At 37.7% G+C, this 144,179-nt stretch overlaps 1 protein-coding gene across 2 annotated transcripts; it reads left to right on the top strand.

The window, feature by feature from the left end:
- The first annotated feature begins 28,724 nt into the window (after positions 1–28,724).
- LOC149198877 (uncharacterized) lies at positions 28,725–90,537 on the top strand. 2 transcript variants are annotated; one of them, XM_089402198.1, is made up of 10 exons: positions 28,725–29,585; positions 29,688–29,795; positions 29,922–30,232; positions 47,028–47,185; positions 47,271–48,265; positions 48,352–48,615; positions 48,747–49,739; positions 49,839–50,471; positions 50,581–51,144; positions 51,358–51,942. In XM_089402198.1, exons 1-10 carry the CDS (start codon positions 28,899–28,901, stop codon positions 51,916–51,918), a joined length of 5,274 nt encoding a protein of 1,757 aa, XP_089258324.1. In that variant the 5' UTR covers positions 28,725–28,898; the 3' UTR covers positions 51,919–51,942. The 2 variants fall into 2 exon arrangements, with proteins under 2 accessions (XP_089258324.1, XP_089258323.1); XM_089402197.1 differs by lacking the exons at positions 47,028–47,185; positions 47,271–48,265; positions 48,352–48,615; ... (2 more) ...; positions 50,581–51,144; positions 51,358–51,942 and adding exons at positions 85,414–85,571; positions 85,657–86,657; positions 86,744–87,007; ... (2 more) ...; positions 89,010–89,573; positions 89,788–90,537 and having other exon boundaries at positions 28,748–29,585.
- Positions 90,538–144,179: the final 53,642 nt, after the last annotated feature.

Raw genomic sequence — 144,179 nt, 5'->3', positions numbered from 1 at the left:
ACTCGAAGAAGAGGGCCAACAAGAGGGCCATTATGGCCATGAAATAGGGTATTCAGTTAGAAGAGGACTAAAAGTTTTCCATGAAATTGCAGGATTACAAATTTGTTGAGGAACCTACCGAGGATAATATGTATTAGTCCAATTTTTAAATAATGATGGGTTTTGAGTTATACCTGGAAATTGATTCGATTCCTTACTTGATTTTTTGAGTACCTTTAGTCATCCTGGCAATGATGGGTAATGTTTTGTTGAGTGACCTTTCTTGCAAATTTTGCAAACTTTAAAATCAATAAGTGGGCACTTTCCAAGGAAGTGTTTCTTTCTGTAGTTGGTGCAAAAGATCAACAATGGTTCTTCAATTTTACCCTACTTTCACTCTTCCTTAAAATCATCCAATTCTAAATTAAGAGACCAAATAACATCATTTTTTAAAAATTTAAGCAAAATACTTATTTCTGCACTCGTAAGTTCATCATTGGATGATTTGTATTTCTCTGCAGCGGCATCAAAAACTCCTCATTGAAAGATTCCTCTAAATACCATTTTTTTATTCAATAAACAAGATGGTATATTATGTCACCATAGGGGAAAGTATATAGATAGGAGGGGATCTTACAACATATTAAAAATGGAATCCTTTAAGACAAATTTGCACGAAAGAAACAAATTCAAAGAACAAAAACTTGCAAGAGAAACTAGGTGAAGAGAAAACCAAAATGCAACATGTCACCAAACTCTATCCCCTAAACGTATCCCCAACAACGACGCTAAAATTTTGAATGAAATATATGGTATATTTAGTCTAGTATTTAATTTTTCAACCTAGGTTCTTTGGACTTTGAGGTGCAATACTGTAAATTCCAGAGAAGGACTTCAAGGGCCTGCAAAACAAAACCCTAGTTTGTGTAGAAAATGCTCACACCTTTTGATTCCTACACTAGTCTATTCCTAGACTTAGAAGAAATGCATAGAAATTAAATCATAAACACCCACCCTGCAATCTATCAAAAATTAGAAGAAAACCTTGAACTATCAACAACTGAAAAGTAAACCCTAATTAAGGAACAATCCCTAAATGTTGGCAATTGACAAGAAAACCCTAATTACTGGCAAGTAAAGACCAAATATTAACTACTAATTATTTGGAAAACTGAGCATTTGACTATTCATTAATTAAGCAATTAAAAAGAAAAGATTGTCTCACAATGATTGAAAACCAAAACAATTAAATCCCAGACAATCCATGAGTGCAAGACAAATTCCCTCACATAAAACTCAATCAACCAAGCCTAGTAGGCTGCTATGCACAATGTTATTGAAAATTCTATGTGAGAATTGAAAATGAAGAACAAGGTCCAAATCTATTATGTGGCACGTTAGTTTTAATTCCAATGCACTAACCATACCTAAAGAAATGTTTCACTCATATTTAATACTAATAACATAAACTTGCATTCAACATCAAAGTTCCATAAATCAATAGGCTGATTACCAATTCTAGAAATGATAAAAGAAACAAACACAAGGGATTTGTATCAAAATAGAAACTTTGTAATCTTCCAAGTCTTCAAACAACTATGGATTCACAAAGATAAACTATAAAATTTTAACTTATCAATTAAAATCCCTTTATTATATATCAATCCCTTGACTATAGTCTTGTGGAAGAAACATTGGAGAGATGAGACAAAGTACATCAAGTTAAAATACATCATTTGTAAACCTTAGATCATGAGCCAATAACATAAATGTACTCTCTTAGGATTCACAAAAGTTGAAAAGCCATAATATGGGAATATGACCACTGTTAAAAAGCCTTAATTCGATTCTCACTTAGATCATGGTGAAACCCAATGTATTCAGTCAATAAACTTCAAATTTGTAATGGTTTAAAGTCATTATTCAACACAGGGTTACCAAATATGAATGGACTTGTAGTGTTGGGTTTTATAACTCAACAAAGGGCACAAATCAAGGTAAATTTATTGCTCTTATGTCATAAATTTGGCAAAGAGCTTCAAATATTACAAGATCAAATGAACCTATGTAATAATAATTCGACCAGTGCAACCAAAAGTGAAATCCTTATGAAATAGAGTACATGCTAATACAATCACTACAATATGCATATGAAAGCTATACTACAACTCAAGAATAAGTCTCACACATTGATCAATTGCAATACTAACTTGTAGACATGATCCCTGTCACACCAATGAAACTATATATATAACTCTTGCTCTCAAAACCATGTAGATATAAGTTTAACCACTCTAGTTGGCACATATAAACTATAAATACAATGCAAATCACTAGATCTATAACTTATCGAGTAAACAAACAAAAGAAAGAGGGTGAAAAAGCTAGGTTGGTGGGCCCAAACCAACCAGCTCATCCCCTCTATGACAGATCTAAATCATAGAGATAAAATTAAACTTACAGTGCACAACTAAGTAGAATGAAACTTGGTCATGAGTCTTATATATTGAATGATAATCAGTATTTTGTATCTGAGGCCATGTGCTCCAAGAGCCAACCAACAATATGGAATCAAAATAACATCATCCTACCTCCACATGCCATGGTTGGGATTTTTATGAAGGTTTCAAGACGAATTTTGGCTCTAACATCCCAATTTTTCAATTCTGGAAAATTCTGTGTTTTTAACAAATTAGCCTCAAAGAACCCCACGCAAGTCTCAAACAATGACAAATGTTGGAAACTTGTTTATGGGGAGCCTAATTTTCCATATTTTCATCAAAACTCATGTTTTAGAATTTTGAGATTCTTCGTCATATGCACATAAATCGAGGACAAATTTTGAAGTTTGAAAAATGTGCGAATGTTGGGGTTGATTTGTCAATTTTCTTATAAAAACTCACACGTGCGACCTGGGTGCATTCAAACTCATGTGGAGGTGTTAAAACATAATTTTGGAGAAAAACCATCTCCAGTTTTCCTCGAAAGTGTTCCATTCTATCAAAATCCCAAATTGGTGCATGCAGGAACCCACGACTGGTGCAGGCAGAACAAAAGATAGTGAATCACCATCAATGATGGAAAGTGCATTTGACCTTTACAAAATCTTCAAAATTATGCTTTACAAGTGTAATCGATAGGCCATGTGGTGACTTTTCATAAGAACATCATGCATAATTTCTTCTTGGTGGAGGAATCTACAGGATCAAGGCCAACCTTTATGCATTCAAAGATACATGTCTATAAAGGAAATTTTTAGACCTGCATATGCAAAAACCATCATTAATATTATTTTTAATGTTAAATCTAGTTTAAACAAGGGAAATGTGCTAAATGGTGAATATTTACTTTATAATGCACAAAATGACGATAAAAACATTTACATTAGTTTAGAGATTAATTGAAGGTCATTGTCCTACCTTGGCAACCAACTAACGACAGTCCCATTCATAAGAGCTAACAATAATGTGTTGGAATTTATGTGTGTTGCAGTGTTGTAGATGTGTGATTGATTGTCATTGATGTCAAATTGGTTGCTTGGATTGCAGGTCAGTTGGCTATGCATATGTATGTATGAATGTAGGTGGATTGTGTGTGGATGATGTGTAGATGGTCCTTGGCATGTCTATTAGCTTGGACAAGCTTGGAGATGGTCTTTGGCATGTATACTAGCGTGGAGCTTGAGGATGGAGCAATGATTGTTGTTGATGATATTGATGATGGTATGTTGGTATGTTGAACTAGCTTAGAGGTATTCCCATGATGATGATCTTCATGATCATGTTGTTGCATATAGTTTATGATGGTTGCTTCAGGAATTAGAGTTGAGGAGCCTTTTTAGTTAGGTCTCCAAGGTCTCCATGTCCCAGATTAGGTCTCCCATGTTGACATGTTATACATTAGGCTTGGAGAGGGTCTACATATGAATTATGATGCTTCGCATGGATGTGCAGGTCTTGGAAGATTTTTGACAGGTATTGGAGCTGCATACTGATGGGAGGGATGTTGCAGAGAAGTTTGATGGCTCAATTTCTTAGTATGGTTGATGGTTGGCATCCTAGTCAATCTATTTTGACTTGGGATGATGATGGAGTTGTTGCAGTGACTTGGTGAAGTGTTGCAAATATGTCAAAGACTTTCATAGGTCCTACAGATGTTGGTTAACCTATGGAAGAAGTTTGTTCAAGTTCTGAGCTAAGGAAAGATGTTTTTAAGTCTCCTCCACCATAGTCACATGCATGATGGGTCAAGGGAGCATATTTAACTCCAGTCATTGGAAGGAAAAGCTCAAGGTAGAAGTTATAGCTCTAGTGGCAATCTTTTTCCTTCAAGGTGTCAAAATCCTTTTGTTGCTTTCCTACCACTGAAAAGTCTTCTTCACACTGGTTAAAGCATGCAAAAGAGATGTTATTATGGATAAGTTGGAAATGAACCTCCTCCAATAATACACTGCACCCAAAAAGCTTCTTACTTTTGTTACATTAGTAGGCTTAGACCATTTAACAATTACATAAACCTTTGGAGGATCAATTTTCAGCTAACCTCCTCCAACAATATGACCTAAATAAACCAAAGAAGTTTTTCCAAATTCACATTTAGATATTTTTACATCCAGTTCCTCCTTTTGTAAAATATCGAGCACCCTTTTGACATGGTTTACATGATCATCCCAATTTCTACTGAAAACAAGTATATCATCAAGACACACAATCACAAATTCATCTAGAAAAGGTTTAAATATATCATTCATCGCCCTCATAATTGTGGTTGGCATCATCAACAACTCGAACAACCCCTTCTTCGTCTTGAATTTAGTATTCCACGCATCATGATCTGCGATTTTGATTTGGTGGTAACCACTGCGCAAATCCAGCTTAGTGAAATAAACAACAATTTTCAACTGATCAGGTAAAGCATATATCGAGGAAGAGGGTAGCGAATTTTCACCATGATCTTGTTATGTTCCCAATAATCCACATAAATCCTCCATGTGTCATCCTTCTTTGGCACCAACACTATGGGTGAACTGCAAGGAGAAGAATTAGGTTTGATGACCCCTTGGTTCAACAAATCTTGCACCTACTTCTTGATCTCTTCCATTTCAACAACTGACAAACTATACATTTCCACATTGGGAAAAGGAGAATCTTGTCGGAGATGAATTTCATGTTGGATATCTCTTTTAGGAGGTAGCCCACTTGGTTCCTGAAAAATGCCACCATAATTAGAAACAACATCATACAATTATTTCTTGTGAGAGTGGTCAAAACCATGGAAAGCATAAGATGATTCCGTATATTTTACCCTTACAACCATGATAATGAAACTTTTGTTGGATTTAATAAACCTTTTCATCTAACCTGCACTAACAAGGTTTGCACTGATATTCACATGATGGGTTCTGACAATAGACTCCACCCCATCCTTGATGAGATGGTATTTTTTCTCATGCCAAAAGAATATTGATTTCTTTTCATAATAATATGGACTTCCCAAAACTATGCCACATATATCTAGTGTGACAACATCCAGATCAACCTCATCTACTAGTTTTTATGCAATAAAAAACCTAACCCTACATTTCTTGGTTACATGGAGTTTTTCTTTGTCACATACCCAACCAAGAGGGTAGGGTTTTGGATGAGATTTGGTTTCCATTCCCAACTTCTTAATAGTTATTTTAAAATTAGATTGACTTGAGAGCCCAGGTCAAATATTGTTTCTACTTTGGTATGTTTTACTAGAACCCTACTATGGAACAATTTAGTCCTCTTCCATTCGTCAACAAGAGACTCATAAGTATAACTTGAATAAGCATGAATTTTAGAGTTTGAATTAACATGAAGAGAGTTGTTACCTTGTATGCCAAAGTTGTAATATGTGTCTCTTCACTAGAATCAGATATAAGGTCTTGTTACATAGTTTCTTTTGTCCTCTACCTCCCTTTTACACCAAATATCTTTAGCTTCAATTTTGGATTCAGCGTCAAACAATGCTCTTCATCGTGCCCTTCCTTGCAATGTGTACAATATGGATTTCTTTCTTCTTTCTTGGTTTTAGTTTTCTTCTTTTCCTTTCCCTTTCCTTTTCCTTTGAATTTTCTATTATGAGGTTTGGATGATCTTCCTTGTCATGTTCACCCCTGATTTGAATATGGAGAACCTTCACACTAGTTGCATCAATAGTAGTGGGTTCAAACAACAATAAAAAATGCAAGATATAACTATGTATAGAACCAATATATTTCATCATGATTTTAAGTGAATCTAAAACAATGCCCAATGATAAAGCTTTCTTCATAAATTCCAATGTGAAAATTTGAAAAAAATTCCCTTTACCTTGCCTCAAATATTTCCATTCATTCATGGCTTTTTGTTAATAGCCAAAATGATAGAATTGATCTCTCAATGCAAAAATAAATTCAGATAAGGAAGAAAGAAGTTTACCCAAACGTTTTCTAGCTTTCTAATGTTTCCTCTACCACCATATGAGAGAGGTGCCTCACAACAAAAGATATGCTAACTAGATATTGGCCTCATCTTCTTCGATATGTTTCATCCATAAATATACTTCAATCTTTATGATCCAATTATTTAATTTTTATGCATTACATTCTTTGTTAAACATGGAAATAATAAACATTACATCTGACTTTAAAAAAAACATTCTTCTTAGAAGATCTTTTAGGCTTATTAGTGGAATAATAAGAAGAAGATGAAGAAGTAGAACATACAATGGAATATGGAGATGGAGGTTCATTAGGTTCTCCTTCATTTTCCTAATTTACCGATGCATGATCGTCTTCTTTCTCTTCCTTCTTGTTTTCCTTGTTTTCCAATTTCTTCTCATAATCTGCAAACAATTTGTCTACCTTATTCTCCATGGTATAAAAATCTTTTCATAAATCTTGATCCTCCTCAGTATTAGCATTGTCATATGTCATTTTCCTTCTTTGTCTTGCATGTCCAATCTCTAGATCAAAGGATTTAAGTTCACTTTCACCCTTTTTGAGCTTGGCCCTGATTATCATTCACACTCACAAATCACATCAACAAGAAGACCACTATGATACCAAACATGATCCAAGATATTTAAGTCATTGATGTTTACATAACTGCATGAAAAACCACATGTGCAAACACTTAGAGAAGAGGAACACATATATGACACCATAAATACAATGCACACAAAAATTTGATAACGGAGTTTGTTTAGTGTGGACTATATCTCTGGGCCTAGCTTCAATAGTGGAGAGACCTCTTCATTCATCCAAGCGAAAATAAGGAGAAAATATAAAAATACATAATTATACGTCCACTCTTAAGAGTGACCTGAAAATGGACTACTGGGATCCAAAAACAAACTGCACCAGTGAAATCATCTTGAAAATTTGAGTATAAACTTGACCATATTCTGTCACCTACAAGTCTAGCCCCGTAGAGAATCTAAAAAATTCAATGTAGATTTTGTGGGAGAATATTCTTGGAATATTCCTCTATTGGAACCCTAAATCTCGGTTCAGGGTGCGCATAGTTCTTCCCCTTGGCTCTTGCTTCCAAGCGTGGTTTTGGTCCACGCAGGCACCATTTTGGTCCCTCCTCTCGTCGAATACACAATGGTCATTTATATATAATTTGGTGGGCGATACAACCAACATCGATTTTTTGGCCCAACAATGACCCTACCATATATTTTCTTTTTCCCATATGGTAGGTCAAGGGTTCAAACCCCATGACCATCAAGCATTGTTATCTTTATAAAATAAAACAAATGTTCCTCAATCACTTATTTTTCCAACCACCCGTTAATTGGTAATGTAACAAAATTTACCATTAAATCCTTTCCACCAGCCACTAGATTAACCATCCCATAAAATAAAAAAAATTCCATGTAGATTTAACCGGGCCCCATGGGTTACCACCATGGTGCCATGTGGTGCCATATAATTGGCCCATGTGGCATCATGCCATTGGTCTCCCTGTACCTAATCAATTTCCCAGTCACTGATCTGTACTGCCATGTGTTGTAATCTGATTGGACTAGGATTCATACCATCACTAACAAGATGTTGTCCATACTAATACATTGTGGCGTATGGGAGTGCCACGCGGCACCCTAAGGTACACCTGCAATTTCTTTTTTCTATTCGACAAAAAGTTAATTTGGTCATAACTTTTTCATACAGTGCCAGATTGAGGTGTTGTTTGCACTGTTAGATTTAGAATGATGATCTCTTCAATTTGAGGTAGTTTTTGCTGAGATTTGAAGACTTCAAAATTTTGGCCTTTTGGGATCCTCTTGTATAACTATTTGTGCAATTCATTCAATTCGTCAAGGTGATAGGTAATGGAAGTAAATGAGTTCGGTGTGGTATGTTTTTGACACACCACAAGCAACCTTTCCACTTCAGAACTATGAACCTGTATCCTCTCCTTCATCTCAATCATTAATTGCACTTTAACATAAATTATATAAACAAATTAACATAGTGACATCTACATGGGGTGCAACAAAAATGTTGGCATTATGTTTCTGGTATGGCTATATGTTACAGATGTTGTACTTGATGGCAACTCCCATGACAAGGCTCTCCATTTATTGAAAAATTAAGAAGGACGCAGGAAATCAGTTCAGAAGGTGCGTACCCGCAGGTACACCATGCAGGGACCGCTTCCAAAGACGCAGGCCAGCCGTTCAGGAGGTGTGTCCACCCAGTGCACACATTTCAAGGCAGAGAAAAGCACACATGGGGTTTCTTATGTTTTACTCTTGGTATTTAGCCGACGGTATTGGGTTATTATGGTGTCGGCTCGTGGTATTGTTCCATGATTTTAGGAGGAGCTTGCCTATATAAAGCAAAGGAGATCATTTGGCTTGAGCATGGTTTTGGTTGAATATCTTATGAGGGAGAGATCTGGTCTAGATCTAAACAAGGCGAATCTACTGATGGACCGAGATCTCTTCAGCGCATGTTCAGATCTGTAGATCTGACTGTCTGGGTTACTTCTGAAGTCTTGAAATCATCTATGCCCGGAGGGACGCAGGTGCAGTAAGGGTTCAGGTGTGCCGGGACGCAGGTGCAGAAGGGTTCAGGTGCGCCGGGACGCAGGCGCAGAAGGGTTCAGGTGCACCGGGACGCAGGCGCAGAAGGGTTCAGGTGCGTCGGGACGCAGGTGCAGAAGGGTTCAAGTGCGCTGGGACGCAGGCAGTTCAATAGACTCAGAGTGAGGGACGCAGGCTAGCAGTTGAGCAGGGTGCATCCGGGACGCAGGCTAGTAGTTGAGCAGGGTGAGTCCGGGAAGCAGGCTAGCAGTTGAGCAGGGTGAGTCCGGGAAGCAGGCTAGCAGTTGAGCAGGGTGAGTCCGGAAGCAGGCTAGCAGTGGAACAGGGTGCTTCCTTCTCTTAAAATCTTTGTTTATCATTGTTGTGTTCTGGGTTTGGTCCTATTACTGTTGATCTAGTTACTATAGTTGATTGGGTGATTCTCTCATACTTGATGATCAATTGATGCTTATGGATCCAGTTTGAAAATTTATGAAAAGTGGTCCTTGTAAGAAAAGAAGTAGGGGGTTGTAGCTCCCTTCCAGGAGAGACTGGAAAACGAGAGAGAGTTGTAGCTCTCTGCAGGTTGCAGCCTGCGTACTGGTAAAGGACTGCACCAGTACAAAACCATTGTAAAAGAAGTTTCTAATTTGAAAGAAGCTAGAGACATATTGCAGCAGGTGGTTTTCACCCACATTGGGTTTCCACCTTACATCTTGTGTTCTTTGGTGTGACTATCTGTTTTCTTTGTTCATGCACATTATTTTATGATACTGACATGCAAATATAATTCAAAGATCAAATAAGGAAGGTTCATTAAAAGAATTAGATAATACTGATTCACCCCCCCCTCTCAGTATTATTTCCAACAATTGGTATCAGAGCAGGTCCTTCTGAGGAAGCTTGATCGCTTGAAGGAAAAGATCCATCAGAATGGCTAATCCAGAAAGAGAGGCACACATCAGGCCACCAGTCTTTGACGGGAACAATTTTACTCACTGGAAGATAAGAACCACTGCATATCTACAATCACATGGAGCAGAAGTTTGGGGAATCGTAGAAGGAGGATACAAATTCCCATCAGCAACTCCTACAGATCCAGCAGAGAAAAAGCAATATGAGCTCAATGCCAAAGCTGTTACTGTCCTATTGAGTAGTTTGACTCAATCAGAATTTATGAAGATCATGCATTTCAAATCAGCTAAGGAAATATGGGACAAAATCGTCACAAGCTACGAAGGAGATGATCAGGTAAAAAGAGCAAAGCTTCAAACTCTCAGAATCCGGTATGAAACTCTTAAGATGCGTAATAATGAAAGCATAGCTAATTATTTCCTGCGTATGGATGAGATTGTGAATTGTATGAGGGATCTGGGTGAAGAATTTGAGGAAGTTGTCTTAGTTGAAAAAGTTTTGAGATCTCTGTCTGCTAAATTTGATTCTAAAGTATCTGCCATAGAAGAAAAGGAGAATGTGCAGAAAATCACCATGTCACAACTTGATGGGATCTTAACTGCTTTTGAAATGCGACAAGAGGTACCACCAGAGGCCACATTCGAAGTGTCAGAGGAAGGAGATGAGGTAAATTTTGTCAAGAATCTTGAACGGGGAACTGGACGGTTCAAAGGTAAGCTACCTTTCAAATGTTTTCTATGTGGTAGAGTTGGTCACTATGCTGCTAGATGTCCTCATAACAAAGGAAAGATATCTGAAGAAGATGGAAGAAGCTATTATACCCATATTAAAAGTTCATTCAATGATAGTGAAGATATTAGAAGTCTCATGGCACATAAGAAGAAGAATGCTTCATCCAATAATAGCGAAGATATTAAAAGTCTCATGGCACATGAAGAGAAGAATGCAGAAACTGAAGAAGTTGCCAAATTAAAAGAACAATTGGAGACAGAAATCAGGGTAAGGGAGCAATTGCAGGATATAGTAAAGGATCAGAGTACAACTATTCAGAAACTTGAATCAAGGATCCTCTCTCTAAAAGAAGATCTTAAAAAATCAAGAGAACAGAACAGAGAAGATCTTGAAGATCAAGAACATGAAGTGATCAAACTAAAGCGACAAGTGGAAGAAGGAAGAAAAGCTGAAGAAGACCTAAGGAATCAATATCTGAAAAAGGAAGAACAACATCAAGTTGAGGTAAATATCTTGAAAGGTAAAATAGAAGAAAAGGATAAGCTTTTACGATTTCAAGATAGTACTAAAGTCTTGGATGATATTCTTAATAGTCAAAGGTCTCCTGCTATCAAGACTGGTCTTGGTTTTCATGAATATGTTGAAGGTGAATCTAGTTCACAAGGTGAGGCAAGAAACTCTAATGAGAAATCTGAAATGCTCAACAAGGAACAACCAAGGAAAGAAATTCCTCAAGGAAGATCCTTTACTCCTAACTATGGACGTGATAAACGATTATTTCCTCCACTAAAAAATGTTGAATGTTATGTATGTCATAATCTTGGACATGTTGCAGCCAGATGTAGAAGTAGAATGGTTCAAGAAAGATCATCGCATCCCAGGTATTTCAGAGGATATTGTTTTGCCTGCAATGCATATGGACACAAAGCAATTGATTGTGATAGAAGGAACATGAAAAATGTAAGATGTTATACATGCAACAACTATGGGCATAAAGCAAGGGAATGCAGGAGCAGATTTCAAAATTCAAAACAAAAGGACCATACATCATCACAGTTGCAGGAATTGAAGAAGACAGAGACAGAAAGGTGTGGCATAATTCAGACAGCGGACATAACAGACACAGGGGAATCTGAAAGTGATGAAATTCAGTATTCCATCTTGCATACGCTGATATAATGAAGACAAGTCGCGTATATACGCGAGTTACAGGCTGCAAAGTCGCGTATATGAAGAAAGGGCAGCAGAACAGACTCAGGTTCAGTCATGGTTGGCTCAGGCTCAGGGGGAGCAGAACAGACTCAGGAAATGGTTCAGTCATGGTTGGCTCACAGGTTCAGGGGGAGCATATAATGCATTGTTGGCATTATGGAGGATGGTCAAAAGGAGATCTTGGAAATAGCTGCAATATGTCTCTATCTCTTTCATGGTGGATTATGGTTCTTTGCTGCAGATCTGGTTCATTTTCAGGGGGAGCATACCCCTTTGCCCTTGATGTCAAAGGGGGAGAATGAAGCTGAAGTTTGTGAGGTTGCCATCAAGTCCAAAGGGGGAGATTGTTGGCATTATGTTTCTGGTATGGCTATATGTTACAGATGTTGTACTTGATGGCAACTCCCATGACAAGGCTCTCCATTTATTGAAAAATTAAGAAGGACGCAGGAAATCAGTTCAGAAGGTGCGTACCCGCAGGTACACCATGCAGGGACCGCGTCCAAAGACGCAGGCCATCCGTTCAGGAGGTGCGTCCACCCAGTGCACACATTTCAAGGCAGAGAAAAGCACACATGGGGTTTCTTATGTTTTACTCTTGGTATTTAGCCGACGGTATTGGGTTATTATGGTGTCGGCTCGTGGTATTGTTCCATGATTTTAGGAGGAGCTTGCCTATATAAAGCAAAGGAGATCATTTGGCTTGAGCATGGTTTTGGTTGAATATCTTATGAGGGAGAGATCTGGTCTAGATCTAAACAAGGCAAATCTATTGATGGACCGAGATCTCTTCGGCGCATGTTCAGATCTGTAGATCTGACTGTCTAGGTTACTTCTGAAGTCTTGAAATCATCTATGCCCGGAGGGACGCAGGTGCAGTAAGGGTTCAGGTGCACCGGGACGCAGGCGCAGAAGGGTTCAGGTGCGCCGGGACGCAGGCGCAGAAGGGTTCAGGTGCACCGGGACGCAGGCGCAGAAGGGTTCAGGTGCGTCGGGACGCAGGCGCAGAAGGGTTCAGGTGCGCCGGGACGCAGGCAGTTCAATAGACTCAGAGCGAGGGACGCAGGCTAGCAGTTGAGCAGGGTGCATCCGGGACGCAGGCTAGCAGTTGAGCAGGGTGAGTCCGGGAAGCAGGCTAGCAGTTGAGCAGGGTGAGTCCGGGAAGCAGGCTAGCAGTTGAGCAGGGTGAGTCTGGAAGCAGGCTAGCAGTGGAGCAGGGTGCTTCCTTCTCTTAAAATCTTTGTTTATCATTGTTGTGTTCTGGGTTTGGTCCTATTACTGTTGATCTAGTTACTACAGTTGATTGGGTGATTCTCTCATACTTGATGATCAATTGATGCTTATGGATCCAGTTTGAAAATTTATGAAAAGTGGTCCTTGTAAGAAAAGAAGTAGGGGGTTGTAGCTCCCTTCCAGGAGAGACTGGAAAACGAGAGAGAGTTGTAGCTCTTTGCAGGTTGCAGCCTGCGTACTGGTAAAGGACTGCACCAGGACAAAACCATTGTAAAAGAAGTTTCTAATTTGAAAGAAGATAGAGACATATTGCAGCAGGTGGTTTTCACCCACATTGGGTTTCCACCTTACATCTTGTGTTCTTTGGTGTGACTATCTGTTTTCTTTGTTCATGCACATTATTTTATGATACTGACATGCAAATATAATTCAAAGATCAAATAAGGAAGGTTCATTAAAAGAATTAGATAATACTGATTCACCCCCCCCCCTCTCAGTATTATTTCCAACAAAAAAGGAATTTTATAGAGAGAGGTTGAGAGGGGGGGTATAGGGAGAAATTTACATAGAAGGGTAGAGAGAGAGGAGTGGGGAGGGGGAGAGAATAAGAGATAAGTGGAGAGTGAGAAAGAGTAATGGAGGTGGAGAGAAATACATGGACAGAGACATAGGCCAAGAGAGAGGTTGGGGAAGAGTAGGGGAGAGAGATTGAAGGAAAAGTGGAGAGAGGAAGAGAGACCTAGGGTGGGCGAGAATGTGAGAGAGGATGGCGGTGGGGAGAAGAATATTCTAGATGTGGATGCATGGAGAGAAATATAAATAAGCTCAGATGTGGAGGAGAAAAATTCTTTTGCACAACAGTGTAGAAGGAAATGAACTTGAGTGACCTCCATCACAAATAGGATAAGAATATGACAATTTTTTTCCATGTTGATATTCAAATTAAGAAGAACGAAGTGGATGCTAATGTTATATTTTGGTTCATTAGCCAACATATTATAAAGTACCTAGTAAGTTAGCTTGGTTTATAAATGAGTGATCACTCTCATCCAAACCCTTTGGAATCAACAGATATGAAGAGTTAAATTTTATTCAGTTATGCAAGATTATATTTTATATTAGTGTGAATTTTATTAATGGAGTATATTAAGTCAATGTGGTGTCCCTTGGTCCTTGCAATGAAGTTCTTAGAGTCTTTACTTGTGTAAGAAGGATGTCATTTTCATGATAAGGTAAACCCAATACGACATCATCAAGGATTGCAATTATTTTTCATCAATGCAAATAAGGGGAAGTCTAACATCTCTCTAGCCAGTTCCCACCAAGTTAAGAGATTGATTAGCTCAAGGAAGAAGCATGCAACTCTCTTCTTGTGACAAAATCTAAGACATTAAGTTCGTGGTTGTGAAGGCATCATTAGAAAGATGTATAAAAGAATAGAAGTAATAGTTGTGTAAAAGATTTTACATGCATAAAAATAAGTGTTCCAAGAGCCAAAAGGTGTGCCACCCAAGTGGGAAGTGAAAAATGAGATATAGTTACTACCATATTGACTTTTACCAAACATAGAATGGAAATAATAAATTAATCAAAATCTGAAATAATAAATTTATGAACTTGCGTAAACCATATGACATGGAAAATGACGAGTAGTGTTAATATAACGTATGGGCCGTTCCTATTATTGTGACATAATTTAAAAAGTTTTGTAAAAGCTTCTCAATGTGTAAAATAATAGCACATCATAGTGGACCAGCCAATGATATCCAAAAAATCTTTATATTATCATCCATAACTTCTTGTGCTGTCCACACATCCTTCACAACAAACCAAAACTGATCGGGATCCTCACTTCCTAGACCCTTGAAAATTGACAACTTCATTGTACTCGACATGTTGAATGGAAGTGGTGGAGGTGGCAGTGTAGGCGATGGTGTGTGCTGTGGAGGTGAAGGTGGAGGTGGGGTGGATGGATGATGTGTCCTTGAAAAACCTTGTCTTATCAATTGGACAACACTCCGTGGTGAGGCTCGTACTGCTCCTTCCTTGTCACTTGAAGGAGGTCTAATTACCGGTCTATATTCAAGGCCTGCTTTTTCTTGGTTTCTAAAGCTTCATACACTTCGCTTAGATCCAAACATCAAGGCAATGGTATAACCCATTTTTCACATAAGATCATCTTAATTCAAATATTCAAAGATCTTAAATACTTACCTCACAGTCCTTTGAAGAAGCGTTGCTCTGCTTCGTTGTAACTGACTGAGGTATCAACTGCGAAATTTGTCACAAATCCTCCTATGACGCAATCAAGCCATGGATCAACAGCGCGTGATCTTATCCTCAAAATCTTCCAATCTTCGCACTAATTCTGGGGTCCACACTATTAGACCATGAAGCCTCCACCTTCCTTGGTCGTTTGCCAATTTAGCTATTCATTCGTACAACTCGATCAGGAAGGTGCAGAAGAAAATTTCATGTATCTTAGTGTATAAATATTTGTCCAACCACTGTTCTTTTGACAAGCTCAGGTTCATGTTCTCCTACACCGAGAATTTGTGCATCTTCCTATCCAACCAATTCTAAATTTCCTTTTTGGTCAAATTCTAGTGACATCATATATCTCTTTATGCAGATCTTGGTTCCGGCAACAGAACCATTTGTTGGCTTAGGGGGTCTTGACCCAAGTTTAGAGTTAGTTGCGCGAAACAAATCTCTACACTACTTGCCCTTTCGGCATCAATCTGCGGTGCGCAGACTGAAGTCTCACTCGATGCAGTATGGTGGGACATTGGAACCAAGTTCCCGCACCCAGAGATCAGTGCAATGCCCTTTTCACACCCTAGATCTGCCTTTGCACAGATCTCCAAGCCCTTAAGACCTGGTATTGTATCTTCCCTCTAATGCCATCTAGACCTATGCGAAGGTCTACAATCGTAGTTTGCGGACTTTAAACAGGCAAATTAGCTAGTTACACGCACCATAGGTTGTCCTTAGATCAGTATTTACTTACTTCTAACTAAGTACTCGATAAACATAATAGAAAGTCCTATTATCTTCGCGTAATCACTTATCATTAATTGCGTTCAGTTAATTGACTGTATCCAGTAGATTTGCGCATCAATACAACATTATTTCATAAAAACATCATTCATCATAGCATATATCACAGAAGTAAGGAGATAAAACACAAGAATTTCTGCAAGAACCTTCTTTATTGATCTTCAGTAAAAGTTTACAGACTCAAACTTCCTTGTGCACTCAGTTGTAGGGGTCTGCGCACTCAGCTGCAGACACTACTCTAGGCCTCTGCGCACTTAGCTTCAGAGCCTTTCTTCCCCTATTTGACCTACTTCTTTGCATTATTACTTCACTTCTATTGACCCATTACATCTAAGACATCTCTCTTAGACTCTCTAAGACACCTATTTATACAATCCCAGATCTCAAAAACCAACTCAAGTTTACATAAACAAGGGTAAATACCATATTTGTCTTTTGACTAGCTACGCGCTCTGTGTCCACACTTTGCGGAGACTTTACATCTTTTTACATCAAAATTTGGGCTTTTGCCCCAAAACTAACCGAGGGGACCCCATCCGAACACTTAATAAACAAAAAGTGTATGCTTATGACATGTGCATAGGTGAGTTGAAAATAAATGACATAGTCTAACTTATAGACGAAATGGTCTCTTTCACGACATTTTTTCTGGTTAATTTTAATCAGAATTCGAAATGGATTTTTAAAAACTTGATTTTAAATTGTTTAATCTGCATAATTCGAGTGTCTCAACAGTTTTTCATGGTGTTGAATCCATTTGTCCATTCAAAAATGTATTTTAAACAACAAAAAAATCTTGAAATTATATTTTCTGGTTCAATTTGCTTAAAAATCCGACAAATTTTTTTAGAATCACAAGTTTGAGTTTAACCAATTTAAAAAATCATATTTAACCAAATTATTTTAACAAATTCCAACCAAATAATCCAAAAGGTAACATATTTAAACAACACCATTTATTCGCATTATTGTGACATAAATTAAAAGTTTTGTAAAAGCTTCTCAATGTGTTAAATATTACCGCGTCAGAGTGTGGCGAATAATGACATCCAACAAAAATAGAGGCAAAAACATTTGAATAATGGAAATAATAAATTAATCAAAATCTGAAATAATAAATTTATGAACTTGCATAAACCATATGAAATGGAAAATGACAAGTAGTGTTAATATAATGTTAAGATAACATAGTGAAGACAACTGAGAGGCATACAAAAGTGGGCATGCATTGTGACGATTATGACAACTCCATAATGGATCCTTAAAGTCAAAAGACAATCCCGGGAATCTAGAGATGAGTTGTCACGATTATAACTGCTCCATAAAAAAACCTAGATAAATATTAACTCTCACATAGTGCATCCTTATCTCCAACGAAAATGACGGCCTCAGAGTTCAGTGGTGCACTCATTCTTCATAACTCCCCATCAAAGACTCCACTCAATTTAATATGTTCATTGGTGCCTAAATTTTTGTGTTTAATATTCTTCAGTCAAGGATGGGACAGGAGCTTGTCGATTTTAATTCGACATTTTTTTTTCGAATTCGTTCAGTTTTAATTCGACGATTATAATAATGAATCCTCAAAATCAAATGACAATCCCATTCTGGATGCATGTGCATTTAAAAGCATCCCGTCAACACCTTATTAACTTATTTAGTTTTTTATTCACTTATTATTATTATTAATTTTGTTTTTAGCGTATCATTAATTTGTTATTAATTTTGTTTTGACTAAAAAAAGCTTCATTTTGACCAGACTGGCTGGCATTGGGGTTAGAGTATGCTAAAGATTAATCCTTACAAGCATTATCTTCGTGAGGCTCAAGAGCCATACATCACAAAAAAGAGACAAAAAGAGCACAAATACGGACAACATCATATTAAGGAGGGGGATGGGGTGGAACTATAGGAGTTGTAACATGAAAGTCAACACGTTCATGCATGTGGAAGTCGATATGTTCAACTCAAGCTTCTAGATCGTGAAGATGCTCGTTGGTGCAATGGTGGCTTCGATAAAGATTGTCCAGTTGCTTAAGAATCTCGTTCTGGCTAAACTGAATGGCATTCATATATGCAACTAGCTCATTACAGTCCTCATATCAGTGTTCTCGAATAAGGTCCATATTTTCCTGAATTCGTCTAAGTTTCTCTACAATGGAATCCAATGAAGCTAGAATGTCCACCCGACCATGAGAATGAACCAGAGCATGAGCCACCTCGTTGTCACGTTCCATACATGTTGAATTGTCTAAAGAAAAACTTTTGTTGTGTGTTAGATGACCTGCAGGGATATGGTGGTTGCCCCGACAACGTGGCCTCCCACGATAGCGTGATATGGCCATCAGACTATGAATATTATCGAGCGGGATATGAGAATGGACTCGACACCCCCTAACAGAGAAGAAGATAAAGCCCCTACCAAAAACCCAAAGGAGCCTGCCTAGTTTTGAAGCACTACACACCCAGCGAGGAGAAGCCCTGTAAAGAGAAGAAATAAACTTACTCCAAGCTAAAATTATGACAGGGATGCCTTCGAAAACTATATAAAAAACCATCCAAATGATCATTGTATGCACACAATTAACCGGAAAACCTACCCATAGGGAATTAACCCCTAGCAACAACACAGAGAAAATAGAGGGCAAGAGAGAGCTATAAGAAACCACTGACTCAAGACAATGAAGAAGGTGGACATGAGAGCCAGATTAGAACAAAGAAGGTGGTAAAATTCGAGTGGAGACAGACACAAGCTAGAAACTATGCCAACAACTAGGGCTTGAGCAGTGGAAACCTCCCAACTCAGACCCCCAAAATTGTTATGCTCTTAACCTGCAAAATGATACCCAAATACAGAATATGCGAAGAAAAGATACCCAGAACACAGAATAGCAATGATTTTATTATTCATAGAGTAATGTTCACTTGCCTCTTCGAGGGGGCAACCTCCAATAGAGCAGAGCTCGACTACAAAATAAGACACGATGCTCCTCGCAGGGAGTCTCTATCCTTTATATATGACTCATACATGCAATACCACGGGCCAATACAGTGGGTTTTATTAATACCATCTATCTAATACTATGGCCCATTTGCAACTAACTGTGGTTCTGTCATTAATTGCGGATTAACCACTTACAATTATTAATATGGGCTTTATTGACTCTTGACTATGACGTGATCCCATTACATAAATAAGGGGGTTAGGGTGGGACCCTAACATGCCCTCCCCCTTAAGACGAGCCTTGTCCTCAAGGCTGAAGCTGCGGAAAATGCTGAAGAATAGTGGCTGGTTCCCAAGTTGCATCTTCCGGAGAGGTGTCTTTCCATTTGACGAGGACTTCCTTAGTCATGCGGCCGTGCAGTTGCTTGTCTCGTGTGTCTAGGACCTATTCAGGTTGAAGCCAGATGGACCCTTCTTCGTCCAATTCAGGTAGACTGGTTTGAATTCTACAATTGTTCCCAATCACTTTCTTGAGGCATGAGACATGGAAAACTGGATGGATTTTTGCAGTAGGTGGCAAGGCCAACTTGTAGGCCACTTCTCCAATGCACTGAAGTACTTGATATGGTCCATAGAATTTGGGAGAGAGTTTCTGACACCCCTTGTCCTTGAGTGATGTTTGCTTATATGGTTGTAGCCGTAAAAAGACTTGATCCCCTTCTTGAAATTGGCGCTCTGAGCGATGCTGGTCTACCTATTGCTTCATGCGGTTCTGAGCTTGATGAAGATTCGCTCGAAGATGGGCGAGCATGGTTGCGTGGTGTTGTAGGAGTTGATCCACTGCTTGTACTTTTGAGCATCCCTTGAGATATGAAGTAGGTGAAGGCGGGAGTTGACCATATACTACTTCATAGGGAGTCATTTTGGTGGTGGCATGATAGTTGGTGTTATACCACCATTCAGCCAGAGGTAACCACTGTACCCAAAGGTGTTGCTTTTCTGAAGTGAAACACCTAAGGTAGGTTTCTAGACATTTGTTGACGGCTTCGGTTTGACCATCTATTTGCAGATGATAGGAAGTACTAAGTTTGAGTTGAGTGCCTTGTATTCTGAAGAGTTCCTGCCAAAAATTACTGGTGAAGATCGGGTCGCGGTCGGACATAATAGAAGTGGGCATGCCATGCAATTTGAAGATCTGATCCATGAAAGATTGAGCAACCAAAGTTGGTGTAAACGGGTGGGGTAGGGTGCAGAAATGAGCATACTTCGACAGTCGGTCCATAACCACCATGATGACTGACTTGTTCCCTGACTTTGGAAGACCTGTAATGAAATCCATAGAAACCTCCGTCCAAATTGATGCCGGAATGGGCAATGGTTGTAATGTGCCTGGTGTGTTGATGGTTTCCCCTTTGTGGCGTTGACAGACATCACATTCTGCTACGAAAGTAAGGATGTCCTTTTTCATGCCTGTCCAAAAAAATGATCTTCTGGTGCGAGCATACGTCTTCTGAAAGCCTGAATGTCATGCAATGGGAGATGAGTGTAACTATGCCAAAATGCAACTTTTGAGGGTGGATGTTGGTGATATTACGACTCTGTCCTTGTAGCGAAGAATATCATCCTGCCACGAGTAGCCCTTGGTGGAATTTGGATCTACCTGCAATTGAGAAATGAGTTGGGAGAGCCCAGGGTGTGAAAACCATTCCCTGCGAGCCTCTTCAATCCATTCTAGAAATGGGAGGGAAATTGCTAGCAGAGTACTTTCGTCCTCAAATTGGCGAGATAATGCATCTGCTACACTATTGTCTTTCCCTTTCTTGTAAATGATCTCATAATCATATCCCAGCATTTTGGCTAGCCATTTATTTTGTTGTGGGGAGGATAGGCGTTGCTCCAAAAAATATTTAAGACTGTGATGATCTGTGCGGATTTGGAAACGTCGCCCCAATAAGTAAGGTCGCCAGGTCTCGACTGCATGTAAGATGGCCATCATTTCCTTCTCATAGGTAGATTGGCCCAGATTCCTCCCACTGAGTTGTTGGCTTGTGAAGGCCAACGGTCACCCTTCCTGCATTAAGACTGCCCCAATACCTGTACCCGAAGCATCACATTCAATGACAAAAGATTTGGTGAAGTCAGGTAGTGCTAAGATTGGAGTGGAACACATGGCATTTTTTAGAGCTATAAAGGCCTGTTGTGCTTCCTCATTCCAGAAGAATGAATTTTTCTTTAGGAGTTGGGTGAGGGGCTTCGCTATGCGACCATAGTTGCGGACAAATTTACGATAATAGCCTGTGAGACCTAAAAATCTTCTCAAGCTCTTCAAGGTCTTAGGTTGAGGCCATTCCTGCATTGCCTGGATCTTTTTGGTGTCCACCTTGACACCTTCACGCCCCACAATGTGGCCCAAATACTCTACTTCTGCCATGCCAAATGAACACTTGGACATCTTGACAAATAATTTATGCTTGCGGAGCAGTTGCAAGAGTAGATCTACATGCTGAAGATGTGCGGCCCAAGTGCAACTATAGATGAGGATGTCATCGAAGAAAACAAGGACAAATTTCCTGAGATATGGTTTGAGAATGTGGTTCATAGGGCTCTGAAAAGTAGAGGGGGCATTACAAAGACCAAATGGCATGACTAGGAATTCATAATGGCCTTCATGAGTTCTGAAAGCAGTGTTGGGGATGTCGACTTCCTTCATGCGAATTTGGTGGTAGCCTGAGCGAAGATCCAACTTAGTGAAGAATTGAGCCCCATTGAGTTCATCCAGCAAATCATCAACCACCGGGATGGGAAATTTATCTTTGACTGTCAACTTATTGAGGGCCCTGAAGTCGGGACACATCCGCCACTCCCCATCTTTCTTAAGCACCATGACCACTGGGGATGAATAAGGACTAATGCTGGGACGAATGACACCTGCTTCCAAAAGTTCCTTGATGAATTTTTCTATTTCATTCTTTTGGGTGAATGGATATCTATATGGGCGCACATTTGGGGGTTGGGCCCCTGGAACCAAGGTGATGCTATGATCATGTTCCCCTCGCGAGGGTGGAAGCTCATGAGGCTTGTCAAAGACCGGCAAATGGTTATTTAAAATCTGTTGCATCTCAGGATGAATTGGTAGAGGCTTTGTTTTGACTGCCTGGATGACATTAAATTGAGCTACAACTCCATGATTGCCCTTTTTTAACAATTTTTCCATCCTATGCGAGCTGATGATAGAGGGGGCTCCTGCCTGGAGTCCACGGAGGGTATGTGTGTAGTTGTTCTACTTAAAACTCATATATAACTCCTGGAAATCCATTGTGATTGGCCCAAGAGTGCGGAGCCATTCAGCGTCGAGGACAATGTCGCAACCCCCCATGTGTATGGCAAACATGTGGGTTTTCAACTGATAACCCCCCATTTGAAGTTTGAAATTTTCACAGCGGCCTTCACATTTCATTGTGCCTCCATCCACAATTTGAACTTGGAAGTTAGAAACTGCTCGTACAAAAAAATGCACTGCTTCTGCGACTTTTTGATGGATGAAATTATGTGTACTTCCACTATCAATCAAGACTACTACTGGGCGATGTTTAATAAAACCTCTGATTTTGAGAGTTTGAGGGGAAGAAATCCCTGCCAAAGCATGCAACGAAATAACTGGTTCTTCAGAGACATTGTCCTTTTGGTTGTCTTCTTCTAGCGGCTTCTGTTCCTCCAGTGGTGGATCTTCCTCTGTTGAGCTGTAGTCAGTGGCATCAATTTGAAAAAATTTGGGCTCCTTGCATTTATGACCTGGGGAGTATTTTTCATCACAGTAGTAACATAGGCCTTGCTTTCTTCTTTCATCCATTTCCGCAGGTGACAGCTTTTGGACCTTAAGTGTTTGAGTCGTGTTGTAAGCCTGTGGGGGGTGACCTTTAGCGGAGAAATTTGGGCGACTGTATTGGGCTGCTAATGCACGTTCCACGTTACAAGCTACCTTGCAAGCCTCCGTCCATGTGGTAGGGTGGTGCAGTAGGACTTGGGCTTTGATAGCTTCTTTAAGACCGTTGATAAAACATTCCGTGTAGAACACATCTGAGAGACCCCAAGTGCGGAAGGCTAAGGCTTCAAAAGTTGTAATATATTCATCCACTGTACCAGTCTGTCGGAGCTTAGTAAGACGACCCAAAAAAGATGATTCCTGGTCAAAGCGGTCTTGAAGAGCTTTGGTGAATTTGGTCCAAGTCCTAAAAGGTCCAGTGCAACGCTGATGCCATTCCCACCATTGCCACCTTTCATTGTCCAAGTACATGCTCCCCAACATAAGCTGAGTCGCATCATCGAAGATGTGATTCAGTTTGAAATACTGCTCCATTTGTGCTATCCATGCTGACGGGTGAGAACCGTCAAATTTATGCATATCCAACTTGGGAGGTCGCTGACTAGGTGGTGGGTGGGTGTGCCAGACGTGAGGAGAGTGGCTAGACTCACCCTCATTGTGTTCAGTGCCATTATACTCCTCCTTGTGGGCTTGCTCCTTGCCCTTCGGGACTATTTTCTTGACCATGCTACATAGTCCGGTAAGCTGAAGGTGGAGGTTGTGCATTGATTCTTCAAGTTTGTCCATCCTTTCATTGGCCATCGCTTGAGCTCTAGTTTCTACCATACACCAACCAGATTTTTTTAAAATTGGGACCGCCTAAAATTTTTTCACTAAGAAGTGAATGGTACCACCTTCCTCAGCTCGTCGTCCTGATTCTGATGGGCTAGATCACCAATAAACACCCCGAAAGAGACTCCATCTGGAAATGACCCAGAGAAAATCCACTAAAAAAACAAAAACCCATCCGGAGAACCAAATAAAAAGTAGAGGGGTTACCTTCACGAAACACAAAAACCAATCCATCTTAAACCCGCTTTCAGAATTGATGAGAATTCGCCTTATTTCCCATCCAAGCTCAACGCCAAGAAGAATTATGCCTCTCAAAGTCATGCCTAGGTCCCAAATACTTATTTGAAAATCAGTGTGAAGCAAGACTACAGCAAGATAGTCGACCATTGTGTTGAGCCAGCTGAGCCAACACCCAAGAAAGCACACATGGTCTCTGTCGTGAACCTTACAGTTCTCCCTACGCCCAAAACCCATCGCATGTGTTATGAACATTAGGTCATTACCCAATGCACCATTTAACAACCAAGATTTAGTTTTTAAAGAGTTTGCACAGTAGGAGTACTTTCGTCGTGAACTACAATTAATTACTAGCATGTTTGCTGCATGGGATGAGGGCATAGCCCTAATGCTCGATTTTCCAAGCCTTTGTCCACCCCCATCAGGGGTTTGTCAATGGTTGTTAAAATCATGGATAATGCATGATAATAAACAAAATAAATCATAATATTAAAGTGAGAATCTAATCTCACACTGATTTCAATTGTACTATCGTAATTAATAATTATGATACTCACCCATGGTATTCACACATGGATTTTATAAACCATGGTATTTACCCATGGTATTTGAAATGTAATAAGAGGCATGAATCTTAGAGAAAGATACGCATAAAAAGGTATAAATACGAAACTTCACGTAAAGTAAATCATCTTTTTTTCTTATAATGTAGTATCATGGTATATTACCCATTTCAATAAATATTTGAGTTCCTCTTGTGTTATTTTTACGCAATATTTTCCTTACTTATTGAGTTCTTATTATAATGTTTTTATACAATATCTCTTTTATGCATCATGTCATATTCTAAGTTCTTATTATACTATTGTTGTGCAATATTTCTCTTAAGAATTCTGACATATTCATTTGTCATTCATGAAGTTTCCTTCATTAAATAACTTGGATCACAATGACATTAATGTATTATATCTTATGAAAAATCTACAGTTGAGTGCACCTGGGCCAGAGTAGTATTGGGACCGGTGACTTGCTGGGAAGTTTTAATTTTTTATTCTTGTGTGAATATTTAAGTCTCATTCCTCCAACGATCTATATTAGTGGTATTAGAGTGGGGCTTTTCTTGACTATTTTTTGCACATGTGCCCAACGAGGTCAGGGTACAAGGACCTCAAACTCAAACTATTGCAGCCTTTGCAAGACTATCCTCACCGACCCCGACAAACTCACATGGAAGATGAAAAGAAAAATGAGAGAGCAGGGGATCCTGTCAAACTGTTGCTAGAGGAAGCACTTACACAACACAGGAGTGAGATGATGGAAGCCCTTACAATATCTCATTGGATAGTGAGAAGTTACAAAGATAAGCCACTGGATCTCTACTAGGCAGATCAACAAGCGAACTATCTTAGCACAGTTATGGGTCAACCACACAAAACCATTGCCACCGAAGTCCATTTGTTAGGCCACACACTGCCAGCATCACAGTTGGCCCACAACCATTACAGGGTATCTCTATCCTCAGATCTTCATTCATCGCGGTTATGGATCAACCACACAAAACCCTTGCCACTGAAGTCCATTTTCTAGGTCGCACATTGTCAACATCACGACTGGCCCACAAGCGTTACAGGGTATCTCTATCCTCAAATCTTCATTCATCATGGTTAAGGGTCATCCACAAACCCATGGTTATGGGTCAACCATGCAAAACCTATCTTCAAAAATAATTGGTTTTGGGTCATCCACAAACTCACATTTATGCTCCTATTCAACAAAGGTTTCCTTGGAAGGAAATATACGTAATGGGGACCATTGCTTCTCAAGGGGGGATGATTAATCCAAGTGGAAAATAATTACCATAGTTAATAACTATTTTTCTATCAATGGTTGTTAAAACCATGGATAATGCATGATAATAAACAAAATAAATCTTAATATTAAAGTGAGAATCTAATTGCACAATCATTTCAATTTTAGCACCGTAATTATGATACTCACCCATGGTATTCACCCACGGACTTTGTAAACCATGGAATTTGAAATTTAATAGGAGGCATGACTCTCGGTGAAAGATACCCATAAAAAGTATAAATACGAAACTTCACCATGGAGGAAATCACCCTTTTTTCTCATAATATAGTCTCATGGTGTATTACCCATTTCAATAAATATTTGAGTTCCTCTTGTGTTATTTTTATGCAATATTTCACATATGCATTAAGTTCTAATTATAATGTTTTTATACAATATCTATTTTATGCATCTTGCCATATTGTGAGTTATTATTATACTCTTGTTGTGCAAAATTTCTCTTAAGAATTGTGACATATTCATTTGCTATTCATGAAGTTTCCTTTATTAAACAATTTGGATCACAATGAAATTAATGCATTAGATCTCATGAGAACTCTACAGTTGAGCGCATCAAGGCCAGAATAGTACTGGGATTGGTGACTTACTCAGAAATTTTAATTTTTTTATTATTGTGTCAATATTTAAGTCTCATTCCTCCAACGATTTGAATCAACATACATGATCCACATGGGGCATTACAATTTAGAGATTGACACGGAATTGGAAACAAAAATATCCCTATAAAAATAAAATAAAAACGGTCCATGGTATTAAGAACCCATGGTATTGCCCCATGGTGTTCATGTGGAATATAACCAATTTAAAGAGGGGACTTAAACCAACCTAGATCCATCTTAACTCTGGATCTACCAAGCATCGATAGGGATCAAATCTCTTGATATGCAAACCTCTTTTAGAGTGAAAAGAGATTTGATCCCTCTCAACCTTTGGTAGATCTAGATTTAAGATGGATCTAGGTTGCTACATCTAAATAGACATTGAAAACGTTAAATAAATACCATGTACTAATAAAAATAAATATGTATGAGCTTAATAAACAAACTGAGATATAATTGTGATATGTGGCAGAGTTGAGTTGAAAAAAACTTCTATCGAATAGAGAAGATTCTTAAATCGCACATTCCTAGTTTAATAAACAAGTAGAGATATGCTTATGACATGTGGTAGAGGTGAGTTGAAAATAAATTCTATTGAGATAGAGAATATTCTTCAAGTCATATTTTATTTGTTCTATGTTTTGGAGGTTTTTGGCATATTTTTGGTTCAATTTGCTTAGAATCTGACAAGGAATTCTTAGAATCACAAGTTTGAGTTGTAAACTCTCCAGAATCTGAGTGCCTCAGGGTTCTTCAAGGTGTTGAATCCATATATGAAGTCAAAAACCGGTTTTAAATAATAAAAATTAAGATTTGGCAAAAAAATTGCTAGATTCCAACCAAAAAATCTTAAACATAACATGTTTTTGAATGAGCCATCATATTATTGTGACCTAAATTATTTTTTTTGTAAAATCTTTTCAATGTGTAAAATAATAGCACATCATAGTGTAACGACAAATGATATCCAACAAAATCAGAGATCAGAGGAAACAAACAAAAAAATAACATTTGAAAAATGGAAATAATAAATTCCCATCAAATACTCCACTCAATTTAATATGTTTTCTGTAGACTTTGGGATTGCGGTTGCCTAAATTTTTGTGTTTAATATCCTTCGGTCAAGGATGGACAGGAGCTTGGCGATTTTACCGCTCAAAGTATATTTTTTTATTCGACAATTTTTTATCGCTGGCAATGACAGACCGGATGTAGACAACCTAATAACGTATAAAAGTAGGTCTGAGTTATCATAAATTAATGAACTTGCATAAATTAATGAACTTGCATAAACCATAGTGAAGACAAGTGAGAGGCATACAAACGTGGGCATGAATTGTGACGATTATGACAACTCCATAATGGATCCTTACGATCAAAAGACAATCCCGGGAATCTAGAGATGAGTTGTCACGATTATAACTGCTTCCATAAACAATATTAACATGGAGGGAATCCAGGTTGCAAAATTCATAAAATAATAATTAGGAATGGATGGCTTTAATAAAACATAGATTAATATTAACTCTCACGTAGCGCATCCTTATCTCCAACCAAAATAATGACGGCTTCACAGTTTAGTGGTGCACTCATTCTTCATGCACGTGCGTCTCATAGCACACCCTCTATAAATTAAACACCCTCAATAATAATTTTCTCGAACAACTCCACTCAATTTAACATATTGGTTTGTTTTTTTAATATACTCTCTTCAGCCTTCGGGGTGGCGGTTGCCTAAATTTTTGTGTCCGAGCCAAGATGGTATATGAGCTTAGGCGATTTTACCGCTAAACGTATATTTTCTTATTCAACATGTTCACTCATCCGTGTCAATACCGTATTTAGCATTGCACTGTTCATTTAGAAATCCCACTTCTCCTCACCTCAATACAATTTTTTAATTTTTCGCCTCACTGATCCCACTACTCGCTGCTGATTTGAAAGGTTTATCTTCAAATTTTGTATTTTTATTAATCAAAATCTGAAATAATAAATTAATGAACTTGCATAAACCATATGAAGTGGAAACTGGGCAGTAGTGTTAATATAATGTTAAGATAACATAGTGAAGGAAGACAACTATTAGGATAATATAATGTGTCAAACCCTACTATTACAAAATTTCATTAAAAAAATGCATTACCATTTTTTTTTTTAACTGTGTGGCCAATTCCTCCACTGGTTAGAGTTCTAAAGAATTTGTGAGTTGTACTTACGTCCAAATTTGATCACTTTCGCTTTGCCTTATTTATGGAATCCGTGACTTTGCAAGCTACTAGATTGAACGTGCCTATATAATGCGTTGCGGTGAGTGAATTCAGAGAAGTGCTACCTCTCAAATTTCAGTTCTTCGACTCTCATTGTTCCTTGTTTTCCTATTCTTATCCTTAGCTTCCAACCTTACCTTGTTCTAGCAACAATGACCAGGAGAAGTAGCAGCTGCTGCTCCTGTTTTTCTTGTTTTTCGGGGAGGAACACCCCTTCTCCTTCTGGCCTGCCAGAAGCCCACTCCTCTTCTCTTCAAGGGATGCCCTCCTCCTCTTCCACCGTTCCAGAAACTGCTACCTCCTCCGCTTCTTCCCGCGTTCCAACGGTGGCCATGGCGACAGATGATATTCATCACTCCCAACAATCGCTTGCCTCCTCCTCTACTCAACCTGGAGAAGCCCACTCCTCTTCTCTTCAAGGGATGCCCTCCTCCTCTTCCACCGTTCCAGAAACTGCTACCTCCTCCGCTTCTTCCCGCGTTCCAACGGTGGCCATGGCGACAGATGATATTCATCACTCCCAACAATCGCTTGCCTCCTCCTCTACTCAACCTGGAGAAGCCCACTCCTCTTCTCTTCAAGGGATGCCCTCCTCCTCTTCCACCGTTCCAGAAACTGCTACCTCCTCCGCTTCTTCCCGCGTTCCAACGGTGGCCATGGCGACAGATGATATTCATCACTCCCAACAATCGGTTGCCCACTCTTCTTTTCAAGGGACAACGTCCTCCTCTTCTATTACCAACACAAACGAAGATGCTGCTGGGCTTGAAGGAGACAACGTGGACGTGGATCTGGATGCCCTTATTGAGCGCATATACGAACGCTTGCGACTCATCAAGGTAAAAGCGTATCGCTATAGATATTGTGTGATTTTACATGGACATCATGACCTGCAGATTTAGAAAACAGCATGAATGAAATTCCGTTTCCTTTTGTTCCAGGAAAGCGAAAAACCGCCACAAACAGAAGGGGCTCAACAATATTGGTCCACTACCTCCAAAACATTCTCCAAATTAAAGGAGCTGATATCAGGGGGAATCAATGTCGTTGTGCGTAGTAAACTTGGACCTTCATCATTTGACAACGTTTTATTTACAAACCCTTTTATTCATATGCTCAAATTCTTCTGGTTTGTGTTGTGCATCCCCTAAATTTTTCTTGTATGTTTATTTCAGACAAGTGTTATTCCCGGGGAGGTGTTCAAGACAGCTGTTGCAGGTCTGGGACCGACACAGTTGGTTACTGCAGGTCTTCTTGTGGTAGAGAATATCTTCGAGAGGCTCGGAGAAGTTAAAGTCAATAAAGCTGAGTGCCTACGTCTTCTGAAGGAAATGTTTTTTCTGGCCAAAGTTGTCAGACAATTTAGAAAACACCGTCAGTTGAAAGAAGATGAAGAAATGCACAATCCAATCAAAGAGGCAACCGAATTGATAATTGAAGGCTGCACCATGTGCTGTTATCAGATTGACTCGTCAAAATATTCCAAGTGAGTAAATCAACATTCTAATCTATTTATTTGTGTGACGGTTTATTTTGATATGCACATATAGCAGAGGCCCCCTGATGAAAGCCCCACAATTCTGTTATAAAAGCAAACAATCAAATACTCCAGAACCTGCAAATTAACCAAAACAAAGAACTCGATGTGACTATGCTATCTTCTGGGAAAGCAAATCTGTTACAATCTTTTTCAAACATACACATAAATAAGAGCCTGCAGCTGTAATAGATTGTCTAAAAGTGGAAATAGGGAAGGTAATGCATCTCTTAAAAGAGGTTTTCTTACCTAATTCATACATCACATCTAATAAATTAAAGAGACAGGGAGCAAAGAAACACTTCTAACAAGTTTTTCTGCGATAGTCCAAAGAAAGTATCATTCAACCCAGATCATAAGAATAGTTTATTCAATTCAGATCAGGAATTAGATACAACGCAAAAGGAAACGGAGCCTTTTTCTGCGATAGTCCAAAGAAAGTATCATTCAACCCAGATCATAAGAATAGTTTATTCAATTCAGATCAGGAATTAGATACAACGCAAAAGGAAACGGAGCCTTTTTCTGTTAAGAAAGAGAGTCTCTCTCTATTTTTTCTCTCTTGAAATCAGTTATTCACCTTCGCTGTCATCTTCTCAACTGTTCACGAGTCAAATCTATGATCTTAAATTTTAAATAAGTTTAATAATTTTTTTTTAAAGGGTAAGCAGGGTAATATTTGTATATTTTAAAATTTTTACATAAAATTAGGAATAGTTTGTACCTTTTATTGCTCCTGGTTGTACCATATCCCGATAAAGTGGTACATATCTATATGCTTGGAGTGATCATGAAACACAGGATTCTCTGATAATCAGATCCCACTCTGATTGTCGCATAGGATCACATGGTATCCAGCACATGTCCAAACAACTCACTGAAGAGCTCCCTCAACTAGACAGCTTCATAGGAGGCCATACTAGCGGCTATGTACTCGACCTCAGCAGTGCTCAAGGCAACCGATTTCTTCTTCCTGCCCATCCAGGTTATCGAAGTAGAACCCAAAGAAAAACGACATTCATAAGTGCTCTTGTAATCCACCACACTGTCAGCCCAATCAACATCAGAATAAACATGCAGCCTCACATCTCCGGCAATGTATCTCAATTCATGAGTGATTGTGCCCCGAAGATATCTCAGAAAATTCTTGGCACCAATCCAATGTATATGATGAGGCTCAACCATATATTGGTTTAATGTGTTAACTGCAAAACATCTGTTTGGATGGGAGTTCACCAAGAACATAAATGCTCCTATGAGTTGACGATACTCAGAAGCATTTCCCAATTCAACTCTAGCAGCCCTACCACATAACTTCTTAAAGTTAAGTTCCATCGGGGTAGTCAAAGGCTTGCAGTCCACCATCCCAAATCTTTCCAATATCTTCACAACATATTTCCTTGAGATAGAAAAATTTCACCTGGCTTTTGCGAGACCTCCAACCCTAGGAAGTAGTGCATTAGTCCTAGGTCATTCATCTTAAATTCATAAGCCAACTCCCTCTTACATTTGTGAATGAGAGGGTCTACACCTGTCAGAAAGAGGTCGTCCACATAAAGTACCAGAATGAGAGGTTTATCATTTTCAACCTTAAAGTAAAGGTTCGAATCGGCTTCACTTCTAGTGAATCTCATCTTCATCAGATAGCTATCGATCCTCTCATACCAAGCCCGGGTTGCTTGCTTCAACACATAGAGAGCTTTCTTCAACCTGTATACATGAGATTCCCAGTCATGAACCTCAAACCCCTCAGGTTGTTCCACATAGAATTCCTCTTTGATCGAACCATACAAGAAAGCGGTCTTGACATCCATATGATGTAGGTTCCATCCTTGCGAGGCAGCAAGAGCTATGATTGAGCGGATGGTGGTATATCGGGAAACAGGTGCAAATATCTCATCGTAATCTACACCTTCCTTTTGAGAGAAGCCTCGAGCAACGAAGCGAGCCTTGAACTTTTCTACACTTCCATTAGCTCCATGCTTGATTTTGTAGAGCCACTTAGAGGTGACAACTGATTTGTCCCCGAGTCTAGGAACCACATCCTAGACATCATTCTTCATAATTGACTCATATTCTTCATTCATAGCCTCCTTCCGTACTTGTTGCTTCACGACTTCTTCAAATGATGAAGGCTCATTTTGAACGATAGTGCTCATGATGGTCAAGTATCCTTGATACCTATTTGGTTTCTTGCTTTCACGGAAGGTCCCCCTTGGTGCAATATGTCTCTCGGCATCTTCTCAAGTCTCCCTAAGCCATGAGGGTCTTCTCCTGGAGGAGGAGGGCTCTTGAGGAGGAGGATCAATAAGATCCATAGGTTCATCAACATATGGTATTGTTTCTTCTTCTTTTGCACCCTGTTTTTCGTTGTCAGCTTCTTTGTCCTTCCTTGGGATAGGAAGGTTGTTGATATTCCTGAGGGCCATATCTTTGTCGAAGGTGACATCATGACTTATCTCAACTTCCCTTTGACCAACCAAATAAATTCTATATCCCTTAGAATTTTCACTATAGCCCACAAAGATTCCTTTCTTCTGAGATGCACCCAATTTGCTTCTTTTCTCTTTTGACACATGAAAATATATGGGGCTTCCAAAAATTCTAAAATGAGAGACATCAGGTTTCTTACCAGTGAACATTTCTTCGGGAGTCTTGGAGTCCAATGCTTGATGAGGGCATCGGTTTTGAACATACACAGCGGTATTTGCAGCTTCAACCCATAGGAACTTCGGAAGCCCTTGATCATGAAGCATGGCACGAACAACTTCTACAATAGTGTGATTCTTCCTTTTAGCCACACCATTCTGCTCGGGAGTGTATGGTGTTGTAGTCTCCCTCTTAATGCCAGCTTCTCTGCAATAATCTTGGAATTCATTAGATTCATACTTGGTCCCATTATCAGTCCTCAATATCTTGATTTTCTTCTCGGATTGGTTTTCGATAAAGGCTTTGAAGTGTCAGAACCAGGTGAACGCTTCATCCTTCTTCTTCAAGAAGTAGATCCAGGTTTTGCGAGAATAATCATCCGTAAAGGTGAGATAATATAAATATTCTCCCAAAGAGTTTACGGGCATCGTACCATATATGTCAGAGTGGATCAATTGCAATATGTTTGTGGTCTTGCTATTACTTGAGGGGAATGGTCCCCTTGTAAGTTTTCCTTCGACACATCCTGGACATGCACCTTCATGCTCTACTTTGAATTCGAGTATACTTGTCACCATCTGTCTCACATCGGGTAGGGCCTTATAATGAATATAGGAAAACCTCCGGTGCCATAGTTTAGATTGTAGAGATGTGTCACAAGACATGGCTCCCAATGGACTTCCTCCAACTTGATACAAAGTGTCAACCCTAAACCCAAGAGTAAAATCATCTTTAAAATTTCTTTTCCAAACACGTACCTTTCCATCGATAAAAGCTACCTTGAATCCTTTATCTTCCATTGCCAAAATGGACACTAGTTTCTTCTTGAGATCAGGTACATATAATACTTCTTGCAAATGAATAGTGTTACCTTGATTCAATTGAAGGGTAACATTCCCTACTCCCTTCATGAGATAGGTGGCATCGTCTCCAAGGATGATCTCCAAGTTTGTCTCTTTTTCTATCAGATTAGAGAGGGCTTCCTTGTATACGGTGAAGTGCCTTGAGGCACCACTATCAATCAGCCAATTTCCCAAAGTGTTCAGAGGAGAGGCAGTGGAGAGGGCCGATATAAGATAGTACTCTTTTTGCTTATTATTAACAACATTGGATTCTTTATACCTGGAGTTCCTTGATCTCTTGGAGGGTCTACCATTTCCTTGATGTCCCACATTCCTTTTTCCCTTGCCATTGGACCTGCCATTCCTTTGATCATTGTTGTTGAAGTTGCCCTTGGAACGATTGTGATCATCATCATGTGATGTGTCCCTTCTATTTGGACACTCACTTGCATAGTGGCCAAACTTATTGCAAACAAAGCACTTGCCCTTCCTTCCCCCCTTAGATCCAACCTTTCCATGGAAATGACCTTTAGACCCTGCATTATTTCTCCTTTTGGCATAAGCAAAGAATGCAGTTGGGTTGCTTCTAATAGAAGGCATTTCTTGCTCCACCATTCTTGTTTTTTCCTGAATGCATCTTGACATCAATTCTTCAAACCCTGGAATTCTATCATTGTTGAGTATTGTGGTTCTAAATAGATACCACTCAAGTGGGAGTCCTCCAACGGTGGTGAGAGTAAGTTTCCTGTCAGGAATGACTTCTCCAATCAAAAGTAGATCATTCTTGATCTCAGTGATCCTTAAGAAGTAGGATTGAATATCCTCGTCCTTGCCCTTCTTAATATCTTTCAACTTATTCTTGAGAAATAGAATTTGATTAGCATTACTAACCTTGAACATGTTGATCAACATGTCGTAGATCTCCAAGGAGGTCTTCAATTCGGAGATGTAGGCCACCAAACGCTTGTCAATGAAATCCCTGATAATCTTCTTTGCTTTGACTTCATCCCTATTGTACCTGGTCTTTGCAACAGCCGGTGCATTTGAAGGAGGTTCAGGGATTTTACCCTGCACATAATCCATCACTTATTGTTCTTCCAAGGTAAAATCAAGAGACATCTTCCATCCATGATAGTTAGATTTATCATGGAGATTGTCTTCAGCTGGGAAGTAGGATGAGGAACCCATTGAACCTTTTGTCCTTGTCCAGCTGTCTTTGGTGATCTATCTTTCACTCTTTCTTGGGATTTGTCTTCACCTCAACTCTGATACCATGTTAATTTGATGCAAAATGGTATGTTCTATGCTTTAGAGCAATTTCACTTCAATTTCTTTAATAGCCCAGTACCAATATTTAGATTAGCAATCACATCAACATGATAATAAAATGTAGATCGAACATAAATATAAATAGTAGAAGACAAGCCAAGACAAGGGGACACAAGATGTGGCACCAGCCAGGGATAAACCCCAATGTGGGGAAACCCTTGATCAAATCTTCTTATAGTTTTCAATGGTTCAACAGAGAGAGATAGTACAATTTACAAATCTAATATTTTGTAACAACAGTAAAAGAGTCCTAATGAGAAAAGTCAATACCAGTCAAAAGGGAAGATTTGACCCTCAACAATTTGGTTAACTTCAATCAACTTCGGCCTCCAAACAACAAAATGAATCAACCCTCAAAATAACCCAAAATAGTCCAGTCAAACATGGTCAAACAACCAACTCTATTGTCAGCCCTAGCTGCAGTCAATGCTGGTCAAAGTCAACATTTGACCTCGATTTCTGTGCCTAGAAATGCGGCTTGCCCAAATAGAAATATCTCACCCAAAAACTATTAAAATTGGCAACTAGGGCCAAACTCCATGTGGGTCATCTTATTTATGGCAACTAATATTTTTCTTGGATCCCTCTCATCGAGAGGTGTAGGATTGATCTAAAGATCATCCGATTCCGATAAGTATTTATGAAGATATGAATTTATTTTGATTATGGACAAATTGTCGAGTCGGCGAGCAACTTATGTAGGCTCAAAAGCCCAACAGTCATGTCTATTCAACCTCTACGTTTTAGTATAAATAGAAGAGGACTTGAAGTCATTTGTCACACACACACTCACTCTTGTGATCTCACTTCATCCTGTTTTGGGTTTGATGAAGATGAGAGCTAGAGGGAGTGCCCTAGGGTATACGCTGCCCTAGATCTAAATGTAGTCATGGGAGAATTAAAAAACCGGAACTGCCGGAATATTTGGAACTATCGGAAAAGTCGGAACTGCTGGAAAATCCGTAACTACTGGAAAAGCCAGAACTACTGGAAAAGCCGGAACTGTCGGAACTGCCGGAAAAGCCAGAAAAGCCGGAAAAGCTGGGAAAGCTAGAACTGTAGGAAAAGCTGGAACTACCAGAAAAACTGGAACTGCCGAAAAATCCGGAACTACCGGAAAAGCCGGAACTGCTAGAAAATCCAGAACTACTAGAAGTCAGAACTGCTAGAAAAGCCGGAACTACCAGAAAGCCAGAACTGGCAAAAAATCCAGAACTGCCGAAAAAGCCAAAAAAGCTAGAACTACCGAAAAATCTGGAACTACCTGAAAAGCCGGAAAAGCCGAAATTACCGGAAAAGCCGGAACTGCCGGAACAACTGGAGCATTTGTCTCTGAAGAAGGGCAGCATGCAAGGGATAGCTAACTAACATTGGGACAGTTGTATGGTACTTAGCAGCAAATACACCAAGCATGCAATGTTATAGCTAGCATGCAAGGGACAACTAGCATGCAACAATAAGCATGCTAAGGACAACAAGAAAGCTAGGGACAACAAGCAAGCAAGGTGCAACCAACACATAGGTCAGGATGGCAACATGGTGCAGCAATGGCACATAATGCAGTACAATGATAGGTATAGTCATGATTAATGAAGCATGATGAAATGCATCATAGTAGTCATTGAGTGTAGATCAGCGATGAGTACAACATTAGGTGCAGATCCATGATAAGAGCAGCTCAATGATTGAAGTAGCACAGTAACAGAAGTAGCAACATGAAGTGCATAGCATGGTCATTAAGGTCCAGCACTGTGATGATAAGTACAACATGGTGCAGCACAGTAAGGTGCAACAAGTGGATGAGATGCAGCATTGTGATGGGTGAAGGAGTGACCTTGGAGAATCAGTTAATGCAACATGTCTTCAATTGATCTCATGTAGATATAGAAAGTCAAAATGTTGACTTCTGTTGTAAATGTACTATCTCTCTCTCTCTCTGCTAAACTATTGAAGAATATAAAAGAAGAATTTATCAAGGGTTTCCCCACATTGGGGTTTATCCCTGGCTAGCACCACATCTTGTGTCCTCTTGTCTTGGCTTGTCTTCTGCGATTTATATTTATGTTCTATCTGCAGTTTACTTTAATGCTGATGTGATTGCTAATCTGGAAAAGATATTGAGCTAACTGTGAAAATTGAAGTAAATTGATCTAGCATAGAACATACCTAAAATTAACAAAAACGTAGTCAAACATGTCAACATTGCTGGTCAATGCATGGTCAAACTATCCAAAAATTCAGTCTCTTGAAATTTTGGCCTCCTGAAATTTCGCTCCTAAAATTTTGGACGTGTGGAGAGAGAGAGGCCTAGAAATCCACACCCAATAAATGAGGAGAGAGAGAGAGAAGTGTGAAGATGAGTGTGTCCAAATGAGGCTAAGGCGTCATGTACTTATAACAAACATTGAGGATGAATGGACATGACTATTGGGCTTCTGAGCCTACATAAGTTTGCTGGACGACCTTGACAATTTTTCCATAATCAAAATAAATTCATAACTTCATTTGTACATGTCAGAATCGGATGATCTCTAGATCAATCCTACACCTCTCGGAGAGAGGAATCCAAGAAAAATATCAATTGTCATAAATAAAATGACCCATGTGGAGTTTGGCCCTAGCTGCCAATTTTAAGATAATTCATACATCACATCTAATAAATTAAAGAGACAAGGAGAAAAGAAACACTTCTAACAAGTTTTTGTTGGACACCTAATCCTCTATGGGTTGCTGTGGAATGTGAAAAACCACTGGAGTCCAAGAGACCACTTGGAATATGAATCCAAGGGTCATACTATGTACTATAAATGTATATCATGTCAATAATATATGCAATTCATTGTTCTATCATTTATGGTCATTTACATTCCATGTGAGCTTAACATGGTATCAGAGCAGGTGAATTCCTGTCGTGCTCCAATTTGAGCCACTATTTTTTGTGGTCATTCTCTGTGAGTTTGTTCCCAGACCTAGGCATTATCTAGATTCTGTGAAATCTACACCCATTAGAACACAGGACCTAAATTTGGCTCTATGTTGCACTAAATCCAGGTATATACGTTCTTTTTCTGTGTGTTAATTGAAGTTCAAGGTTTATATGTGAAGGTTACTCCTGCATTAAATTTCGTTTTATATGAGGGTCGTATTTATATATGCGTTGAGATTATTGTGAGCACTGGTTCATGTCACTTTATGTTCATTGTATCATATGGTTCATATTTGGTTCATAGCTGCTCCAATCTGAGTTTGGTTTGGAATTGATTTGTGGTCTCATCAAATTTAAGGCTCTGCCATCTAAGCCTATCTTTCTATTACTGCCACCCAAGCTCTTTCCTTCAGCTACTTTTCCCATAGTGATTATCTTTAATCGCAGCTTGAATTTTTCCTCTGGCAATGTCAAGCATTCCTTCTGAATACATAAGCGTACCTGGGCTGGGAAAGGTGTCTTCAAAGTCTTGAATGCATCAGTTTCAAATTCATATCCACTTAGGTATAAACATTACGCCATCAATAACTCTTCCCACTGACCACTGTTAGGAGGCATCCTAAAAAATTGGTTAAAGAAAAGCTTCCCTGCAATGGAGGTAACGTCGGTCATTTGGAAAGCCCACAGTTTCCTGTGGTCCTTGGATCACAAGGTACCATTCTCATCTTGATATACATGTATGGGGGGTAATCTAAGGGTCTCATCTGTCCCCACTGAATTTCATCTCGTGACTCCTCCAAAGATAACCTTTGAATTCCTTGTCCCTCGTGCATTGTTCAGCATCCAATTCCAAGTCACTATGCGGTCCAATGAGCTCAGATTGAGGCACAGTTTGTTGCTCTTCTTAAACTAATTGTAGGGTGGCGTTCAGTGATTCTTCATCATTACTCAAAAATTCTTCAGGGACCGATATCATCAACTTAGCATCATTAATGTTGTTGCTCGTCACAGTGCTACCATTGATCCAGTCTTTGAAAGAACATTGATGTTTTAAAATTGTAGGCGACCACTTGTGTTCATCATGAGATGAATTTGTAGGGTTTTTATCACAGTTCTGAGATGTCGAAAATCTATTTCTAGACATGTTATCAAGCAACAATGTTGTGAGCAGAGAAAAGGCAACATATGATAATTTCAGAACACCGCCACAGAGAGGAGTCTGCAATCGCACCTTATGCGAGAATCAATAGGTATAGCACTTGCTACACATGTTATTCCAGAGGCGTCATAAAAGTGACGGTTGTTGTGGTATTCACACCGGACTACAATGTTGCAGTTGAGAGGTTTTCAAGTCTTTGGTCTGGCAAGTGCCCATGCTGGAGCAGTCGAATTTGGAGGCCGATTCCATATATATCAACGGTCTTCAGTTAACGCCTAGTCCTCTACAGGCATACCACAGTTGAGTGCCAATCCTCTGCCTGCATACCACAGTCCTCTACCACTGGTTTATAACATTGTGTTTTTAACTCTGGTATAACGCTCCACCTTCCATACACTGTCATATGCGTTTTTAATATTCCATGCCTGAATGTTGTTGGTTAATGTCTGGAGCTCCCATGTAATGAAGACTAATGTCTCTCCATGAATATTCTCTCTACTAAGAAAACCCAATGCCAAACATCTTTGTTTACTCCCTCTACGCCTATTGCATTCTTGTGTGTTAGTTGTGGGATCCTTCCACTCGGTCCTCTCCCTCGAACCTCGGTCCCTCGGCTCCAATGTGACTTTTCGTAGCCAACTCGATCTCCAACCTCCCGAAGTCTGTCGAACACTGTTTGCTTAGTGTGAAGCGCCATTGCTGCACAAAGACAACGGAGAAATCAGTTAGATCTAAGGGAAAGCTGCGGATTTTGGCTAGACCTAAATACGTGACCTAAATAAAAATTAAAGAACCAGATGGAAGGGAGTGAAGTATGATCTATTTTATCCAATCGAGTGTTTTTGTATCACTGTTGGCTTGATGGGGCCAACTTGCCTTGGAGGATCCCGCACCCAACAATCACTTTCAAGGAGCTTCAAAGAATTCTTAACCCCTCACCATGGATATGTTATATTTTCTAGCGTTAGAAAACACTGCATAGTAAGTAATGATAGTATCATTATCTCTTCTCGCAATCTTAGAGGTATAGTTGAAATTTTTCTTGGTGTGGGGTGCTATATTCAACATTTTAGTTTGATATTTTTTATTAAATCAATGACACATTTATTTTAAAGATCAATCCAATATTCGAAATTTGTTTACATTGTAAACGGGTGAATTATTGGTTGAAGCCAACACCATTCATTTATTTAGCTTGATTTGTTTGGAAAATGGCCAAAGTTTATGAATTATTAGAGTCCCTGGAAACTTTGATACAATATACTACAGGTGACACTATCAAAATCAACAAAACCACTCTTGTTAGCATTCAAATATGTTTGCAAAATGCACAAGAAAATATTGAGTTTTTGTAGTTGGAATCTCAACTTAAGCAAGAAGAATTACAACAATGGATTCATCATTTTGAACCTGTTTCTGTTCAAAACATTGAGACAGACTCCCATCAACACCAAGAATATAAAGTTGAGGTTGATTTAGTGCCCAATTCCAGATCATATTTTCATGCAGATGTAGAAGTTCAGTCTGCCCATCCCAAGCTAAACCTTCGGAAGAACTCATCAGTAATAAGCACATAACATGTCTTGGATATGATAAGGAAGTTTCCTTTCATATTCCAGATTACTCAAAGCCCATCAAGTTTTAGAGCGTTGGGTTTCTTCATGATGGTTCACCTTCAACTGTTCCAGATTCTACTCCTCCACATTCACAACCAAAAGTTGTTAAATGCCAACGCTGTGATCGAGTTCGCCATATGAAAGATCACTGTTTTGATCTTCATCCATGTGAGCACTGTCATAAAATCACTTATTCTCAAATAGATGCTACAAAAACAAGCCTTGTTCAAGAGATTCATCTTGGATGGATTGCTTCTTGGAAATGGGCTTCAAAAACCAAGAATATTTTATAGTCATATGTCAGAACTTTTCTAGAGTATTGAACAGTCTTGTAGTTGAGTTCTCTCCATCATCTCACCTTGTATCTGACAAGGTGGGAAGTGATGGTAATCTACAAGCTTCAAAGCAACATCAAGCGAGCATGAGCCACAACCTGCCATACCAGATTCAGAGTTGTAGCCAGCAACAAAGATGCCCATGAGCATGCCTTCAATTGATGATCAACCTTAAACCATCTATGTGGGGTTGAGACATCTCTTAAAAGAACTGGGGACACTTCCTCTAGCAGAAGACTTCAACTTCTTGCTAATTTTGGAAGAGTTCCAGGAATTTCATTAAGCATTCCAGAGTTGGTGGTCATCCTTAAACCATTGTAGGTTGTAGACCTCCCTGTTTTAGGTTGAAGGTGCCCCTCTCCAAAGCATTAGGGACACTTCCTCTTGCAGAATATTTCAGCTTCTTGCCAGACTTGGAAGAGTTCTGGGAACTGCACTAAGTGTTCCAATGTTGGTGGCCATCCTTAAACCACCTCCTTATACCAACATTTCAGAGAGCACATTCAGTCTAGTGCTTCCGTGCATTTTTTCACATTTTGTATTACAACTCTCTTCTTGGACTCATATGTACCCCTTCAAATTAAGGGGGGGAATGTTGGACACCTAATCCTCTATGGGTTGGTGTGGAATGTGAATAGCCACCAAAGTCCAGGAGACCACTTCGAATATGAATCCAAGGGTCACACTATGTACTATAAATGTATATCGTGTCAATAATATATGCAATTCATTGTTCTATAATTTGCGGTTGTTTACATTCCATGTGAGACTAACAGTTTTTCTGTAAGAGTCCAAAGAAAGTATCATTCAACCCACAACATAAGAATCGTTTTTTCAATTTAGATAAGGAATTAGATACAACGTAAAAGGAAACAGAGCCTTTTTCTGTTCAGAAACAAAGGCTCTCTCTGTTTTTTCTCTCTTGAAATCAGTTATTCACCTTCATTGTCATCTTCCCAACTGTTTACGAGTCAAATCTTTGATCTTAAATTTTAAATAAGTTTAATAAAAAAATTTAAGGGGTAAGCAAGGTAATATTTGTATATTTTCAAAATTTTACATAAAATACAATCATGGAGGTCAAGAGTAGTTTGTACCCCTAAGTTGTTTGTAGACAAAAAAATGTATATAATGAGGAGAAAATTAGGGAGGCTATCAGCTCAAGAGGGAACCCAGATGGTCTCCCAAAGAGGTATTAACAATAATGGTGATGGAATGACATTAAAACAAAGTAAACATAACTGAATCTAAGTAGACAAAAGCAACTAAATGACATGTAAAATTGAGACTCTGAGAATGTCTATCCAGGGAATTTAGCATGCATGTTTGGGCGATTCCTTATCCTCATCGGCCTTGGTCTTGGTCTAGGTGAGATGCATTTTCTCCCTTGGAACCTTGCCTTGCCAAGCCTTTTACTTCCTAGCATGTTCCTATTGCTACAGGTAGAGGAAGAGGTTGTCATATCCTTTAGGGAGACAAGAGGGGTGCTCCAATTCCATGAATGCTTTCCCAATGTAGGAATCTACCTCCCTTCATGAGGGTTCTCCGTTGGTTATGCCCTCAACGTTAGACTGACTGGCTAAGTCTGTTGCCTGCCCTACTGGTTCCAAAGAGTTATGGGCACCAACCACCTTTTGTTTCTTGGCTTTAGGTTTTGGGTGAGCCAAATTGGAGGCTCTTTTCTCCTGTTAGGAGGATTCCACCTCTTCAGACCTTCCATTCGAATTGGAGGATGTCGGAGGAGGGGTAGGAGCAAGAAAGGGAATTCCCATCGCTTTGGACATATTTATTGAGGTTGTGCTCATGTGAACCAATAATGTGTTGGGTGTGAAAATTCCTTGACCGTAATTTCTACTGCAGTCACTAATGACATTAATCCTATTTATTAAATTCCTTTAAACAAATTACTTGTAGTTTCCTACGACCAATTTTGTAATACATACACTGCAACCTTCACTTAATTAACTTATTATGCAGAAACAAGAGACTGAGCAAGAAATAAAATACAACAAAAATGACACAGTTATTTTTGGACAAAAGTCCCCAGAAAAACCCAATGTGGGAAAATCGGTGCAACAACTCTGAGGGTTTTTTTATTATTAAGAAGTAGTTTTTGAATACAACTCTGGATGCCCTCCCAACAATCTAGTTACAAATAAATAAATTGGTAAAAAAAAATTAGTGAGATTCCCTCACTATACCTGACAATTCTGACTATTCCGACAACTAGATCAATTGTCCTCGGCTAGAACTACGATTCCCTTGCACAGTAATTGTGTGGGCCTCTGTGGAGCTCTCTGAGGCTCTGTGTTAGCTCAATTAGGAAACATCTTGCCTTCTAGAGTAGTTTCCAGCCCTCCCGGCTCAGAAATGTCAGCTCCTTTATAAAACTCGGACTTCTGCGTGGGTGACTGACCTGCCTCTACGTGAGCCCTTTTGGCTCAATGTCAAGCTATGCGTGGGTCCTTCTGGCTCAACATCAACCCCTATGGTGTCTCTCTGCCTCTCTCTGCTGTGTATCCTAGGCTCTAGAGAAGATACTGCAGCCCAACTATCCTTGCCCCTCAATTAAAAGAAATCTACTCGATCAAAATTTCCTCCTAAGAACTTATCACTTCATAAATTCGATCTCTTGATCTCTCGGTGTGATTTCCAAATGACCCTCAAGCTCCCTTAAATAATCTTCTCGTTGACATTCAATGACCCAAATTAGAATCTAATCAATGGCTAAGATCATTTTAGCTTGATCATTGTCTTCTTCTAGAAGTTACACCCACAATTAGATTAATACCCATTAATAGTTTTAATTTCCTAAGTTTAGACTTAGGGTCCCATTAAACATGGATATACCAATGTTGACTAGGAAGGAAACATTGTCGACATGAAGAGTACATCTGGATGTTTTTTTAGTCTTGGATCTTCCATGGTATCTAGGATGAGCAGGAAGAAAAAGTTTGTAGCATTGAGTACCCGCCGAGGCAGAGTAAATTGCCGCTAGCACGGCTAGCTGCAAAGCTGTTTGGTTGAGGAAGCTCTTTGGAGAGCTATAGGAGTAGGTCCTAGACACTACAATGAGTGGGATATTTCTCACAAATAATCATGTATTTCATGACAAGTCCAAGCACATAGAGATTCAATATCATTACATTTGAGACATGGTGCATAGAGGAGCCATTAGACGCCATCACATATCGACAAATGAGTAGATTGCAGATATTCTCACCAAGGATTTTCTGAAAGGGAAGTTCTTGGTCTTCCGAGAGCAGCTTGGACTAATGGATATGACCCCTTCTGATAAGGGGCATCACTGATCAACAACACTAAGCTGACTCTTCCCCATTGTTTGAGCTCCTAGTGTGAGGAATTGAGATAGAGGGCTCCTAGGGTTGAGGGATCTTTGGACAAAAGGTTCGTATGTGTTCCTCCCCTATCTGTTACATAGGGCTAGAGTTGTTTCTCCCCTATCTTGGTCTTTGCATAATATACCCCAGTTGGCATCATACCCACAAACTAGGCTTGTTGGGATTATTGCTCCATATTTCGCCAACAGGTTGAGAGTGTACTTGGGGGTGTACAACCCAAGTTTATTATGATGCAGGTGTTCTACTACATGACTCTTGAGGGTCATTGTTGGGAATATCAGTTGACAATAGGATGGGTTGAGATGTGCTCCCCTATATCACCTAGATATGGGGTTGAAGGTGTTTTTCTCCCCCATGAGATTCGGGATTGAGATATGTTCCTCGATGTAGTTTCACGTTGAGATGTGCTCCTTGATATTGTTCTCAGATTGCGATATGCTCTCTAACGTTATAGAGAGTGGTAGCTAATGCTCCTAGATTCTTCTTCTTCAGATTTGAGAATGTTTCAGTAGATAGAGTTGAGCAGAGATGGGACATGATATGACGGCGTGATACACATGACATGATGCAGTTGGAATTTGTCCCTAGCTAAGAGGGAAGTTTAATTTTGCAACTGAATGATAAATTGCAACCATGGGACTAGATTCCTCTTTTTCGAGAGGACCATTTTTTACTATTGAAGCACTCAATTTGGACCAGGGAAAGTGTTCTTATGAAGAAAAGCCCACATATGCACATTTGGATAGGTCGGCCCTACTAGAAAATTGGTCACCCTTGGAAGCCTATAAATGCAAGTGACCTCAAGCTCATTTGGACATCCCCAAGCATCATCTTCTTCTCTTCTTCATTGATTTGTTCGCACAGGTTTGAGGTTGGGTTGAGGAAAGAGGTTCACATAGGTCCAAAAATACAGGGTCTGAAGCTCGCACATATTCTAGGGTTTTCGGTCACCACTGTAGGCTTGTCAAAGGAAATTTTCAGCTATAACTGTAGGCCAATAGGCTCAAGGGTGCAATTGGAAGGTCCTAGCCACATGCACACCTCTTCCTCCATGCGGTTGGGATTTAGGGCTAAATTTGACCACAAACTAGAAAAGTTGTGTTTGATATATATTGATGCTAGAAACATAGTTTTGAATGTTATTGGGTTATTTTGTTAGATGATTTTGTATAGGGCTCATTGTACTCTTTGTTGAACATTTTATGACATTCTAATAGAAGAATACTTTTCAAAGGGTTTTCCCCCTTGTGGGGTTTTCCCCTAGTCTTTGACCAAACCCGATGTCTCTTGTTGATGTGTTGATTGTCTCCTTTGTCATTGCATTTGTTGTTCTATGTTCAATTACTCTTAATGATTGGAAAGATTAATTTTTATTGAAAAGATTGCTAATTGAAGAATTGAATTGGGCTAAAAGCAATGTGAAAATTAACACTTTGACCATTGACCCTCCTTTGAATTTTATCTCTTCAAAATTAATTTTTCATCAATGGATATATTTCTTCATATTCTATACCACAATTTTAGTCCCAAAAATCTCTAACAATATGAACAACTATGAAAATCCACATTAGCTTAGTGAGCAAAGTTATTAAAAATAAAGTAATGATTGATAAAAGATATTTAAATTGAAAATAAGGAACAAAAATATTACTCAAAAGATAACATAAAAGTAAAAAATTAAAATAATGATTTGAGTGAATATTTGTGGATTAGAAATTTAAAAAATAATAAAAATAAAAAACTATAATTAACATGAAAAGAAAAAACAATGTATTAAATAAACATAGTCTAAAAATGAAGTAAATTGGCCTAGAAAACAATGGATTTTTAGGCGAGATTTTGGTAAAATGGGGCAATTTTTTTTTGGAAATCCCAAGTACAAATTTCAAGCTTCAAGATTTTGGGTGCTTTAGAATTTTTGATGGTGCTGAATCCATTTCCACCTTCAGAGACAAAATTCAAACACTCCTACCATCATATTTTTTAGGACAAAAAATCCCAGGATTTTAGTCTCCCAACTAATTTAGTTTATCACTAAACAACTTCACGTCATTTATTATTTGTTAATATAAAATATTAAAAAACTAATTTTTTAATTATTATTTATTAATATAAAATATTGAAAAAATAAACTTTTAATTTTAATTTTGTGAATTAAAATATTTTTATTATTTAATTGATTTTGAAAAAAAATTAGATTTCAAGCTTTCGTTATCCATCAGGTTCTTGAGTGGTTTTCCAGATCACATAGTCCATTTCTTAATACTCCACGTTTTGGAACACTACATTTTATAATGATAAAATAATAATAATTTATTAATATAAAACTTAAAACTTAAAAATATAAAATGTTATACGAAAATATTTGATAGAGACACAATAACCTGCACATTACAACTCAAACCTTTACTCATTAAAATTACATCACGTCATCTAAAAAAAGTCCACGTGTTCCATAATTAATGGATGACCATGTCCAATAGGCAGAATCCAGTGTTTTAATGGACTTTCCTTGACTTATTACAGGTATTTCAAAGCCCCTGTAAACAAGGGTGATCTGGATAATTTTAGTCAAAAGATAGATCGCATGTACAGGCAAATTAATACCCAGATGGGTATTTGTATTCTAGAAGCCATTGACCGCAAGAAAGCCCCTCTCTCCAGAAGATATCCGGATAATGCAGGTGAATATATGATTGAAATAATTTGTTTATTTTAAATTCGTTCTTCCCACAAACATGGATCTGATAATTAATGCGGTTGAAACAGTTGGAATAGAGGAGTCGGTAAAAGAAATTATCGATCTTTTGGAATGGGGGAGTGACAAAAATGCCATTGCAATTATGGTGCATGGATTCGGTGGAATGGGTAAGAGCACCCTTGCAGATGCCGTCTTTTCGTTCGCTGACATTCAAGGATGTAAATATTCTAAAGTTCAACTCTTCGAAAATATCGATTCAAAGCCAGAGATAGTAAAGTTGCAGAGATCGATATTAGAAGATTTGATGGAACAAGGAAAGAAGGTTCCAGATATTAGAACTGGGTTGGATGGACAGCGAGAAGTGGAGAGCATATTAGAGGAGGTGCCCGCGTTTATCTACATAGATAATGTTTTGGGGCAAGAGGAGCTTCGGCAGCTTTTGCCCAAGAATATGAAAAAGGCCAAGAAGGTGAGGCTGCTTCTCACTGCACGTGATATAGATGTGGGCAGAGCGTTAAAAGTGAAAACAATACGCTATGCTATGAAAGGCCTTCATCACACAGAAGCTATGCAGCTTCTGGGGAGAGAAATCGATGCTGAAACGGATGACAAGGACAACCAACTAAATTCTACCCAATTGAATCAGATTGTACAGTCATATGGGGGAATTCCAAAACTTTTGGAAGTGGTAGGAGGATTCATCCGTGCAGAAGAGGATAAACAAGAAGCTTATAGAATATTGATGAAAGAGAAAGAAAAATGGGACACTGAAATTGGGAAAATAGAGTCCTACCTCTTTGCATACGACTATCTCCCTGAGATATCCAGAGATCCATTTCTGGACATTTGCTCCTTTTTTAAAGGATGGGACTGGGACACAGTGGCAGATATTGTGGGAAAGATGGAATTGAAAATGCTGGAAAGTAGATCACTTGTCAGCAGAGGCACAGATGGGGTTGTTGTTGTACACGATGTCATTTTGTCAATCGGTCTGAAAAAGACAGAGGGAGTGAGATTCATATTCACCAGTGGAAAGCAAGTCGAGGAGCTGCTAAATGAGAAGGTATCAAATCATGAAATTAATTTTGTTCCATAATATGTCTCTATCATTATGATAACTACTCAATTCTGTTTAATAATATCATGCAGAAAATTCCAGAGATCAAAGGTATATGGCTGAGAGAAAATAATAAAGATCTATTAGATATATCAGCATCAAAATTGGAGTTGTTGTGCAGTTCGATAAGAGTTCTTGCATTGGGGAACTTGATAAAAGTAGAGGGCGAATGTAGTCAAACATTTAAAGAGTTGGTTTTTCTACAAGCTGCAGTTCCCCATCTTCCCTTTAAAGTGTCCCGGTCAACGAAATTGAAATATTTCAAATATGAACCAAGGGATTTGAATTTCCTCGAGGCAAGTCTCTTTTAAATATTTAGTCCAATATCTCTTTCCTCAATTTTCTTCAAAGAACGAATTCGTCTGTGAGATAGTTTTATTATTTTTAATGGTTCAATTTGATTATTGTTGTCACAAATAATTTGCAGATTCCCTCGAGTGTTAGGTACATGGAGTTTGATGGAACGTCACATTCTCATGCCTTCGAAGAAATCTCTTCCGGCGATCTTCAGCATCTCAAGGATTTGCGGATACTTAGATTGACCCACTTTGAAGCGTTGAAAAAATTGCCTGAAGACCTGGGTGTTCTAGTAGATGGTTTGCAAGAACTGACACTTTCATATTGCAGATCTATACAGCAGTTACCAGCCTCAATTTCAAAGCTCCAATCTTTAAGAGTAATCAGAATGGAGTACTGTCAGAGTATAATGCAATTGCCTGAAGGTTTTGGATCATTGATTTCTCTGGAAAAACTCAATTTGCAGGGTTGCAGGAATCTAAAAGTGCTTCCTAGTAATTTTGAGAAACTCACAGCATTGAAATTATTGGATCTATCCTATTGCGGGAGGCTACTAGATCTCCCTCATGGCTTAGGAAACTTAACATCACTTGCTGAATTAGATTTGAAGGAATGCAGCCAATTAAGAAGTATTCCAGAAAGCATTGGAGCGCTGAAGTCGTTGGCCTCCTCACTGGATATGTCAGGCTGTTCAAGCTTAAATGAACTACCTAATGGGTTCTGCAACCTCTCCTTTATCATAGTTCTTTCATTGAAGCGGTGTAGCAATTTAAAGAATCTTCCAGACAGATTTGGGGAATTAGTAAATTTAAGGGATCTGGATTTAAGTGAGTGCAAAAACCTTGAAGATTTGTGTAATGACTTCCACTGCCTCGACTCCTTGGAAGTTTTAGACTTGAGTGGGTGCCACAGTTTGAAAGCACTCCCTGATTGTTTTCAGTGTCTTGCCTCATTGCGACGATTATATCTAGATGATTGCGTCTTGTTGGAAGGGAAAGAGATGGACAAGGTGGTGAAGATAAAAACATTACAGTTGGTAGACATCGAGCAAAGCGAAATGTTGGCGAAGAGATGGGGAGAAGTTGAAAGAGAAGGAAATCCATTAACAGTGTTGACAGGACAGGTTAACATAACATCCATCCATCCATATTGATATACCGATCGTGTTATTGCATGTATTTTATCTTTTTTTACTTTGTACTGATTTCAGATTTCTGTCCAGGCTTTGTCGGAGGACCGGAAGGCGACTCTAGAAAAGGAGTTGTTAACAGAATTCGACAGCCTTCTCAGTAATGGAGAAGGAGAGCCATTCCATCGGTTTCACCATCTTTCTGCAGACTCCCTCTTTCTTGTCATCATTGATGGGCATGAGGATTTTGATTATGATTTCCCGTGGCCTTTATTTGAAGAAACGATAGATGAAATACAAACAAAATTTGAAATAATTTATATCGGCAACCATTTTAATGAGTTGCCATTGAAAATCAAGGGTAAAATTGTGGGCCATAGAGAGCGGGACCGTCGCGCTACTGACGTGATACGGAAAATGCCCCGTGTGTTAGATGTTGCAGATCTAAAGCGGCAAGAAGTAGATCGAGATTGGAACTATTATTTTGAGATGAGAACGAAGGTAGCGGGAGACGAGGAGGGTGCTGAAGATTATCGTCCTTGCTGGAAAGGTTTGACAAGCCGTGAAGTGGAGGAATTTTTGTTGGGTAAGTGTAGAAGTTACGAGAGGTTGAAGGAACTTGAAGCAAGAAGTGGAGAGAGTAATATAGAGTTGTTAAGAGAATTGTTTCCAACTGGAAAGGGGGAAAGCGCTCACATCTTTCGAAAGAATTATGCATCACAGAAGGTATTAAGTTCTGACTTTTGTTATATTTCTTTTTTAAAACAGAATTTACAAATTTCGCGTCACATTATTGACTCTCTCTACTTTATTTTGTTGACATTGATAATTGTAGGGCGCTTCAAATGAAAACTCCAGACCTTGTAGCTGCGGAGTGGAAGAATTGAACGGAAAAAGGATTTTGTTAGACATCAGGCCTCTTGACATGTGTTATGATATTCGTTTGGGGTCTTTGATGGAACTGTATAACACAGAGAAAGAGGCATTGAATTTAGAAGTTATATCAATTCCACTTGTGCAGCAAAATACAAATAGAAAATTGGAGATGCTTGAGCAGTTCTCAGGAGATGCTCCGTGGTTGGTCCTTCAAAATCCATGGGATTTAAGCAGAGCAGTGAAGTATTTCCTCATTAAAGGGTCTCTACAGGACCAAGAATGTCAAGTATGGCTTAAGGAGAGTCTCATCATGTATATGAGTATAATCACAGTTATAGAACCAAATGGGAAAGTGTTTACAGCTGATAAACCTGTACTGCCTTTGCTAGATCGGTGGGGGCCAAAGGCTTATCCCTTTACCGTGGACAAAATTAAAGAATTAGAGGAGGAAGAGTGGTCTCAAATGGAGACTACGTCTACTTTACAGCTTCTTTTCTACAATCAAGAAAGCGTATGGCATAAGGTGAGTAGTCCATCATTGTTTGTTTAAAGTTTGATAGATTAAAGGTTGTCTTGTTATATATATATATTTTTTTGGGAAGGGGATGATAACTTAAAGATTAGTATTTAATTTATATTTGTTCTTTAATATTGTTATTAAAAATAGTAAGTTAAAAATTTTTAAATAGATGATTTATTATTGGTTTAAGATTAACATTTTTCCTTATTTTGAAAGGTAAAGGAGGTTTTGCTTCAACAAAAAATGATATGCTTATTTGGTGGAGATGGCTCTCAAATTGGAATATCTATGAAGGAGTTTACACTTTTTTTAAGGAATGTGTTAATAGAGTTTATTGATGACATTCATATAATTTATATCAGTGGATTTGGCTTCAATGAGGAAAAAATATCAAATCTCACAGATGCCATTTTGGTTCCTTATTGTCCACTAACAAATCCTGAAATGCCAAAAGTTGAGATGGAGGAGATGCCTTTGTTAAATTTGTCGGAACATGAGGCTATAAGATTTTGGACACACTTTGATTCTTTAAAAGAAATGGTGTCTAAAAGAGATGACAATGCCAAGCTGAAAAGTATCCTTGACTCTATTGGTTATCACATTCCATGGATGATATTAATAGATAAAGATGGAGAAATAATTATAGAAAATGGGCAAGATATGATTTCCCTATATTCAGAGAGTATGGAAGAGAAAGCCAAGAAATTGATGCAAGTCTTGATCAAGGGCTCCAAGGAGGACAGAGAAGAAGCATTGTTTGAGTTAGAACAAAAATGATGTATTTAATGCTATGTATTATAAATGAACTACATTTTATTTATTATTTTCAATATGTTTTCTCATTTTTATTTCACTATAATAATGTTCTTTGTGATTCTTAATTTTTATTGTTGATTCAAAGTTGCGTTGTGTTGAATTGTAGTGAGTTCAAAAGTATAAGAGAATCATAATCAAACACATTATTTCTTTGAAATAGGACATAAGTCCAGTCAAACAAAACCAAATACCTGTTAATCCCAAACTAATCGGTTTTCTTAATATATTGTTATTAAAAATAATAAGTTAAAAAAATTTAAATAGATGATTTATTATTGTTTTAAGATTAACTTTTTTCCTTATGCTGAAAGGTAAAAGAGGCATTGCTTCAACAAAAAATGATATGCTTATTTGGTGGATATGGCTCTATAAAAGGCTGAATATCTATAAAGGAGTTTACATTTTTATTAAGGAACATATTAATAGAGTTTATTGATAACATTCATATAATTTATATCACTGGATTTGGCTTCAAAGAGATAAAAAGATCAAAGCTTATAGATACCACGTATGTTCATTATTGTCCACTGTAAAATATTGATATGGAAAAGGTTGAGATGAAGGAGGCGCCTTTCTTAAATTTATTGGAACATGAGGCTATAAGATTTTGGACACACTTTTATTCTTTAAAAGAAGAAGTGTCTAAAAGAGATGACAAAGCCAAACTGAAAAAACTCTTTGACTCTATTGGTTATCACATTCCATGGATGATATTAATAGATAAAGATGGGGAAATAATGATAGAAAATGGGAAATATATGGTTTTCCAATACAGAAAGAGTTTGGAAGAGAAAACAAAGAGGTTGATGCAAATCTTGATGAAAGGTTCCAAGGAGGACAAACAACAATCATTGCTTGACTTATGCATGATTTAGAACAAATATGATGTATTTCATACCATGTATTATAAACATTTTATCTATTATTTTCAATATGTTTTTCATTTTTATTTCCTTATAATACTATTCTTTCTTATTATTATTTTTTCTTGTTAAATCAAGCATGTGTTGTCTTGAATTATGGTGAGTTTAAAAGTATAAAAGATTCATAATCAAACACAAAATTTCTTTGAAATAAGAGGTAAATCCATACAAATAAAACCAAATACCCATTACTCCCAAACTATTTTTGATCGTGCATTAAAAAAATTTAAATGGATGATTTATTATTGTTTTAAGATGAACTTTTTTTTTCTTATTTTGAAAGGTAAAAGAGGTATTGTTTCAACAAAAAATGATGTGCTTATTTGGTGGAGATGTTTTTGAAAACGGAATATCTATGAAGGAGTTTACATTTTTTTTAAGGAATGTTTTAATAGATGTGCTTATTTGGTGGAGATGGTTTTGAAAAAAGAATATCTATGAAGGAGTTTACATTTTTTTTAAGGAATGTTTTAATAGAGTTTATTGATGACATTCATATACTTCATATCACTGGATTTGACTTCAAAGAGAGAAAAAAATCAAAGCTCACAGATACCATTTATGTTGGATATTGTCCACTACCAAATCTTGATACACCAAAAGTTGAGATGGAGGAGATTCCTTTATTAAGTTTATTGGAACATGATGCAATAAGATTCTTGACACACTTGTCTTCTTTAGAAGAAATGGTGTCTAAAAGAGATGACAATGCCAAACTGAAAAGAATCCTTGACTTTATTGGTTGTCACATTCCATGGATGATATTAATAGATAAAGATGGGGAAATAATTATAGAAAATGGGCAAGATATGGTTTCCCTATATGTAAAGAGTATGGAAGCGAAAGAAAAGAGATTGATGCAAATCTTCATCAAGGGTTCCAATGAGGACATAGAACAAGCATTGTTTGAGTTAGAACAAAGATGATGTATTTAATGCTATGTATTATAAATGAATTACAAATTATTTATTATTTTCAATATGTTTTCTCTCATTTTTTTCACTATAATAATGTTCTTTGTTATCATTAATTTTTATTGTTAATTCAAGGATGTGTTGTCGCGAGTTAAAAGTATAAGAGAATCATAATCAAACACATTATTTCTTTCAAATAAGACATAAATCTATTCAAGCAAACCAAATACCCATTTATTATTTTCAATATGTTTTCTCTCATTTTTTTGGAACAAGAGGCTATAAGATTTTGGACACACTTTTTTTCTTTAGAAGAAATGGTGTCTAAAAGAGATGACAATGCCAAGCTAAAAAGAATCTTTAACTCTATTGATTATTCCATTATATGGATGATATTAATAGATAAAGATGGGGAAATAATTATAGAAAATGGGCAAGATATGATTTCCCTATATTCAAAGAGTATGGAAGAGAAAGCCAAGAGATTGATGCAAGTCTTGATCAAGGGCTCCAAGGAGGATAGAGAACAAGCATTGTTTGAGTTAGAACAAAGATGATGTATTTAATGCTATGTATTATAAATGAACTACATTTTATTTATTATTTTCAATATGTTTTCTCATTTTTTTCACTATAATAATGTTCTTTCTTATCATTAATTTTTATTGTTAATTCAAGGATGTGTTGTGGCGAGTTAAAAGTATAAGAGAATCATAATCAAACACATTATTTCTTTGAAATAAGACATAAATCTATTCAAGCAAACCAAATACCCATTAATCCCAAACTAGTTTTAAACTATGGAAAAAAGAATAAAAAAATTTAAATTATGCATTGATTTCCATATTTTTAACTAGTTGTATCAGAATGACAATTAGCCTTTTCCCAACATGGATAACCTAAAGAGTTACATGTTCTAAGATCTTATATATTCTAATGTATTATCCAAGAAAAATTAACTATTGGTTTCTCATGAAAGATGTACAGAATGAACTTCACTACTCCTTAGGGCGCCTTTGCTTATATCACATCCTACGCCAACATATGTTTTATGTATCTATAATTTTTTTATACACAAACTACTATCATAAGTTAATATGAGGCTATGGCCACATCTCCCAACGAGTAGTTCTCCTTTTAATAAAAGGGGTAAAGATTCAATGGACTAGACCATATTATACCACCATTGAAACCTTGAAGCGAAAAACTATGAAAGGGCATATTTTAATCTATCCGGCATGAAGCATGATATTTCTTATCTAGATAAATAAATCTAATACTGCTATTGGAATATATTAACAAAATTGCATCCTAATAATATTGATAATCTTATGTTAATAGGAAGCTAAATGCAATTTAAAGGAATTATAAAACAATTCAAAAGGAAGTATGTGTCATTTAGAAAGTTTTCCATTTCCTCTTGGAACCCAAAATTTCAATGTTGTGTTGATTGCTAAGAATTGAACTATATTTCCAATAAGGCTTTCTTATTAGGGCACTTAAGCAATTGATTTTTATTTTTTTATATCACAAAATGACCTTCACTACTCCTTAGGGGGTCTTTGCTTATATCACATCCTATGCCAGCATATGTTTTATGTATCTATACTTTTTTTATACAAAAGCTACCATCATAAGTTAATATGAGGCTATAAACAAAGACCTGTAGTTGAGGACGCGGACAGACAACTAGGGTTTGCAGGCTTCTGCAGGTGTTGAACTCCATGGAAGGGCACAAAGGAGGGAGCTCCACTCCCTCCTACAAGCAGGCCGTGGCCAGCCAAGGTAAGAAACCAATAGAAAATGTCAGAGATCCTTCAGGAGAAGGGAAAAGGAACATGGAAGAGGAGAAAGATTGTACCAAATCAACAGAGAATAATAGCACAAAAGAAAATGAGGAAGAAGACAAGGAACAGGGAGCAAAAAACAAAGCACAAAAGGGACCATGTAAACCCAAAGCTAAGGTCACACCTAGGGTAGTTTTAAATGATCCTGCTCTGCAGGCGCACAGGGACCACATGCGGACATATGCAATCATTTGTAAATTCATGGGGTTATGGCCCACTGAAAATGCATTCAGACATAGATTAAATACCACTGGAAACCAAAAGGAAGCATAGACCTACATCTTGGGTCAAAGGGATTCTTCACTGTGGTCTTTACAAATATTGAGGATAAAGACAGGGTGTTTGAAGGAGGGCCCTACTTCTATGCAGCAGCAGGCCTCTACATGCAGTCGTGGATGATGAATTTTGTCCTGGAGCGAGAGACTTTCACTTCGGTCCCGGTCTGGGTAAGACTCTACTCCCTACCTCTTGATTACTGGCAAACGGAATCGTTATCTGCCATAGGAAATAAATTAGGGCGTTTTGTCAAAGCTTTTGAAGCCACCAGAAGGGGAAAATACACTTCCTTTGCACGAATATGTGTGGAGATGGATCTCTTTGGAGCTCTATCGGATGAGGTCATCTTGGAAGTTTTTGATGAAGAATGGGTGCAAACAGTAGATTATGAACATATTCCATTTAGATGTCGCAGATGCCATGAGCATGGGCACCTATTTAGAGACTGCCCTCTCAGTAAAATAGAGAACAAGAGTAAAGCTACCACAATGAAAGATACTGAAAGCTTTCACAAAGTGGGACATAAAGGAAAAGGGGGCAAAAGGGGGCCAAAGCAACATCAAACAGAAGGGAAACAGGCCAGTTTGAACAGGTTCCAAGTACTCGAAGAAGAAGAAGAAGCGATAACAAAAGTAGATCAGGTAATGGAAGGAAGTCCAGTGGAGAAGTAGAAAGAAGACAGTGAACAAACACAGGATATTCATAAACATAAAGAGACTATAATGAGTGATGTAAAACTGGAGATGGACCAGGAAATGACCCAGAGTGAGATGGAAATGGAGGACCAAGAACTACAAGAGATTCTTGATAGAGAACACCTAGATCTGGAAGGGTTCTTGAAACAGGGAACCATGAGAGGGGTAGACTCATTACCTAAAGAAGAGTTCAATAGAGTACAGTAGCTGTTCCTATGGAAAACTCAGGCTAAAGGGCTAGAAAGGCAAAGAAACAATGAAAGGCAGGGCAACGAAGGTGTGAAAACTATGAAAACCACACGAGGATTAGCACCTAGAAACCCAGGAAAGAAAAGAGGTAGGAAAAAGTAGAATGAGCTATTGATGGAATGTGGAAAACTAATGATAGATTCAGGTAAGATGGAAGACCTAACCAGCTACTCCTTTACAAATATTTAATAATGAAGTTCACATCTTGGAATATCAAAGGTCTAGGTAGTAAAAGAAAACAAAGATTACTTAGTAATAGAATGAAACAAGAAGCTCCAGATATGATCTTCATCCAGGAAACTAAATGTTCCATTCAAAAAATAAAAGAAATTCACAGCAAATGGCTCAATCGATTTGAGTTTCTAGAAGTCAAAGCAGAGAATATAGTAGGAGGCATACTCACTCTTTGGAACCCCCAAAAGATTGGCATAATAGATGCTGAGGCATCTAGGAATGATTTATCAGTGGTTATTAAACCTATGGGAGATAGGGAGACTTATCTGGTCATGAATGTTTATGGCCCTCAAAGAATGGATGATAAACTCAGGTTTCTAGATTCTCTTGTGGATCTCAGAGACAAACATGTAGGAATACCATGGATCATGGGTGGGGACTTCAACATGATCAAATCACTTTCGGAGAAAAAAGGGGGAACCAGAACTTTAAGCAAAGACTCTTCAGCATTTCAAACTTTTATAGATAATATGAAGCTAGTTGACACTGATACGAGTAATGGTCTCTTTACTTGGAACAATAAAAGAGGAGGAGAGTCTCAAGTAGCCTCAAAGTTAGACAGATTCATAATCTCAGAGGACCTAATGCTCACCGACAAGGAAATGATAGCAAGAATTCTCCCCTTTGGAGGCTCAGATCACTGGCCTGTTTAACTTGAGGTTCAGGGCATTGGTACCCCCAGGAACAGACCTTTTAGATTTGAGAATATCTAGCTCACCCACCCAGATTTCATCAACAACATTGCAAATTGGTGGTCTGAAGATTTTCATATTCAGGGTACAAGAATGTTCCTACTACACAAAAGACTAAAGCACATCAAGCTCAGACTTAAAGATTGGAACAAGAATGAATTTGGCAATATTTTTGAAGCAAAAAAAGCTGTTGAGGATAAAATGCAGGAACTCAACCAAGCCCTTATCACGGATGGCTTTGATAAAGTCAGAAATGATCAAGTCACCAAACATCATCAAGACTGGGAGAATTTATGTAAACAAGAGGAAATATTTTGGAGACAAAAATCTAGAGTTCAATGGCTAAAAGAAGGAGAGCGAAACACCAGATTTTTCCATAGATCCACCATGGCGAACAGATCTCATAATAGGATCTCTTCGATCAAGGACGAGGGAGGTCATCTACTTAATTCCCATGAAGATATAGAAGCTGTGTTAGTTCAACACTTTCGAGGTATAGCAAAGGAAACCATTTCAGACAGAGAGCATTTTATCAGGGACTTAACAAGGCATATACCTAGGCTGGTATCTAGAGAGGATAATTTCAACCTTAATAGGCCAGTGACTGAAGAGGAGGTTAGTGAGGTCATCAAAGAAATGCAGAATGGTAAAGCGCCAGGCCCTGATGGTTTCAATGTGGATTTCTTTAAAGCTTGCTGGAATATTGTTAAATAGGATATTCTGAATGTAGTGGAAGATTCCAGGATGAATAGAACTATTTTGAAGGTGCTCAATACCTCCTTCATCTCCCTGATCCCCAAACAAGACAATGCTCAGACTCCAGACAGGTTTAGACCCATAGCTTTGTGCAATGTGGTATACAAGATAATATCCAAGGTTGTTGCCAATAGACTCAAACCTCTTCTTCCTACTCTAGTTTCTGTGGAACAATCTGGTTATGTGGAGGGCAGACAAATTCTCAATAACATCATTCAAGCACATGAGGTGGTGCACTCATTGACAAGCAATAGGAAGGCTGGAATGATCATGCAATTGGACCTAGCCAAAGCTTACGATAAGTTGAATTGGACCTACATCAGGAAGGTCCTTATTGCTTTTGGGTTTGATCAACACTGGGTAAGATGGGTCATGGCCCTGGTAACTTCTTCTAGCTTTTCAATTCTGGTTAATGGTTCTTCTTTCGAGACTTTTATTCCTTCAAGAGGCCTTAGGCAGGGAGATCTGCTCTCTCCCTTTCTCTTCATCCTCATGATGGAAGGACTTGGTCAATCTATCAAGCATGCGAAAGAAGTTGGTAAGATCAAGGGTCTCCAACTTTCTGAGACTGGACAGGCTTTGACTCATCAACAATTTGTTGATGATACTATGTTGCAGGGAATCCCCACGGTCAAAGAATCACTAGCATATAAACAAATCCTGTGTGACTTTTCCATGGCTATAGGTATGGAAGTTAATCTCTCCAAATCTAAGATTTTTTTCTTTAATACCAATATTGCTATTCAAAGGAATATCTCCAGAATTCTGGGCTTTCAAAGGGATGTCCTCCCTTCAAAATATTTGGGAGTTCCTCTAACTGCTAAACCTTTGCACAAGAGCATTTGGGAGCCGTTGATTAATAAGATGTAGGATAAAATCAGGAAATGGACTATTAGATCTTTAAACTTGGCTGGTCGGTTGGTGCTTACAAAAGCTATTCTTCAATCAATTCCAGTCTTCATGCTATCAGCCCTTCCAGCTCCAAAAGGAGTTTTGCAACAATTTAGAACCATTCAAAGAGACTTTCTTTGGGGTAAGGGGGAGGAAAGAAAGAAATGGGCCTTGGTAGCTTGGGATAAGTTTTACAAACCTAAAAACTGTGGGGGTCTTGGATTAGATGATCCGGAGGTACTAAGTTTTAGGGGCAAAATTATGGTGGCGTTGGGTAAAAGACCCAAAGGCTCAGTGGGCTAGTATCTGGAAAGAAAAATATGCCAGCACTTGGCAAAATAATGATCACATAAGGATGTCTGGCAGCATAAAGGGCTCACACATCTGGAATAAGGCCTGGGAGAATAGAGGCTTAGTTCAAAAAAATAGCTTCTGGGAAATCAGAGAGGGAGATCTTGCTTTATTTTGGGAGGATAAATGGCAACAAGAACCTACACTGTTAAGAGAGGACTTTTTGGACCTCAAGAAAGAGACAGACACCAAAGGGTTATCTAAGGTAAAAGATTTTTGGGATCAAACCAATAGTGCAGGAAAATGGAGAACCTGGAAGAATATAGATTACAGGGATGATAGCCCCTTGAAAGAAAAAGCAGAGGCACTTATGAAAATGTTGGAACAAAGGAAGATTTTAGTGACAGGGGGGCATGACCAACTCAGATGGGGCAACAATAATGAAGGTACCTTCAATCTTAAGGAGGCAAAACGCATACTCCTTGAGCTGGATTCCAATGTACCGGATAGGATTTGGCAGAACCTATGGAGGCATCAAGGTTGGATGAAGATTAAATTCTTCATGTGGCTGGTACATCATAAGAAAATTCTGACTTGGGATAACATTTAGAAGAGGGGTGTTCTGGGGCCTTCCAGATGCCAGCTCTATGAAGCCCAAGAGGAAATAATGGAGCACCTTCTCAATAATTGCATTTTCACCTCCAAGTTGTGGGATACTTTTGCCACCATTTTCCAACAGACCGACAGGGACAAAGGGAGTATTATCAATACTCTAAACAATTGGAGATGAAACTTCTCTGATTATGAATTTCTTGGCTCAGCTTGGGCTCTCACGCCAAGCTTCATAATATGGAATGTCTGGAAAGAAAGGAACAACAGAATCTTCAAAAATGAAAAGAGTTCCTCCCAACGCCTTTTCGAGCAGATCTTAAGACAACTTAAGGAGACGGTTGGTACTATAGTATGAACTTCCCCTAAGAATCCACCTTCAGAAGCTAAAATGCAAATACTTCTTCAGTTGGGTATGCAGGGGCTTATACCACAGGGCTTGGATAGGAAGGTAATGAAAATGGATACTGAGTAGGATTACTGGCATCCTCCCCCTTAAGGTTTTTTGAAATTCAACATTGATGGGGCTTCAAAAGGCAACCTGAGTATTGCTAGCTTTGGAGGGGTGTTAAGGGATGAAAACGGAAGTATCCTTTTCATCTTCCATTGCCATTTAGGAAGAGCCACTAACAATATGGCGGAATTAATGGCTCTTGAGCAATGTTTAGAATTCCTGGAGCAGGATAATTGCCAAAATGTGATTGTCGAAGCTGATTCTGAGTTAATCATTAACTCGGTCAAGAGAATTAGCTGTGGCACGAAGCCGGAAAAAGTCTCAAAACACTGGAGGCTGCTCCAAGTCTTTCAACGGATTCAGCTTCACCTCCTGTGCCTTCGTACAATAAGTTTTAACCATGTGCGAAGGACAGCCAATAAATTGGCAAACATTCTAGCCAATCAAGGGGTGCTCTGTACCAAAAGCAGGGTCACACTGAGTTGGCAAGAGATGCCTCAGAACAGATTAAAGGCGCATTGTCATGACCAGGCGGATGAGGACAAGATGGTGTTTTGAGACAAAGCCACGAAGGCGGGGTCTAGCTGATTTGGATTCATTATGAAATGTTTTTTCCGTAGTGAGGTCTTTTTTGGGATGCACTGTCGGCCTCCTCAACCCTGGTAAGTACAAACATAGATGTTTCAGGTGGAAGTTGCTTGGCAGACTCTGTTTCTCGGATGGTCGGCTGAATGGATGGATTATCATCTTACATTGGTTCATGCACTGGCGAAGAGGGGATGGTGCTGGGTCGGAATCCTAGCTTTCTCAGCTGCCTTAATACCCCCATTTTTCTTTCTATGGACGCAATACTGCTCTCGGGGTGGTATATAGTTTATTGCAGGCCCTTCAAGTTGGAAGCGGTTTTTCTGAATTGGAAGCTTTTCCACTCACCAAGCAACACATGGCCAAGGGATGGGAATGAATACCGCCCTCATCGCACAGTAATTATCGGTGCTTTAGACTTGTGCGATATGTTCCTCAGCCATTGGATCAAGCAAGACAGATCTACGGTTAGGAATAATCGAGCACGTTGGTGGGTCCATGTGGTTAATCGCCATGCTTATAGGTACCGCGACATCTTCCTCCACTGTTGGATCTGGTGAGGAGATTCGATGGTTAAGAAAAAGGATGCAGGTCCGAGTGAGGACTATCTTCCGTGCTTGTTTCACTTCATGGTGGGAATCGATGGTTTTCACGCATTCTACATGATCAAGGGTTATCCCCCCATTTGGACCCGAAATCCTTTTGGATTGGTCCCTATTTCCTCATCGGGTCCGATTCTTATTTTAAAGTGTTTGCTTGTTTCCAGCCCGATTTGAGTCTTGTCAGTCGGATCTCTGAGGGGAGATCGAACGGTCTTGGCTTTGTCTGTTTTTTGAGGGTATAGCAGTTTTGTTTGTAGGGCTCAGGGTTTTGGCCTTTAGCTCGGTGCCCTTGGCTTTAAGAGGATAGTTTTTTCCTTGGCCCACAGTTCCTTGCGGACTGTTGTATTTTATGTAATTTGTTTTCCGATTTAATGAAATAGAAGGTACAACTCTTGCTTCAGCAAAAAAAAAAGTTAATATGAGGCAATGGCCACATCCCCCAATGAGTTCTCTTACTAAAAGGGGTAAATATTAAATGGACTAAACATATTATACCACCACTGAAACCTCAAAGCGAAGAAACCATTGAAACCTCATATCTAGATAAATAAATCTAATACTGCTATTGGAATATATTAACAAAATTTCATCCTAACAATAATGATAATCTTATGTTAATAAGAAGCTAGATGCAATTTAAAGGAATTATAAAACAATTCAGAAGGAAGTATGTGTCATTTAGAAAATTTTCCCTTTCCTCTTGGAACCCAAAATTTCAATGTTGTGTTGATCACTAAGAATTGAACTATAATTCCAACAAGGCTTTCTTATTAGGGCACTTAAGAAATTGATTTTTTTTTATAAGAACATGAGCTCACTATTATTATCAAACTAAGATAAAGGCATGTCTTTATGAATCACATATCTACCATCACCCTACGCTAGACAAAAGACTTTCAAGATGTTTTTGTTGATACATAATCGTTCAAAATTCACCCAAAAAATGGCCTAAATTGTCTCAAAGATGTTTATTAGTTCTTAACTAATCAAATTTGATTAGAAGAGTATTCTATAAAGGGGACATTATCATATATATTTTTTTTAATTCTTATAAATCATCATTACAAAAGTGATACATAAGTTTGATAATAGAATACGAATAAGATTTATTTTTCCCTATGAATATTAAAAAATCTATGAATAACATTACACCCTATGAATATGAACCCTTAGATTAATAAACCCAAGGGATTTATACTAAAAACCCAAGGGATCAATAATATAAACTCAAGGTATATAAACCCTAAGATAAACATTATAAACCCTAAAGCAATCATGGTTGATGATGATTGATTTTCATATTGAGACAATATTTGTCACAATGCAACATTGGACCATGCTTGCTTTTCATATTGAAAAAATCCTTGTCACATTGTGACGTTGGACCATGGTTGGCCATGATTATAAACCCAATGGATTTATATTAAACCCAAAGATTAATATTATAAATCCTATGAAAAATGTTATACCCTAGGAATATGAACCCTTAGATTAATAAACCCAAGGGAATAATAAACCCAGGGAAATAATAAACAGTTGATTTTCATATTGACATAATCTTTGTCACAATGCAACGTTGGAGTATGGTTGACCATGGTTGATTTTCATATTGAGACAACATTTGGCGCAATGCGACGTTGGAAATTGGTTGACCATGGTTGATTTTCATATTGAGACAATATTTGTCACAATGTGACGTTGGGCCATGGTTGTCATAATGTAATGTTGGACCAAGGGATTGATATTATAAACCCAAGGGAATAATAAATCCAAGGGATTAATACTAAAAATCCAAAGGATTATAAACCCAAGGGAGTAATATTAAACCCAAGGGAAAAACCCAAGGGAATAATATTATAACCCTAGGTATATAAACCCTAAAATAAACATTGTTGACCATGTTTTACCATGGTTGATTTTCATATATGCTATATTATAAACTTAATATTATAAACCATGATGTCAAAGTAATTGTAAAACCTATAGTATAAAACCTAATATTAAGTATTAATATATTCATTATTTATTAAGAAAATATTGTATTTTTTTTTTTTTTTTTTATCTATTAGACTAACCTAAGTACCCATGGGGGATTTGAACCGGTGACCTATCACAAGGAGTGCCTTAACAATGCACCCATTCACCGTCAATCCAAGGCCCCATGGGCAAGAAAATATTGTATTAATAAATATTAATATATTATTATATATTAATAAATATTAAACCCAAAGGATTTATAGTATAAACCTTAAGGAGCAATATTATAAATGGAAGGGAATAATATTAAACCCAAGGGATAATTATTATAGTCCCTTCATATTAATATTATAAAACCAAGGGAATAATATTAAACCCTATGAACATGAACTCTAAAATAAACATGGTTGGCCCTGGTTGACCATGTTTAATTTTCATATTGAGACAATCCTCGTCCCAATGTGACGTTCGACCATGGCTGACCATGATTTATTTTAAAATCGAGAGAATATTTGTCACAATGTGACATTGGACCATGGTTGACCATGGTTGATTCTAATATTGAGACAATATTTGTCACAATGTGACATTTGACCATGGTTGGCTATGAGTGGTTGAGATTATAAACCTAAGTGAATAATGTTATACCCTAGGAACATGAACTCTTAGATTAATAAACCCAAGGGATTGATATTATAAACCCAAGGGAATTGTGAGGACCCAACCGTAGGGCCTTTAACTATTGATATAATCATTCAATTAAATTTCCCAAATTTTGAGAACAATCAAATAAATTTCACAAAATTTTAGAAAAAGGAAAATTTCAGGTTTATAAAACATCATAAGCATGAACATATATTATTTTAATTCTACAACATGCATAACTTTTAACAATTTACATAAATAAAGTGACTAAATGAAGAATACTTGATTCGATGACTTTGTTGGGATGCTCTTGACTCTGTTAGGATTCTCATGTTGGGCTATTTAATCAAATTTACCTCCTAGCCAACTAGGAATGATTTCCTAGCCCAGAGAATGTCCATAGGTTCCCTAGCCCTCTGAGTCCAAGTCCAACCAGTTGTAGTGTGTCCAAGTTAAAACCACCACTCTCCAAATAGATCCAAGTTTAAGTTCTCTCATTTTTCTCTTTATTCTCTTCCTTCTCCTTCTTTACCTTCCTCCTCCAAATAAAATCCTCCAATTCCAAAATAAAGAACAAAGATCCCCCTTCTCCTCTCATCCTCCTTCTCTTTCTCTCATCCACTTGAACCAAATACCATTAATGCCATGAATACCCCCCATCCTTTTATTTAATGACCTTGACTTTCCTTTCCATATATTATCCCAAAATAAATTTGAGGAGACACCTTGAGAATTGAAATACAAATATTTAATTGAAAAATAAATTGGAGAAGACCATATCCTATCCAAAAGTAACATGAAGACACCTTAAGAATTGAAATATGAGTATTTAATTTAGAAATAAATTGGAGAAAACCATATCTTATTCAAAAGTAAATTTGAGAAGACACATTGGGAATTGATTAATAATTCAATAATAATAAATAATAATAAATCATATTAGTAAAATAAACTTATAGATTCACAAGTGTAGGTATTACTTAATAATTGAACCTAGAGGCACATTCTACAACTCAGTATGACCCTGATGTGTAAGTATGTCACGTCTTCAAAAAATAATAAAAATATTTTTTACTAATGTCGACCAAAACATTAACTTGAACCTTAAATTATATATAACTTTTTAATCTTATTAATGGACTAAGATTAATTATTAAAATATAACTATATATTATTATATATAATTTGAATGGATAATAAATTATGTCATGCATTTAATAGTTCTTTTATCATATATGTGAATTTCAATGGATCATAAATTTACCTTTAACAAAAAAATTTACCACATTAAAATTGTAAATTAGGTAAAATATTAAACATCTTTACTTATATTTACTAAAGCTAATAACATCTCTTAAATCAAAGGAAAAAGGTTAATTCAACACAAAGAATCGAAAATCCTGCTCCAAAATCTTTTAATATTTTTTTTGATTAAATATTTGTAAAATGAATCTTTGGAGGGAAAAACCATATCTATGGATATATTAAAGTCTTTAAAGAAATAAATATTTCCACATCAAAGTCCTAATATTTGAAAATATTAATTTGATGTAGTTTTATTATAATTTTTGTTATCATGCCATAAAAAACATTATTAAATCTAATATTAATATTATTAAATTTACTAACTTTGGATTAATACAATATTAAATTTAATATGATATTAACTTTGTTATATTATAATATATATTAATATATCATGATATATATTAACTCTAGATGTATTTATGTAGGGAAGAACAAAGACATAAAGTGATAGAGGTGGAGAGATAGAGGGAGTGACAAGGGACATATGGAGATAAAATGAAGGTGAAAGACATAGAGAGAGAAGAGTGGAGAGAGAGGGGGGGGTGACAAGGGAAAGATGTAGAGAGAGTGTGTATGTTTTGGGTTGAGATAGAGAGACAAAGAAGGAGATATGGAAGGAAGGGGGAAGAGAAGGAGAGAGAAGGAGAGAGGGAGGGAGATAGTGACAAGGTTGGAGGGTGAAGAGAGAGAGAGGGAAGGGAGAGGTAGAGTGAGGTGAGAGAGAAAGGGAGAGAGATGAAGGAAGAGAGAGAACATGAGAAAGAGAAGAAGACAGGGAGGGAGAGAGAGATGGAGTTGGAGGGAAAGAGAGAGGGATGTAAGAAGAAATACCTAGAGAGAGAAATGTGGAGTGCGAGAGAGAGGGAGTGATAAGGGAGATAGAGAGAGAGGGAGAGAGGAGAGTAGGAGGGAAGAGAGAGAGAGATGAGGGGGAGAGAGAGTGAAGGGGAAGAGGGAGGGAGAGGAAGAGGGAGGGAGAGATATAGATATGGAGAAAGCATGTGTATGTTTTGGGGGTGACATAGAGAGACAAAGGAGAGATAAAGGAGATAGAGATATATATGGGAGGTGAATAGAGGGAAAAAGAGAGAGATAGAGAGAGGGAGGGAGAGATAGATAGATATGGAGAGAGTGTGTGTGTATGTTTGGAGGGGTGATATAGAGAGAAAAAGAAGGGGAGACGGAGAGATATATAGATATATATGGAGGGGGGAGAGAGGGAATAATATTTATTGTACTATATGTATTGATTTCAGTGTAGATGACAATTTATAATCCTATTTGATTGTTTGCACTAGATGCATTGATTCAAGTTTAGATGTTGATTTCTAATTATATTTGATTGCCTGCACTAGATGCATTGATTTCAGTTTAGATGTTGATTTCTAATCCTATTTGATTGCTTTCTCTAGATGCATTTATTTCAGTGTAGATGGTGATTTCTAATCTACTTGATTGCTTGTGCTAGATGCATTTATTTTAGTGTAGATGTTGATTTCTAATTATATTTGATTTCTTGCACTAGATGTATTGATTTCAGTGTAGATGTTGGTTTCTGACCTTATTTGATTACTTGCATTATATGTATTGATTTCAATGTAGATGTTTTCTAATCCTATTTGATTTCTTGCATTAGATGGATTATATGTTGTTAATCTTGAGACTATAAATTATTAAAAATATTTTTCAAGATTAGATGGACAGGGGGAGAGGAAAGAAGATTCCTTGCACTAGATGCATTGATTTCAGTGTAAATGTTGATTTCTAATCCTATCCGATTTCTTGCACTATATGCATTGATTTCAATGTAGATGTTGGTTTCTAGTTATATTTGATTGCTTTCACTAGATGCATTGATTTTAGTGTAGACGTGGATTTCTAATCCTATTTCATTGCTTGAACCAGATGCATGGATTTAAGTGCAGATGTGGATTTCTAATCCTCTTTGACTACTTGCACTAGATGCATGGATTTCAATGTAGATGTGGATTTCTAATTCTATTTGATTTCGTGCACTAGATGCATTGATTTCAGTGTAGATGTTGATTTCTAATCTCATTTGATTGCTTTCATTAGATGCATTGATTTTAGTGTAGATTTTGTTTTCTAATACTATTTGATTGTTTGCATTATATGCATTAGATGTTGTTAAGATTGAGGCTCTAGATTATTAAAAAAAATATTTTTCAAGATATATTTAGTAATACGTAGAGGGACACTATTAAGAAATAATTAGTTGTCAAAAGTTGCGATACCTAGAATTAAAATGAAAAAGACATGCTTAATAAATCCTCCTGCAAAGTGCAAATTAATCCTTGACAAGATCGTCTGCCTTCTTCATCACTAACTAATTATTAATAGGCAATTATGCATATTCAAAATATATTCAAAATTACTAATAGAGTAATTGCATACAACAATGTATTCAAAATATTTATAGGAGGAAAATGTATATTTATAAACATCAAAACAAATAAAAATATTCTTGAAGGAGTTGTGATAATTGTTTGGAGAAATAGATAATGTAAATTTTCTATAAATTTGGCCACCCATTAAAAAAACTTCAAAAATACATTATTTCTTGACTTTGCAAAATAAACTATACATAATAAAATACATTATTTCAGGGAAGCGCTTGAGATTGAAAAGAGACCAAGCAATCTCAATAGAGATGATGGTTGGAAAGTTAGTAGGTGTTGGGTATCAAAGCAGCATAACACTATGCGAGAAAATGGATCTATTATCATAAACAATCTAGGATCAGATGTAAATTGACCATACAAATGCATAAAACATAAATCACACAAGAGTATAGAGGAAAACTTGAATAGCTTTATTGATAATCAAGAAAGAGCCAAGAGAGTTACAACCAATCGTTCTGACCCAGCATCATCCTCTCAGCTTAGATCACCCAACACTATGATGTTGCGTCAAGAAACCAACAACAATTCCTTACAAGATGCAAAATTCCAGCCTTCAGATCTCTGGGATGAGGGATCCATATATAGATGTCTGCAAGGGAGATGAGTCAGCTTGTGATTTGATTAGTGTCTTCCCTCTGATAGTTCTTGCTTCCACTTGGAGATTGATGATCTCTTACTCATCCCTGGTTGAATTCAGAGAGGCAAGTGTCACAGGAGAAGTGTCTGGAATATTCCATGCTTCTCCACCTCGCGGATTGACACTGCCATTTGTCCCTTCTCGCCCATCGCACCCCATAGAAGGGCTTTTTGAAATGCAATGCACCTACTGTGTGTATTTAGGTGAGATGCAACGCACTTTTCCTATGGAGCAGGTGAAATGGTCCAGTTTTGACCAGTTCTGAGCAGTTTTTCATGGAGAACTTCTGGGAGAAGCTGTAATCAGTGGAGCTTGTTCTTTTAGGGGTTGGAACAACAATTTTAGGGACTTAAGAGCCCTTAGTTTATGGACATTTATGCTTGGGGTTGCAGTGCCCAAAAATGTCTATAACAGTTGCCTCCTAAAGCATGAGGTCGTTAATCTTTTTTGATGTTGGGTGAAATGCTTTATCATGAGGATCCGAAGTTCTTTCAAGCTGGAAGGAGACCTGTAATAAGATACAATACAATACATTATCTTCATAATATTTTCATGATCTAGCTGAGGCGGGCATTCCCATGCTCAACTTTATAAATTCATTTTCATGTACATAGGACAGACAATCGTCTGAGTGTAGATTGATGATTCTGGTAGAGCCATCATTCCTTAGATTGGATGATTATCTGTGCAGCAATGATGTACATTTGATGTCTTTATTTTCCTGAATATATATCACAGCCCGGATGGATGAAACTAGATTCGGGGTCTTCAATCTCGTTCGATCTTCACTTAAAGTACAAGTCGATCCATGTGAGAGATGTTCTGGAGTCGAACATGGAAAGACATCGCCTGATTACCAGCCAATGATGTAATCTGTTAACAGGCGCGAGAGGAATCACCGATAATGATAATGATCCTCAAGGTACTGCAGTACAATTCACGTGGTGTGAATAAGGTACTTGGCGTCGAACACCACGCAAAATCTTTCAGTCGAAGGTCATTGATGTAAACCTATCGCCGTAAGTGAGAAACTTGCCATTGAGGCATGCAAGCTTCAAAGTACTGAAATGGGTGTTCCTAGATCAACTTCTTGGATAATGAGTTGATGTCGACAAGAAGCGATCCGTCATAGGAGGGCCTTAATGAATCCCACATCAATGACACAAAATGGAGCAAATGATTTTAATGGAGGTGAAAACGATATGGTGATATAAGGTTCAGGGTGGTGGTCATGAAAGAATGGAGCGTAAATGTATTGCAGCGGGTGAGACACAGGTGAATTCTCTGAGTGACTTCTCTTGAACATATCGACGACACTGACATGATGGATTGGTAGCATTAACCCCAAATGTGGATGGTGTGATGTGACCATGGCGATGTGACCGGTGAATGAAACAACCCAACCCGACTTGGATGCGGAGTGAAAGTGTCATGTTCAAGAGCGACTTGCTACCAACAAAGTTTCTTCAAGTTTTCTTCCCAATTTTTCCCCAGTCATTGCTGACCAGTACCTCTTTATTTTTGTCAAGCTTGAGGAGGATAACATATGCTTGTTCTATACTTTGCCCTTCGGGCAAATCCATCGCTATGTTTTAACGAGCCTAGCGATAGTGAAACTTGTTCTTGTCTGTTATGGACAAGTTTGTTGCTATTAGGTTTTAACAAGTTTAACGACAAAGATAACTTGGTCCTTTTCAATTTTAGAGAGTCTGAAAAGGGAAGTAAAGGAAACTCCAAAAATCCTTTTTCGTCATCTAATCCCTTAGGTCCGAAAAAGTATAAAAGAATACAGGAGGGATGGATTTTCGGTACTTTTAATGAGCCGAACAAAACAAGCGCTCGATCTTTTCATGTAATAATCCCTCAGGTCCAAAAAGATTAAAATTTAAAGGAGGGATAGCACTTCTGGTCACTTTAACGAGTTGGAGAGGCCAATGGCTCGGCAAACTTTTCATATTTTACGAGTCAGTTGAAAAGAGCTTAAAGGAGACTCGTCTTTGAGGAACGAGTGATAAATTCGGGTAGCAGCTGATTCCAGGTAAGGTTTCGAATTTCCCAATCACGACAGTGTTACAAGGATGGCTAACAAGATCACTCTTCGCAGCTGTTCCTCAAAAGGGGTAAACAATCAAGTGGAGGTGAATGATCGGCCAATACAAAGTGGAGGTGATGATGAGAACACGACCAAGGCTTCAAAGGCTAAAGTACTACATTCACGATGGTTATTTACCGGAAATTGGTTCATTTTTTTTAATGAGCTTAAACGCTGGGGGGAACATTTGCTCATTGCTTTTGTTTATTTTTTAACTAGCATGAAGTCCGCGTTAAAACTGCTCGATTAATCCAGTCGTATAATAAGAATGTCTCATATATAAAAAACGACACTATTTCAAAGCTTTGCCCCACATCCTTTCTTTATGCAAGTTAGGAAATGACCAATCCTACGAGTTTAAAGGGTTAGAGGACCTACAAATTTAAAAAATAAATGGTTGCTCTTCGCTTGCATGCCAAAAGGTTTGCATGCCCCCAGGTATAAAATAGAGTTTCAAGGTTACCCCGCAATTTCGTGGACAAAACATTTGTTTTGCCAAAAAGGCTTACCTCTTTCAGGTTACCAAAGATTGTTCTATTTGTACCACAAACAAAACACTTCTTCGGCGATGTCTATCGAAATAGACAAAGGCGAGTGGTGCAGACGCCACCACTCACATAACTTTGTCGAGGGAATCTTATTCCAATCTAACCCCCTTTTCCAATTACGGACGGGAGTGTCAGACTAGTGATATATCCTTCACGGAAACCTATGCTATACTTGAAGTTTTCCTGCCGAAGTAGACTAGGGTGCATGCCCCTTGGGATTCAGTCATGTCCCCCGAATCACTCGTGCTCATCAGGTGGACGGAATGGGAATTGATGAGACATTCCTTGCGTGAAAAAACCATTCAGGGATGGTATATGACTATTTGCTATGCGTGAACTGGGGAATGAAAGCTGGTCTACGAGCTTGACCACTCTTCCTTCGTGCAGAAAACACATTACTCTAAAGAGTGATGAGACAATGGCTCCCATGCAATAAATATAGTCTCGTCCAAGGAGTAGATTATAATCCAGGGGTCCTTGGACTACCATTACTTTCATGTGAACGGTTTTCCCTTTCAATGTAATGGGCACATTGGGAAGGATCCCTAATGGTCGACTGGTTCCTTTGTCAAAGCCTGTTAGATTTCTCATCTCAGGAAAAAGCGATGGTGAACCAAGCGCTTTCCAAGCAGTCGAGGAAAGGATACTCACAGAAGCCCCTTCATCTATGATGGTACCGACCATAACCCTATATATTTGAGCAATGATTCGGAATGGTACACTAGCCGGTAAACGGGGTCTGCCTAGTAGATTCCAGTCAAAGGAAACAACCAGGTTGCTTGGAGGTGGGACCGAATAGACGGTCGGGTACGACCCTGACGAACTTCCTTCCTGCGGTAAAGGAATGGGTAAATTGCCCCCATGTTCATCGGAGTCCGTGCTTACGAAAAGAATTTGGACGGTGTCATCCTTGTTCTCTTCGGTGACTGTATCATCTGAAGATGGAACCTTTGAAGGCAAGACCGGGTCAACTGTCGCCTCGACCTTTTGAATTTCGTCTCATATGGATTCAGATGGTTTTTCTTCAGTGATAGATACTTCGGCCAACCACCTGGGCGTGTCAGCTGGATTTTCAACTAGTGACGGACTCGGCAAGAGTTTCTTATATCCAGGAGGAAGACGTAACGGTGAAACCGGACGATCATCCAAAACTCTTTTAGCCTCATCTAAGAAGGGAAAACGGTGTATGGCGTGATTTCCTTCACACAGTTTACAAGGAAATTTGCTTTTTCCTTTTTGTGTAGGGGCTTCACTTTCACTAGTCAACGGTGTATTTTCAACATGATCATCAGAGGTTGACGACACCGGGTTGTGCAAACGAGGAGACAAGTCCCTTAAGATCTGAGGGATGCAAGGACAATCTCTATGAAAGTGGTCTCCCTTGCAAATGACACATGGCGATTTAGGCCTGGTTGGTGCAGTGTGTGGATTTTCGCTAGACGATGCTTGGTTACCCCTTTTCGCCTTTGGCTCCTTATTTTTCTTCTTCTTTTCCTTCTTCTTAGGTACTTGATTTTTGGCTTTACCAGCCCCATCAAGCAAAGAGGAAGGAGGAGAGGAAGAATTGGACGAAGTAGAGGGTTGGGGGTTAACTCTAGAATTGTCTAGTTGCTGACTCGATTGTTCAAGAATCGCGGCGTTCTGAACGACGGAGGTTGAGAAAAGCCATATGGGCAAACCGATTGTCAATCCTGGAAGCGACAATGTGGCCATATGGGGTGCACCAACATCTCCCCAAAAGGAGAAGGGACTAGGATTTCCTCCAAGGGGAACTCCTTGGTTGGTGGACTCCATTTTCCTCAACCTAAGGCCAACGTAGGAAAGGTGATGATTATTCCGTTTAAAATAAATTTTAGATGCTTTGACACAACTTGTTTTTTCAATTTTAAAGAGTCGAGAAAAAACAAAAGATGACCCTAGTCGCCTTCGATTTTTAATGAGCCTGAAGTGACAAGTGCTCAGATGGACCTTTTCCGTTAAGGAGTCTAAAAAGGAACGAAAGGGATTGCTCTGGAAATCTAGGCAGAGGGATTACCAAACCAATCGCAAAACTGTAGAATACTTTTTATGGTACGGTAGTCAATCTTCCCGAATGCTGTGTTCAGTGCATTGCGATCGATAGGGCGGCAGACGTGGCTTCCTATGGATAAAGGATTAAGCCTATTGTGGTCTCCCAAAATATACTCGACGGTACGTGGGAGCACAAGTCCGTACTGGCACTTATCGTCTCAAAGTGGAGGAATCACCCAACCAATAGTGAAAACAACAGTTACCAGGCTTTACGACGCCAGAATACATCTCTAGCCTAGACTTCTAGATGTTGTGCGTTAGGTTCCAAAGCGTTGTTAGATTCATTAAATTTATTTTATAGATGATCTTGCTTAAGAAATTTTCCTTTCAGGTTCACCACGTGATATAGATGTACAATTCCTAAAATGCAATCTAAGATGATAAACAGTCGTTTTATCTTCTTTGCAATGAAAATCCTAGCTACTAAGGAAAGAGAAATGGCGTTCTTTCAGCAAAGAGCATATAGCACACACTATAGCACTGTCCTAAATAAAACCAATCAAACAGTCTAAATGCAAATGCACATGCATGTATTTGTTTTCAGCCTTCTTAATATGTGAATGATAAAAAGAAAGCTAATGCGCAAATCTGAATTAATTTTCAAAGCGACAATTACTAACAAGTTTCTTTTCAAAATCAAAATGAAGATAGTGACAACACTTTGCGATTTGGAAATGAAAACTTGCTTTCGACACTAGAAAAACTACTAATTCAGATCAAATACAATAGTAACAGGGTAATCGACTATCAAGAACAATCAGATTCTCTTTTATGACTGAAAATGACACTTGCGACACTTTCAAATCAAGAAATGACAGTACAATTACGTTACTTCTTTGTAAAGGAGAACTGAAAATGACTCAAAAAATACATAAAAACATTTATAGTTCTTTGCACAATGGAGGCGGAATAACAACAAGGAAAGGGGTTTCAAACAGAGGTGTACTAACTACAGGCAACAAAACTCTTGAATAGATCTGAAAAGAGTGAACACAGAAACCAAAATTTAGGAACAATGCCTAGTCTGATCAGCGCACCTGTAACACAGTGAAACTAAAATGAAACGCACCTACTACACTCGAGAAGTACGCTGAATTTGAGATTCACAAAACAGACAGTGCGCTGGACCAGGGACGAGACTTTGATTGGGTTCCGGGTCACAGTTTGCAGTTCAGTTCAGGGATTTTGGTTGAGCAAGTGATAATCAGTAAATCAATCACAGGGGTAGATCTAAGGAGGTTACTAGATCCACCACGAGGGCAATTAGAAATTTTGTAAATCAATTGTTTAATTCATAAACAAAACCCGGAGATTGACTGAAGCAGCATTGATCTACTTTGCACTTGCATAGCAAATGCAGTTCGAAGGCTAGCTGGCTTGACTTCAGGCTCCGTCTGTAAGTTTATAAAGTAAACAAATGTAGATAAACAATCAATTTATTCCCCAGCGGAGTCGCCATTTTGTTACAGGGAAAATTGTCTATGCAGAACTGCTAATCCCACTAAGGCTGGTAGCTACCTTAGAAACAAACAAAGTAAAACTACTTTCGTTTTCCTTTATGAAAGATAGATGAGAGAAGAATAAAGGAGACCAACCTCTGTCTTTTGCTCGATTCCTCTCTCTTCTGATAGTCCTTTGCTACTTGCTTTCTTATATACCCAGCTTCACAGAGTACTTGTAGAATCAAAGCAGCATAACACTATGCGAGAACATGGATCTATTATCATAAACAATCTAGGATCAGATGTAAATTGACCATACAAATGCATAAAACATAAATCACACAAGAGTATAAAGGAAAACTTGAATAGCTTTATTGATAATCAAGAAAGAGCCAAGAGAGTTACAACCAATCGTTCTGACCTAGCATCATCCTCTCAGCAAGTGAGCCCTTCTTCACCTCATGAAAAACTTAGATCACCCAACACTATGATGTTGCGTCAAGAAACCAACAACAATTCCTTACAATATGCAAAATTCCAGCCTCCGGATCTCTGGGATGAGGGATCCATATATAGATGTCTGCAAGGGAGATGAGTCAGCTTGTGATTTGATTAGTGTCTTCCCTCTAATAGTTCTTGCTTCCACTTGGAGATTGATGATCTCTTACTCATCCCTGGTCGAATTCAGAGAGGCAAGTGTCACAGGAGAAGTTTCTGGAAGATTCCATGCTTCTCCACCTCGCGGATTAACACTGCCATTTGTCCCTTATCGCCCATTGCACCCCATATAAGGGCTTTTTGAAATGAAACGCACCTACTATGTGTATTTAGGTGAGATGCAACGCACTTTGCCTATGGAGCAGGTGAAATGGTCAAGTTTTGACCAGTTTTGAGCAGTTTTACATGGAGAACTTCTGGGAGAAGCTGTAATCAGTTGACCTTGTTCTTTTAGGGGTTGGAACAACACTTTTAGGGACTTAGGAGCCCTTAGTTTATGGACATTTATGCTTGGATTTGCAGTGCCCAAAAATGTCTATAACACACGGGTGCAACAATGGATGCAAAATTTGATGTAGCAAAATTTGATACAAAAGTAGATGCAATATGAGACACAAAACCTGATGCAAATATTGACACAAAAGTGGATACAAAAAGGGATGAAAAAATAGATATAAAGGTCAATGAAAACCTATATGTATATAAGGATGCAATCGTGGATGAAAATTTAGAAGCAAAAATGGGTGCAAAGGGAGGTTCCAAACTAGGTGCAAATGATGGCATAAGAAGATTGGATGCAATAGTGGACATACTAACAGATGAAAAAGAGGATGTAAATATGGATGCAAAGCAAGATGTAAAAGTGGATACAAAAAAAATAGATGCAAAAATAGATGCAAAACTAGACACAAAACTTGATGCAGAACTGGCACAAAGGGGATGGAAAAAATGATGCAAAAATGGATGCAAAAAATGATTTAAAAAATGATGCAAAAGAGGATGCAAGAGATGATACAAAAGTTGATGCAAGTGTAGGCACAAAAAGTGGATGCAATAGAGGATGCAAAAGTTGGTGAAGCAAAATGAGGTGCGAAACTTGATGCAAAACATGGTGCAAAGGATGGCACAAAACTTGACAGAAAACTTGGCGTAAAACCTGGTGTAAAATCTGGTGCAAAACCTATTGCAATACTTGGTGCTAAACTTGGTGTAAGACGTGGTGCAAAGTTTGCATCAAGTTTTGCACCATATTTGATAATGGACACAAATAGCACCAAAAATGGGCTCTAGACGCAAAAAAGGGAAGAAGAAAGGGACGCTAATCACAGGGTTTTGTTGTAGTGGTAAGTTTTGATTTTGAACCTCATATTATTTACTAGGAGAAGTAAAATTTTGGAGTCCAAAAGTTCCTAGCGGGGAGGTATGATCCGGTGATCAAATTTTAGCTCAAAAATTGAAGTGCAATTTTTTTTCGAAATTGACATCAAGTCTAAATGTTTGTTGTTATGGATCCAACAAAAATGATTTCACCTCAATCCAATATTGTATGCTCAAGTTATCGCGTCCTAATCGTTTGTCCCAATAGCTAAAAAATTAGCAAGTTTGCTTACTGGTCAACTTACTGGGCTACCGTACAGCTGACATCATCAATTGACTTGGCATATATGGACTAATGAGATAATGCCAAGTGGCAACCTCGTATTGGTAAAATTTTATTAGGTTGATTTGTGTGTGGTGGACTAATTAGGGTGTATCATGTGGCACAACCAGAGGCTGCCACATGGCACCCCACGGTTGGCCAAAATTTTGGTATGGGTCAAATAGGATGGGTAGGATGCGAACCTGCGACCTTACATCTAGTAGCCTAGCACCTTGCCACTATGCCACAAGGGTGATTCTTAACCCCATAAGGGCCTCAAACCTATTTAAGATTTGTGAAGTGCATATATGGGAGGAGGGGCTAGGCAGTCAACCCTGACCGCTAGTCGTCTGCTATCCATATGACCATGGCACAAAAGGGTTGGGGATCAGGGACTAGCCCCAGTCCCTAGTCACCAACCAACCACACGATCATAGGTGCACCGAAGTAGATCTTAACGGAAAAGGGCTTAAGATTAACTCTAACCCTTGTCACGGTGACCTGCATATGACCTCGTCGGTATATTGGAGTGAACTCAGCATAGAAGGGGTTTGGGATATCCCTAATCTCTAGTCGTATGGGTGCCATAGAACCTTGGCAGAGTGCTCATTATTGGGGAGTTTGAATGGGGGCTAGCCCTAGGCCATATGGCCACCAACTTAATCGCAACGCCATGGAAGATGGGGCTCAGCGGTAAAGGCAGGTTGTTGGCTCAGTCCTTGGCCCTGTGGGCACTAATAAGACCACAACCCCGAAGTTTAAGGGGCTAGACCAGCAGGGGCGAGCGGTTAGCCCCGTCCCCGAGCCGCATGGTCCATGTGGCCATATTTTCCGCACTTAAGGGTTATTGGGAAATTTAATTATCTAACAAATTGCACCTTCTATAGGTGAAATGGTCACCTCCACAACAGAAAAAATGGAGAAATTATAGCACTATTATATTGTTTATCCATTTTGTAGGACGGATAACAGAGAAGGAGTTTTCAGAGCTTGTTGGAGCCATAACTTGGTGATTTTGGAGCTCAAGAAGAGTCTAGATAGGGATTTTTGGACATTATGGATCCAATGGTGACCTCTATTTGTTGATTGGAGCACATCTAAAGAGAATTTTTTCAGGTTCAAGTCCATGGATGTATGGATCAATCAATGTTTTGGAGTCGTTTTTGAAGGTGTTTGACCATGGGAAAGGCCTTGTTGGGGTTTTCTTACCTTCAAATGTTTACTGTAGCAGTTGTTACTTGCATGGTTCAACTCATTTATTATTTTCTCACTATGTCTTGTTGAGGAAATCTTTATTTTGTATTTCAAGGTGGAATTGAAGTGCTTGTATGCTCATTTTCAGATGGAGTACAAGGTATTTGTAGGGGACACTTTTTATTGTTGATGGTTTAATGACTGATTGTAGGTTGTCATGTTGTTTATAGTGAGATTTCTTTGCAGTAGAGCATTTCCTTGAAGGGGAAAATAACCACCTGTTTTATTAGAAAACTTTATGTAATTTTTTCACTGAATATATGGAGTGGTCTAGTTATGTTGGCAGGCCCAAAGATGTAGCCCAGGAGGGGTGAACTCCGTCACCAAATTCTTTATTATTTCTCTTCATGAATGCCTATATTAGTTAGATGATGAGATGTTGCTTATGTTTTAAGTTTACGTGAAAACTTACTCATAGTCCTTGAAGAGACCTTTGAAAACCTGTTTTGTCATAAGACTCATTTTTCCTTGCAAAACATCAAGAAGAATGATCAATTTTTAGGAAGGAGAAGTTCTCGTCCAATTTCAGATCATATGTGATTTGATGCCTTTACATTCTATTGGTGGACATCTCTACTACATCACCTTCATTGATGACTTCTCAAGAAAGACATGCATATATTATTTGAAGCACAAGGATGAAGCCTTTGAAATGTTCAATGAGTTCAAAGCTTTGGTAGAAAATCAAACAGGGAAGAAAATCAAGATATTTAGGTCTGACAATGGTGGAGAGTACATTTCGAATGAGTTCATCAATTATTGCAAGAAGGAAGATAACAAGAAAGATACAATTGTTCCTTATACTCCTGAACAAAATGGAGTAGTTGAAAGAAAGAACAGGTCTATTGTAGAAGTTGCTCATGCCATGCTCCACGATCAAAATTTGCTAAAGTTCCTTTGGGGAGAAGCAACAAATGTTTCTGTATAGGTTAAAAATAGGGTTCCTCATCAAGCATTGGACAACAAGACCCCTGAAGAAGTGTTCACAAGTGTCAAGCCTGATGTTGGCCATCTCTGTATCTTTAGATGCCATATATATTTCCATGTGCCAAAGGACAAAAGAAACAAGCTGGAAGCCATGGGAAGAAAAGGTACATTTGTTGGATATTGTGAAAATTCTAAAGATTTTAGAATATATATTCTTGGTCAAAGGTGTTGAAGAATCTAGGGCAGTTAGCATTAGATAGATTCTTCTATACTTGATAACAATTTGTGAAATGATTTTACTATTTATCTTATCTTAATCTTCTTCTTATTCTGAGTGTGTGTGTTTAATTCATCAAACTGCTACCAAAACAAAGAGACAAGAACACAAGAAGTAGGCATTCTTCCAAGTCCAAAATCTCTCTCTCTTGGAGAGAAAAACCCGTACATAATTCTTCTTATAGAGATTCTAATTGACGAACACCAAGACCATTATACTTGACCCTCTATGCCACTCCAAGACCAAGACACCAATCCTCTTCCTTTGTTACTACTGAGATCATCTTCATCACTGCTATTTCACTAAGGTCATCATTATTGCATTACAGTAGTACCATTGTTGCACCTTCAACTAGATGATTGCTGCACCTTCACTGAGATCATCACCATGTCAACTAGGTCCATTGACCTTGTCTTCGTCAAGATCATGAGTGTATTTACATGATTACTTCTATGAGAGTATAGTTGTACTTAGAATGTATGCCAAGATAGAGAACATTACTATAGGATCATCGAGTTCTTATCATTACAATGAGACTGTGACTGTGAGTATGTCAAGAGTGTATCATCCTCTTCATAACAGATATGTAGAGACTGTGTGTTCTACTATGGGATCATCGTGATCCTTAACCATGCCAAGACATTAATACTGAGATCCTTCTCATCACATATATGTAAATACTGTTGATATCCACTAAGACTGTGATAGTATTCTTCCCACACCGAGATCTTCCTACACTGAGACTGTTTCAGAGACATCCAAAAATGTGTCCTTCTATAATGCGGATTGCAGACCCCTATACTTGTCTGAGATTTCGGAGATCCGAGTTGCAGAGAGATGTTTGAAATTTCTTGACTTTAATTTGAACTTACACGCCTATTTATAGTGGTTTGACCCACATATTAAGCCAACATGCCAGTGTGAACATATGTGTCTCTATTTGCAATCCGACATGACTTTTATTTAGTTCATTTGCTAGTTAACTTCATCCTGAGGATTGTGCTTGTCTTGGAGGGTTTTTCTAGACATTCAGTTTCACCCATACACATTACACATAGTCTCATGAAGAGCTCTTCAATTTTCTTTTGACTCTTTGACTTTCCTAGACCTATGGAATGAGCAAGAAACTCATTCATATAATTTATAAAAATAATAATTCTTTTTCTTGACAAGTACAAAGATCAAAATTACATTGAAAAATACCGAACCTAGTTACCCATTTCTTCAACAAAAGGAAGGTTGAAATTAGTAGGGATGTAACACTCAATGAAGATGTTTCCCTTAGGAAAGTAAGGGACCTTCCTCCAACTCCTCCTCTTGAGAAGAAGAATGATGATATGGATATTCTAGATGGTCCTTCCGTGCCTGAATCCGAGACAAATATTTTTGATGATCCCATGGAGCCCATGGACCCTTAGATCCTCCATGTGATCTTCCTTCCAGGAAAAGGCCACTTTGGCTCCATGATATATTAAAGGATGATGAAAGATGAGTTCCCATTCAAATATCATTTAGAGAAAGGAAGAAGCCATGCAGATACCCGGGATATGTTGCAGCCATGAGTATTATGATTCAAGTAGAACCTACCACCTTTGAAGAAGCCATGAAGGAACAAGTTTGGAAGGATGCTATGGCCAAAGAATATGAATAAATTATGAAGAATGATGTATGGAATGTTGTGATGAGATCGGATAGGAAATCCGTTGTGACTTCAAAGTGGTTATTCAAGATTAAACATGGAGTTGATGGTAGCATTGAGAAATATAAATCAAGGTTCGTAGCCTGAGGTTTCTCCTAGAAAGAGGTAGAATATTATGATGATATATTTTCACCTGTGGCTTGACATACAACCATTTGTTTGATAGTTTCTCTTGTTGCTAGTCAAGGATGGAGCCTTCATCAAATGGATGTGAAGACAACATTCCTCCATGGCATGCTATAGGAAGAAGTGTACATTGATAAGCCACAAGGATTTGAAGTAGAGGATCGAAAGACACATGTTTTCAAGTTGAAGAAGGCATTGTATGGTTTGAAGCAAGCCCCCAAAGCATGGTACGCCCACATAGACAATTATTTGGTGAAGCTGGGATTCACAAGAAGCAATGTTGCTCCCAACCTATACTTCAAAGTAGTCTAAAGTATGTTGTTGATTTTGGTTTTATATGTTGACGATCTATTCTTGATAGGTAGTGAGCCCCTAATGATAGAGTGTAAGAGGGAGCTAGCTTTTGAATTCGAGATGAAGGAATTTGGACTCACGCACTACTTTCTAGGCCTTGAGGTGTGGCAAAGGCCTAGTGAGATTTTCCTTTCAAAAGGAAAATATGTCATGAAGCTGTTGGAGAGATTTGGAATGACAAAATGCAAGTCCTTTCCCACACCGATGGAAATGAATTTCAAGAAATTATGTGGAGAAGCTGCAGGACGCAATTTGGCAAATCCATTCAAGTATAGACAATTGATTAGGGCTTTGCTGTTCTTAGTGAACATCCATCCAGATATATGCTATGTAGTAAACAAATTGTGTCAATTCATGACTAAGCCTCTCCATGCACGTTGGATCACTGTCAAACACATTTTGAGATATTTGCATGGGATGATCACCCTTGGTTTGAGATATTCTGCCGAAGATGTTCGACTTCATGGATATACCAATGTTGACTAGGAAGGAAACATTGTCGACATGAAGAGTACATTTGGATGTTTTTTTAGTCTTAGATCTTCCATGGTATCTAGGATGAGCAGGAAGAAAAAGTTTGTAGCATTGAGTACCCACCGAGGCAGAGTAAAATGCTGCTAGCACAGCTAGCTGCAAAGCTGTTTGGTTGAGGAAGCTCTTTGGAGAGCTATAGGTGTATGTCCTAGACACTACAATGATATATTGTGACAACAAGAGTGGGATATTTCTCACAAATAATCATGTATTTCATGACAACTCCAAGCACATAGAGATTCAATATCATTACATTCAAGACATGGTGCATAGAGGAGCCATTAGACGCCATCACATATCGACAAATGAGTAGATTGCAGATATTCTCACCAATGATTTTCTGAAAGGGAAGTTCTTGGTCTTCCTAGAGCAGCTTGGACTAATGGATATGACCCCTTCTGATAAGGGGCATCACTGATCAACAACACTAAGCTAACTCTTCCCCACTGTCTGAGCTCCTAGTGTGAGGAATTGAGATAGAGGGCTCCTAGGGTTGAGGGATCTTTGGACAAAAGGTTCGTATATGTTGTTCCCCTATCTATTACATAGGGCTAGAGTTGTTTCTCCCCTATCTTGGTCTTTGCATAATATACCCCAGTTGGCATCATACCCACAAACTAGGCTTGTTGGGATTACTGCTCCATATTTCGCCAACAGGTTGAGAGTGTACTTGGGGGTGTACAAACCAAGTTTATTATGATGCAGGTGTTCTACTACATGACTCTTGAGGGTCATTGTTGGGAATATCAGTTGGCAATAGGATGGGTTGAGATGTGCTCCCCTATATCACCTAGATATGGGGTTGAAGGTGTTTTTCTCCCACATGAGATTCAGGATTGAGATATGTTCCTCGATGTAGTTTCAGGTTGAGATGTGCTCCTTGATATTGTTCTCAGATTGCGATATGCTCTCTAACGTTATAGAGCGTGGTAGCTAATGCTCCCAGATTCTTCTTCTTCAGATTTGAGAATGTTTCAGCAGATAGAGTTGAGCAGAGAAGGGACATGATATGACGGCGTGATACACATGACATGATGCAGTTGGAATTTGTCCCTAGCTAAGAGGGAGTGTTAATTTTTCAACTCAATGATAAATTGCAACCATGGGACTAGATTCCTCTTTTTCAAGAGGACCATTTTTTACTATTGAAGCACTCAATTTGGACCAGGGAATGTGTTCTTATGAAGAAAAGCCCACATATGCACATTTGGATAGGTTGGCCCTAACAGGAAATTGGTCACCCTTGGAAGCCTATAAATACAAGTGACCTCAAGCTCATTTGGACATCCCCAAGCATCATCTTCTTTTCTTCTTCATTGATTTGTTCGCACAGGTCTGAGGTTGGGTTGAGGAAAGAGGTTCACATAGGTCCAAAAATACAGGGTCTGAAGCTCGCACATGTTCTAGGATTTTCGGTCACCACTGTAGGCTTGTCAAAGGAAATTTTCAGCTATAATTGCAGGCCAACAGGCTCAAGGGTGCAATTGGAAGGTCCTAGCCACATGCACACCTCTTCCTCCATGCGGTTGGGATTTAGGGCTAAATTTGACCACAAACTAGAAAAGTTGTGTTTGATATATATTGATGCTAGAAACATAATTTTTAATGTTATTGGGTTATTTTGTTAGATGATTTTGTATAGGGCTCATTGTACTCTTTGTTGAACATTTTATGACATTCTAATAGAAGAATAATTTTCAAAGGGTTTTCCCCCTTGTGGGGTTTTCCCCTAGTCTTTGACCAAACCCGATGTCTCTTGTTGATGTGTTGATTGTCTCCTTTGTCATTGCATTTGTTGTTCTATGTTCAATTACTCTTAATGATTGGAAAGATTAATTTTTATTGAAAAGATTGCTAATTGAAGAATTGAATTGGGCTAAAAGCAATGTGAAAATTAACACTTTGACTGTTGACCCTCCTTTGAATTTTATCTTTTCAAAATTAATTTTTCATCAATGGTTATATTTCTTCATATTCTATACCACAATTTTAGTCCCAAAAATCTCTAACAATATGAACAACTATGAAAATCCACATTAGCTTAGTGAGCAAAGTTATTAAAAATAAAGTAATGATTGATAAAAGATATTTAAATTGAAAATAAGGAACAAAAATATTACTCAAAAAATAACATAAAAGTAAAAAATTAAAATAATGATTTGAGTGAATATTTGTGGATTAGAAATTTAAAAAATAATAAAAATAAAAAACTATAATTAACATGAAAAGAAAAAACAATGTATTAAATAAACATAGTCTAAAAATGAAGTAAATTGGCCTAAAAAACAATGGATTTTTAGGCGAGATTTTGGTAAAATGAGGCAATTTTTTTTGGAAATCCCAAGTACAAATTTCAAACTTCAAGATTTTGGGTGCTTTAGGAATTTTTGATGATGCTGAATCCATTTCCACCTTCAAAAACAAAATTCAAACACTCCTACCATCATATTTTTTAGGACAAAAAATCCCCAGATTTTAGTCTCCCAACTAATTTAGTTTCACTAAACAACTTCACGTCATTTATTATTTGTTAATATAAAATATTAAAAAAATATTTTTTTAATTATTATTTATTAATATGAAATATTGAAAAAATTAACTTTTAATTTTAATTTTGTGAATTAAAATATTTTTATTATTTAATTGATTTTGAAAAAAAATTAGATTTCAAGCTTTCGTTATCCATCAGGTTCTTGAGTGGTTTTCCAGATCACATAATCCATTTCTTAATACTCCACGTTTTGGAACACTACATTTTATAATGATAAAATAATAATAATTTATTAATATAAAACTTAAAACTTAAAAATATAAAATGTTATACGAAAATATGTGATAGAGAATTTACAACTCAAACCTTTACTCATCATTAAAATTTACATAACGTCATCTATAAAAAAAAAAGTCCACGTGTTCCATAATTAATGGATGAGCATGTCCAATAGGCAGAATCCAGTGTTTTAATGGACTTTCCTTGACTTATTACAGGTATTTCAATGCCCAAGCAGACAAGGGTGATCTGGATGATTTTAGTAAAAAGATAGATGGCATGTACAAGCACATTCATGCCCAGATGGATATTTGTATTTATGATGCCATTGACCGCAAGAAAGCCCCTCTCTCCAGAGGATATCCGGATTATGCAGGTGAATATATGATTGAAATAATTTGTTTATTTTAAATTCGTTCTTCCCACAAACATGGATCTGATAATTAATGCCGTTGAAACAGTTGGAATAGAGGAGTCGGTAAAAGAAATTACCGATCTTTTGGAATCGGCGAGTGACAAAAATGCCATTGCAATTATGGTGCATGGATTCGGCGGAATGGGTAAGAGCACCGTTGCAGATGCCGTCTTTTCGTCCTTTGGGATTCAAGGATGTAAATATTCTAAAGTTGAACTCTTCAAACATATCGATTCAAAGCCAGATATAGTAGAGTTGCAGAAATCGATCTTAGAAGATTTGATGGAACAAGGAGAGACGGTTCCAAAAATTACAGGTTGGCATGATGGACAGCGAGAAGTGGGCAGGATGTTAGAGAAAGTGCCCGCGTTTATCTACATAGATAATGTTTTGGGGCGAGAGGAGCTTGAGCAGCTTTTGCCCACGGATATGAAAAAGGCCAAGAAGGTGAGGCTGCTTCTCACCGCACGTGATATAGATGTGGGCAGAGCGTTAACAGTGAAACCAATACGCTATGCTATGAAAGGCCTTAATGATACAGAGGCTATTCATCTTTTGGGGAGACGAATCTATGGTGATGAGACAGACAAAGAAAGGGGGGACCAACTAGATTCTACCCAATTGAATCAGATTGTACGGTCATATGGTGGAATTCCAAAACTTTTGGAAGTGGTAGGAGGATTCATACATGCAGAGGAGGATAAACAAGAAGCTTATAGAAAATTGATGAAAAAGAAAGAAAAATGGGACACTGAAATTGGGAAAATAGAGTCCTACCTCTTTGCATACGACTATCTCCCTGAGATATCCAGAGATCCATTTCTGGACATTTGCTCCTTTTTTAAAGGATGGGACTGGAACACAGTGGCAGATATTGTGGGAGAGATGGAATTGAAAATGCTGGAAAGTAGATCACTTGTCAGCAGAGGCACAGATGGGGTTGTTGTTGTACACGATGTCATTTTGTCAATCGGTCTGAAAAAGACAGAACGAGTGAGATTCACATTCACCAGTGGAAAGCAAGTTGAGGAGCTGCTAAATAAGAAGGTATCAAATCATGAAATTAATTTTGTTCCATAATATGTCTCTATCATTATGATAACTACTCAATTCTGTTTAATAATATCATGCAGAAAATTCCAGAGATCAAAGGTATATGGCTGAGTGAAAATAATAAAGATCTAGTAGATATATCAGCCTCAAAATTGGAGTTGTTGTGCAGTTCGATAAGAGTTCTTGCATTGGGGAACTTGATAAAAGTAGAGGACAAATGTAGTCAAACATTTGAAAACTTGGTTTTTCTACAAGCTGCAGTTCCCCATCTTCCCTTTGATGTGTCCCAGTCAGAGGGATTGAAATATTTGAAGTATGAACCAAGGGATTTGAATTTCCTCGAGGCAAGTCTCTTTTAAATATTTAGTCCAATATCTCTTTCCTCAATTTTCTTCCAAAAATGAATTCGTGTGTGAGATAGTTTTATTATTTTTAATGGTTCAATTTGATTATGGTTGTCACAAATAATTTGCAGATTCCCTCGAGTGTTAGCTACATGGAGTTTGATGGAAGGTCACATTCTCATGCCTTCGAAGAAATCTCTTCCGGCGATCTTCAGCATCTCAAGGATTTGCGGATACTTAGATTGACCCACTTTGAAGCGTTGAAAAAATTGCCTGAAGACCTGGGTGTTCTAGTAGATGGTTTGCAAGAACTGACACTTTCATATTGCAGATCTATACAGGAGTTACCAGCCTCAATTTCAAAGCTCCAATCTTTAAGAGTAATCAGAATGGAGTACTGTTCGAGTATAATGCAATTGCCTGAAGATTTTGGATCATTGATTTCTCTGCAAAAACTCAATTTGCAGGGTTGCAGGAATCTAAAAGTGCTTCCTAGTAATTTTGAGAAACTCACAGCATTGAAATTATTGGATCTATCCTATTGCGAGAGGCTACTAGGTCTCCCTCATGGCTTAGGAAACTTAACATCACTTGCTGAATTATATTTGAAGGGATGCAAGCAATTAAGAAGTATTCCAGAAAGCATTGGAGACCTGAAGTCGTTGGCCTCCTCACTGGATATGTCAGGCTGTTCAAGCTTAAAAGAACTACCTAATGGGTTCTGCAACCTCTCCTTTATCAGGGTTCTTTCATTGAAGCAGTGTAGCAATTTAAAGAAGCTTCCAGACAGATTTGGAGAATTAGTAAATTTAATGGACCTGGATTTAAGGTGGTGCAAAAACCTTGAAGATTTGTGTAATGACTTCCACTGCCTCGACTCCTTGCAAATTTTACAATTGGAAGGGTGCCACAGTTTGAAAGCACTCCCTGATTATTTTCAGTGTCTTGCCTCATTGCAACAATTATATCTACATGACTGCCCCTTGTTGGAAGGGAAAGAGATGGACAAGGTGGTGAAGATAGAAACACTACAGTGGGTAAGCATCAGGCAAAGCGAAATGTTGGTGAAGAGATGGGGAGAAATTGAAAGAGAAGGCAATCCATTAGGGTCTTTTACAGTTATCACAGGACAGGTTAACATAACATCCACCCATCCATATTTATATACCAATCGTGTTATTGCATGTATTTTATGTGAACTTTTAAAATGAATATAGATTGTGTATCGTTTTTACTTTGTACTGATTTCAGATTTCTGTTCAGGAATTGTCGGAGGACCGGAAGGCGACTCTAGAAAAGGAGTTCTTAACAGAATTGGACAGCCTTCTCAGTAATGGAGAAGGAGAGCCATTCCATCTGTCTCACCATCTTTCTGCAGACTCCCTCTTTCTTGTCATCTTTGATTACCATGACGATTTTGATTATGATTTCCCGTGGCCTTTATTTGAAGAAACGATACATGAAATACAAACAAAATTTGAAATAATTTATATGGGCGACAATTTTAATGAGTTGCCTTTGAAAGTCAAGGGTAAAATTGTGGGCCATGGGGAGCGGGACGATCGCAATCTTGATGTGAGAGGGAAAGTGGTCTCTTTGTTAGATGCTGCAGATCAACAGCGACGAGTAGATCCAGATGATCCGAACCGTTATTATGAGATGAGAACGCAGGTAGCGGGAGACGAGAAGGGTGCTAAAGATTATCGTCCTTGCTGGAAAGCTTTGACAGGTGGAGTGGAGGAATTTTGGTTGGGTAAGTGTAGAAGTTACGAGAGGTTGAAGGAACTTGAAGCAAGAAGTGGAGAGAGTAATATAGAGTTGTTAAGAGAATTGTTTCCAACTGAAAAGGGGGAAAGCGCTCGCATCTTTGGAAAGAATTATGGATCACAGAAGGTATTAAGTTCTGACTTTTGTTATATTTCTTTTTTAAAACAGAATTTACAAATTTCGCGTCACATTATTGACTCTCTCTACTTTATTTTGTTGACATTGATAATTGTAGGGCGCTTCAAATGAAAGCTCCAAACCTTGTAGGTGCGGAGTGGAAGAATTGAAAGGAAAAAGGATTTTGTTAGACATCAGGCCTCTTCACATGTGTTATGATATTCGTTTGGGGTCTTTGATGGAACTGTATAACACAAAGAAAGAGGCATTGAATTTAGAAGTTATATCAATTCCACTTGTGCACCCAAATACAAATATAAAATTGGGGATGTTTGAGCAGTTTTCAGGAGATGCTCCGTGGTTGGTCCTTCAAAATCCAGGGATGTTAAGCAGAGCAGTGAAGTATTTCCTCATTAAAGGGTGTCTACCGGACCAAGTATATGATTTATGGGGCGATGAGCGTGCCATAATGTACACGAGTATAATCACGGTAATAGAACCAAATGGGAAAGTGTTTACAGCTGATAAACCTGTACTGCCTTTGCTAGATAGGTGGGGCCCAAAGGCTTATCCCTTTACGGTGGACAAAATTAAAGAATTAGAGGAGGAAGAATCGTCTCGAATGGAGACTACGTCCGCTTTAGAGCTTCTTTTCTACAATCAAGAAAGCGTATGGCATAAGGTGAGTAGTCCATCATTGTTTGTTTAAATTTTAATAGATTAAAGGTTGTTTTGTTATTTCTATTTTTTTTTCGGGGAGATGATAAATTAACGATTACTATTTAATTTATATTTGTTTTTTTAACACTGTTATTAAAAATAATAAGTTAAAAAAATTTAAACAGATGATTTATTATTGTTTTAAGATTATTACTTTTTTTTCCTTATTTTGAAAGGTAAAAGAGGTTTTGCTTCAACAAAAAATGATATGTTTATTTGGTGGAGAAGACTCTCAAAAAGGAATATCTATGAAGGAGTTTACATTTTTCTTGAGGAATGTGTTAATAGAATTTATTGATGACATTCATATAATTTACATCAATGGATTTGATTTCAACGAGAAAAAAAGTTCAAAGCTCACAGATACCACTTATGTTCCTTATTGTCCACTACCAAATCCTGAAATGCCAAAAGTTGAGATGGAGGAGATGCCTTTGTTAAATTTGTCAGAACACGAGGCTATAAGATTTTGGACACACTTTCTTTCTTTAAAAGAAACGGTGTCTAAAAGAGATGACAATGCCAAATTGAAAAGAATCCTTAACTCTGTTAATCATCACATTCCATGGATGATATTAATAGATAAAGATGGGGAAATAATTATAGAAAATGGGCAGTATATGATTTCCCTATATTCAGATAGTATGGAAGAGAAAGCCAAGAGATTGATGCAAGTCTTGATCAAGGGCTCCAAGGAGGACAGAGAACAAGCATTGTTAGAGTTTGATGATGATGATGCTGCTGATGATGGTGATGATGATGATGATGATGCTGATGCTGCTGATGGTGATGATGGTGATGATGGTGGTGATGATGGTGATGATGGTGATGATGATGATGATGATGATGATGATGATGATGAGAAACAAATTATTTATTTTCAGTATTGTGAACAAAGATGATGTATTTAATGCTATGTATTATAAATGAGCTACATTTTATTTATTATTTTCAATATGTTTTCTCATTTTTTCACTATAATAATGGTCTTTGTCATTATTAATTTTTATTGTTGATTCAAAGTTGCGTTGTGTTGAATTGTAGTGAGTTCAAAAGTATAAGAGAATCATAATCAAACACATTATTTCTTTGAAATAGGACATAAGTCCAGTCAAACAAAACCAAATGCCCGTTAATCCCAAACTAATCGGTTTTCTTAATATATTGTTATTAAAAATAATAATTAAAAAAATTTAAATAGATGATTTATTATTGTTTTAAGATTCATTTTTTTCCTTATGCTGAAAGGTAAAAGAGGCATTGCTTCAACAAAAAATGATATGCTTATTTGGTGGATATGGCTCTATAAAAGGTTGAATATCTATAAAGGAGTTTACATTTTTATTAAGGAACATATTAATAGAGTTTATTGATAACATTCATATAATTTATATCACTGGATTTGGCTTCAAAGAGATAAAAAGATCAAAGCTTACAGATACCACTTATGTTCACTATTGTCCACTGCAAAATATTGATATTGAAAAAGTTGAGATAGAGGAGATGCCTTTGTTAAATGTTCACTATTGTCCACTGCAAAATATTGATATTGAAAAAGTTGAGATAGAGGAGATGCCTTTGTTAAATGTTCACTATTGTCCACTGCAAAATATTGATATTGAAAAAGTTGAGATAGAGGAGATGCCTTTGTTAAATGTTCACTATTGTCCACTGCAAAATATTGATATTGAAAAAGTTGAGATAGAGGAGATGCCTTTGTTAAATTTATTGGAATGTCAGGCTATAAGATTTTGGACACACTTTTTTTTAAAAGAAGTGTATGAAAGAGATGACAACAACAAATTGAAAAAACTCTTAAGCTTTATTGATTATGACATTCCATGGATGGTATTAATAAATAAAGATGGGGAAGTAATTATAGAACATGGACAAGATATTGTTTCCCTATATGTAGAGAGTATGGAAGAGTTAGAAAAGAGATTGATGCAAATCTTGATCAACGTTTCCAAGGAGGACTAAAAACAAGCATTGCTTGACTTATGCTTGGCTTAGAACAAAGATGATGTATTTAATACCATGTATTATAAACATTTTATCTATTATTTTCAATATGTTTTTTCATTTTTATTTCATTATAATACTATTTTTTCTTGATAAATTAGGCTTATGTTGTCTTGAATTATGGTGAGTTTAAAAGTATAAAAGATTCATAATCAAACACAAAATTTCTTTGAATAAGAGGTAAATCCATACAAATAAAACCAAATACCCATTACTCCCAAGTTAATATTGGAATAAATTATATAATATGATTATTGCACCAATTAGATATTTTACACGGGTCATTAATCTAGTTATATTTAGGAAAATGAATGGAAAATTTAGAGTACATATTCATTTCCGTATTTTTAACTAGTTGTATCTGAAAGGAAATTAACCTTTTACCAATATAGATCACCTAAATTATAGGTTCTAAGATGCTATCTATTTGGATGTATTATCCAAGTAAAAGTAACTATTGCTTTCTCATGAAATATGTACAAAATGACCTTCACTATGCTATTGGTTTCTCATGAAATATGTACAAATTGACCTTCACTAGTGCTTGGGGAGCCTTTTCTTATACCAAATTCCTACACCAACATATGTTTTGTGTATTTCTAAATTTTACTACCACCATAAGTTAATATGAGGCTATCCCCACATCCCCCAACCAATTGTTCTCCTTTTACTAAAAGGGGTGAAGATTGAATGGACTAAACCATATTATGCCACTATTGAAACCCATAAGTGAAAAACTATGAAAGGGCCAATTTTAGTCTATCTTGTGGGGAACATGATCTTTCATCTCTATTGCTATTGGAATATATTAAGACAATTGTATGCTAACAACATTGATAATATTATGTTAGTAGGAAGCTAAATGCAATTTAAAGGAACCATAAAACTATTCAGAAGGATGTATGTTCCTTTTAGAAATTTTTCCATTTCCTTTCCAAACCCAAATTTTCAATTTTGTGTTGATCACTACGAATCAAACTATATTTCCATCCAAGCCTTCTTATTATGGCACTTATTAACTGAAAAAATATTTTATCTCAAAATGAATTCGCTATTATTATCAAGCTAAGAAAGAGGCATGTATTTATGAATCACAACTTTGTCATCGCCTTAGGTTAGACAAAAGAGGTTCTAGACACTTTTGTTGATACATAATTGTTCAAAATTTACACACAAAATGACTTGAATGGTCTCAAAGATGTCTATTAGTTCTCAACTAATGGAACTTGATTAGAAGAGTATTCTATAAAGGTTTGGACATTATCACAATATTTTCTTCTCTTATAAATCAGCATTACAAAAGTAATATATAAATTTGATAATAGAATGTGAATAAGATTTATTTTTCCTAATCAATTCATTGAAATTTTGAAAAAAAACACATAAGTGTGGTAGCCAATGTGCCTTTCAACAAACTACATATGGTGACCTATTATATTCAATTATATGAATACTTGGGTACATAAATATTGCATATATTAGCACATGGGATAACTCCACCAACATGACCACATGCCACTAAATATTCCCCACTCTCACATGCCATTTAAGAGATGAAGCATTAATTTTCTAGGACCTCATCTAATAACTAAGGGACAAATCACACCCACTTTGTTAATATGAACATCATCAAACATATGATAAAATAGTTTATAATTAGTCACAACCTCATGCTACAGGGACTATAGGAATTACCTTGTTGAATTTTCCTAGTCGATAAATCAATGTTTTTTACTATATTTTGTCTTAGTTTTTGATGGGAAGATATATAAGATACTTTTTATGGATGAATTGAAACATGCTTGTTTCTATTTTCACTAATCAACAAAATATTCACCATATTTGGCCTCATTTGGAGGCAAGTTCATAATCCATGGCCTTGATTGTCATGATATCCTAAGTTCTCTATAAGGTTAAGTTCATGATTGATTTGGGTTGTACAAGGAATGGAATGGAAGCTAGGAAAGGAAATGAAACGCACGTAGAGAAATTTAACAAAAAGTACAATAATATGAAGAAAACCCAACTTCAAATGGTAAAATATTGCAGAACACAAACTGGTTATAATGGTGGTAACTATCTTTGAATATAGAGATATGGCAGGTATGCACATTTGCAAAATCCATTACAAGAGGCCAAAATAATGACCTTTCAACATAAAGAAGGAACCATAGAGGTCAAAAAACCTAACCCTAGAAGATGTAATGCCAAAAGGTTTATGGGCCCCGAGGTTGTTAGGTCAATCAACTTTTTGGGGGCGCATTGTAATGTCCCTTTTATAGAATGGGTGAATTCTAATGGTCAATTAATGCACACACTTTCTAATATCTATAATTTTTTATTTTAGGAAATACTACAAACACTTTACAAGAAATAGTTTTGTATTTGGTATGAAAAAAAGAGCAAGTTCATCCAATAAATCAAGATATCACCATATAGAATAGAATTTATCAATTGAACACCAATTAACGCAATCAAATTTTTAAACCCAAGGAAATAATATTAAACTCGAGGGATCAATAATATAAACTCAAGGTATATAAACCCTAAGATAGATATTATAAACCCTAAGGAAATCATGGTTGATGATGATTGATTTTCATATTGGGACAATATTTGTCACAATGCAACATTGGACCATGGTTTTCCATGGTTGACCATGATTGATTTTCATATGGAGACAATATTTGTAACAATGTGACGTTAGACCATGGTTGATTTTCATATTGAAAAAATCTTTGTCACATTATGACATTGGACGATGGTTGGCCAAGATTATAAGCCCAATGGAGTTATATTAAACCCAAAGATTACTATTATAAATCCTATGAAAAATGTTATACCCTAGCAATATTAACCCTTAGATTAATAAACCCTATGGATTGATATTATAAACCCAAGGGAATAGTAAACTTAGGGGACTAATAAATGGTTAATTTTCATATTGACACAATCTTTGTCACAATGCGATGTTGGACTATGGTTGATCATGATTGATTTTCATATTGAGACAACGTTTGGCACAATGCGACATTGGACAATGGTTGGCCATGGTTGATTTTCACAATGAGACAATATTTGTCACAATATGACGTTGGGCCATGGTTGACCATGGATGACCATGGTTTTCATAATGTAACATTGGACCAAGGGGCTGATATTATAAACCCAAGGGATTAATTATAAAACCCCAAGGTATTATAAACCCAAGGGAATACTATTAACCCTATGAAAATAGACCCGTAGATTAATAAACCCAACGGATTAATATTATAAACCCAAGGGATTAATACTAAAAATACAAAGGATTAATATTTGTCACAATGCAACATTAGACCATGGTTTTCCATGGTAGACCATGATTGATTTTCATATGGAGACAATATTTGTAACAATGTGACGTTAGACCATGGTTGATTTTCATATTGAAAAAATCTTTGTCACATTATGACGTTGGACGATGGTTGGCCAAGATTATAAGCCTAATGGATCTATATTCAACCCGAATATTAATATTATAAATCCTATTAAAAATGTTATACCCTAGGAATATGAACCCTTAGATTAATAAACCCAATTGATTGATATTATAAACCCAAGGGATTAATTATTAAACCACAAGGTATTATAAACCCAAGGGAATACTATTAACCCTATGAAAATAGACTCGTAGATTAATAAACCGAACGGATTAATATTATAAACCCAAGGGATTAATACTAAAAATACAAAGGATTATAAACTGAAGGGAGTAATATTAAACCCAAGGGAATAATATTATAGCCCTAGGTATATAAACCCTAAAATAGACATCATTGACCATGTTTTACCATGGTTGATTTTCATATATGCTATATTATAAACTTAATATTATAAACCATAATACCAAACCCAATATTAAAAGTCGTAATTATAAAACCTATAGTATAAACCCTAATATTAAATATTTATTATTTATTATTTATTAAGAAAATATTGTATTAATAAATATTAATATAGTATTATATATTAATAAATATTAAACCCACAAGATTTATACTATAAATCTTAAGGAGTAATATTATAAATGGAAGGGAATAATATTAAACCCAAAGGATAATTATTAGTCCCTTCATATTAATGTTATAAAACTAAGGGATTATTGATATTATTAATACTAAAAACCCAAGGGATTATAATCCTAAAGGAATAATATTAAACCCTATGATCATGAACCCTAAAATAAACATGGTTGACCCTGGTTGACCATGTTTAATTTTCATATTGAAACAATCCTTGTCCCAATGTGACATTCAACCATGGTTCACCATTATTTTTTTTCAAATCGAGAGAATCTTTGTCACAATGCGACATTGGACCATGGTTGACCATGGTTGATTATAATATTGAGACAATATTTGTCACAATGCGACATTTGACCATGGTTGGCTGTGAGTGGTTGGGATTATAAACCTAAGTGAATAATATTATACCCTAGGAATATTGTCAGGCTAGGAGGTAACTCCTCAAATCAAATTTCTTATTCATTAATATTACTCATGGTTATATATGGGAGGGAGAGACTCTTGGTCTTCACCTCCTGATGTCTCTTCATTTTCCATTATTTACTATTTACATTATTTACAGATGTTCACCCAATCCCAATGATTAGGTGTCAACATTCCCCCCCTTAATCTGAAGGGATGTTGGTGAGTCCAAGCATCATTCTAAATCTTTCGAACTTTTCTGTTCCAAGCACTTTGGTGAAGATGTCTGGAATCTGCTCATTAGTAGAACAATGGCGTAGATGGATTGTCTTGGCCTCAACATGAGGTCGAATCAGATGGTATTTTGTATTGATGTGCTTCGTTCGATCATGGAACTTTGGGTTCTTTGCCAAATTTATTGCATAAGTGTTGTCAATAATGAGTGGAGTTGAATGTACTTGTTTCACCTGCAAATCTTCTAGAATTTTCCTGAGCCACACAATTTATTTTGTTGTCTCAGCTGCTGCCACATATTCTGCCTCTGTTGTGGAATCTACTGAAACTGAATGTTTGCGTGATCTCCATGAGACAAATCCTCCAAGACTCATAGCATAACCTAAAGTAGATGACCCAGTTTCTTTGTCTGCATCGAAGTCTCAATCAGAGTATCCAATCAAGCTGAAGTCACCCACCTATGTATACTTGAGTCCAAAGTCTTGGGTTCCCTTCAAGTACTTTAGAACTCTTTTTGCAGTAGACCAATGCGCCTCACACAAATTTTTCATAAACCTGGAGAGGATTCCAACAACAAACAAAATGTCTGGTCTGGTAGTATTTAGGTAGTTGAGAATTCCTACAAGCGATCTATACTTCGTTGCATCCTCAAATTCTTTTCCTTCAATGGATGTGAGTTTTAAGTTTTTCTCCATTGGAGTAGTCAGAGGATTGCACTCAGCCATGCCAAACCTGTTCAACAGATCTCCAATGTACTTCTTTTGAGAGAGGAATATAGAATTTGGATGTTGATTTACTTCAATACTAAGACAGTAGTGAACATATCCCAAGTCTGTCATTTCAAAACCTTTCCCCAATTCCTTCTTTATGGATGCAATGTAGCTCTCATTGTTCCCTGTCATCAAAAGATAATCTACATATACCACAAGATATACAACTATTTTACCAACTTTATTGACAAACAAAGTTACATCATCAAGATCATAATGTTTGAAGTTGAGTTTCAGAAGATGCTCAGTTAACTTTCCATACCAGGCTCGCGGTGCTTGCTTGAGGCCATACAAAGATTTCACAAGTTTTCATTCTTGATGTTCGTGTCCCTTCATAACAAATCCTTTTGCCTGGGACATAAAAACATTTTCTTTTAGATCTACGTTCAAGAAAATAGTTTTTACATCCATTTCATGGACTTTCCAATTGTTCTGAGCTACCAAGGAAAATAATGTCCGGATGGTAGCCCATTTTGTTGTGGGGGAAAAATTCTCCTCATAATTGACCCCTTCCTTCTATGCAAAACCTTTTTCCACAAGCCTAGGTTTGTGCTTGTCAAGTGAGCCATCAACTTTATACTTGTTCTTGTAGACCCACTTGTAGCCAATTGGTTTGGTTCCAAATGGAGGATCAAAAAACTTCTAAGTGCCATTATTTATCAAGGCATCATACTCCTTTTGCATTTATTCTTTCCACTCATCATGAGAAGCGACTTATTTGAAGGAGGTTGGTTCAAAATATGTAGAAAAATTCAGTTCACAATCAGAAGAAACATCCATATTAATAGTTGAATCAGACTCATTTACATCACCTCCATTTTTCCCAATTGAATTTCTTGTTCCTATCTTTCCAACCTCATCAGGATGAACACTTTCAAGTGTCTTTGTCAGCCATTTTGGGGAACCTTTCTGAGAAGGCCCAGGTTGCTCAGTTCACTAAGTTGGGACTGAATAAAGATTGATTCTCACAATTCTGTCAATCACATCATTTAAAGTATCATCAGTGGCTGGAGCTTCATGTGGGGGAGAGAGTGCTTCAGAAAAAGTTCCCACAGATTGATCAAGTATAAGAATCCTCCCTTCAAGATGTGGAATCTAATTATCAAATTCTTGGAATGATTTTTCATGTCTGAATCTATCCAAGCGATCAAGTTACCGCTCAACAACATTGTCATCTTTGGAAGATTCAAGAAATATTACATCTCTAGATACAAAAAACTTCTTATTAACTTCATCATAGAGACTATATGCTTTGGAGGCATTTGAATACACCAAGAAGATACACTTTGTTGAGCCTCCTTTTTGTCCAGATTTTCACACTTTTTGTTGAATAACTCTATACATGTACTAAGTGTTTATAATCATTATTATTCTTTTTACGCATTATTAAGTTATTATTTAGAGGCATTTAGAGCTGACAGTTGTTGATCCATGAATTCTTCTTGTTTTGTTAATTTGAAGAGTATTTAATGTGAAAATGTCATTAATGTTAGGCTCTTTTGTGGTAGGTGCTAACATTCTTGTACCAGTAGTTCCTATACCAGCAGTGCAGAGATACTAATGTTGCTGGTTTTGATAGCTTGGCATGGACCTTGACATTCCTATGCATATGCCAACAAGCCTTGGTCCTACATTCACCTTCCTACATCATACAACATTCCTGCACCAGCTGTGCCTGCACCAACATGCCTACACCAATTTGGGGCTTTCATACATTGATACATTTCTAGGCAAATATGAAAGAGGTTTTTGTTCAAAATGGTGTTTGAACACTTCCACATAAGCTAAGATACACCCAGGTCGTACGGATTTATATTTAGGCAAGCATTAAAGCTTCAGCCTCGAATTCGCAGCAGTTTCCAAACTGTCAACTTCCACCTCGTTTTCCGTGCAGGTGAAGGAGAATAGAGACATTATGGAACATCGGTTTTGGTCCTAGTATAGCAATTTGACTAAGCCTCAAACAGATTTCTAAAATTATTAATGGTAGAAAAGTTGCATAAGGGTCTTTGAGGCAGTTTTATAAAAATAGACTGTTTTTCCAGAATTTTAGGATCTCAGATTTCAAATAGTTAGTTTCGGGTACGATTTACGAGGCAATGGAGCTGAACGAGAAAATTCTGAGAAAGGTTATTGTTTTAAACATAAAAAAATAGGTTTTCTCCAAACAATTTTCCAAAATTCACAATGGTTAAGGAGATACACAGAGTTCTTTGGAGGTAGTTTGTTAAAAATATCAGTTTTTCCAGAATTGCAGAAAATGACCAGATTTGGGCAATTTGTGTCATATCTTCATTCCTTCAATAGGAAATGGTTGTAATAATATTCTATTGATTAATATCAGTTGGGATTAAATCCCCCTGTTATTTTCTAAGGGAATGATCATGTAAAAATAATATAAAAGGAGGAGTTACGTAGGTGTGCATGATGGAAGATTGCTAATTGTAAAGCGCATTTCATTGCAGAAGGAGGATTGGTTATGATTGTGTAGGGAAGGAGGCGTTGCATGCCCAGTGGGATGATCCCTAGAGGGGACCACTAGAGCCAAGCGCATCTTGTTCACTCATGATGTAATAAGACTTCAAGATTAATAAACATTTTGGAATTCTACTTACATTTATGTTTCTTATGAATCTGCTTGCACTGTGATTTAATTACTGCAAGGGCACCGAGCTGGGTGGTTGGGCCCACCATCCAGTCCATTTCCCCAAACCTCTTAATTTTCTTTTTTGCATTTCATTTTAGATGCATGGTGTCATTCATCCTAGCATCAGTCCTTATTCATCACCTGTGGTCATGGTGCTCAAGAAAGACGGGGAATGGCGAATGTGTCCAGACTTCAGGGTCCTCAACAAGCTCACGGTCAAGTATAAATTCCCTATCTCGGTTGCTGATGATTTGTTGGATGAACTAAATGGTGCTCAATTCTTTACTAAGATATATCTTCGCTCAGGCTATCACCAAATACGCATGAAAGAAGTAGACATTCCCAAGATTGCTTTCTGAACTCATGAAGGCCATTATGAATTCCTGGTCATGCCATTTGGTCTCTGTAATGCCCCATCCATTTTTCAAAGCCTCATGAATCACCTGCTCAAACCATATCTTAGAAAATTTGTCCTCATTTTCTTTGATGGCATTCTCATCTACAACCTCACCTAGGAAAAACATCTTCAACATGTAGACCCGCTCTTGCAACTACTCCGAAAGCATAAATTATTTGTCAAATTGTCCAAGTGCTCTTTTGGCATGGAAGAAGTCGAGTATTTGGGCCACATTGTGGGGCATGAAGGTGTCAGGGTGGATCCCAAAAAGATCCAGGCAATGCAGGATTGGCCCCAACCAAAGACCTTGAAGAGTTTGAGAGGATTCTTGGGTCTCATTGGCTACTATCACAAATTTGTCCTCAATTATGGTCATATTGCTAGACCCCTCACTCACCTTCTCAAGAAAAATCATTCCTCTAGACTGATGAAGCACAATAGGCATTTATGACTCTCAAACAGGCCATGTGTTCCACTCTCGTATTGGCACTACCTGACTTCACCAAATCTTTTGTGATTGAATGTGATGCTTTAGGTATGGGTATTGGGGTTGTCTTAATGCAGGAAGGTCGACCCTTGGCTTTCACCAGCCAAAAACTAAGTGGGAAACATCAGGGACAATCTAGCTATGAGAAGGAGATGATGGCCATCTTACATGCAGTAGATACCTGGCGACCATACTTATTGGGGCGACGTTTCCAAAAGCATAGACCATTAAAGCCTCAAATACTTTTTGGAGTAACATCTATCCTCACCACATCAAAATAAATGGCTAGCCAAAATGTTGGGATATGATTATGATATAATTTACAAGAAAGGGTGCGAAAATGTAGTAGTGGATGCTTTATCACGCCAATTTGAGGATGAAAACACCCTGCTAGCAATCTCTCTTCCCATTCTAGATTGGATTGAAGAAGCCAACAAGGAATGGTTTTCACATCCTTCTCTCTCCCAACTCATTAATAGCTTGCGAGCATATCCTAATGCCATAGTGGGCAACTCTTGGAAGGATGAGATTCTTCGCTACAAGGATAGAGTAGTGATATCATCGACATCCACCCTCAAAACGCACATTTTGGCAGAGTTGCACTCATCTCCCACTGCAGGCCATGCAGGCTTTCAGAAGAATTATGTTCGCACTCATCGTTCCTTCTTTTGGACAGACATGAAAACTGACATTATTAAATTCAGTACAGAAGTGGTGGGTGGAACAGTTACCCTGGCAACCTGCTTAATGAATAGACCGGCACAAGTTCCTCCACTTTAACCGTCTCGAGTGAAGTGAACCCCCCGGAAAATCCAAGTGAGTCTAGCCGACGTCTGCTCCAGGTACAGTGGGATCTTCCCTCCACTGTCACCTCGGGTAGGATCCTAAAGATAATGGTCACTAATGTTACCAACAGCAACAAATACACCTGGGGGAACAGTCTACACTCCGACAACACGCAAGGGCAGAGTATCAAGCTCAATCCCCTTGCCGGCTCCTTGACAATAATCCAAGGTTTACCGACAAGTGACCCCTGGCTCCTCGACAATGGTTAATCCGAGGTTTACCATTTGTAATACGTGCGTGTCTGGCGTCGTTCCCAACGAGGGAGGATTGATCCCCTTACTAGTTCGGACACGAGCTCGTGCTTCTCCTTTAAGAGGAGCTTTCCCAGAGTATAAATGAAACAGTTGGATTTATCCTACCCCAAGATCAGCTACTTGTTTGGTTTTGCTGTCTTGGAGAGTTAATTACTCTCCTACTCCAAGACACTAGCCTGATCTATATTGGTGTTTCAGAGCCCTAGTAAATAAAAAGTTACTAAGTTGATTTTACTTTAAGCGTTAATTTTATGGTTTTTCTTTAAGACAAAAGGTAGTGGAGATGAAACTGGTGGTGTGTAGACTCGACTCTCAACCACTACAAAGATGCACTTAAGATGATTTACACTACTTTCCTTTTTCAATGAATCTCCTAGCTAAGAGAGTTGAGAGAATGCAAATTTTATAGAAAACAACTTTCTTAACAAAGACAATCAAAGAAACAATTCTCTTTATCTTTTCAAAACATGCACCTCATGACCACTAATTATTCACGAAAATCCCTTTTCTTCAAAAGAGTACAAATGCTACCAAAGCAAACTTGTTTTCAAAGAATCTTTTATATTTTTCCTATATTAACCAAGCATGTTAAACTATTTATCGAAAATCAAATTGAACAAATCTAAGGCAATCAAACCAAAATCACTCAAAAGCAAATTAAAGGGAAAATTTACCTAAAAGTAAGATTAATGAGGACAAAAGCCTACAAGGATGATTCCCGGATGTTTTACTCAGTCAAAATGTAACTAAGGATCAGTGCATGCAGAATCATAAACTGATCAAAAAACAAAATCGAAATCTTTTTGTTCTTTTTCTCAAGAATGGAATTCAAGGCTTTTAACAAACAAACTTTTCGAGTTTCGCAAAGAGAAGACACAACGGTAGGTCTCTCACAAGGGTGACTTCTATGACAGGCCTGAATCCTAAGAGGACTGACCAAAACCAAGGAGATCCAAAGTTTGACAACCTCTAACGTCAAAGTCACTACAGGACCAGTTAAAAATCAAACCCTAAGGCAAAATCCCTATGAATTCCACCAAAACTCTCGACACTAACGGGACAAGTTCAGGTGAAGATCTCTGACAGTAAACTAATGGATCTGGGCAGTAAAAACAAAATTTAAAGAGCAAAAAGATGAAAAATGAAATTTTCTCAAATTTGACAGGGGTATGCAGGTGATCTGTTGACACAGGCGCGAGTATGCTCTGTGCACAAAGACGCAGTGTGTACAAGTACGCACTGTGTCTAACTCAGAGACTGCGTACTGCTGGCAAAACTAAGAAAACTAAAAATCTAAAATGACTCTAAGCTAACCCACCCAAATACACAGCTAGATAGCCAAAAATTAGAAAACAAGCTATTTTTCTCAGACCAAAATACCAAATAAAAAAGAACTCAAGCACATTCATGGATTCCCCAGTGGAGTCGCCATTTTGTCACGCGGAAAGAGTCGTTAGTGCGGACACAACCGACCTTCCTAGAAGCCTAAGACTTTCTAGTGACAAACAAGACAAATAAGAGCAATCCTTCCCTAAATATGCTTTTACAATATGAGAAATCAAGTGTTTAGATCCTACCTGTAATCCAACGCTGTTGTAGTAGTCCAGCTTCATTGATCCGGATGAGCTCCTCCTTCCCTTCGAAACCTGCATTCACTAACAATCAAACGATTAAATAGCACCTGAATATCACATAAAATAAAACATATTTAACATATAGACCAAGGAGTATATGAAACAACTCATAAATAACAAATTGTTGAGAAGAATGGACTAATTTGTATTAAAAGGTAACAAAAGAAACCATTACAACCTGAGCCTTGGTGTTGTGCAAGTTCCTCCCAGGGTCCACAAGAGTCCTCCCTTACTCTGATCAGCTCAACCACTTCCAAATACAACAAGTAAAGATGGTAATCTCTCCTCACAAGCTTATACAAGGAAGTCCTAATTCCAGCAGCATCTACCCTTAGGAATGTTCAGCTTTCAACCTCCCCTCCCTCTGGTCCAATGCATGTATTTATAGTGCTGTAGAGGAAGTTAATCAGGTCCACCATCAATGGGATAAGCCCCTCTTTTGGGTGGGTTAGCTCCCCTCTTGATGGGATAAGTTCCTCTTCTATAGGGATACATGAACCATCTGGAGGCGCTCCATACACGTCAAACAAGCTTCTAGAATGCTCTAGAAATAACCACAAGTAACTTTTTTGGAGTGAAACTTGCGCTTATTGACCTTTACAGGAGTACGCACCCATTGCTTTACAGACAGAGCGTACAGGTACGCAGGTATTGTGAACTTGGGTTGCGTACACACAGGTAAGGCTGAGAGAAACTGCGTACCAGAGATAACTTGACTTAAAATGACTTTTCTCTCTTTCTTTGAGTTTGACATGGAAAGCAGAGGCATGAGACTTGCCAAGGAGGATAGTATGACAGGTGATGGAGCCATACAAACTGCAAATAGTCATGGTGACATTTTTTAGTGTAACAATTTCCATTTGCAGAAGGAATAGGCATTGGACCACATAAATCTGAATGAATGAGTTCAAGTTTTCTATGTGCTCTTGAATCTGAATCATGAAAACACTGTTTGCTATGTTTTCCTAGAATGCAAGCATCACATTGCTTAAGTTTTCTAGGAATTGTAGGCAAACCAGCGACACCATTTTTATTCAACAAGCGGAGACTGTCATAGTTCAAATGTCCAAATCTATCATGCCATAATAAACTTGATGGAAGTGTACCTTCTTCATGATGAGAATTGTATGAGAAATTTTGTGCACAAGCAGAGGTTCCTTGCAGCTTGAGAAACCTTTCTTCTTCTATTCCCCTCATGACAAGTGAGTGGTCAAATGCTTTTCTTACCTCAAGCTTGCCATCAAACATATGAATGGAGTGACCTTGCTGGCGGATGTGGACCAAGGACAACAAGTTTCTCTTGAGCTGTGGGAGATATAGAACATGATGTAGAAGAAAGTCTCTAAGACCAGGCTGTTTAAGCTTGATTGTGTCAAGCCCTGATGGCTTGATTTTTGATTGATCTGCAAAGTATACTGCTCCATCAACATTGTCAATGAAATATTCAAAAAAAAAAAAACTATGAGTCATGTGGCAGGTTGCTCCTGAATCAAGCAACCAATCATTTTTCCAAGAAACAAGTGAAGCATTAAATAAATCTTCATTTAATCCAATGTTACATTGCGCTACAACATAGTGAGCGGATTCAGGTGCTTTACCTTTGTCTGTATCATCAGTTTTACCTTTCTGTTGGTTTCTTTTCTGCTCAATTTTGTCCCATGGTAGTTTGCATGTAGAGGCATCATGTGATCCATTTCTTTTGCAGCGTATGCAGTGCAAATCTGCCTTTTCTCCTTGAGAATGTCTGCCTCCCCTGCCTCTGAAATATCTTCCTCTTCCTCTTTGACCACCTCTTCCTCTTGTAGAATCTTGAGCAAGATGCTTTTCTTTATGAGCAAGGCACACAGACTCTTCAGAAGATTCAAGGGTTGTCTTATTTCCAAAAGCTTTCTCCCTTTCAGCAAACTTTTTCACAAGAGAGTCAAAGGTTATATCTTTGAGATTTCCATTTGCTTGCAATGACTCAAGGTAATTGGAGTAAGTACGATAAAGTGCCTTGAGAAAAGCGATAAGAGGAATATCAAATTAAACCTTAGTGGATTTGATATCATGCATTATAGACTTTACTTCAGATGCAAGAGCAAGAGGATCATTATTTTGCAGTTCAAGAGTGAAGATTTTAATCATGAGTTGAACGACTTCAAGTGCAGAATGTGAGTCAAAGAGTTCTTTCAGCTTTTGTAAGGCTTCAAAGGTAGTTGAATATGAAAAAATATGGTGACTTGCCTCTTCATTTACAGATGCTGTGATTAATGCATAAGCTTTGTTGTTCTTGTTTTCCCAAATGACGAGCTCTTTATCTGAGGTAGGCTGTACTGGTTCATTGTCTCTGTCTCCGACACACACTCCTTTCCACAACTCATTGAAAATGAGCGTGTCTTTTATCATCCGGGACCATTCAAGATATTTCTCCTTGCCATTGAGAACTATTCCCACCATGGATATGATTGAATGCATTCTGTAAAAAAAAAACTTATTTTGATAGAAAAACACTTCCTCCAATATACAGTAAAATTGTACTTCTGGTGGTAATTTTTTTTTTTACATTTCAAAAGGGCATTTTCTCCATGTACAGTCTTTGTCTTTAATGAAAATATAAAACATAGATCAACTATTCATTCTCAAAAAAATTTCAAATTTCATCCTCATCATTTTTCTGCAACTTTCTTGAATTGTTTTACATGAAAAGGCAACAAAGCTATCTGAATTTGGTCTTCACCAATCTAATCTCAACATATATACTATAAAACTTCAATATAATACATGACATATCCAGACTTAGAAGTAGCACTCAGCTCCACCTACCACTCAAGATTCATGTCAGATTCATCTCCTTTGATGTCGGCCCCCTTATATGCCAACCATCATATCTATATCTATATATATATATATATATATATATATATATATATATATATATATAGATATATATATATATGACAAAATGAAATTTGATATCAATATCATATGCAGTTCTAAAAAATATACCATATGCTAATGCAGAGAAAAAAAAAGAACAACGAGGAGCACTTGAAAAAAGTTCAAATCTCATGAACTCGGGCCAATTTTATGTGAAAAACTTCAAAGCATCATTCGCATAGTAGTGTTCTTCAGGCCAATGGACGAAGACCTCACAACAAACAATGAACCATTCGAGATTGGGAGACCAACAATCGACGTCCCTCCGAGCACACGTCGAATTCTGGAAAACAGTTCCATCTTTGTTGTGGGGGTTACAGTTTGAATGGGATTTGAACCAGATTCCTACCATAGAAATGCTCAATGTGAATTAGCTTCTGAGCTCTTTAAAGCTGCAGAGATCTTTAACTAAAAGAAAGTTCGACGGCCTTGGACATGCAAGTGGCAAGCAGAAACAAACTCTGCATTTATGGAACACTGTTGAGGGGACCATCAGAAATTAAGCAGGCAAACCCTAAGGGGGAAGCACTCATGCTTAGAAATCCTAGGCCAAAAAACCCATCTAGGAAACCCCTGGTGAGAACCACTATGCATGACAGTGAAAAATGAACTGTCACCTACAAACCCTAGCGGTGTCAGCCCTTTAACAAAGGCTGCAATAGTGGAGAAAAAGCTGGCAAGAGCGATTGACGTTGGCAGTCATCCTCTCTTGTCTAGAGTTTCGCTAATTGTATGGAGGAGCAACACAGGTAGTGTCAGAAGCAACTAATTATATGGAGGAGCAGCGTAGGCAGTGTCAGGAGCAACTAATTATATGGAGGAGCAGCGCAGGCAATGTCAGGAGCAGCTAATTATATGGGCAGCTAATTGTATGGAGGATCAGCACTTCTATATGGAGAGCAGACTAGGGAGTTACAAGGGACATAAGAGCTAAAAAAAGGAGCTGTCTTTGATACCATGTCAGGACAGGCAGTAACTCCATAAGGCAAAAATGATTCGTGTGTTATATTCCATTAGGTAGGTCTTCATTATATACATGAGGGAGAGACTGTTCAGTTCATCTCGCGATGACTGTTCATATTTCTTATTTATCTATTTACATAAATTCACCCAATCACAAGGATTAGGTGTCAACAGTTTTTACAGACACCTAACAAGTCTTATAAGACTAGATCTCTCTGGATAGTGTTTCAATACATGATAGTAATATGTTTCTGGATTTCTGGATAGAAGGACACTTAATCCTTTCTTCAAGGATGGGTTTACATGTTGCACCAGATCATTGCATATGGGAAAGTATTCAATTGGTTTGACCTTTTAGCTCAACAACTAAGAATCAAATTAAACCAAGACAAGAATCCATGAAAGGGTAAGAAAGCAAGGTTATATAAGTATGTCAATTTGTTGAATGATGTTGTGCTCAAAATGATTTTCCTGGTATAAGCTGGAATTGGACACCTAGAGAGCCTCTTCTCCATACCTATTGAAAATTGTTGGTAGTATGCAGTTACAAAGGAGTTATCAACAAGTTGGCTAATCATTTCTTTACATTTTTGTACTGACTAATATTTGAAGAAGAAACCCCTTGCATGTCTCCAAAGGCGATCAATTTAATATCAAATATTGTTAATTTGTTTGCCTCACTAGATGGCACTTACATTAGGGTGTTTGGTTGCCAAAGACCATCTCATTTGTTTATGAGGTATGCCACAAATCATTTTTTCATGCAAGAGCTTACTTATCAACTTTCCACAGGGTTGTCAGCAATATTGTAAAGCAAGAAGAAATAGCCTTAGCCCACCTTTCCTCTATAAGTGGGATCTTACATAATCAAGAACCTGAAGGCTACAAAAGCTAAAGTCACAAAGTTGGAAAGTTGCAAGGTTAGTACTATAGATTACCAGCAATATGATCCCAAGGGAATTTACTGGAAACACTGTGCCAAGTTGCATTTTTCTTGGCCATGCAGGAACATCATTAGGTCAGATGAGGAAAATATCAAGAATTTTTATAATTCCTCTACGCCCTGCACACTAGGTGAATAGGCAGGACCTTCCCATGCATCTCCAAAGCATGACATCACTCCGGAAGAAAAGAATTTAGAATAACACAATATAATGAGCATAAAATATAAAAGGAAACTCACTCATAGTCCAACAGAAGAACAAAGCCACAAATTCAAGGCAGATCCATCTATCGTGAAAGTGGCTATGGTGGGAGAGAAGAAGAGGAAGCAACAACAAGAAGAGCATGAGAAAAAAGAAGAATAAGAGAAGGAGAGGCAGGAAGAAGAGAAAATATTGAAGGAAGAACATGAGAAGAAATGTAGATGTAGGAAGAAGGTGAGCTTCGAGCAGCTACACTAATGAAAGGGATGTAACAATATAGTTTGGTTCCCATCACTCTTCTAAAACACACACACTACCCTAGCTTTGCTTTAAGAAATCAAAATAATGGTAAACCCAAAACACTTGTCTTTCCTTGAGAGACGATGGTAAACCATACAAATAAGTTCATTTTAATGTAATGTATCATTAAACATGTGAATGATCATTGAGAATTCCTATGAAAAGTGGTCACAAGTTGTCACAATTGTAATGTCTATGTAATTAATTTTTTAAGTCAAATGACAAATTCATGTTAATGTAATGTATCATTAAATGTGTGAATGATCACTGAAATTCTTGTGAAAAGTGGCCACAAGTTGTCGCAATAATAAGAGCTATGTTAATAATTCTTGAAATCAAATGATAATACAATGAATTTAACCATTATCCCTTGATAATTGTTCAACTGTAGCACCTATTTTGAAAATTCACTATTTGTTTTTAACATCTTATAGTTCAAATTTCACACAACAAACAATAGCATTGAAGTCCAATAACAAAGCATTACGAGCATTAAGAATGGAATAATACTTTTACTTACATACACAAATAATTTGTACCATCCATGGGACCAAGAATTAAAAAATAAACACCACTTGCATTTCCAAAGATGCCTCAACTTATCATAGGTTTTAGTGGCATTTTGAATCATTCTTAATAATAACTAGTATTTTTTGTGTTAGTAAACTCAACAAGATATATAAAACACTGAAATCTTCATAATGCATTGTGTCTTACTCTCTCTCTTTCTTTCTTTCTTCTCTCTTTTTTTTTGTATATAGGAGGATGTATCATCAAGTGCACCTTATATTCATCTTCTTGTTTACAAAGTGAACATAGGCATTCTTCTATATTCTTCTATATATATTTTTCCATATCCTTCTTTTTAGTACTAAGTATAGCTTAACTTAAATTCACAAAGTAAATGTTTTCCTTGTAATTAGAGATTTTATTTTTTTGAAATATTAAACTTAAGTTGATAAAATCTCATTCTCTTATCAAGTTACTATCATAATTCTTTACTAACCTTTTTTTACACTAATTTAAAATAACATGTATTTTATTCAACTATTTTTTTTTCCAATTTTCTTATTTTTATTGTATCTTCTAATCATTATACTCACCCTTATTTGAAAATAAATTGTATCCATAAATTCATGTATATCCATAACCATAATCTCATCTAGCTAAATGCAACTTAATTACATTAAAATAAAATGATGGAAATTATCACAATTATGATAGGTATAAACCCATACTCAAATAATCTAGTCATTCATCTAACTAATTGATAGACACAACCTAATTAATTGATATTTTGATTTTTTTCATTGGAAATAGGTGATATAATTTTGAGTGAGATTGTAATTTTTTGTGGTTTAAAATGTGACTTTGAATGGGGGGTGGACACCATTGGCCGAATGGGTCCAACTGGGAGCTCAATGATGCCACTTCAACTTGTTGAGGTGTCGTATGACACCCGTCCTCCGCCTGCAGACACCTATCATGCATATGTGGTGACCGATTCAATTGGTTTACATCACGTTAGGTTAACCTGATGGTCACTTGTTTGAGTCTTCATTCAATCATTGCCTTATTCTGTTCGGACCTGTTTATTGTGCATTTTTGGTCTCGGGTACTTGTGAAGCATTGCTGCAATGCCGCTCACAGCCATACATGTCCTTGGTGATGTAGATAGCGGGTTATGGGGTAATTCTGATGCTTGTTCGAGAGGTTGTGAAGTTGTTATCTAGAGTTTGGTTTGGTTTATTGGGTTGTTTTTTCTTCCCTGTATGGTGTATTGGCCTGGGTATTCATCTGTGTTTGTCACTGTGGAAGGTTTAGCTCGACTCGATACTGGTTATCATTGTTTCATGCTCCAAAGGGTTTTATCAGGTAAAAGAGTAAATTTTTGAGCTACATTGGAGAATTTTTCTTGTTTTATGCAAATTTTTGGATGTCTAACCCCATGGCAAGCCTATTACAGGTCACTATGTGATTTGCAATTGGAGCTATGGTTTATGGAGCACCTTGGGTTCCTGTGCCATGCTGGCATGGAGGAAGTCGATGAAATGAGACCTAAAAGGTAGGACACTATCCTATGAGCCTATATCTACATGTGTTTTTAAACACATTTAACAGGGTGGATTATTGTGCCTTTGTTCATCTTATCTTCCTGTGTGTTTGAACACTTTCAGTTGTGTTTGTTTTGTGTAATTTGTGGGTTTTGTGTAAATTGTGGGGTTTGAAGCATGAATACTCTATGCATCGAGTCATTTGTGCAACAAAAATGCCTTTTTGAGGCCGATTTGTTGCATAATAGAGGAAGGCCAAATGCTTGTGATAATTTATTATGGTTGTTGTTTTGGTGTTTTGGTGTTCTGGTTGTGATAATTTATTTTGGTTGTGCGCTCAATGCTGGGGTTTGGTGTATTATACTGATTTGTATGTGAGAATAGGGTTTGATCTTATGTGTCTGTTTGGAGCCATATTTCTTCCAATGGAGTCACTAAGCAAATCTTTTAAGTCAATCTTGTGTAGCTTCAAAACTTCAAACACATAATACAACCGTTCTCCCCAGGGAAATTCTTCCTTTATGCATCCCTGGCAATGATTCCATTTATGATGTTGTAGTAATTTCTTGTATTCTCTCCTAGAGGTATCCTTGGCTACAAGAGGCACCATGGCATCTTATAGTTATAATTTCAACTTAGCCTTAAATCCTACTATCTAGAGGACAATAGCTAATATTTTAAGTATATGCTTGACTTCACTCGTAGGGGTAAAGTAATTAAACTTCGAATCTCTTAAGAATAAAGGAATCTAGTAAATCATGGTCTTGATTGAAAATTTGTAAGTAAACAAGGTTAAAAATATTTTCAGTAACTTTAAACATGTGGAATTAATCCATGATATATCAGATATCTTATTGTTTTCATGAAAGTATGAAAAAATTATAGAATATAATTGAAAATAAGCAAGGCACAAATGTGTTGTCATTTTGGTGTTTTGGTGTTCAAGTTGTCATAATTTATTCTGTTTGTGCTCTCAATTTTGGAGTTTCATGTATTATACTGCTCTATATGTGATAAGGGTTATTGTCACTTATTTTAATATTGACATGGGCAGTGTGTAGTCTTTTGGTTTATGGTTGGCATACTTTCTCATCAAGACGTCAGGCAAGCCTTAGGTGGCAAAGCCAGTTAGTGTAAAATATTATGTAAAATGCTCATATCGTCCTAGATCTCTGGTCTTATCTAGATCTTTCAAGGTGGTCCACTGACCTTGTGGTCAGATCTGGTGGTGCATTCTAGTTTCTTGGTGCTGTTGGTGTTGCTAATTGGCCCGGCTATGTTCTTGTTAACATTGTTTTGGCGATTTTTTTCTTTTCAAGTTGATATGGTACTAGTTTGCAGTTGATTTCGTGTGGTTCTGTTGGCATATTTTTTCAGTGAGTTAGATTTTATGGTTTTTGTGATGGAGGGTATGGCAGGTACAAGTTATCAGTAGTTTGGATTATGATTGGTACTTGATTAGATTAAGATTATGCTACCAGTGTAATTGAGAGTATAATAATTTTTGTTAACATTTTTTAGCAGTCGTTAGCAATATAATACATTTAAATTATTAGCAGTTGTCACATTTAAATTATTAGCAGTTGTCAGCAGTATAATACATTTAAATTGTTAGCAGTTGTCAGCAGTATAATACATTTAAATTGTTAGTAGTAAAATGTTGTTAGCTTGTTTATTTGTTTGTTAGATTTAAATTTAAAAACTACCTAAATACATGCAATTTTCTTCACTGTCTTTAGTCCCTCCCTCCCTCCTTTCAATTCGGGTAATGTCGTCTCTCCCCTAATGGTTTAAATTCTTGCCCTGTGAGTTGTATATTTGTGGTGCCAGAGAAAGGTTTGGAAGTCTCTCTATTTTTTCATGGCCCAAAAATTATGTGACAAGGAGATATAACCACCATATGTGATTACAACAAAGAAAAGTGCTTGCAAATTCATCAAAGAAGGTGCTTAGAATTAGCTTTAGGGCTTTAGATTTTAGTATTTTACCTTATTTCCCCATAAAGGTAAACTTAATGGAACTGGGTGATTCAAACTAGGAAATATGGTTAGCAATAAGATGCCTAAAAATGTTATTGTTACTGACTCCTAACAAAACCATAAATTAAAGCTTGTAAGGAAGACATTAAACTAGATGATTCAATGCTTTAGAGTTAGTGATTTTATCTAAATAAAAGAGAAGAATTTGATGATTAAAAAAAGCATAAAAATCTCACATCGAAATAAAAATAATTTTCAGATTAGAATTCAAATTCAAGTTCAACAGAGTTGGGATTCTTGAATTCAGTTTATCTAACTTTGATTAAATTATCCCAACAGAGCTCAATTACCTACAGATCATATTATCCCAACAAAGCTCAAATTCTTGAACTCAATTCATCTACCTTTGTTCCTTGATCATCAAAATGCCCTGTTAGACATTAGATAAACTGACACTCCCCATGTGTTTCGCGAAATGGACTAACCGCTTCTCGTGGATCCTTATCTCTGGTGATGTGATCATTGAATAACGCCTGCAGGTTTTGGTCTAATGAAAATTTTGATTCCCAACAAGTGGTATCAGAGAGTAGGTTACGAGTTTGATACACAATCGACTCTCATTGGCAGGGAGATTGTTGGACATTGGATAAACCAACACTCCTTGTGTGTTTCGTGCATGGACTAACCACCTCTCATGGATCCTTATCTCTAGTGATGCGATAGTTGACTAACACCTGCGGGTTTTGGTCTAACAACAATCGTGATTCCCAACATGACCATTAACAAAAATTCTCAAATCAATTAAAACTATATGTAACTGTGTAGAAGAGAATGGTATTTTTTATCACTTGCAATCCTCAATCTGATGAACTAGATAATCCTTAAATGCGTAGAAGTGTAGCTTGTACTGTTAAACCAGTCCACATATTTCATCCTTACAAAATTTACATTGTGATGTGGTTACAAAAATTATGTCATGCCACCCCTATGTTTGATGGCCTCCATTTCCTGCATTGCCCAAAATTGTTGAGTTGCCTGCCTGACCCAGGTATTGTGGACTACCCAAGATTGGTTGATTAGAATGTGCCTGAATGTTTCCATAAGCTTAAATCCAATTTATTCCTTGTAGCCATGGAGGTACTAAGTAGCCCAAATGTCCACTTGTGTTACTAACCCCAACACTAAGTGCAGGTGTCATATAAACATAGTTAGGATTTAAACCTGCACTGGTAGGGGTATAAGAGGTGGGCATAACCCTTGGATGATAGCGAGGGACTTGGATGTTAATCAAGTCTTAGTATGATGGTGTGTGCTCTGCAATGTGGTCTAACATGTTGGAAATCATCCTATTTTCCTCAAATTGGTTTGGACCATAGTCTTCCCTGCTTGTCACCCCTCCTCCTTTTTCCAACACCTGTTGAACCTTTCTTGCCTCCCTCTCTTGCCTTGCCAATTGTTTTTGATGTTCCTTATCTTCCCTTGTTTTTTGTCTTTCCAACCTTTCCTTTGCTCGAGCTTCTGCTACTGCAATCCTTGCAGCTCTCTTTTCCTTGGCCAACTCCTTCTTTCTCTTTTTAGATTCCTAAATTTCATTTTTTTTACGTTCAGACTCAAACAATAAATTCATATAATCTTCATATGTGAGCAACTATGAACTCCTCCCCAAACGAGGAGAATATGATGTTGAGTGCCTTGATTAGGCCTCCACTCTCTCTACTGGTATCTTTAGGAATGCACCAAATATTCTTTGCTTTTATGTCCCATGCTCCTCGGGACCTAAAACTTGGATTTCAACCTCTCGGATAACTTACTGGCCCCCATTTTTGTCTTCTTCAGGTACTTCATGCTAAATAGGCTCCTCTTCTAGTGATCCATTGTCCAAAAATTAATGAACAATTTTGGTGTTCAACTCTGATGGTTGTGAAGGCATGCCCATGCTTTCCTTATTGGTGGTAGACACATTATGTGTGTTGATATGCATCATGGCCTCTCCCAACGATGATGGTGGGATTACTTGGGTTGGCATGCTTAATTTCTCATTGTTTAATCATGTTGCATTATCATTTTAAATCAAGTTTTCATTTTCATTCGCTTGATCAACTACCTGATATGGAATATCAAATGAAGAATTGGTTGATGGTTCAATGGGTGTGACAACCTCCATGATATTTACAATTGGTTCATGATTGAACTGTGTCTCACTCACATGTTCATCATCATCACCATAGAAGTGCCCTTCAAAAAGGGACATTATACATTTAGCAACATCAACATCTTCTTTACCATCAACATGGTCTTGTAAGTTCTCTACTTCTTGACCTTCCGCAACAAATGCTTGGCTATAACCAGTATCATGCATAAGAGCATCAACATTAAGTAGCCATATACCAATCCTCCTAAGTCCAGCCTTGATATTAGAAGGTGTGAGAGCCCTTTTAAACTCTTTACTTGCAAGCTCAGTTAGCTCAAACCACTTTACTTCCACCCCTGGATTCTTTGCCATCCATGAAGCTCACTCGACGCTGAAATAGTTCTCGAAAGGCCCAAACACGCTGTGAATCAATGGATTACAATCTATGAGTGGTATAAGCCGACAATGTTAACAGGTCAATGCCCAAATTGTTGGCCTTCTCAATTGTTTCCACAACCATGTGGCTTCCATGGCCATCTAAAATCAGTACGTGTCTGTTTTCAAATGAGACACCACCTGGTACAAATGCAGCAAAGTGACAAAGCCAATTCAGGAATAGTTCCTTTGTCATCCATGCATGGGGATGTGCAACCATGCATGACCCTGGTTCACAGTTCTGTATATAGTTTTTTAGTTGTGTTTTACCTTTGAATAGATAAAATCCTAGGATTGAAGAACCAATTTCATTGACACAACAAAGAATAGCGATCCACTCCCTGCTCTTAGGAAAAATCTTAGGTACATTTCTGCTCCCTCTCTTGGCAATTACTCACATACCACAATTCCTTCCTTCCTGTAAGAATGTTTCATCATAGTTCCATATATGGTCTGGGGCATATGAGTGTTGCTTATATCCAGCATAAAGAGTGTTATCGAAATTGGACACAATTGCAGGCATACATTTCAAGCCCTGTCTTTGTTAAGGCCCTCAATTGTACTTACCACAAGGCCTAAATGCCTTTTTTTAAACCCACTCCACCATGATTTACCAGGAAACCCATCTTTGAATGGGTGTGACCTCCCCTAACAGATTTGAGCCATGGTGGATTTAAGTTGTATAAGATCTAACCAATTTCCCAATTGGGCCATCTCCTTACACCATTAAACCACCTCTTCCTCCTCCTTTAGTCATAACTCTAACAAGCCCTCTACACTTTGTATTATTCAACCCATTTATGCAATAATGTATGTTAGAGGCAGCAATACCATGTTGTTTTGTAGAGGTATGGATTGAATATCCCTTAAACCCATTGTCATCAATTTCAGCTAGCATGTCTTGCTTTTTCCAGCCTCTGATGGCACTAATTTTCTTTGTTGAAATTGTAGTTGAAATTTCTAAGTCTGACACATCAGAAATCCCTACTGCATTATCTAGTTTATTATTTCCTACTTGTTCTCTCCATTAACAAGCTATTTATAAATATAAATATCAAAAAAAACACAAACGAAGCCGCAACAAATATACAGATCAATCACTGAAATAACTAAGACAATCACACAAGGGACACCGTTAGTTTTGGACAATCGTCCCCAGAAAAACCCAATGCAAGAAAAATGGTACAACAAATATGAGGGTTTATTTAGTATTCAGTTTATGAATACAACTAAGGTGCCATCAATGGCTTACCCTTTAGAGAATTTCCTTGGCATAAGTACCTCTCCTCGGAGACACATATTCCAGCTGATCAGTAACTTAATGATTGACCCCACAACAGCTTTGATAGTTCCTTAGCTGGAAAGTGAAAGCTTATCCAAGCTTCTCTCTGGAACTATGTCATCATCCAGGGACTACGTCACCATTTTTTTTCTTTGTGTCTGCCTCTTAGATCCCAGTCTGCCCACAAAAAATCCCTTAATGCTGCCTCTTCAGTGCAACGTCAGCTCTGCTAGCCTCTGCGTTAGCCTCTTGGCCCTCTACATCTTCTACACTGGCCCACTTAACCTTTGCGTCAATCCTAGTTGCATCTGCGTCAGCCTTCCAAGGCTTTGCGTTGTCTCTCTGAAACTTTCTCTACCTATCTGATATGTATTCTCAACCTTCTGCTGAACTTCCCCTCGGTGCAATAGATCACTAACTCGATTTCTCAGCAAACCCTACCCCATAAAATCGAATTCTTGATCAACTTGGTGTATCTCCAGTTGACCCTCAAGCCTCCTCTTATACTTTTCCTATTGACGATTCAACGATCAAGATTAAGTCCCTAATCAACGATTAAGATTATATTTGGCTTAATCCTCATTATTTAGAACTTTCTCACCCATATTATATTAATACACATTAATATTTTAATTTTTCTATGTTTAGACTCAAATTGAAAATATTAATTATTTTAATATCTCTCCATCTGGGTGGAATTTCCCCAAACGATTTATGGTTCTTGGAGATCTCATGGGCCTTAGCCTCTCCACCAAGTTTTAGGGATAGAGCACATCTGATGCTACCAAAATCGAACACTCCCTCTTAGTGAGGAATGTGTTCTAGCAATGTTTCACTATAGAAACGTCACACTGATCTTCCGCATCAGAACCTATGTTGATGCTTGGCCTGCTGCCTGACATCCTCTGCATTGCTGCTCCATGTATTGTTGCCCATGACACTGCCACTGCCACTACTACATATGTACTGGAACTCCCACTCAATATGTTTCCCATGCTGCCCCTAGCACTGCCACTGCTAGTTGTTGCACTGCAACTCAGTTACCGAGAAGTAGGTAACTGACTTCCCCCAAATACTCACATCCTTGGAAATATGGAAGCCTCATGATGTTGAAGTTGCCTCTATTGCTAACCCATGCTCCCTCAGCTACTATTGTGCTACTGCAAACACCTTTGTGCCTCTCGTACTACTCCAACCTTTGTTTCACTGCTATAGACTTTTGTACTCTAGCCTTGCCTTGCTGCTCCACCACACTTTGCTTCACCCAACATCTGCCATCATGTTACTGTCATTAAGGGCTCCCGTAGCTGGATGTGATCCAAGATTTTGGGCACCTGAAGGATCCTGCCCCTAACATGTAGTCCTCCTGATTACAAATTGATATCACCCCACCTCTTCTCTAAAGGTGCATAAGCACTCATGGCACAATCATCATCAGTCTCGACCTCTTTTTCTACCTTAGCTGGAGCTGCCTTTGAATCAGAAGCCTCTCCCTTGTTTTTCTTCCTAGGACACTGGGTTGCATAATGTCTCAGCTCCCCATAATGGAAGCACTTAATCTTGGATATGTCCTTCTTGTTCCTCTTTCCTTGATGTCCCACAAATGATAAAGTTGCATCCTCCTCCTCCTCTTTCTTGATTCGACCTCCCTTGCCACTACTCCCTGCCTTGGTCATCCTCCTAATCTCTTCTTGGCAAAGAGCTGCCCACATCTCCTCCCAACTGGGAAGAGTAGCCCTTTTGAAAATACTTTGGACAAATGTCTCCCACTCTTCAAAGACTACATTCAAGGCAGTCCTGACCATAAATTATAGATCCAGTGTAAACACCATGGAAGTAAGTTGGTCAAAAATCTCCTACAACCTAAGAAGGAATGGATATATCTGCTCCCCCTTATGCATCATATATGACCATAGCTAATTCTCCAATAGCATCTCCCGCTGCATGGAAGAGCCCTGGCATAAGGATGTCAGGGTGTCCCACATCTCCTTTGTTGCGTTCTTTTCAGCAATATGTGGTATGACATGATCTTTGATCCTGTCTAGGATCATGCACTTCACCCTCGCCATTGCATCCTCATACTTATTGTTCTTAGCTGGGTCAACTAGAATAACCATGGCTTTCAAGGCATAGTCCTTGATGCAATGTCGATCTATGACTTTCAGGATCCTGGACTTCTAGATGACAAAGTTGGAAGCCCCGTTCAATCTATCCTAATCCCTTAGTCTGTTCACTATCATTTTAGCTCGTCTTCTGGACTCCCTCTGAGCCTTGATTTCCCTTTTGTAAATCCTCTCCAATCCTCCTTGCAACTACAACTCGGATCTAGATTCCTTGGCTAGAAATCCATCGTGGTAGTGACTACCTCTGCCTTGGTCTCACCTCCTTAGAAATTGTTCTACTTTGACAGAAATAGTGTCCCACCATCTCCTCAAATTACAATTTTCCCAGAGCTCCCCAAGCCTAGACAACTGAAGAAACTAAGCCTTTAACACTCTGTGCAATCCCAGCAAAGGTTGAATCTTCTCCTCCTAGCCATAGCATCGATCCTTCCTAGCTGAGAAAGATTATTGGGCAATGCATAGGTTTGATATGCCCCTCTTTGCCTCTATGTTGGCCCTCCTCCTAGCTTGAAATGATGACGCAGGCTCTACGTCACATCTTCTCTTGCTGCTTCTGCTCTGGAACAACACTTTCTCTCGGGACATCTACTACTGTTGCAAATTTCAGATTTTTGTTGGTGCCTTTAGTCCTCTTGTGATATATAATGCTTTGATACCATGTTGAAATTTCTATGTCTAACACATCAGAAATCCCTACTGCATTATCTGGTTTATTATCTCCTACTTGTTCTCTCCATTAAAAAGCTATTTATAAATATAAATACTGAAATAAACACAAATGCAACCTCAACACATATACAGATCAACACTGTTATTTTTGGACAATCATCCTCAGAAAAACGCAATGTGGGAAAACCGGTACAACAAATATGAGGGTTTTATTATTATGTAGTTTCTGAATATAACTAGGGTGCCAAAAATGGCTCATCCTTGAGAGAATTTCCTTGGCAGAAGTACCTCTCCTCAGAGATAGATATTTTGACTGATCAACAACCAAATGATTGATCCCATAACAACTTCGGCATTTCCTTAGCTCGACAGTGAAAGATGATCCAAGCTTCTCTCTGGAACTACGTGACCCTTTTTCTGCTTTTCATTTGCCTCTCAATTCCCAATCTTCCCCAAAAAAAATCCCTCGACGTTGCCTCTTCAGCCCAGCATCAGCTTTGGTAGCCTCTACTACCTCCGTGTCAACCTCTTTGCCATTTTCATCTTCTATGTTGGCCCACTTAGCCTCTGCGTCAGCCTTCCAAGGCTCTGCACTCTCTCTCTAGCACTTTCTTTACCTCTCTGATATGTATCCTCATCCTTTTGTCAAAGTTCCCCTCGCTGCAACACATCACTAACTCGATTTCTCAGCCAACCCTGCCCCAAAAAATCGAATTCTTGATTAACTTGGTGTATCTCCCACCGACCCTCAAGCCTCCTCTTATACTTTTCCAGTTGACCATTCAATGGCTGAGATTAAGTCCCTAATCAATGGCTAAGATTATATTTGGCTCGATCCTCGTTATTTAGAACTTTCTCACCCATATTATATTTACACATTAATATTTTAATTTTCCCAAGTTTAGACTTAGCGTCACATTAAAAATATTAATTATTTTAATATCTCTCCATCTGGGTGGAATTTCCCCAAACGATTTCTGGGTCTTAGAGATCTCATGTGCCTTAGCCACTCCACCAATATTCAAGGCTAGAGCACATCCGATGCTACTAAAATAAACACTTTCACCTTGCACTATGGTTGAAGGTGGCTCTATGGTTGATGGCAGGATAGAATTTCATTAGGAGAATTCATATGTTGCATTTGAAGAATTCATATGTTGCATTGGGAGAATTCACATCAACCCCCTATCCTCTTATCATGAACTAGATCGCAGTTGGGCCCCCCTCACCCCTCACCTCCTCCTATTCCATGTGTCAGGGTCCTATAATTTATAGGATCTCAAGGTGATTGAGTATCTCACATTTTGAAGATTTCATATTGTTCATAGACCTAAATATTCAATTGATTTCCAAGAAAAAAAAATAGGGTGTTTAAAAAAAAGAGGAAAAGAACAAAAGAAAAAAGAATGAAAAGAAAAGAAAACCCCAAATATTTTTCAATTCATACAGTCTAAGCATGTTTGAACAAATTTCAATTTCTGTTGATAGGGTAGAAAATAAAGATATGCCAAACAATTTAAGCTTGGAAAATGACTAGCTAGGTAGAAATGAAATTGGTTCAACTACTCAATCTAGATCAATAGGAGAAATAAGTGATAGAGTAAGTTAGAAAAAAAAAAGTGAAAAAGGGGTCTGCAAGTCCAAATGCATCCTACAAAAAAAAGGACATGAAAAATTCCTTTATTGTTTTATGACATAGTTCATGTGTTTTTCCTATTTTTAAGAAAAAATAAATAAATAAAAAAGGTTAGGGGTCTTATACATTACTCCTAACTTTATCCTATACTCTGCCCTCTTTTTATTTTCCTACCCCACCATTCACATGCTCGTCAAATCAATATTACCCACCCCACACCTCTCATCAAATCCTTGTAATCTATATTTCATCCAATGGCCCACATGAGTTTCTGGTCCCCCATCACCCTCTGAACATTAATGCCGGGGGGGTCTGAAATGAGTGGTTTCAGACCACTTATGTGTCACACTATCATGATTTCGCATCCCGCCCCCACTCATTCCACTGACCACTCCATAGGCCCTCTGAAAAGTGGTCTTTGTTTTCCAATAAACCACCCCTCCATTATGACTGTTCACCAATCTCATCGCTCTATGATGCCACTCTATGCCTTTCGCCTATCACCTCCATTCCCGCACTATTCCGTTTCACATTCAATTCACTAGACCATTAGCCAATGGACTCGCGCCACTTCAGGCCACTCCAATTGGGATTCTCTGAAACTACAAATGCATCATCTCACTCATTTACCGAGTTTTGAATATATTCTCTTTCGCTTACAGGAGAAGGTGAAGTCTTTCTCAGGAATACACAATGAAACAGGAACACAGTTGCAGAAAGATGCACTTCTCTACGTTTAGCAGACATCCCCCTTCTTGAATCCCATTTTCTATTCATCCCCTTTCTATTTTCCCTCTCTAAGTTCCCTTTTTTTCTCATTCCTTTTCTATTACAGTTCACCTGTGAATTCAAAAAAAAGTCCAGGTTTAAAAATTTGCAGAAGATAGCCATGCCACCGAAGAGGAAAGAACAAGAACTATTCAATCCAATGTTTCACCCACCAGTGGACTTGGACCATATCCCACTTGCAGATAAAGACTTCAAAATACATGAAACAATATCAGAATTAAATCTCTTTGGCATCTACTACTGGAGGGAGGAAAAATTTGTTGATGAAATGGATGATATAGGACTCTGGGATACAAATTACCTTTCTATATTTTTCCCAAAACCCATAGCTGCCCAGAATTGATCAGAAAATGCCAGTCATGCTATCACCCACAACAAAGGGTAGTAATAGCCCCAGTAGAAGACATATTGTTTACCTTTGATGCTAAATCTATAATGTAGATGATGCAAGCTCCTATCATTGAAGGAGCCTCTCCTTTTTCCCATGAAATCCTCAATGAAATGTACCAGAGACTAGACTTTACCAAAAGAGATAAAACCTTAGAACTCTTCATGACTAAATAGACTCCACTTCCTAGCAAAAATCCTCCATATTCCTCCTCTGCTTTCCCTGATAGAACCAAGCATATAGTCACTGCACTTTCATATCTGCTAGGTTATTATTCAGATCAGTGGCTTGATGAGGCCATAATAGGTTTCATGTCCATATTGGCATCTGATGTAAAGCCCTCTATCTTGTTTAATTTCAGTCAATTCCTGGCAGATTCCATCCACGAGCAATTCATAAATTTCACCACAGAGGCAATGTTTTAGTATTATTTAGTATTAGGGTACATGTTTGTTTATTTTCAGGAAAACAGATTTCAGTTTTCAATGACCAAGTTGAATGAAGAAGGAGAACCCCAACCTGTCATCTTCTAGAAAACCCTAGTAATGAAGGATCAGAGAAACTTCACATACAAAACATTCATAGAGATGCTTTTCCATCCAACTATGAGCCTCCTATGTGGAACAAAAAAAACCTAGAATAAGTGAAGAATTTAAAAGGATTATGTAGCCGACAGATCAAGCAAGAACAGGAGATTGGTACTTGTACAAAAACTACATAGAATTGAGGGTATATGGGTTTAAATTGACCCCTTACAAGTTGCCAAAGTTCCTCCCCGTGAGGATCTTTTCACTTGAGTATATCAGGTAGATGATCAATGTAGATGAAGTACATTTTGTAGTAGCAAAGAAGAAGTCTCAATTTAGGATCAAATCCCAGATTGACCCTTTTATTTGCAACAACAGGGCCGCAGGTGGGGAGGCTGACAAGATATTGATAGAAATGAAATTCACTAACAGCTTCACATGGTCCTATAACCCATGGGGCATCATCTCTAAGAAAAGGGTGGAGAACAAATCAACACCTTACATTCACACTCACAAGCCTGATATAGAAAAATTTATGAACCAGATTGAGTGGATGCTTGAAACCCTACAAGACACTGAGGAACAAATGCTTTCTTCTTCAAGTGGATAGAATCCTGGGTAGCAAGAAAGGAAGAGTATAGAGGACAGAACAGACAAGGGTAAGGAACATGAAAAAGAAGCAACTGGTAAAATACCAAGAGAAGATCAGTCATCAGGGATTGATACTTCTATGAAAGAGTTCAAATTGAAATTTAGGAAAAGGGCGAGGATACATATGGACATAGGCAAGGAATCACCACAACAAATAGTCATTAATCTCAGTGATATTCCTCTTTCATCTCCAGCAAGAGGTCAATCTTTTCCTACCACTCCAATCTTAGATAGTGCTATAGACATATTTGGGCACTACAACCCCAATCATATATGTCCATAAAACAAGGGCTTCTAAACCCCTAAAAAGTGTTGTTTCATACCCTAAAGGAACGAGGTCAGCTGATTACATCATTTCCCAGAAGTTCTCCCTGAAAAACGGGTCAAAACTGGAACATAAAAAATGCTCCATGCTGAGGGTGTGATGCAGCTCACCTGTTACACATAGAGGGTGCGATGCATACTGAAAAGCCATTCTGTAGGGTGCAATGAGTGAGAGCAGACAAGTGGCAGAGGCAGTTTGCCAGGTGGAAACCCAGAGAATCTTCTACAAACTATTCATTTGACACTTGCCTCTCTGAATTCGCCCAGGGATGAGTAAGAGATCATGAAATCTCCAAGTGGAACCAAGAACTATCACTGAAATGACACTAATGAAAATCCCAGGAGCTGACTCACCCACCTGCAAATATCTATATATGGATCCCTCATCCTAGAGATCCGCAGGCTGGAATTTTGTATTTTGTAAGTAAGTGCTGTTGGTTTCTCTGTGCAACATTGTATTGTTGGGTGATCTAACTTTTCATGAGGTGAAGAGGGATTTCATGCTGAGAGGATGGCGCTGGATCAGACAGCTTGGTTGTAATCCTCTCTTCTACTACTTCTATCAATAAAGCTATTTGAGTTTTCCTCCATATGCTTGTATATATATTAATCTTGTATTTGTGTATGTTGGAAATAATACTGAGAGGGGGGTTGAATCAGTATTATCAAGCCAAATATTCCCTTTTCAAAATTCAGAAGATATACGCTACTTTAGTTAGTCAAACCCGCATATATACACAATTATGTAGAATGAAACCCATGTATACAATGCAAACTTATAATTTACTTTATCTTTCAGATGTTGATTATTAATCTGTGTATCTGAGTGAAATAAACAGTAACCAGACCAGTAAAAACAGAATAGAAGACAGTCACACACAAGAACACAAGATATAAGGTGGAAACCCAATGTGGGTGAAAACCACCTGCTGCAATTTGTCTCTATCTTCCTTTAATTAGAAACTTCTTTTTACAATGTACTGGTGCAGTCCTTTACCAGTACGCAGGCTACAACCTGCAGAGAGCTACAATCCTCTCTTGTTTTCCAGCTTCTCCTGGAAGGGAGCTACAACCCCCTTATCTCTTGCACTAGCCAAGATACTAGTACGCAGGTTATGGCCTACTGAAGGCTACAACCTTCTCTTTCTTCCAGGGACCACATTTCATAAATTTTCAGACTGGATCCATGAACATCAATCAATCATCAAGATTTGTGCTTCAACCAAACTCCTTTCCACCGAACAAAACTGATTCACAATAAACACTTCTCTGATAGATATACCCAGAACACAGAAATAGTAACCATATACCAAATTCTGAACCCAGAACATTGCACCAACAAATAGAGGCAACTAGATCATAATAAAATACATATACGCTACTTAAGCAACCTGAAACCTGTGTGTATACGCTCCTGTATGTGGAGAAACCTGCGTATACGCAGTTTGCCTTTACTGAACCTGCGTGTATACGCGCCTTCGCTTCACTGAACCTGCGTACAGATCTATAAAGGATAATTTACTCTTTCAAATAGTCAAATACAAGTTAACCCAGATTATCAGATTTATAGATCAAGCGTGCGCCTCACAAAACAGATCAAGATCATACAGAGATACTATCATTCAAGCCTTAAAGATTATGACCCATCAATAGATCTTATCCTTCTTTATGCGCTTAGGTTCTTCCTTCATTCAGATCCATATCTGCACCATAACCCCAATCAAAAAAGTTTCAGATCTAGCACAGGTTAGATATTCAATTGATTCGGAAGATACTTTGCCAAATGTTCTCCTTCCTCTTTTATAGTTTTAGGCCTTTCTCAATACCACGGTCCAAAACCATAATAACACAATACCACGGGCTCAATACTTTGGGATCAACCCTTCTGATGAGATACCATGGTCCAAAACCATAAGTTCAAATACCAAGGACTAACTACCTTGGGCCAAAGGTAAGTTTTCCAACATATACGTGCTTTTCCTTGCATGAAAGTGTGTGTATAAGCATACGCGCCTTCGAAACGCCTAACCCGCGTGTATACACGAATTTGTCTAGATTAACATGCGTATATGACTTTTCCTTCATTCTGGAAGCTTGAACTAAGATCTGTCCACCATATAGAGTTGCCATCAAGGACAACACCTGTGCCATAGCTCCAAACCTGTACCATAATGCCAACAATCTCCCCCTTTGGACTTGATGGCAACCCAAGATCTTCAAAGTCATTCTCCCCCTTTGTCATCAAGGGCAAAGGGTTGTGCTCCCCCTGAGTGCATGCTGAAATCTTTGCCCTACTATGCTGACCATGATGAAATCTTTGCAAGATTTGCAAAAAGATGTGCTTCAAGAAGAACGAAGACTTATACATCATAGAGGACCTTCCTAATACCAAAAGACTCAATACATACATCCAACACCCAACCAAGTGGGGATACATCAGAAGTTTACATATGACAACCAATTACATTACATTTTCATCCCAGGCATAGTAGGGAAACCAGGATAGGCCGTTACATGACCTTGACACCATAAAAGAGATACATGACATAGAGACGAAATATCTATAGCAATAGCAGCAGCATCTGTCAATCACCATTCAGATCAGCAACCATGATTTACTTCTGATCTTCCTTTGCATTTGTTCCACCTGAAACCAACAACAGCAGTGAACTAGAACCAAAGGCTTCTAAGATAATGCCAACAATATGCATCATTAGAAGATTATCTGCTCCCCCTGAACCTATGCTAGATGAACTCTGTCAGACCCAAATCAGACTATCTGCAACCAGAGCCTGTCCCTACTGATATCCATCAAGCCTCCATATACGTGACTATCTCTGCACAAATCCTCCTCAGGCAACTCGCGTACACCCATTTTTCTCTGAAATAGACAAGATTTAACAACAGGATGATGCATCAACTACCCCCAACTTCTGTCTGAGGTATTCAAATGTCTCCCTAGGCAGTGGTTTGGTGAGAATATCAGCAACTTGTTCCTTAGAAGGAACATACTCCAATTTGATCTTTTGTTCCGACACTTGTTCCCGGAGAAAGTGATACTTGATTGGTATGTGCTTGGTTTTTGAATGCATGACTGGGTTCTTTGAAATGCTGATTGCACTTGTATTATCACATAGGATGGAGATAGGTGGTGTACAAGTGATTTAAAAATCCTGCAAGGTTTGCATCATCCAAAGGAGTTGAGTGCAACAAAATGTGGCAGCCACATATTCCACTTTAGCTGTAGATAAGGCAATCGAACTTTGTTTCTTGCTGAACCAAGATACTAATCTGGAACCCATAAAGAATGCTCCACCACTTGTGCTCTTTCTATCATCCACGCTTCTGGCCCAATCTGCATCTGTATAAGCATGTAGAGTGAGATCTGTATCTCTAGGATACCATAAGCCATAATTTTGAGTTCCTTGAAGATACTTGAAAATTCTCTTTACTGCCTGAAGATGGGTTTCTTTAGGATTTGCCTAAAATCTTCCAACTATTCCCACTGCATGCATGATGTCTGGTCGAGTACCCATCAAATAAAGAAGACTTCCAATCATGGATCTATAGGTTGGTTGATGCACTGCTGCAGATTCATCATTTGCACTAAGGCTGCATCCTGTAACCATAGGGGTACACACTGGTTTTGAATCTTCCATCCTATATTTCTTCAAGATCTGCTTGAGATACTTGGTTTGAGACAAAAAGATACCGCCTTCATTTTGTTGAATTTGCAATCCAAGAAAGTATCTCAGTTCTCCAAGCAAATACATTTCAAATTCTTTCTGCATCACTAAGGCAAAGCATTGACTCATAGCTTCTTCATTGCTACCAAAGATAATATCATCTACATACACAACAAGTATTAGCAATTTGTCATTTTCAATTTTTATATAAAGATTGCTATCTGCTGATCCTTTTGAGAATCCTTGTTGATGAAGATATTTGTCCAAACAGTAATACCAAGCCCTTGGAGCCTGTTTAAGACCATAGAGAGCCTTTTTTAGTCTGCATACAAGATTTGGATCATTCCCAAGAATGAAACCATCTGGTTGCTCAATGTACACTTCTTATTCTAAGTTTCCATTCAGAAAGGTTGATTTCACGTCTATTTGAAATACTTTGAACTTCTGAAAGCTTGAGAGAGCAAGGAACATTCGGATGGCCTCAAGTCTAGCAACGGAGAAAAAGTTTCTTCAAAGTCTATTCCTTCTTGTTGAGCATACCCTTTACAAACAAGTCTGGCCTTGTTTCTAATCACTTCTCCATTTTCATTCAACTTATTTTTAAAGATCCATTTTGTCCCTATGACATTCTTATCTTTTGGTCTAGCAACCAACTCCCAAGTGTTGTTCTTTTCGATCTGCTCAAGTTCTTCATCCATTTCCTTGATCCAGAATTCATCTTTGCATGCCTCTTTTACATTTTGTGGTTCAGTGGAGGAGAGCAAATCCAAATAGCTTGAGGCTTCTGCAATTGTTCTTCTTATTTGTATACCTGCCTCTTTCTACCCCAAAATTTGAGATTCTGGATAATTCTTCTAAACATACCTGGATGGAGTCTTCTCTTCTATCCTTATCTATTCCTCTGGTGCCTCTTGAGGTTCTTCTTCATCATCTGTCTGATTTGGAGGGTAGTCATCATCCTCTTTGATATTTTCATAATTTACTTGCCTAGGAATGTTTCCTTTTTCATCAACCACTACATCAATGCTGTCAACAATTCTTCCAGGTCTTTTATTGTAACACTTATATGCTTTGTTGTGGGGAGAATAACCAAGGAGAATGCCTTCATCTGCTCTAGGTTGAAGTTTTCCAAGTTGTTCATCATTATTCTTAATATAGCATTTGCTTCCAAAAATTTTGAAATGCTTTATCGAAGGAGTCTCACCATACCAGAGCTCATGAGGAGTTTGAGTGCTGTTCACTCGAACATTTGTTTTGTTGAGAATAACAACCGCAAAAAATGCAGCTTCACCCCAGAAGGTTGCGGGAGTTCCAGACTCATCAAGCATAGCACGAGCCATTTGTTGAACCGTTCTGTTCATCCTTTCCACCACTCCATTTTGCCGAGGAGTCCTAGCTGTAGAGAATTCCCTTCTTATACCATGTTCTTCACAGAAATTGAAAAATTCATTTGAGGTAAACTCCCCACCTCTGTCAGACCTGAGGCACTTGATTTTGTGATCTGATTCGTTTTCAGCCAAGGCTTTGAAAGATTTGAATTTTTCAAATGCTTCGTCTTTGTGCTTCATAAGTCCTAACCAAACCATCCTGGAGAAGTCATCAATGAATAATATAAAGTATTCTTCTCCTCAATGTGACCTTGTCCTAAATGGACCACATACATCTGTATGGACTAGCTCAAGAGGCTTGCTAGCTGATCCTTCCTTCTCAGGGAAGTTAGTTCTGGTTTGCTTACCAAACTGACATGATTTGCATATTGTGTTGTATGGAATTTTGATATCTGGAAGACCACGAACTGCCTAGTATTTGCATGCTTTCCTTATTTGTGAAAAGCTTAGATGCCCCAACCTCCGGTGCCATAACCAGTGTTCATCATCCTTGCTCAAATAGCATTGTTGTTTTCCTTATTCAAATATGTATAAATTATTTGGAGTTCTTCTGCCTTTGATCACTGTTTTTCCTGTATCAAGATCACGAACACTACATCGATTTGATCGAAATATTACCTTTGTTCCTTGATCAGACATCTGACTGACACTCAATAGATTATGCTTCAAGCCATCAACATACAAAACATTTCCAGCTTTGACCTTTTCTTTCAACTGAGCAGTGCCTCTTCCTTTTATGACTGCAGGGGTATCATTTCCAAAAGAAACTTTCTTTCCCTTTTCTAAAACACTATATGAGTCAAGCTTTTCTTTATCACCTGTCATATGCTTCGAACATCCACTGTCGATGTACCATTGATTTTCCTGTCCTTCTGCATAAAAAGCTATCCCACATCTTTCTGGTTGTGGTTCCTTTATTCTCCATATTCTGGTGCTTGAGGCTTGTTCCTTTTTCTGTCAAAACCTGCTCCTACATTCAGAATCTTCATGACCAAAGTTATTACAAATAGAACATTCAATTTCATTTTCAAGGGCCGAAAAGTTGTTATAGGTCCTTTTCGTAATCCCAGTCATACTTCTTTTTTTTTGAGCTTCTCTAGTCATGATTGTCTTATAAGCAACACATTGAGCTGCTTTGTGGCCAAAGTTATGGCAAGAGAAACATTGGCCATTGAAGAAACTTCTGCGATTATCAAATCTACCAGTCATATGATTGTAGTTTCTATTGTCATCCATTCTTGAGGCAAATTGAGAAGATCTTACTTGTGGCTAATTGTAGCTTTTGTTCACCCTCAAGGAAGATTGCCCCTGATTTACCTGGTAGTATTTGTTTATTCTTGATGGAATTCGTCCCTGTTTTACGTGGTGATCTCCATTGGGCTTTTGGTCATACCTCCTTGCTGCATCAAGATAAATCTTTGAGGTGGATGCTTGAGATGCTTCTCCATTATACCCCAGACCTGTCTTGATTAGTGGAGAGAGTTGTACATTGAAGATCTCATCCAGAGTTTCAGATCCTTTAACAAATTTAAGATTAAGAGCTTTTGTTTTCTCAATTTCTTTTCTGAGCCCAACAATTTCACATTTTAACTTCTCAAGAAATTGTTCCTTTTCATCAAGTTGGAATTGCAGAGTATCAATGATCATATTCTTTTCTTCTAAACATATTTTGAGTCTAGAAATATCTTCATGAAAACCATCTACATCTATAGCATCCATGTAATCATCATCTTCAAAAGCCATTAAAAGTTTATAGTTATTACCTCGTTCATCTTCATCACTATTTGAAAGACCATCACTATCTTCATGAGTGTAGTAACTTTTCTTAGTTGCATTCTGTTTCTTGCTCCATCTAACAGGTTCCTTCCCTTTATCCTTATGCAGACATTTGGCAGCACAGTGACTGACTCTCCCACAAGAAAAGCATTTGAAGGGTAACTTACCTCTGAATCTTCCAGTACCCCGTTGAAGATTCTTGACAAAATTTGATTCTTCTTCCTCTTCTGATGCATGTCCTAACTCATAGTAATTTCCTTTTCCCGAAGCCTTGAAAGCTGCTTCTCTCCTGTCTGGTGGTCCTCCTTTCCTCATTTCATAAGCAGTTAGAATCCCGTGCAGTTGTGACATGGTAAGGTTTTGAAGATTCTCCTTTTCTTCTATTGTCGAAAATTTAGATTCAAATCTAGGGGAAAAAGATCTTAGAACTTTTTCAACCACAACAGCCTCTTTTATTTCTTCACCCAAGTTTTTCATACAATTAACAATCTCATCTACACGAAGGAAATAGTTAGCCACACTTTCATCATTGTTCATTCTGAGATTTTCATACTAAATCCTGAGGGTTTGAAGTTTTGCTTGTTTTACCTATTCATCTCCTTCATAGCTCAGAACAATCTTGTCCCATATTTCTTTTGCGGATTTATACTGCATAACCTTGACGAATTCTGATTGAGATAGGCATTCTAATAGGGTATTGACTGCCTTTGTATTTGTTTCATATTTCTTCTTCTCAGCCAAATCTGTTGGAGTTGCTGAAGGAAAAGTGCACCCTGTATCTATGATATCCCACACTTCTGTACCAAGTGATTGAATATAGGTCGTAACTCTTACCTTCCAATATATGAAGTTTTTCCCATCAAAAATCAGAGGTCTGATATATGCTTCTCTCTCGTAGTTGCTCATGATGATGGATCTTCCTCCAAGCGATCAAGCTTCTTTAGAAGGACCTGCTCTAATACCAATTGTTGGAAATAATATTGAGAGGGGGGGTGAATCAGTATTATCAAGCCAAATATTCCCTTTTCAAAATTCAGAAGATATACGCTACTTCAGTTAGTCAAACCCGCGTATATACGCAATTATGTAGAATGAAACCCGCGTATACAATGCAAACTTATAATTTACTTTATCTTTCAGATGTTGATTATTAATCTATGTATCTGAGTGAAATAAACAGTAACCAGACCAGTAAAAATAGAACAGAAGACAGTCACACACAAGAACACAAGATATAAGGTGGAAACCCAATGTGGGTGAAAACCACCTGCTGCAATTCGTCTCTATCTTCCTTTAATTAGAAACTTCTTTTTACAATGTACTGGTGCAGTCCTTTACCAGTACGCAGGCTACAACCTGCAGAGAGCTACAACCCTCTCTCGTTTTCCAGCTTCTCCTGGAAGGGAGCTACAACCCCCTTATCTCTTGTACTAGCCAAGATACTGGTACGTAGGTGTTGGCCTTCTGAAGGCTACAACCTTATCTTTCTTCCAGGGACCATGTTTCATAAATTTTTAGACTGGATCCATGAACATCAATCAATCATCAAGATTTCTGCTTCAACCAAACTCCTTTCCACCGAACAAAACTGATTCACAATAAACACTTCTCTAATAGTTGTACCTAGAACACAAAAACAGTAACCATATACCAAATTCTGAACCCAGAACATTGCACCAACAAATAGAGGTAGCTAGATCACAATAAAATGCATATACGCTACTTAAGCAACCTGAAACCTGTGTGTATACGCTCCTGTATGTGGAGCAACCTGCATATACGTAGTTTGCCTTTACTGAACCTACGTGTATACGCGCCTTCGCTTCACTAAACCTACGTACAGATCTATAAAGGATAATTTACTCTTTCAAACAGTCAAATACAAGTTAACCCAGATTATCAGATTTATAGATCAAGCGTGCGCCTCACAGAATAGATCAAGATCATACAGAGATACTATCATTCAAGCCTTAAAGATTATGACCCATCAATAGATTTTATCCTTCTTTATGCGCTTAGGTTCTTCCTTCATTCAGATCCAGATCTACACCATAACCCCAATCACAAAAGTTTCAGATCTAGCACAGGTTAGATATTCAATTGATTCGGAAGATACTTTGCCAAATGATCTCCTTCCTCTTTTATAGTTTTAGGCCTTTCTCAATACCACGGTCCAAAACCATAATAACACAATACCACGGGCTCAATACTTTGGGATCAACCCTTCTGACGAGATACCATGGTCCAAAACCATAGGTTCAAATACCAAGGACTAACTACCTTGGGCCAAAGGTAAGTTTTCCAACATATACGCGCTTTTCCCTGCATGAAAGTGCGTGTATACGCATACGTGCCTTCGAAATGTATAACCCGCGTGTATACGTGACTTTGTATAGATTAACCTGCGTATATGACTTTTCCTTCATTCTGGAAGCCTAAACTGAGATCTGTCCACCATATAGAGTTTCCATCAAGGACAACACCTGTGCCATAGCTCCAATCCTGTACCATAATGCCAACAGTGTATGCATTTGTATGGTTAATATACATCTGATCCTATATTGTTTATGGTTATAGATCTCTATGCTTTGATGGTATTTTGCTGCATTGACTCTACAAGTGTTCTTTGAAGTGGGACAAGTGAGGAAGGAGTGGCGGAAGTTCTATCAAGGGAGAGAGGAAACAAGCAAGGAGACTAGTGAAATACTGAGGTTGGTACTCTCTGCTTCTCTCTCATCTATCTCTCATAAATGAAAACACAAGTAACTTTGGTTTGTTTGTTTCTAAGATAGCTACCCGTCTTAGTGGGACTAGTAGCTCTGAATGGACACTAGTTTTCCCGATAACAAAATGGCAACTCCACTGGGGAGTGAATAGTTTGTTTATTTGTTTCTATTTGTTTGCTTTATAAACTACAGACAGAGCCTGAAGTTAAGCCAGCTAGCCTTCGAACTGCATTTGCTATGCAAGTGCAAAGTAGATCAATGCTGCTTCAATCAATCTCTAGGTTTGTTTATGAACTGAACAACTGACTTGCAAACATCCTAAGAGCCCTAGTGGTAGCTCAAGTAACCTCATTAGATCAGCCCCTATACTTTGTGTTTACTGTCTATCATTAGCTCAGCCTAAATCCCTAAACTTAGCTGCAAACTGTGAGTGAAAAACAGGCTCAGTCTTGTCCCTGGACCATCGCACTGTCTCTCATTGGCAGTCTGGATGCATTGCACCTCCCATGTGCTATAGGTGAGATGCATCCCTGTTTCCCTATGTTATAGGTGCGATGACTGAGTGAGACTGTTTCTGCCTCCAGATTTTGGTTTTTTCTTCATTGTCTTCAGCTTTATTCAGTAGTTTTGTTGTCTATGATTAGTATATCACTGCTGAAACTCCCTTCCTTTTAATTATTCAGCCTCCATTGATAAGGAATTGTGAATGTTTTTTATGTATTTTTCATCATTTACAATTCTCCTTTGCAAACAGTAGCTTAATTGAACTGTCGTCTTTTGATTTGAAAGTGTCGCAAGTGTCGTTTTCAATCAAAGAAAAGAGTGTGGTAAAGTCTTCCTCTTTAAGATAATTGATTACACTTTTTCCATTGTATTTGATTTTAATCATCAATTCTTTGAAGTGTCGAAAGCAGTTTTCAAGTCGAAATTTAAAGTGTCGTCTTAATCTTCCTTTTGTTTTTGAAAAGAAATTGTTAAAGTGTCACTTTGAAGAAAAGTAATTTAGATCTGTACTTAGTTTTCTTTTTTTTCATTCACACATTAAGGAAACTGAAAAACAAATACATGCATGTGCATTTTCATTTAGACAGCATGCGGAAATTGATTTAGGACAGTGCATTTTAGTGTGTGCTCTCTGCTCTATGTTGAAAGAATTATTTCTCTTTCCTTAGTAGCTAGGATTTTCATTTCTAAAAGAAAGTAAATGATTGTTTATCATCTTAGATTGCATATTTAGGGATTGTATATCTACATCACGTGGTGAACCTTAAAGGCAAACTTATTAAGAAAGATCAACTATAAAATAAATTCAATGAACATAAAAATGCTTTGGAACCTAACGCACAACATTTAGAAGTCTAGGCTAGAGACGTATTCCGGCGTCGTAAAGCCTAGTAACTATCGTTTTTATCATAGGTTGGGTGAGTCCTCCTCTTTGATACGACAAGTTCTAGTACGGACTTGTGCTCCCATGTACCGCCGAGTATATATTAGGAGACCACAATAGGATATATCCTTTATCCTTAGGAAGCTGTGTCTGCCGCCCTATCAATCGCAATGCACTGAACACAACATTCAGGAAGATTGACTGCCGTACGTAAAAAATATTCTGCATTTTTGTGATTGGTTTGGTAATCCCTCTGTCTAGATTTCTAGAGTAGTCACTTTCGTTCCTTTTCAGGCCCCTTAAAAGAAAAGGTCCATTTGAACACTTGTCACTTCAGGCTCATTAAAAATCAAAGGCGACTAGAGTCATCTTTAACTTTTCCTCGACTCTTAAAAATTGAAAAAGCAAGTTGTGTCAAAGCATCATCAAAATTCATTTAATTCGAAATAACATTTTCCCCTTTTTATTTTGAGTTGATCAAGTAATCTGCATTCGTGGAAGAAAGTCAATCAAAACTCCATCATTCGCGGAGACTAACGAGTCAACCATCTTTGACTTCGAAAACAAAACCATTCCGGGCTGAGCGATCTCGTTTAACTAGGTCAAAGGCTCTTGGTTTTGAAACTTGTGTTTCAACATCCTCAGAGACTACAGTTACTCCAACTATTTCTGGTATCCCTGCCTCTATAGAAGAAGTTCTGCAGTTACAAGAGGACATTAGAATTGATCCTAGTGTAACGGTAAATACTTCTATTCCTGAACTAGCTCCATTTAGGGCTGATTCGGAAGGTGTCACCCCTCCAACATCTGTTGCTGAAGAGTCTATACCTTCTTCGACACCAGAAATATTTTACAGACCTGACGGTCTACCTCTTCTGCCTGGACTGATTACTATAGAAGAGATTGTGGAGGATCTTCTGTTGGATAGTTGATTTGTTTATTGATTAACAATCAAGTACCACATTAAATTTTCAACCTGGGAAAGTCTTTTATTTCAAAGGCTACCACGTATTGTATGTACTTAACTCTAAAAGCATTAAAAAGTTGTAGTATACGTAATTCTCACGTTATGTGATAACAGTGTACTGTGAAGATAAAATGAAAGTAGTTAAATTAAGATGACAAATCTGAAAATAAAAGTGATGGATGCTCTGTTATCAGAGGATCAGGACCCTATCCTCCAAACAAGGACGTTCAACACCTGCCCCCGTAACCAGATTGCTTATACACACTGCAATTTTATTTCACCGGTGAAGTACAGTTTCAAATGATTAACAAAACAGAGTGCCAGCAAAAAGGAAACTATCAGAGATAATGCTACAAAATCCAAAACAGAGTACCAGCATAAAGAAATTACAAAACACACTTACACACTTGACAGAAAAGTAAATGGGTGAATCTTGTGAGGAAGGTGGGCCCAGTCCCTCTCACAAGATTCCCCAGAACGCAAATACTAGATTAGATGCTCAGAACAGTCTTCTATTCATCTGCCAAAAGATTCAATTACAATGAGAGTTCAGACTTTGCTGTTGTCTTCCAAAATTCCCTTTACAAAACTATTTTCTCTCCCTTTTTCCAATGTAGATGTCTCCTCTTTATAGAGGAGACATCTATTACAATAGATTATCACAGTTCATTCAGTTAGATCTTTCTGTCAAAAATAAGAGTTACAGGATACTGTTACAATAATGTATTCTTTCTTGGGCTTCTTGCTGTTACAGCTGGTAACCGAACTTTGACCGTCTTCTTGGGATTCTCGCCTTATCCTTCGCCATTTTCCCATGGTTGCTGATTTAGTAAACCCGTGTTGTTTCTGATATTTTAGCAACTATGTTTGCCCTTTTCGGACAGTTGCTGATCATGCTGCGTCAGCGCGGAATTCTGGCCATCTTCAGATAGTTTCCATTTGTTGTTTCCAGTTGTTGCAAAATATCATTCCCCCGCTTTAGGTAGTTGCCGTTGCTGGATGTAGCAACTGCGAAGTTGTTGCTTCTGGTGTTGCAGCAACTGCGTAGTTGCTGTTTCTGGTGTTACAGCAACTGCGAATTATAATTCCTGCAGACTTTAGATAGTTCAACGGTTTCTTGGCACTTAGTTAGCTTTTCCAAAGATAAATATAAAGATAATCATGAACATGTAATGAACAATTAAACATATAGATATGCGAAGAATTACTTCATACCTTGGGGTGATTAAGTCATCATGTAATCAAGGCTTACAACTATTGAACTGAAAAAAGGATAATATTATGGCCAAAATATAAGGTCAAAAATGGTCAATTCTGAATCCTAACATCTTCCATCGAGTACTCCATTGCATTTTGGAACTGGGATGCACCTATATCCTTTTACTAGAGAAGTTAGTCATCCTTCATCGCAAGTTCCTATAGAATCGCTAGGAAGTCTTTTGGATAGACTCGATATGTCTGAACAACCATCGACATCTAGGACTATGTCATCTGATATAGCAACAACAGAACCTCCTGTTGCTACTCCGACAATGTTCATTGGTGTACCATTTGTCCCAACTAGTTCTCAACCACTAGATGGAGTCCACCTAGGGACTGTTTCGACAGAATGGTCTGTTCCTATTTGTTCATCCGGAGCTTTATCTGGAATTTCTTATGTTGAGTGTCAACAAATTGATCCTTCAACATAGTATTAATTTGGGCAGTCTAGTCTCCAAAGGCCAATTTTCCCTTTGAGCACTGGATTGCCTCCATATGGAGGGCAATATGCCTTTTCATTGTTCCCTCTGGGAGGACAACCATATGAGAGTTCATAACAGAATTTGGGTCAAGCTGGAATCGCATCCAGTGGTTGGGTACCAATACTACCTAAACAACCGAGAGTTGTATATTCAATGCAACAAAATCAACCTGTGTCAAACATTCCCACTACACTGGCTATTGTGACGGTGTTGCGAGGACAAGCGCTGCCTGTTGTATGTCAACCTTAAGTCTCTCAGGTCGTAATACAACAGCCTCTTGTCTTCGTGACCCAATCACAACTGTCGATTAGTGGCTCCTTAACTGAAGTGACTCAGGCTCAAACGGGTACTATAACCCCTCATCTTGGTCAAACATCCAGTATTGGACAATAGCAAATGGTCTCACAACCATGGCTGGTGCAATATAAACAACTGCAATTCCAGCAAGCTTACCGAGGACCTGAGCAACAAAGCTTTGCAGGTAATGGGCAACCGTATATTCAAAACGGTTACCAAAAATCATATTATAATGGTTACGCCCATCAACCTTATCAAAGTTATCTGCATCAAATACATTATGTTGGTATGAAAAGACCCATGGCTCAGGCGATCCCATCTTATCTTGGGTATGCTTTGCCAAACCTGAATCAATAGTTACCTTTTGTCGCAACTTTGGAATTACCAGATCTGAATCGGCTAACAAATGATCCAATTGCTTACGCTCCTTGGTGGCTGGTGATTCCTCATAAACTTCCATTAGATATTCCTAAATTCAATGGAAATCTGGGTGAAGATCCGTCGAATCATGTGATGACCTTTCATCTGTGGTGTTCATCCAACACTCTCAATGATGATTCGATTAGGCTTTGCCTTTTTCAGTGAACGTTAACTAGTCTGATAGCAAAATGGTACATTGAATTGCCTAGAGCTTCATTCGATAACTTCAGCACCCTTGCCACCACCTTTTTAACCCATTTTCAGTTACCAATAAGGTATGAAATAGGAACGGAGCTTCTTACTAATTTTAAGCAGATAACAACCACTCACATATCTGATCATATTCATGAATGGTGACGTCGTCGTCGAATGGTAAAAACATATGTTCCTGATCAACTACTAGCTGAATGGTTTATTAAGTCATTGTTACCTTCTATTACAGAAGATGTGGCTAAGGGGGGAGTTGTCACTGAAGAGAAAGTCATTGCTCGTACATAATATCTAGACTTGATCTGTACTCAATCTGGCATGCTCTATGACAAAATTCCTCATGCTCCTAGACCAGATTTTTCCATTCCTCCCCCTCCTATATCAAACAAGGACTCTTATGCCAACAATGGCATGATTGGCACCTCAAATACACAAATTGCAAAGGCCTCATCTAGTAAAGCCCTTGCAGTTTCCAGTAAAAAGGTAAATGAAAAACTTCCTGCCTCGGAGGTTAATGTTGTCTCGACCAATAAAGGAAAAGAACCGAAGCAACCAGGGGCAAGAAGAAAGAGAAAAGAAAAAAGAAGAAACAAGATGATTTGCCTCCAGAAAAATCTTCTGAAAACCCTGTTGGGCAACAAAAACCTTGTTATCCATGTTACATATGCAATGACGAGCATTTCACAAAATATTGTCCACATAAAGCTGAGGTTATGAAATTTTTAAAAACTTCAAATACCCTAGCATTGTTGACAAATCCATTTTCGAGCCCAGAAACATACCTGGTTTCTATCGATCACGCCTCCCCATCCCAAGTGCTTATGTCATCCATGCCGAAATAGCAAAATGATGCTTTGATATCGACAAGGAATAAATATTACAGGAATCCATAACTATTGAACAACAAGGCTGCAGATCAACCAAGTAGTTCGACAACAACTTCAGCCGAAGTTGCACCACCCATCATTCCTAAGCTAACGATAAAGCCGCCAAAGGGAGTAGTACACAAATCGACATTTAATTCTCATGCTCAAGCAACATAGAATTATAATATAGTAGAGGATCTGGCCCAATCACCATCCGCTATGTCGACACTTGAAGTACTGCAAAATTCCCCCTCCCAAAAGCAGGCTCTATTATCAGCAATAGGTGGGATTGACCCAGCAGATTCCAATCTTATGGCCTTTAATCATAAAGGATACGAACCTTAGTTACCGGCTCAACTCGCTTTCCTCATACAAGTGAAAGCCCTCAACAAAATTGTTCATCGAACAATTATTGATGGGGGGCATCTACATGCATTATGTCAATGAATTGCTGGAAAACTTTGGGCTCACCACCTATTGGGCCTCAAAATAGTCCCTGTTTTCACTCCATTATTCACCAATATCTTCACATTTTACCTTCATGTCACCTCCATTCCACCTCCATATCATTACATTTACCTCATTATTGGGTTATAACAATGCTTTTCCAAAGTTTATTAATTCTTAACATTTTTAAGTGAATTTATGGCTAAACTTTAGAAAATAATATGCTCATACTTATACCTAACAATTAGAATGAGGTTGTTGACATGTGTAGGTACAAAGGAAGCTTCCAGGGCATCTTTATGTGGCCTTGAATGATCAAATTCGAATTTGATAAGATAAGCCTCATGGAAAAGATCATGGAGAAAATCATGGACCTCATGGAGGAAATCATGGAGGATAGGGTTATGTGTCTAGATGGTTGAGAAATGTATGGAACTAAAAGAGGGATTAGTGGATCATCATTATGAGTTTGTTATCTCATCCTATTGTATAAATAGGAGTACCTCCTCCATTCCAAGTGGAGGACTCTTAGAGCATTGTATCCAATTGATGATGGAATAGAATAAATCTTCATTTTTCATACATTTCCATTATGTAGTTTTATTTCCATTATGTAGTTTTTAGATATAAGTTTGCTTAATGGAGTATATGGAATAATTTGTCTTGTTCTTAGGAGAATTGAGCTCACTCTAAAAGGATGAGAGAAACATGTTATTTCATATTAGATATTATTTCATTTAATTTCTTAGATGTTTGAGGATTTGATTTGTTTATGATTGATGAATGAGTTTTAAATTAGAATCTTATCACCATATGAGAGAACAACCAAGAGTCTAAGTTAGACTCTCTCTCCATTTGATTTGCATGATAATTGAAATTCATTCTTTTGCTTTTATGTTTCAAGTATCATATGAGGAGATAACCAAGAGTCTAAGTTAGGCTCTCTCTCCATTGATTTATATGGTAATTGAAAATTCATTCTTTTATGCTTTTAAGTTTTAAGTTATTTCATTTCTTATGTTTATGAATGAATCTTAGTTTAGTTTGGATTAGTACATGAGAGGACAATCAAGAGACTAAGTTAGTCTTTCTCTCTCTTTGAATCTGAACAACAATTAAAGTTCATTCTCATGTCTTCATTTCAAGTTTTTTTAGTTTTATGTAATCAATGATTTCTTTATGATACTGTAGGGAAGGACAACCAGGACCTCCTTAGTAAGGAGCCTCTTCCCTTACATATTGTATTGAATCCTAAATAATTTAGTTAGACATAGAGTTAGTTGCCTACTCTTGCATATATATTGCTGGCACCATCACAAGCTTACGAGTTTCCCTGGTTGATAATTTAATGCAGCAATTTAAGCCCAATAAATTGCCCAACATTTTGGCGCCGTTGCCGGGGATGGTGCTAAGGGATTAGGCATTAGAAATTTAATTCAGTATTTTTCTTTAAGACAAAATAACTTGTGAGACCTAGTGACAGCAGGATTTTCACAAAGAAATTTAAGTTTTAGTTTTTTTTTTGATGGTTTAGTGTTTAGATAAGTTTTAAATTTCGTCTTTTCAAAAACACCCCCCTGCATAAATAAAAACGAATCAATCGATTAGTATGCTCTCTTCCTGCGCTTCGTGTGATCAGGAAGATCAGAAAATCTATTGATTTCGTTCAAATAAAACTACTCTTGCTGGAAAACTAATGTGGAACATGACAATAAAGAATTTTGTGAATAAAAAAACATCTTTGAATTTTTTTGAAGATGAAATTTAGTTTTTTAATTTTAGATTTTAAAAAATAATTTTTGTTTAATAATACATGTATCATATATACATATTATTATTATAAAAAAAAAAAAAAAACATTTCTTTTGTTTTTTTGATATTTAACCAAAAAAAAAAAAAACTAACTTCATTATAGTCATTGTTTAATAATAAGTTTTAATAAAAAAAGAAGTGGTTGATTTTACAACTAAAAAAAACTCTCAACTTAAATAACAAATTAAATTTTATTTTTTTTAATTTGTTGTTTAACAAAAAATCTAAAGCAATAAATGAAATCAACATACAAAATAAAAAAAATAATGTTTTCATTTCTTTTAATATTTTCTTTTAAGATTTGTTGTTTTAAATAAATAAATAAAAAAAAAAATAAAAATTCATGTAATAATAATATATATAGCTCATATATATATATATATTATTAAAAAATTTCTTTCATTCTTTTGGTACACCCATCCCCAAACCAAAAAAAATCACATGATCTTTCTCATAGACATGCAAATCCTCTTGTGCGATGCTGATCATACTGATGCCTGGAGGCTTGTATGGATACTCGGGAGGAAACTTAGCCTTGACATCTGCAAGGGATTTTGGATACTCCCCTCTTATCTGAGCGGAAACTGAATTGTTCGAGCAAGTCTTATATCTCGTTGGCTTTCTCTGAGCGCAAAGTAATCCATAAGACGTGGGCCACAAATCAATATTGGCAGAAGGTGAAGTTATGAGCTCCATCCTTTACATTGAAGACACTCTTTTGGGAGAAGTATCCCTTCACTTTCAATACGAAGACAATGCTTTGCTCTACGAAATTAAGAAGGAAATCAATATCTCGCACTATTCAATGCCGAGCGAAAAGTATGCACTATTGGCTGTGCTGCACTCCATTGCATCAAGCGGGGTCTGCTTGAAAATGAAGCCGAGCGGTCAACAATCCCCATTTTTAAATTCTGTACACAGTGAATGCTTACGTGAAGCAAAGACTGCAGTGGTGTTGTTGGGAGAGAATGAGCTACATTTGGTACCAAAGACTATATTGCACTCACCAAGTGTCCATGCTGTTTTTCAGGCCATTGATAACACTGAGGTTGATCTAGTGTATCGCTATGGTCTTCGATTTTTATTGCCGCGCATGACCAGAGATTTCTTCTCTGCAGAAAGGAGGGATCTGGATAATGATAATGATGAATTATTGGCGTGCGAGGACAACATTTTCGTGAGGCTTTTGCTGTTTATTGGAAGTCGTTGAGAGAAAGTCAGCTGTTGTGTTGGAGAAAGATAAGACCTGCTGCGTTGGAAAAAAATGGCAAGATGACAACGAATCCCAAAAATAATGGATATCAAAAATCCATGAGAAATATCAGGTTTCAATTCATAAAATAAGGAGGAGATCGTGCCAAGATTCTCTAGCATGATCAAAGAATCCTGATTTTTCTGCGTTTGCCACTCTTCATTGGTTGTTTCGATTTGCTCTACGGTTTAAGATGCATTATATAATTCTGGCTCTGTTGTGTCTTACGTGAATGTACAAGTACTCTATACATACAACAGAACCAACAGCAAAGCGTTTTTCTATTTGTTCATTTGGACGCTTTCGATATTATTAATTCAGATTTTCTTTGGTTGCAGGTGCAGAAATCCTGGCTAGCAGATAAGAAGGAATGTAATTTGACGTGGGACAATGTAGCTCCACCGTAATCCTCAGCTACATAATTCATTGAAAAATCAACGATGTAGGTGAAGTGATTTGGCTACAAACCATTAAAAATAACCTACACAGTCATGTCCCAACAGTGAAGAAATATGTCCGAGTGGTAGCTAGTGTGCAGCGAAAATCAATGTCATACCTGGCATCGACTTTGTAGAAGAAATCTGTTAAATTGAGAACAATATCCAGATGAGACAATGGATCCAACGCTTAGTTTCTACAAGGAATTTTGTCAAAAATTAGCGTAAGGTTTCTCAATTGTAGTGAAATAGTGAAGAGCGCTGCGCTGTTCCTGGTAGCTGCTGCGTTCAAGGGAGCTACTCTGCCACCGCTCATCGACGCAGTCAAAAAGGCAAAAAAAAGCAAAGCCAGACATACAAGATTGACTTTCCCTGTTGCGACTTTGATGTTATGAGCTCGAAATTGCTGGCCGGTCCTTCGCAACAATCAAATCCTGCCTTCAATCCCGTTGTTTCACAAGTTATGCGTCTTGTGTTTACATTTGTTTGCATTTTTTTGATTTGGATTTAGTTACCTATTTTTAGGTCTAACGTTTGTCATGTTGTTACGTTTGTTACAGATAAGGTTAGTTATGTTTTTATAATATATTTGTAATTTATTATTAAGTGTAATATGTTGTATGAGTTTTTTTTATTTAATGTTTATAATATTATTTATGTAATTTGTTAATTGTAATATTTGTTGTATATATATTCGTTAAGTTATTTAATTGATATTTAATGATTGTTATGATGTTAAGATATGTATTAATTTGATATTTAATGATTGTTATAATGTTAAGATATGTATTAATGTATGATTGTATTAATAAACCGTTTTATAATGTTAGGTTAGAATGGTTATTGTTATGCTAGGATTGTTATTATTTTTATTTGTTATTTTTTTTTTTAAATTAAAAAAAAAAAATAAGAAAATAAAAAAATTGTTATGTGTTTTGAGATAATTATTGTTTTGAAAGATTTTAAAAAGTAAACATTGGCATGTGAAGGGCACTGGCATAAACAACACTTTGGGGGCATGAAACTTGAGAGAATCATGAAAATTATAGGAATTAATTGAAAGTGCAACAGTTGGTACAAGGG

The sequence above is a fragment of the Pinus tabuliformis genome, chromosome 2_1 (assembly GCF_031772625.1).
Source record: "Pinus tabuliformis cultivar Carrire ecotype Pingquan chromosome 2_1, CPIR1, whole genome shotgun sequence".
NCBI classification, from domain to species: domain Eukaryota; kingdom Viridiplantae; phylum Streptophyta; class Pinopsida; order Pinales; family Pinaceae; genus Pinus; species Pinus tabuliformis.
Note: the sequence above shows the minus strand (reverse complement) of the source record. Positions and strands in the feature narration are given on the sequence as shown.

Coding starts and splice junctions, on each gene's coding strand:
- LOC149198877 (XM_089402197.1), top strand. CDS start 28,899: ATGACCAGGAGAAGTAGCAGCTGCTGCTCCTGTTTTTCTTGTTTTTCG. Junction 29,586..29,687: donor AACGCTTGCGACTCATCAAG/GTAAAAGCGTAT, acceptor CTTTTGTTCCAG/GAAAGCGAAAAACCGCCACA. Junction 30,233..85,413: donor GACTCGTCAAAATATTCCAA/GTGAGTAAATCA, acceptor GACTTATTACAG/GTATTTCAATGCCCAAGCAG.